This window comes from Meles meles, chromosome 6 (genome assembly GCF_922984935.1).
Source record: "Meles meles chromosome 6, mMelMel3.1 paternal haplotype, whole genome shotgun sequence".
Taxonomy (NCBI): domain Eukaryota; kingdom Metazoa; phylum Chordata; class Mammalia; order Carnivora; family Mustelidae; genus Meles; species Meles meles.
Window position 1 is genome coordinate 147,330,472 of NC_060071.1, and position 140,249 is coordinate 147,470,720.

Here is a 140,249-nt window from a genome sequence, read left to right on the forward strand (position 1 = left end):
GGAGACTCGAACCCATCGATCAGTTAGCTGATCTGTGCAGAGGGAGGCCAGGGGGAAACCAGACAAGGGCTCACGCTGATTGGGGTTGAACGTTGGCTTAGTTTGGGGTTCTGATTGGCGTTCTGGGGGGATCTCAGAGCCTCTGGGTCTCCATCTTCAGATGGGACTGAGATGGTGTCTGCTGCCATTAGCGGGTAGCCCCGTGCCTGCCCAGCTGGGAGGGGGCCAGGGGAGTCGAGCCCAACGCTCAGTGAGCAAACTGGAGTTGAGGTGTCTTGGGGAAGGGGACACAAAGGGGGGCCAGCAAAGACCTCTGGGGTAGCTCCCCTTTGTCCGGGAACCGACAGGTCAGAAACACCCGTGCCTTTGAGCCGCACTCCCCCTTGATGAGAGGAGGGGGGGAAAGACGGCAGCTGCGGGGTAGGCGCTGAGATCTAGCCGTCAGGGGACGTGGAGAGGCCCCGGCTGCTAGCCCACCCACCAGCCAGCCGCGCGGCTGTTGACAGCGCATGTGAGCCTTGGGGCCGCTGCTCCCCTCCCCGGAGGCCCGTGTGTCCCCTTCCCCAGGCCCAGCTCATGTAACATTCTCCCGGAGTTCTCATGACAGCCAGCTAATCCCCAAAAAAACACGGGCCTCTTAAGGACCGAAAAGGAAAGTCCTCCTCAATGGGTGCATTGGAGACACCCCCGCCGGGATCTGCGCGATCGGGGCGGAGAAATCGCAGCCAGCAGGCCCACACCTGCTGGCCTCCTGTCACCGACACGCCACCGGGAGGCCCTCAGGGCTCCGGCTTTAGAACATATAAAATTAAAAGAGGAACGATCTCGGGGATAAAATAAATCCCCGCATCTGTAGAACTTGTTTTGGGGTTGTGTGCCCCGTCCTGGGCCACATCAGCCAGAATGCTCTTCCTTGTGTTCCTTAAAAAAACGAAAACAACCCCTCCCCCCACACCCCACAAACAAAGGAGAAAAACCAAAAAAAAAACAAAAAAAAACCCCAACCCCATGCAAAGTGTTTATTTTAATTATGCAAGGAACACACAGATAATTAATAGACTCATTACTACTAATCCAACACTGCAGATAAGAGCTAAAGCCCTGTGTCCCCCTCCCTCCCTCCCACTCAACTCCCCCCAGCATATTAGCTGCTGTTAACCCCTTTCAGGTGCGGAGTTCAGACACTTTCTCTGTACATAAATAGACCTCTAAAAGACAGGATTTTGTTTACTTTTGACATAAGCTACATCGCAGTGTGCATTTTCTTCTGCCTATTTTTCTTCCTTAGGAAATCTGCCTGGAGAGAATCAAGATCGACACACCGAGCCTTATAACGCACCTAAGTACCCTGTCATCTGAACACACCAGGGCTGGTTTAACCCCCTCACCGCTGTCACGGGAGCCCCAGGTCCTTCCCCCGCGGGGATGGGACAAGGCGTGAGAGGCAGGTGTAAGGGATTTCTCAGGCGGGCCCACGAGTGCTTATGACATTATCACCAGTGAATATGTGGATGCGTCAATTAGCAAAATAAAAGAGGGACAGGCCTGGACCGATGATGACGAAGTGATTATGAACAAAGGCTCATGATTAATCCAGTTCTGTGCGAAATACTGAGGTCCATTAAAAGACAATAGGTCTCGGCTGTTTCATTCTTTTTAAGAGCTGTTTAATATTCCGGGGTATGTATGCACCCTGGTTGATTAGACCCTCTCCTATTGTGGGAAATCCCAGCTGTAAGTGTGCTGGGATGGGGGCGGGGTGGGGCGGGATGGAGGGGGGGTGTGTGTGCGCGCGCGCGCGGGTGGCCCCGGGAAGATGGTGTCCAGATAGGAGCTCTGGTCAAAGTCCGTGTCATCTAGGGAGTGGGGGGGTCACAGGTTCATGGCTGCTTGTTATATTATTTAAGAAAATAAATAAAAATAAATGCATGAAGTAATAGTGGGCCTTGCGCGGATAAGTGAGCATGTCAGGGACCGAGGTCGTAATTCCTACGATTTTGTTCCGCGGGCGCCTGCTAAAAGGGACCTAAGCCCTTCCATGTTTTGTGCTTGCTCATGGCCCCACAACGAGCATTTTTATAGCTGAATCTGTAAGCATGTCCCCGGCTGTCCCTTTCTCCCAGCTTCTTGGAGGTGGGTTGGATGGTTTGCAAAGTTTATTTTCATTGATCTTCCTAAAATGCCATTTTGACCTTGTCACTGTCTTGCTTTAAATCCTCCCTCTCACTTCCTGGAGCTTCTGGGATGGGGTCCAAGAGCCTTAGCCTGGCCATGCTGAACTCCCCCCAACACGTCGTTCAGAAGTCAGGCAAAAGCGCAGTCCCCATAAGTGGGATGCTTTTTTGGCACCTTTTCCAAGTTCAGGAGAATGTTTTGCATTTTTCTAGAATTCACCAAACCAGCCACATGTTAATCACCCCTTTTCCTTTGTCCCTTTCTAGTGCCCTGGGCTCCTGGGTTGCCTGGATCTGCATTCCTCTCCCTGAAAAGGCCTCTTCTTACTCTGCTCCCGAGGACCGAGCTGTCTGCCCTGCGCTGGGTGAGTGCACGGACTGCGTCACGCCACAAGCACACACCTGGAGGGGTGGGGGGCCTTCCTCCAGGGCCCCCACTGACTCTGCCCTGCCCTCTGGGGCTGACACCAGGTTGCCCCAGAATCTATGAGTAGGGGCCGGTAGCATCCCAGGGTCGAGTGTGCTGGTGACGGGTTTGGGCTCCATAACTATGGCTCAGAAACGGTTGATTGCGTCTTTTATGGCCTTGTCCTTGCCAGAGGGAAATGGGCCCAGTCCCAGAACAGAAGGAGGTAAGTCTTCGTGTGGGACAGCAGGCCCACCAGCTGTGGTGCCTGGCAGGGGCTCTGGAGAGAGGACAGGCTGACAGTGGGTGCTAGCTTGGGGCTAGGGTCATGTTCTAGAAGGAGCCCAGGCTTTGGGGCGGAGGGGCTGATGATGCCAGGCCCACACCACCCTGGAGGCAGAGGGCCTCCCCTGCTTGTGGGAGGGACAGAAGTAACCAGACCTGCTCAAGGTATTAGTCTTTTTTTTTTTTTTTTTTGGTCCCTCCAGGGTGGGGTGGGGTGGGGTGGGGAGGGCACCCCGAGAGGCCGGCCATCTTGAGAGCACTCACCCAGCTCCAGAGCCGACGTGGAATGCGCGTCTTTGGCAAGGCCCTGAGCAGTCCCATGCCTCAGTTTCCTGATCAGAAAAGCATCTGCAGTCGTGATAGGCAGAGGGAGCGGCTAACACAGATAAATAATCCAGCACAGGAGCGGGTGGAAAACGGGGCCTCCCCCCCCCCCCCCCCCCCCCCCCCCCGGTCCTGCCTGAAACCCGGAAGCTTCCCTCCTGGAGACATAGGCGGCCCCCCATCGGGGTAGGGAGACCCACAGAGGGGGAAAGAACAGGCTGGAAGAGTGTGAGTGGGAATCAAGGCCCCCGTCCCCTCACCCCAGGGTAGACGCCCCCAGGGGAGACCCTGGCCTTTCTGTCAGCACCCTGGCAGGGGAAGGGGCTGCCCCTGCCGGGTTTAATTGGGTTCTCCTGAAAAGTTTGGCAATCGTTTATTTTACTTTTTTTTAAGAAATATATATAAAATGTCAGCCTGCTCTTCAGGCACATTTTTTCGGCGTGTGTTTTATGGACTTTGGCAAGGTCGGCTGGGAAGGAACAGTGGTACAGTCTCTAGGGGTTAATGATCCCTGGAAAAACTTCTGGCTAAACCTGACTTCTCCTGAATTTCACAGAAAACGCTCCCTGGGCCGGGCCCAGCCTGAAGGGGGTTTTTGTGCGTGGGGCAGCCTTACCTAGGCGAGCAGGGCTCCTGTGGTGCCTTTCACACAAAAGTGAACTTCCTTGGCCGCGGGGCACAAAGACTCCTCTCTCTGAAAGGCTGGGTTTGTTTACTCTGGAGCGGCTCACCCCGGGGGCTGTTTCTCGTGCACCTACCTTGTGGCCCGAAACCCCACTCCCCACTTCCTCACGTGGGGGTGGGGGGCCAGAGCCGGGGAGCCTGGCTCTGTTTGTGTCTGGAGCTGAAGGAAGTATCCTGGGGGAGGGGGATACTGCCTCCTTCCCAGTAGGAGCCCCCTCCCTGGCCTGGCCTGCCCTGCGGGGAACGCGGGTGTGCTGTCCTGTAGCCTTTGGCTGCTTAGAGATTTGGGCGGGTGACTTTGCAAATCCACCCCAGCGCGAACCTGAGCTCACCCAGCTGCCCCTGACCAGAGACCTTTCTTTGCAGGATTTCTTAGGTGCGTGGCATCTGTTCCGCAGCCCGCACTGCCCCCTCCCCCCCATAATGCGGCAGAGGCTGGGACGCATATGCAAATAACACCTTCCCAAACGTTTGCAAATCGACACTTGCAAAGCAATCCTTTAATAGATGAAAACAAGAGCAGGGACAGAATAACAACGGAAACCCCAGGCTCTGAAAAGCAGTTTCCCCAAGGTCTCCCAGCAGCTCCCCGAGTGGGTAGGGATGGCGGGGCAGTCTGTCTGTCTGTCAGTCTGTCTGTGGGGAGCCAGCCTCCACTCTCCACCTGCAACACGATGCTGCCCCCCCACGGCGGGTGAGAGCAGCTGTTGGGACCCCCGCCAGGGCCCTGACGGAGGGGACGGGACTGTCAGGAGCGGGACAGTTGGGCTTGGAGGGGCTCCGTTCACAGGTCGCCAGGTGCCTCTGTCCTCCCAGAGTCTTAGGCTCTTACTGCCCTGTGAAAGTGCATCACTGCCTTGGGTGGGTGAGCTGGGACAGCCTGGTCATTTCACAGACAAGGAACCCGGGGCTGGCCCCTCAGCAGGGCCTGTCTCTCCCTCTCTCTCTCTCTCTCTCTCTCTCACACACACACACACACACACACACACACACACACACACACACGTGTGCACGCGCCTGCGCGCTCCCCGAGCGCCTGCACTGGGAACAAAGACAAGAAAACTCCTTTAGAAACTGCAGAACAGAGCCTCGTCTAGCGGGGGTCCCCTGATAAAGGCCCCGTCCACCCAGAGTTCCTGGGAACTGAGCCCCCATGAATGGGCCTGGAGGTCCAGCGCCCGATGTGGCGTGGGCCGCATTCATCAACATGCAGGCCCCTGGGCCCCATTGCCGGGCGGGGGGCTTTCACGAGTCCCCAGAGCATCCAAGTCACGGTCCAGCAGCCGGCTGAATCCGTGGCTGCGGCCCAGCCTCCAGAAAAAGGCCCTGCTTTTCCCATGACCAGGCGGCCTCTCAACTCACCAGACCGCCCCCTACACCCCCTGATCCCCCCTACCCTCCCCTCCCCGCCGCAGGAAGGCTCCCCCCCCCTCCCCCCGACCCACTGCACCAGCCTGTTGCCCCAAAGAGGACCCAGGCCAGCCTTGCTGGGCCTGGGAGCTGGGGCAGGCACTTGGCCATTCCAGGTGGCCTGGCCCTTGAGATGGGGACTTGGCTGCTGGACAGCCCCCCTCCCCCCTCCCCCACTGGCCCCGTGCACTCACCCCCATTCTCTGCTCCTCTCCCTCACTGCCTCATTGCGGCAGAAGCTCCACCAGCCATCTCCGCGCCTCTGCCGTGCAGCTCAGGGCAAGGTACATGGGAAGAGTCTGCGCATCCTTGCTCTGACCCCGGCCTGCCTCCTCCGCAGGCGGCCTCGCTCGGGACTTAGCTCTGTAGGAGCTTCTCAAAGGCCTAGACGTGCGGGCTGCCAGCCCGGGCAGGGAGCCGTGTTGCAGCCTCCCGGCCAAGTACCGGCCTGCCTCTCTCTGCTCGGATGCCTCCCGTAACAGGGAGCTCCCTCTCTCCCCGAGCAGCCCGCTCAGGGCTCGCACACACCGAGCTGCTTTGCCGAGCCCTCCCCTGCTTTCTGCATCTGCCTCCGCGGCTCTGCGGCGGCCCCTCGCCCCCTCTGCCCTCGGCTCTCCGCAGACAGCACGCTCACTTCAGTCCTCTCTCCTCTCTGTGCTGAGGAGCAAGCCCCCCACCCACTGAGGGATCAGACTTGGGGTCCCTGTCACCGGCCCGGATCGCAGCCGTCTACACCTGTCCCGGGGCGCCTCTGCCCCAGCTCAGTGGGGTCTGGGACGGAGCCCTTTGCCCTGCTGTTCTGCAGAGAGCCCAGGGGAGGGCGCGGGTCTCCCCTCCCAGGTCCAGCTGCTCGAATCTCTCTGTTAAGCGGCGTCTGAGCCCTCCGTTTTTTATGGTCCCTCTGCTAGTTGCCAGGGAGAACGCTCTCTATGCAAACCCCTGCCTTTTCTGCAGGAGCCGCTGGCGGCTGGCCGGCCCTGGTCAGCCCGCCGCGGTAGCAGCGGCGGCGGCAGCAGGCAGCTGTGGCGGGGCTGGGGGGCTCCTGAGACAGACAGCACCAGACAGGGCTGGACTCCCCGCTTCCTAGCTGTGAGACGACGCAATTCCCTCTACTTTTCAGAGCCTCTGTTTTTTCCCTGTGCAACAGATAGGAGAGGGGCTCCCTCCCCATAAGATGAAACAAGATAAGAGTCGCCTAGCGCACATCAGACACTGCCTGAATGCTTACAGAGTAGACAGCGGGACCCAGGGAGGGTGGCGCTCGTGTAACAAGTGGCTCGCAAGAAAGAAAACAGTCTGGACTTCCGCGACCCTGCCCCGAATACAAACGGGAACCTGGCCTGCCGGAGACCCCTCTGCCGGCTTAATAGCACAAATCAAGTCAGCCAGAGGCAGCCCCTGGCCTGTGAGCTCACAGTGGATGCAGCAGGCGCTAGAAACGCCCGCGAACCCACATCTGCGTGTAATACGGCAAGAATTTGCATCCTATGTACCACCACGCGGGGCCCCGGGGTGAGGCATGAAGAGACACTTGGCTCTGCTGCCGCCTGGAAGGACTGGCTTGGACAGCAGGGGGTGCTGTCTGGGAAAGAGAAACCCAGTGGGCTCCGGGCATCCCACAGGCTGTGGGCTCTGGGCATCTTCCCGGGCACTCACTCTCCAAACCACCGCAGTGCACCTACCTTGTCAGGCCCAGACCCGAGTGGGAGGCTGGACCCCGAGCTGTGGCAGTCGGCTTCCTGTCCTGGATGCTCAGTCTGGTGGGGGAGAGAGACAGGGAGTAAGTCAGTCTCTGCACATCAAGTGATCTGGGGTGTGGGGTGGTGGATGATGGCAGGTGAGATTTATGGAGCCTTGTCTCGGGGCCAAGCCGGGAGCTAGGCTGCCAGCACAGGACTCACCCCAGGGGGAAAAAACTCTGAGCACCAGCCTCATAATCCCCATTGGGCTGATAAGGAAACTGAGGCAGGGGACTGTGAAGTCGCATACTCACCGTCTCTCAGCTGCTGTGAGGCCAGGCTGGGATGGAACCCCAGGCCGTCCGGAGCTCCCCACCACACCCGGCTGCTGAAGACTGCTCGGGAAGGCAGAGCCGAGTGCTGGGGGGGCGTGGGTGGGCAGGGGATGGATTGATTAGTGCTAAGCACCTCCCAGCGGTGCTTGAGATCCCAGCTCCTCTGTGGCCCAATCCGTTTGAAGGGCAGATTCAAAATTAGGTGGTAGCACCTATGGGCAGAGGCTTATGAGAACGGCATTATTAACCTGACGTTGAGAGGGCCCTGCCCACCTCCAAGCAGATTGCAGATAGAGACGGAGGGGGCTGGGGCTTGTTTATGTGGACAGTGCGTGAGAGAGGATGGAGCCCATGGGGGGGGCCGCTAGGGCTTCTGCGTGGGGAGGACGGGCTTTGGAAGGGATGAGGGCTTGATGGCTGAGAGGGGGAAGCAGAGGGCAGTCTTCAGGGCAGCCCCTCACCTCAGGGAGATGCTCAATACTGGAACCCACTCTTGGAGGGAGGGTCTCTGGCCCCTTTTTCCTGACAAGCGCAGGGACTGGGAGCCTCCTTGCTCCTCAGTTTCCCGAAACGTCACCCTAAGAAAACCCCCGTCCCCACACCTTCCCTCCCGTTCCCGCTGCTATTGCAGTCGTCAGACACCTGTCAGCGCGTTGGAGCCGCATTCAACAGGAGAGCTCTGGTTCCGGGAGGGAGGGAGCGAGGAGGGCGAGCTGTGGACAGGGAGGGAGGGAGGAGGGAGGGAGGAGAGCTGTGCCCCCGACTCAGAGGCGGCTGAGCCAGGTCTGCAGCCCGGAGGACTTGGGCCACTTAAGATTTGTGCCAACTCACGGTGCAGTGGAATCAGACAGTCTGAATTATTCAGCCACCAGCCAAGAGTCTGTGGCGCCCCCAAGTGCCACAAGGGGGCTGCCTGGGCCACATTTCTGAGCCCAGAAAGTGAGGAGGGGGAGACTGTCAGGAGGGACCCGTGCCTTTGCTTTTGTAGTGACGCTTTTTTAACTGTGGCGTCATCGAGAAGGGGGACTGGTCCCCCCCTCCCCACGCCGGCTAGGGACAGCCGGGAGGGGGTGGCAGGCTCTGGCATTGGGGGGGGGTGCTGCCGGCTGCACCCCTCCCTCGCCCAGGGCTCTGTGGCAATGCAGCCGGCTGCCGGGGGGGTCCCGGGGAACTGTCCGGTGGCTGGCTTTCCAGAACGGGAAAAGAAGGAGGAGGGAGGGAGCTTTTTCCATGGTGGCGACATGCCCAGGAAGCCCACCGCACAGGGGCTAGGATCAGTGAGGGGAGGAGGAGGGCGGGGAGTGTCCACAGGGTCTGGGGAGTTTGGCGGGACCTGGGGTCGAGCGTTAGTCAGCTGGCTGTGGGTAATAATGACTGATGCAGAAGAGGAGGGTTGAGGGAGGGGGAGAAGGGAGCTCAGGACGCCGGGAACTGCTTGGTACACAGTTTTAGGGCAAAAGCACTAATTCTTTTCCTCCCCAAAAGGCAATTAAAAAAAAAAAAAGAAAAAAAAAGGCAAAAAAAAAAAAAAGACATTTATAAGTGAGACGCTCAATTCTTACCAGCCAAGCTGGTCTCAGGAAGGTCTCGTCAGGTGGGCAGCTCTGCTTTGGAGAGGGTAGCTGCTGGCTGGTCCTTTTAGAGCCTGGATGGCTTAAGGAGGGGGAAAAGGCCCAGGGAGGGCCCATGAGGTCCAGAGGGAGAACTAAGGGTACTTGAGGGAGGCAGGAGGGTCAGGGAAGGGGCCGGAGGGGCTGAAGGGAACCTGGGGGGTCTGAAGGAGACGGGAGGACCAGGGAGGTTAGGGTCTAGGGGGTCTGGGGGTGGGATCTAAGGGAGGCAGGAGGGCCTAGGGGTGGCTGGTGGGTATCTCATTCTGCACACCCGCACCTTTGTGCTTTCTCCAGAATCCACCGGACTTAATGGTTTGCTCCCATCAGCCCTGGCCTCTTTCTTATACCCTCTGTACTTCGAGGCAAGTGTTCCTCTGAATCAGCTCCCTGATATCCCCCAACATTTAGTTCGGATGCTGGGCTGCTTCGCTTTTCCCCCAGTGGCTTTCCCTCTCCGACCCCCTCCCCTCCTGCGCTTTTCTTTTTACCTGTTGATTTTTAAAACCTGCAATTATGTAAAATCTGAAATAACCCCAAAGTAGAGAAAATAATACATATTTTCAACCCAATTTACACAGTTTCCACATCATTGCCATCCAGGTGCCAACAGCCCCTCGTTCAGCCCCTCGTTCTAAGCTGTTTGCTGTCCCCCCTACCAGCCCACCCCGGGCTATTTTGAAGCAAATTCCAAACACTGCGTTGTTTCCCCGGAGTATATCTCAGTGCCTGTCTCTAAAAAAGAAGGACTTTTTTCGATTTTGAAAACATAACCGCAATGCCACCTTCACCGTTAAAAAATTAACAGCCTTTCCTTAATGTCATCCAACATCTAGTCGGCTTCCAGATATCCCCGGTTGACTCATAAATTTCTTTTACAGTTGGCTTGTTCAAATCAGTGTCCAAATTCTCCTCCTGCACTTTCATGGGGGCACTGGGATGATGGCAGGTAAGTCCGGATATAAATTCAGGGGTCTGACTCTCTCCCCTCACCTTTAAGTAACCCATCCTCAGTAAACCTCAGTTTTCTTACGGAAAATGGGGCAACTGCTGGGTCTCTCCGGGAGTCACTTAGAGGATAAGAGAGAGTACACAGGCAGCCCCCAGCCCTGTTTCTCATACATAACAGACGCTCGGCAAAACAGAAGGTGCTAGAATATTCTTTTTATTTTTTCTGGAAACATTTACAGGGGAGTTGGGTTAGGGTAGGCAAAACAGAACTGGCTAGCATCCACAAAACAAAAGGCTCCTGACAGTCCAGGCCCCCCGGAGTGATTAGGGCAGTAGGGACACCACATCTGAAAGGCAGTCCTGCCGGCGGGGGGCCTGGGACCTCTGGCTGGCTCGGAACTGTCACTCCACAGTGGACCAGCCACCCAGGACCTACCAGGGACCCCACTGGTAGCCATTCCACTAGATGGTGCATTCTGCTGGGAGTCCAGGAGGGACCACCACCCCAGAGTGCTCCGGTCACCGCCCAGCCCCTGGGGCCACCGGGGGAGCATGCCTCTGAAACACCACAGATAATTTCTAAAAAGCACTTCTCAACAGGTCATGCAAGATGTACTGGTTTTCTCCCTGTATGCATCCTGGCCCAGCTGCAGAATCTGAGGGAATGAACCTTTAATGACGTCCACTCTTTCTCCAAATCCTCAGCCCCGCTATGACTGATTCCCCTCTTTTACAGATTAGAGGACTCTGAGAGGTTGGTGACTTGTCCAAGATCAGCTAGCAAGCAAGACCCAGGACTGCAACCCAGGTTTGTCTGATCCCTGTGCATAGTATGGAGGGGTGGAAGGATGGACGTTCGGTCTGATGGATGGATGGATGCTCGCCTTGGCCAGGCATCAGCAGATGGAGAGATGGTGTGGTGGCCGAAGCCTGCTGGTGAGATGGGGGAGTGAATTCAGGTGCAGAAGGTGGGTAGTTGGAAAAGTAAGAGAGAATAGTCAGTTTCTCACCAACATCAAAGGCTTCCTTGGTCTCCGAAGAGGTGTTTTCTCCAACTGGAGCTTGCTGGCGTTTTCTTCTGCCTCCGAGAAAACTGACTGGCTCAGGGGGCTCTGGGACTACAGGTGGGCTGCCGGCTCACAGGGACCAAGCCCCAGCTGTGGCGCTGGAACGTCTCAGCAGCAACTCTCAGGCCCAGCAGGGGACTGCACTGAGAAAACAGCAGGCAGCCTCCTACCCTGGACTCTCCTGGCTGGCTGCCTCCCGAGCCCAGCCTCGTGCTCAGTCCTTCTGTGGCCACGTGGCATAATTTTATCTCATCTAAATCATCACAATGATCCTCCGTGATAACAGTCACCACCCTCAATTAAGATCCAAGAAAATTGGGGCACCTGGGTGGCTCAGTGGGTTAAATAAAGCCTCTGCCTTCGGCTCAGGTCATGATCCCGGGGTCCTGGGATCGAGCCCCACATTGGGCTCTCTACTCCGCAAGGAGCCCGTTTCCTCCTCTCTTTCTGCCTGCTTCTCTGCCTACTTGTGACATCTGTCTGTCAAATAAATAAATAAAATCTTTTAAAAAAATCCAAGAAAATTGAGGTTTTTAGGAATGCTAAGTGATTGGCCCCGGATCATGCAGGGACCCGCATGGAACCAGGATTTGAACCCTGGTCTGCTTTTTTTTCTTCTAAACTCATACCCTCTTCCCATTTCTTTTTCTCTAAGACTGTGTTTGAGAAAAAATTCACTCCTTGGGGTAAACCAGTGTCAGACTCACCCTCCTGGTTTATTAGGGACCTGGCCTTCTTAACCCCCAGACTCTAAATTTATTTCTCAAGTAATACCTTCTCTAGCTTGTCCTATTTGCTACTATCATACATATAAGGGTCAACTGTACCACTGTCATCTTGCAATGTAATTGATCAAGTCAAATTTCTGGTGGTTCCTATGATGTCTGAATATTTAGGGCAGCAGATGTGAAAAATGAATTTAGAGCCTAAAGGAGTACAAGGAGAGGAGGGAGGGGATCAGACAGAGGGCTGCAGGGCAAATCAGCAAGCCTTCCTGAAGATCTGGCTCAAATTTAGCAGTTATGCTTTGATAACTTGCATATGGGCTAAGTCCCGTTATACACATCCCAGATACTCAGGCTTAATTCCTAGGATGGCCATTGACTAGTTTTGTGAGTATTCAACCTCTGTGCCTCAGTTTCCTCAATAATAACATGGGGATACCAACACTTATTTTTTTTTCCCCACAGCATTAATTATTAATGGATACTGGAAAATTAAATGAGTCAATTAAAGAGCTTAAAACAGTGTTTCCCATATGGTTCACATTCAGTACATCCTCCATTATAGTTAAAATTGTAATTGTCATGACTTTTTATTGAGATGGTATTTAGTATCTCTGCTAAGAATCGTTATCTACATTCTATAGGTAGCTGAACAGGGGCTCAGAGGGGTGTATGAGTTTGCTTTTGGAGAGGGAGTCTGTGAAATAGAAACAAATATACAATTAAGCCTAGAAGATTTTAGCCGTAGCTAAGGAAATGAGGATTATACATACTAAATGGACAGGATCCGTCTAATGCAACATCAGGCCTTGGAATAGAAATGTCCTTGGGTATTGAGAATTATGGAGAGGTTGAATGGGAGCTGAAAAGACGCTAAGTAGTTGAAGGGCAAGGTGGACCATGAAGTTGAGTGTTCAACTTCATGGCTTCTAGCAGCCGTGGGCCAGTTCTCCCTGTATGCTCATATATGTTCTTACCAAATTTGTCTAGCTGGTTTTTTGTTTTTCCTGGTGGGGGCACAAAATAATCAGTTCGGAAATATGTTTTTGCTCTTTTGAGGGTGGCCAGCTGGAACGAAGAATTGCTCCATGGAGTCTTAGCTCATGGAGAGCGTGAGGATTGGGGGACCACCTCCCATTTCTGGGCAGGATATTTGCAGCTTAAGCCTTGGCAGTGTGTAGCTGCCTGCGGGGGGAGTATTGGGGAGGGGAATACATTTGGATGCCCCCCAGTCCTAGATAGGATATGGGGCTAGCGCTTGGGCCGAATTGCTGACCTCTGATGGGTGCGTGCTCTGATTCAACATTTCCCGGCACCGAATCAGGATCTGTCCCACTGCATCTTCTTTAAGAAAGTCAGTGTATTTTCCCAGCCAGAGTTATTAGTACATCCCAGAGATGCCCTGTGCCTCTGGAACTGCCTCTGTGGGAGGTCGCACCCCTGCCCATGTTCACGCACTCCCCTTGTAGGCTGATGGTAGGGTATCAGAGAACGAGATCTACCACAAAAATGAGGCAGGGGGGACAAGTGGGGACAACAGACTCCGGAGCTCAGCACCTCCTCACTGCGTGACCACTTATCAGTCACTTAATTGTTCTGAGGCTCAGTTTCCCTGGGTGTAAAATGGGACACCTGCTCAGCCAGGTTTTCCCGTGGTTGTGGGCTATTGCTCCCTCTCCTGCTTTTTTTCCTTCGTAGTTCTTACCACTGTGTGGTGTACCGCGTTATTGCGCTTATCTTTAATTTTGTCTGTTCAGTCTCCACCCGCGGGATGTGAGCTCTCAGATTTTGTGTGTTTTGGTCACTGCTGTAACCTGGGACCTAGACCGGTGCCTGGCACAAAATGTGTGCTCAGAACTTTTGGGGGGAAGAAAAAAAGGTGTTGTCGTGTTGTACGCGCTCTCCCCCCAGAAGACAGTCTGTGCATGCCAGGCAGGCAGAGTGGTGCCTGGGGCACTGTCCGCGTTCAATCAGTATCGGCTAATTATGATTATTATGTCTAATTCACAGGGCTGCTGTGAGAATCAAACAAGATAATGTATGCTAAGGCGTGCTGCGAACACTACGTGCTGGGTGCAGGAGGTACAGCATTAATAATCCTCTGATGCTTAGAGGGAACTCGCACTTCAACTTGATGCTTTTCCCTTCCACACCACCTGGGAGGGAGGGCAGGCTGGTGGGTTCTTGCCACCTGAGGCTCAGGGAGGGGAAGGGCCTTGCCCAAGGCCATGCGGTGGGATGAAGGCAAAGGGCAGGAGCCTAAGTTCCCAGCCCGGCGGGAGAACCCCCACGCGGATACCTTTATGCACAGAGAACATTATACACACACAAACGGGATGGATGTATGTCTTAGAATTTAATCTGTTTTTAATGTTTCATGTTTCAAGAGTTGCACTGTGGTGAGGGTGCTGGGCACCTACCAGGCCAGTCGGGGAGGCCAGGGAGGAAGTTGGCTGTATTGGCAGTAAGGGTCAGAGCAGACGCATGTGTAGTTTCTGGGAAACGATTCGATCATCAAGAGTCTCCTGGCATCGTCTCCCCTGAGGGCAGCCCCGTCTCATGAAGTGGATTTCAGTTTTCTAAAGCGCATCCCTTAGTTGGATTTCTGTTTTCCAGGGCACTTGTTTAAGCTTTGATGCCGTGTCCAAAAAAAGAGCAGATCCCAACAATTTCCCGCCCGAGGCCCATCCTTCCCGAAACCCTGGGCTTGGCCTGAGCATCAAGATAATTCGTTTCTCTAATCAGATTGGGGGCTGTTTGGCCAGCGGGGTGGGCGGGTGGGCCGGGGAAGGGGGGGAGGGTGTTCCGGGGTGGAGAGCCGCTCGCGGAACTGTCGCTAGTAGCTCGCTGCACCCTCACGCTGGACCCACGAGGGTGCTGCTGTCCTCAGTCTACAAATCGCCCAAGTCGGGGCACAAGACAGAGAGGCCAGGTCACGTCTCTGCAGTTACACAGCTCATGAGTGCCTGCTGGGGTGGAACCTGGTCTGTCTGTCTGTCTAGCACCACAGCTCGGGCGCTGCTGCAGAGGGAAGAAAGATTTGGGTGAGGGCCTCAGAGACAGGGTGGCGGGCGGCGGAGTTGACCTGGTTGCCTTTGGTGGGAAAGTAATGGCTGATTCTGCTCAGGGACTAGTGCTGCGACTAGCTTTCGGATGAGAAAACAAGCACAGAGGGGTTTGTTCACTTCCCTGATGCCGCCCAGCCTGTCGGGGTATGAGTCTGGATTTGGAGGCAGGTGGTGTGGTGTTGCGTACACAGTGTTCTAACTCCTGGGGGCTGTGCCTTAGGACTGTGAGCGTGTAGTCGTGCAAAGTGAAGACGGCACACAGAGCTCAAGGATCTCAGTTGGAGTCTTTTTACTAACTGACTCCTGGCGGGGTATGCTCCTCAGTCAGTCAGACGAAGTCATTCTCCCCCCTTGACAGCCCTGCAGAGGCCCTGCAAGCCAGTGGCCCGTGGAAGTTATTTGCCAGGAATCACATATGTGATAAAACTTTATACGTTCGTAAAAGGGGAAGGGGAGGGTGCTTGGCAGATTCGGGAGTGCCATTGAAGTCAGAAGGCAGCAAGAGTCCATGAGCGGGGCCGTGGGCATGGGGGTCAGGCATGGTTCTCACATAGGTTTTAAGAATCAGTAAACTCACAGAGGGGCAAGCCTGGGGGAGTGGCCAGAAGCGACCCTGAACCAAGGTTCTTGATTCAGTCTCCACAACCGAGGGCTATAAAGAGATCGGAGTGGTTTGTGGTTATTTATTTTATTATTTAAAAGAATAAAAATTCAAGAAATAATGTAATAAAGGCCTCAAATACGGCAATTGGGAGAAGGTGTTCTGGACAAAAGATTATGATTAATCCAAGTCTGCTAACCCGATATTAACAAACAAAAAAGGTCTAGGCTGTTTTCTTCCTTGTAATGGGGCTTTGTGTTCCGGCGAATGGGCACATGGGGGTTTTTCATGAGAGATGAAAGATCTCTGTGGGGAAGGAAACTGTACATGGGTGTAGGCAGGGCTTAGTGGGTTTTACTGAACAGTTAAAGGTGAATGAATGCATAAGTAAAATTAAGGAGGTCTAAGTGTGGACCGGTGGTGAGGATGTATTTTTAAACAAGGCTTATGAGTCATCTGTTGTATCCAACTGTAGTTACTCCAAAACAAAAACAGAACAGAATGGAAGCAAAGCCCAGGGAATTCAAGGGTGTTGGGATGGCGGGTGGGAAGTACAGCAACAGTTATGTAGAAAGGTCATTGGTCTGGGGGCCGGTTGGGGGCTCTGGGTGTATTTGCTGTATAGTTAACTATGAATCAGATGAGTAACAAACAGGGTTGCAGGAGGGTAGGCGGGGGCGTCGGCTGGGGTATTGCAGGAGGGTAGGCAGGGGCGTCGGCTGGGGTAGCGGGGTAACGGGCATTCAGGACGGGGAGGGATGTGGTGATCGCTGGGTGTCAAACTTAACTGATAAATTACAGAACGCTACCTGTGAAACTAATGAGGTACAAGATGTTGTCTAATTGAATTTAAATGAAAAATAAAAAAATGAAGTAGTTGAGTAAATAAATGAAGGAATGAAAGCTGGTAATAAAGCACCAAAGATAATGTTTTATGAATTATGGGTTAAGATTAATACATTTGTACAATGATGGACCATCGTAAACCATCAAACAAAGCAACGCTCTTGACCTTTGTGGGTAAGAAACATTGGACTAGAAGTGCCAAAATAAGGGCTGATGGACATTTTTGTTCTGCGTTAGCGCTGACCTGATGTGTTTATTGTACTGAAAAAAAATAAGTAAAAACAGTAAAAGGGACATGTAGGGAACAATGATGCGATCATACCTGGAATCAAAGATTGTTACTGCCTCAACTCTGCGTATCTGAGTCCATTAGCAGGAAGACCTGGGCTGGTTCCTGGGTGGGTAAGAAGCATAGAGCAGATGCCTGAAGTGGCTGTCCTCTTGTTTTTGATGCGGTCATGCGTGTTTATTATCATGAGGTTATTACGTGAAAAAATACTTACAGTGAGATCTATGCGTAGGCCAGTGATGAGAGTGTGTCATGAACCAAATCGTGATTAGTCTTGAGCTGCTCATCCAACAGCCATTAAAGAATACCTGGTTGTTTTATCCTTTTTAATATGGGCCTTCCTTGTGTTCCACAGAATGGAGACCCCAGAGTGGGTCTAATTGACACTGTGTTGATGAAGATCTTGGCCGTGACTTCTGTGGGAAATGAGCCATGGACCAACCAACGTGAGTGATGGTTAGTCTTACTGTTCTGAGGTTGGGTGGTTGGCTGATGGGTGTGTGTGTGTGTATGTGTGCGTTATTAAACATGAACAGGCACAAATACAGTCAAAGATGGTCAAGCATAGACCAATGAGGTGACTGTGTCATGAACCAAGATGGTGACCATTTGGCATAATTGTCACCAAGTTAAAAAATAATATATCTAGGTTGCGGTCTGTGTAGAAGTTGAGCAAATAAAAAAAATTATATTCATGTATACGTACATACATGTTTTGATTGTGTTATGTTAGTCACCATACAATACATCATTCATTTTTTTTTCAAGATTTTATTTATTTATTTGACACAGAGAGAGAGATCACAAGAAAACAGAGAGGCAGGGAGAGAAAGAGAGGGAAGCAGACTCCCCGCTGAGCAGAGAGCCCGATGCGGGGCTTGATCTCGACCCTGAGAACATGACCTGAGCCGAAGGCAGAGGCTTAATCCACTGAGCCACCCAGGCGCCCCACATTAGTTTTTGATGCCGTGTTCCAAGATTCATTGTTTGCATGTAACACCCAGTGCCCCATGCAATCCCTGCCCTCCTCAATACCCAGTTGCACATAGATGTGTATAACATGCATATCTCTTTATATAAATATAATTGTTGCTTTTCCTTATTCTTGGGTTGAATGGTGAGTTCCTGTTTATTGATTTATTATAAATAAAAGAATGTGTACATAAGATCAGACAGGATTAAGCATGGACTAGTGAAGACAAGATTTATGATTACATAATCCTGCAAATTTGAAGCACATTAAAACAAAAAATCTATCTATGCTATTTTATTTGTTTTAGTAGCATTTTACTATTCATTTTTACACTGTGGTTTATGTAGCCACTTCTGCATTGATAAACTTGGGTGTTAACTTGGTGAAAGTGTTGGTCAGGGAGACATAGATCCTGGTAGTTCTCTGTGTCTTCTTTTATGATTTTTTGAAAGGAATAGATAAAATTAGAAAGGGCCAAGTGTAGACCAATGAGGATAATGTTCCATGAACTAAGGCTCATTATTTTAATTCTACACAAGTGAAAGCCACTTAAAATGATTCAGGGTGTTCAGTTTTTGAGCAGTTTTCTTCTGTTACGCAAACTGGACACACCATGGTTCGTTTAATCACGCAATATTGATGAGGATGTTGAATCTTATTTGGATGGATAAGGTACGTAAAGAAAATGTAAGTAATAGTTGATGTTCTTAAATCTTCAGCTGGGAAGTGGTTCAAGGGTGTTCGTAACAGAGGAAATGCACGAGTCCACAAATCAGGGAATAAAGAGATGGCAAACAAGGGCCCACGAAGAAAATATCTCACCCCAGGATTTTTTTTTTTTTTTTTTTTTTTTTAGATTTTATTAATTTTGTTGACAGAGATCACAAGTAGGCAGAGAGGCAGGCGTTGGGGGGGGGGGGCGGTTAGTGGTGGTGCTGGGAAGCAGGTTCCCCGCCGAGCAGAAAGCCCGATGCAGGGCTTGTTCCCAGGACCCTGGGATCATGACCCGAGCCAAAGGCAGAGGCTTTAACCCACTGAGCCACCCAGGCACCCCTCATCACCCCAGGATTAAGATTATTCTAATTCTGTACATCTAAGGTCCGTTAAAAAAAATGTGTTGGTTAAGGAGTCGTCAGTACTCTTGTTTTTGCATCACGGTGTGTTGGATGTTGATTTTAGTAAAAAATAAGTAATTACATAATTGCATAAAGTACAGGAAAGGCCAAAACATGGATGGGTGATGAGAAGGGCCTGAAGATGACAGTTAATTTAGTTCTGCACGTCTGACATCTGTCAAAATAATCTAGTCTGTGTCATGCCTTTTACCAGCTACCTTGTTTCACTGAGTATATATGCATCCTGTATTTAAACAGTTTTCCTTAGATAAAGATCTGAGATGCTCAGTCTGAGCCAGGAGCACAAAGGGAAATGAAAGATCATGTCTCCGTTCTCACCTGTAAAAAATTGGATTTATGGTTGGTCATTAAAACTTCTTTAGAGATGACCAAATCAAACAAGAGGGACTCAGCAGGGACTCATGATCAAGAACTATGATTAACCCATGTTAGCTTCATTAGAAAAAGTTCTAGACTATTCCGTAAAGATAAGGAGTCTTTATTAGTGTTCCCTAATGGAATTTTCTGCAGTGATGGATGTATTTTTTTTTTTTTTTAAGATTTTATTTATTTGGCAGACAGAGTTCACAAGTAGGCAGAGAGAGAGAGAGAAAGAGAGCGGAGGAGGCGGCAGGCTCCCCGTGGAGCAGAGAGCCCGATGCGGGGCTCGATCCCAGGACCCTGGGATCATGACCTGAGCCAAAGGCAGAGGCTTTCACCCACTGAGCCACCCAGGCGCCCCTGATGGATGTATTTTGGATGAGTTCTGTCCAATATGGTAGCCACAAATTACATGTGACTCTTGAGCACAAGAAATGGAGCCAGTGTGTATGAGGAACTGAATTTTTAATTTTATTTGATTTTTATTAAATTCAATTAAATTTAAATAGTGATATGTGACTAATGGCTACTCTGTTAATTGTTTTGGGTAGTTGGGTAATGGGAGTTTCTGGAATATTGAATATGAATAAATAAATATATAAATTAATGGTACACGAATTAATAATAGAGGGTTAGTTGTGGGCTAGAGATGAGAGTGTCTCATGAAGCAAAGATGATAATTAACCCAGTTCTCTGCAACTGAGATTCACAGGCAAAAAACTCTTAGGTTCATGGAAGACGCAGCCTTATTCATTTACTTTATCAACTATTTAGATTACCTTATGTTAACTATTTATATTACCTGCAGCTTATGTGAACGTTTCTCTAACATTGAAGATCTTTGTATCTTGGTGGGAGAGGATGAGAAATGTTTTGTCCAAGTTACAGTTGGAGGGCTGAATAGTGGTTTCGTCAATATTCCTCACATTATAATATTATTTACTTTAAAAAATGAATAACAAAGAACAGTCCGTGCATGGTACAAGGGTGACAGTGTGACATGGACTAAAGTCTGTGGTTTGTGTAAGTCACCACCACCGCAAAGCCCATACGACTTTCTCATAATGGATTGGAGGAAGCATGCCTTTCCACTAGGCCCTTTGAAGCAAGGTTGTTTTCAAAAAAAGATGAAAGAGAACTCTCCATCTTACATTTGGTTAATGTTTCATTTTATCTTCCATCACTCTTGATTTACACATTCCACCATTGATCATGATTTGGGTGTCTAACATGTTGATAGAGAAACACAAGTAAAGACTTTGATGAATGAATGGATGAATGAATGAATGAACAAATGTATAATTGAATAAATAAAGAGAGTCCCAAGCCTTGACCGATGATGAGTACCTGGGGTGTCTGAACCAAGGATTTTGATTAAACCCTAAAACTCTGAGGTCTACTGTACAAACAAACCTCTCATCTTGCCTTGGCGGGACATGACCTGGGGCAGAAGTTAGGAATATAGGCGTCGTGCTTGGGGCTTTGGTACCTCTTAGGCCTAGGTCCTTTTATTAGTGGATCGGCATGGGAGTACATAAAGAAACATCCACGAATAAAGACAACGAGGGCTAGGTATTGGCCAAATATGAGGGAATCTAATGAGAAATACAGTATTATTAAAATATTTCTGAGGACCTGAGTTCCAGGAAATGAAGAGTTCAAGGGTTTTGCCATGTTTTATCGGAAACGTGTAGGCAGATGTCCATAAGCTTCTGGCTTGGTGGTGGTTAACTTTATTAAGAATTTTATTAAGAAAAGAGGGGAAAAAGGGAAACATAATAAATATTGATTATCGAATACTTAATTAAAGAATACCAAGGTAGTGTTAATGTATTATGTGAGAGGAGTTACGATTAGATTACTTATTCTCAGTATCATTTTCGAAAAACACATGTTTTTCTGTGGGTATTTGAGTATATGGGAAGATACTAGTATCATTTAGATACGTCTGGATATGTAGTTTCACAAATATTGATGATATTATAGGTGAATGAAGGAAGAGGTTATTTCAAAGAGGGCAGACATGTATCAATGAGGACAATACGTCATTAGAAGAAGTTCATTATTAATCTCGCTCTAGCCTTCCGATGTCCATATTAGTAAAAGATTTCCATGTGGGGCTCTGCCCACTTGGGGTAAAGGGCATAGAGACAATTACTTATAATAATATTTTGTATTTTTTTTTAAAGAGAAATTACAAACAAGTCATTCCATGAGCAAATAAACCAAAAGCAAACAAATAAAGGAACAAATTTACAGGGCGTGGTCAGGCATGGATCATTGATGAGAATATGTCAGGAAAGGAAGATGTAAATTTGCCAGATTCCAATCACGGAAGATCCACACAAAAGGCAGTCTGGGCTCAGCCTTCTGTGGATAGGGTTAACAGACAGGACTTGGAACAGGCCTAGTTCTTAACTCTTCTGCTAGGACGTCGGCTTAGCGGTTGGCGTCGTATTACGTACATTAATAATTAAAGAAGTCAGTAAATAAAAAGGCGGCCATTTAGGGGCTAATAATGGGAATGTAATAAAAAAGGGATTTATGATAAATCTAGTACAGCAGGACTCAGGTGTCTTAAAAAAAAAAAAATCTACATCTGTCCTGGTTCAGTTTTCTGAAATCGGCTTTTTACTTCGCAGATTCAGTCTGATTTCTTTGTTATCCCCTGAGGAAGACCTTGGCTGTCCCTTCTGTGGGTAAGGAGCAAAGTGACTCATGTAAGTGACAGTTTGTGTTCTTGGTTTGACGGTAATTCGTGTGGGTGTTTTGTGGGATTGTCCCGAAGGCAGAGCGGCCACCGTGAACCTCGGTGTAATCAGACACACAGGTCACCGCGGGGAGTGTGTTGTGAACCACGGAGTAAGATTCGTCCATTTTAGTTCAAGATCCATTAGAAACAAAGTTTGAGGCTTTTGGGGGCATTCATTTCCAGAGTTCCTTACTGTTCCATTTTATGTCTGCACCACATTCTAAGAACATTCTGTTGATAACTGTCGAGGTTACGTCTTTGAGGAAGGGGCACCTAGGAAGATAGAAAGTGTTGCCAGCATCCTAGTGATGGAGAGAGTCAACGGGTGGGTTCAGTGTACTCTCTTGAAAATAGGAAGAAATTAAGTGAAAGATGAGCAAACAGAGCAGTGAAACACGCGGGGTGGGTAGGAGCAAGTTTATCGATTAATCCATACGTACAGCACGAGGCCCAGTTAAAAAAGAGATCTCATTTCCCTGCTCTGTGGGAAAAGGCTTGTAAACAGCTCTGCGCACTATTCAAAGATCTGGTTTCCAGGTTTTCGTAGGAAGTAACTTTTTTTTACATCAACGAGGCCGTGAATGAAGCAATCAATAAATAATGCATAAACAATCAATACACGAGGTACAAACAGATAAATGAAGTTAAAGAATGTTGCGCTTGGATCAATGATGAGTAGTTCTGGCGTATATGAATCAAGCGTTTTGATTAAGCCCTAAACTCTGAGGTCTGTGTGATATTGTATGTTAACCGTATAGGAACTGAAATTAAAGTAAACTAGTAAATGAAGAGACTTGAGTCATTTTCTCTAAGAGAATAGAGTTCAAGGCCTTTGGGGATCTGGTTCTTCTTCGGGCTTAGCCATTTGTTGCGTCTGGATTGTATGGATGTTAGTGAGTCTGGGAGTACATGCATATTTGAACGTCTGAGTGAAGACAAAGAAGGTCACATGTGAATCATTTAGGAGAGTGTGTCGTGGACAGGTGTTATTAGGAGCACATTTGTTTAATGCCGAGTTTCAATGTAACACATAGGTAAAAGCTGTTGCCCCCTTCTGAGCACACAGGAAGCCCAGACACGTGGGAGCACACAGAGACGTGTCCGCAGGCACGGGTCCGCAGTCTGGATCGGTGGGAATTTGCTGGTGGTTGGTTTTCTTAAGAAGAAGGAAAAAATGTTGACATAAACCAATGACGACGTAACTTCTGAAAAGAAGCGAGAACGGGCCAGGGTCGAGGATGCGCTGGGTGACATCCGATATCATACTTCATTTAATTGCGTTCACTGGATTTTATTTAAAAGCCCAGAATGAACAGGGGGACAGAGTTTTTTCTGTGGACAATGAGTGCGTGGCTGTGGGCCGTTGTTACTATGTTTAGGTGTTCACGTGTAGGGTCATAGAACCCCAAATAATTACGTATTATGGTAAAGTTACCGGGGGAATGGATCTGATCATTTTATTTAATTTTTTTAGAGGGGGGAAGGGCAGAGGGAGAGGGAGGAGAGAGAGAACCTTCAGCAGGCTGCACGTCCAGTGTGGAGCCCCATGCAGGGTACGGGGTTTAGTCTCACGATCCTGAGATCATGACCGGAGCCGAAATCGAGTCAGACATTTAACTGACTAAACTGACAACCCAGGCCGCCACAGCAGGATCCTTTTCTTTTTTCTTTTTTTAATTTTTTAAAATTTTTCTTTCTTTTTTTTTTTTTTTTAAGATTTTATTTATTTATTTGACAGACGGAGATCACAAGCAGGCAGAGAGGCAGAGAGAGAGAGGAGGAAGCAGGTTCCCCACTCAGCAGAGAGCCCGACGTGGGGCTCGATCCCAGGACTCTGGGATCATGACCTAAGCCAAAGGGAGAGGCTTTAACCCACTGAGCCACTCAGGCGCCCCAGCATGATCCTTTTCAAATCATTACTTAAAGGAGGACGAACTGGACAATATGGAGGGTGTGACATGAAGTTAACAAGTTAACAAATCGTCTTGCTCTACCCTTCTGACCCATATGAAGAAAATGGGATCTAGTCTCTTCCTACTTGGGTTGAGGACATGGAGATAGGTTTATGGAATGATGGTATTTCAGTTCTGGGTTTCAGCTGGAAAGTTTACTATTACAGATACGTATGTAGGTAATTGTATCATATTTTATATTTATGTTCTTATAATGCATTACATATAATGTTACGTTTTGAAATGTGTCTTCATCATATGTTATGTATATTTAAAAAAATAAGTAGGCGGTCAGATTATTCCACAGCGAGTAGAGAGATAAGCGACGAAACTAGGAGTGTTGAGAATGGGCCATGATGCCAGGTCTAAATCTGTACAGTGTTGTACAAGTAAAGGCCCTGACAGTAATTGTTTGGCTGTTACTTAAGAGTAGGGACTTCAATGGTTACGAGCCTCATTCCCAGTCAGGCCTCAGATCCCATGATGTTTACATTGTCAAAAATTAACCAGAAACCGAGCTGACAAGTACGAAGGAGCACAGGTTTTGCACGGGTAGCGAGAACGTGATGTGACCCAGCTTTCTTATTAATCTGACCGTGTACAACTCACGTCTGCTTAGACACATCTGAGACAGACTGTCTAGAATTGGCTTTTCCATTTAGAGCATGGACACACCACAGCCAGCTTAATCATCCTCTGACGGTGAAGGTCTCTGTTGTTGCCTCTGTGGGTAAAGAGCACAGAGACCAGTATAAATAACTATCGAAGTCCCTGTTCTCTGGGGAGCTTGTTCGTGAATTTCCAAGGAAGTATTCTTAAAAACTGGCTTCATGGAGAAAGATACAGGTATAGAGAAGTTTACATAGATATGAAATCAAAGAATGACAAACAAGAACCAAGGATATGAATGTGTTATGAACCCAGGTTCATGGATTATTAGTCCTTTTCGGGATCACATAAAAGTATGTCGTCTTAGTTTGGCACCAAAGTACGTTTAGAAGAATATCCCTTCCTTGATGAAGATCAAGCTTATTTCCTTGCGAGGGAGGAGAACATAGGAGGGTGGGAGAAGATGACAATTTTCGAGTTGGGAGGGGAGAGGACGGCTCAGTCGTTCATGTTACCATCTTTGCAATGTGGACACGTAAAGTAAAGGGAAAAGCAAAAACCTGTTACCAATGTGCTATTGACAGGAAGCACAGCCGGACCAGCCAGAGGTACACTGATCAAGGACATCGAATGTCCTTCAGCATTGTGGGACAGGTACATATAGAGGAACCTTAGTAAGAATCATTCCTCTCATTCTTGGCATTTGTGATTCGTGGCTATGGACTGTATTATATGCGCGTAAAAATGATGCAGAAAGGACGGTGTGAATGAGGAAGACGGAAGATGCCAAATTTTAGGGCATCTGGGTGGCTCAATCAGTTAAGCGTGTGCCTTCGGCTTAGGTTGTGTTCCCAGGGTCCTGGGATTGAGCCCCTTGTTAGACTCAGTGGGGAGCCTGCTTCTCCCTCCCCCTCTGCCCCTCCTCCCCCTGCCCTTGCTCTCTCTCTCCCTCCCTCATAAATAAATAAAATCTTTAAAAAAAATTGCCAAGTTCTGATCAGTGATGAGTACCCTGGGGTGTCTGAATTAAAGATTTTGATGAAGCCCCGTAGCTCTGAGGTCACTCCGAGAGGTCTGGTTATACCCTCTGTGGTGAACGTACTTGCAAAGCACGAGAAGAATATTCAGGGGTCCTGCTCTTAGGCTTTGTGTGGGTGTACGAGGTTTTTAATCACAAATGAAGTAACGCCCGGTTAAGGAAAGAGATGAAGGGATGAATGATGACAAGGAAAGGAACACATCATTCAATTATGAGAGTATGTTTCGAAACCTTTCGGAAGCAGTGAGGTCTGGGAAAATAAGTAGGTCAAGGTTTTACTCTATTCAGCAGGGAACAAATGGTAAGTTATGCCCAAGATTGGATGTTGTGAATATGAATTGATGGTGGGTTTGCTGATGGCTCATTTTATTAAGAAAAGGGAAAGATGTTTGTCTAGGTAAATAATAAGAGGCTAATTGAAAAAAATGGTTATGGACCAGTGATGAGAATAGGTCCTATAACAAGATGATTTACTGAGAGCAAATGACCACACGTTAAAGTTTTGTCCAGTGAGTTATAATTACAATAATGACATATTACGTGTTATTGTAAGCGTATGAATAGACTCATATTTTATTTAAAAGTTGAAAATCATACTCTAGTTAGAACCCGTATTATGGAATAAGGATAATGATTATCCTGTTTCACACTACTGTTGGCATATTAAAAAAAAGCTAGGCTTTTCCTGCTTTGTATAATGAACACAGACAGGCACACATAGTAGTTACTGCCTTTCTGAGGGGCTGCCGAGTTTACCATTTTTCGTTTTCTTTTTCTTTTTTCTTGTTTTTCTAAATTGAAGTACAGTTAATGCACGATGTTGTATTAGTCTGGGGTGTACATCGTAGTGATTTGACAGCTCTGTATGTTTCGCTTGCCGTAAGGGAAGTTAACTGTGTTTGCCTTTTCTTTCTTTTTTTTTATTTGGAGAAGAAAAAGAGAGGGAATGGGGAGAGGGATAGAGGGAGGGAGAGAAACCTTTTTTTTTTTTTTAAAGATTTTATTTATTTATTTACACAGAGAGAGGTCGCGAGCAGACAGAGAGGCAGGCAGAGAGAGAGGGGGGGAAGCAGGCTCCCTGCTGAGCGGAGAGCCCAATGCGGGGTTCAATCCCAGGACCCTGAGATCATGACCTGAGCGGAAGGCAGACACTTAACCCGCTGAGCCACCCAGGTGCCCCAGGAGAGAAATCCTAATGCAAATTCTCTGCTGAGTGTGGAGCCTGACATCGGGCTCGATCTCAGAACCCTGAGATCCCGACCTGAGCTGAAATTAAGAGTCAGATGTTTGATCAGTAAACCACCCAAGTACCCCTGCCTTTAGTTTATATAATGAACAACAGAGGAAATTGTTCCATGAGTAATTGAATGAATGAATGAATGGATACATTAAGTAGAGTCAACCATGGGCCATTAGTAAAAATATTCTGTGAAACAAGAATTGAAATTTATCCAGTCAGTACAGGAAAGACCCATTGAAAAGGAGAATGTAGATTTTTTACCCTATGTCAAGTACATGGGCATGTTTATAATGTTTGTTACTTGCAGGTTGAGTGGTCGATGTGATGGTGTTCATTATGTTATTTAAAATTAAAATTAAATGATGGAGTAAATAAACAGTAGTGATATTCTTGAGCCAATGAAAAGAAGGGCAAGTTTTATGTGTAATCTAGAACTCCATAATTAATATCTTTTAAACATACTTAAATTTATGATTTTTTCATCTTTATTATTATTTTGGTTTTTTTTCCATGATTTTTAAAGCCTGATTTTTATCTCAGAATTAAGGCACTATAGTTGATTAAATCATATCTAGTGATGAAGGTGCTGCATCTGGGGTTAAGGAGCAGAAATACCGAGGCGAGTAATAGTCAGAATTTATGTCCTCAGGGGAACTTGCTCAAAGGGGTTCACTGAAGTATTCCAAGAAATAAAGAGCCACGTAGAAGCGTCACATTGAAGAGTTCCGCGTATTACCTATGACAGGAATAGATGAAGAACCCTAGATCATGATGATTCATTCAATTTTGCACAATCGAGGACTCCTTAAGAAAAGGTGGGAGGTGTTTCATACGAGTTCCTACACGGTCCTTACAGGACCGTGGATTTTAACATTCATCCCTTCAGATGATTCAGGGAGCACACGTGTGCTGCTTGGAAGGGCCACTGCAAAGGAGATCGGAGGTATTCGCTTTAGGAGAAACTGAGCTTATGAATAGATCTCGTCATAGGCAAGACACTGTTTTTGAGCTTTTGTGATTTGTGTGTATTGACTCTGTTGTTATTGGAAGAGTTTGTGAAACAGTAAACAAAAGGGTAAAAGACTGAAAGAAAAAGAATGCAGAGTTGGGGACAGGGAAGGGTCCTGGAGCAGGGTTTGAGTCTGAATCTAAAATTGTACAGGATGTGGGGGAAGGGGACCCTCTTGCACAGTTGGTGGGAAGGGGAGCCGGCGGAGGCACTCTGGAGAACAGCACGGAGGCGCCTCAGAAATTAAAAACTAGAACCGAGTCGCAGTCTAGCAGTTGCACTACTAGATATTTACCCAAGGAGTACAAAAATACGAATTTAAAGGGACACAGGCGCTCTTAGGTTTGTGGCAGCAGTAGGTACAGTAGTCAAGATACGGAAGCAGCCCGGGCGGCCGCGGATGGATGAAGGCATAAAGGAGAGGTGATGTGTAGCTGTATACCGAGGACCGCCACTCAGCCATCCAAAAGAACGAAATCTTGCCATTGGCAACGATGTGGATGGAGCTAGAGAGGATTATGCTAAGTGAAATATATCCGTCGAAGGAACAGAAATACCTTACGGTTTCACCCGTTTGGAATTTAAGAAACAAAAGGAGCATAAGGAAAAAAGAGAGGCAAAGTGGGAAATAGACTCTTAACGACAGAGGACAAACTGATGGTCACCGGAGGGGGGGGGGCGGGGTCGGGGACCAGGTGATGGGGATGAAGGAGGGCCCTTGCGATGAGCTCCGGGTGTCGAGTCACCTTATTGTACACCTGAAACTGGTCGCACACCGTAGGTTAATTATACTGGAATTTAAATAAAAACTGAAAAAGATAAAAATAAAAAATAAACATGGAACAAACAAACAAAATTGTGTTAATCCTTGTCCGGAAATGTGCGGACTCCTGTGAACAAGAGAAAAGGTAGAGTCTTTGGCAAATGGACTCCTGAACGGATAAGGAAATGTGTAAATGAACAGAGGTAAGGAGGGCCACACGTGGACCAACTGTGAAGTTGTGTAATAAAACGAAGATTGTGTTTCGTGTATATTTAAAGCACTGGGTTCCACAGACAATCTTCCGTAAGGACAGGTATGGACAGATAGACCTGAGAGTTCATGTTGCTGCTTTGATTCTTTGTTTGGTGGTTTTAGTTAAGAGGGAGCAAAAAAAAGGGCTTACAGAAATAATCGATTGTTTCCATATTGTCTTATTGAGAGGAGAGGGCCAGGCGTGAATCCATACAGAGGATGCACCATGTGACCAGAGTTACAGTCAATAGAACCGTATTCAGTAGTTTAATTTTTTTTAAATCAAAAGAAGATCTAATTATCAGCTATGTCTCTGAGCCGTGAGCATGTAGACTGGATATTTAATATTCCCGTTCCGTGCCTTGGTTTTCATTGATACTGACATACTGTCATAGGGGAATGAACGAGTGCATTTCTATACAGGTTAATTATTCAAAAGAAGGCTGAGCAAAGGCCAGGGAGGAATTTGTGCTATGAACCAAAGATAATGATTGCTCCGTCTATACCCAAATGTTGTCTAGATTAAAAAAAAAAATAGAACTCGCAGCTCCTTCCACTTTGGGTAAAGTGCACATAGAAATTTCTTTTTTAAGTTCTCATTTACGTTCCAGTTGGTTAACAGGCAGTGTGTTATTACTACGTTCGGTGTACGTGGAAATTTGCCTGGGGAAAGTCTTCAGAAAAATGGGTATGTAATTGACTTATTTTATGCCTAATTATATACATGAATAAATAAATGAATCAGTAGACACCAGTCAGAAAAATTTGTGCTTCATTGGTGGGAATATGCAATAAAATAAAGATTTACATTTACCCAGGTTTGTTCAACTGAGGTCCATTAAAGCAACCACTGAGTTGTGAAATTTATGGAGAGGGAGTATGGAGACGGATATTTATGGTAGATAATGGTTCGTATTATCATGCTGGTGTTAATTGTGTGGTTCAACGAGAAAAATTAAGTAAGTCAAGAAATAAGAGTGATTCATGGACAATGATAACATTCTAAAATGACCCACATTCGTGATTGATCTGATATGGCCACACTTATCTTCGCTTAAAAAACAAATCTAACTGTAGGCTCTTTCTCTCTTTGCGAGTCTGCATTTTCACCAAGTTAACACACCACAGATGATTTAACCATTCTCGACTGCTAAAGATCTTGGCTTTCACAACCCGTGTGGGGAAGGAAAGAAGAAACTGATGTAAGTAGCAGAGTGTTACATTCTTGGGTTGGGAGGTTGGTTTATGGGTGTTGCTTGGATTTTCCGAAGTGATGAATGGGTAGATTAATAAGTAAAGCCAAATAACACCAGCACAGACCCAAGTTGGGATTTATGATTAATCGGATTCAGTACTACTGAAATTCACTAAGAAAGAAACAGGGTGTCTCCTTTGTTTTCAGGGTTGATCCCCATTGTGTTTCATTTTTGCATTGCAGTACATTTGAGTACTTCTCCATTGATAAAGATGAACGCTGTGGATTTCTTGAGGAAGGAACACACAAGATGGGCAAAATGGTTGATGTGCTCCTTGGGGAGAAAGAGTAAAGGTCCCATATGGTTATTTCTTGAAGCATCTTTAAATGTAAAAGGGCCAGGCACGGACCAACGAAATTGATAGGAAGCAAGGATGTTAGCTAATTTAAATTTGCAAAGAGCATCCATATACTTCGCAAAACGAGTCCTTGTCTATTAGCACTGCGGGAGTTGGGTGTAGAGCCAGTTCTCGGTGATATGCAAAGACGTCGTTCTTGGGATTATACTGTTATTCGTGAATCAGTGGATAATGAGATAAGCAATTCATAAATAAAGGAAGAAATCTACGAATGATGAGTATTCGGAGATGTATGAATCCAAGATTTTTTTTTTTTTTTTTTAAAGATTTTATTTATTTATTTGACAGACAGAGATCACAAGTAGGCAGAGAAACAGGCAGAGAGAGAGGAGGAAGCAGGCTCCCTGCTGAGCAGAGAGCCCGATGTGGGGCTCGATCCCAGGACTCTGGGATCATGAACTGAGCCGAAGGCAGAGGCTTTAACCCACTGAGCCACCCAGGCGCCCCTGAATCCAAGATTTTAATTAAACTCTAACTTTGAGGTCCGCTAGGAAAAAAAAAATCTAGTTATTTCTTCTGTGAGAGAGGGACTTAAACGCAGAAGTTAAGAGGAGTCGGTGGTCTGGCCCTGAGCTCTGGTTCTTAATGTCTGTGATCGCTGTCCTAAGTACAGCAAGGCAAGAGTGAAGGTGAGTGAGGGAATGATCACCGACGATGTGCGTCTGCAGTGGAAGCAGGAATTATTACATTATTCCCCGAAACTCTGGGTTCCAGCATCTGAATCCATCAGGTCTTTTTCCATAAGGAATGTGCGTCTTATTCCGTGAGAATCTGTGTGGTTTCTGATTTCGGGTAGGTAGCTGGTGGTTGGTTCTGTTTAGAAAAGGAACAAATCAAATCCTTCACACTCAAAACAATTGCTTAGGTAAGTGCCTAATGGAAAGAAAGCCCAGGATGGACTGATACTGAGAATAGGATCGTAGCTGTGACCAAACAAATGCTGTTCATTATCATTTGAGACAACAAAAAGGAGTCTAACAGGTTATAACTGTGGACAGTGAACATACAGATACTAGTATTAGTCAATGTTGTCCCATGCTCAGTTTGCCTTCATTTTGTACTGTTAGAAGTTATTGAATAAATGAGTTCATATATTGGTTATTTAAAATAAGGCAGAGGAGGGGCGCCTGGGTGGCTCAGTGGGTTGAGCCTCTGCCTTCTGCTCCCGTCATGGTCTCAGCCTGGGATCAAGCCCCACGTCAGGCTTCTTGCTCAGTGGGGAACCTGTTTCCCCCAAGCCCCCCCCACCACCCCGCTGCTCTGCCTGCTTGTGATCTCTCTCTGTCAAATAAATAAATAAAATCTCAAAAAAAAAAAAAAAAAGGACAGAGGAACCCGTGTCCTGAAACAAATATAATGATTAAACCATTTTAGAAGAAGAGGAAGAAATCTAGACTTAATCCCACTTTGGACAGAGTGGCTCTCAGCTATTGCAGGAACTGGTATTTCGGTTTTGGAGTACTGGTGGGTTTTACTCGTTTTCCTCAACAAAATGAATAAATAATCAAATTATTCTTTGACTAATTAAATAAGAGAGAAACATGATTGGATCAGTAGCTAGGGTTACATTAGGGTGAACTTTAGATCAATGCTTCATGGTATATATGCTCTGAGCAAAGCATGAGTGTGGCCCCTTGAAAAAGATGAATGAGGCTGGGAACCACGTAGTTAGGCAGTATCCAGGTGGATAGAAGGACTAGTTACATTTAGTTATTTCACGACTAGTGGGTGGTAGATTTCACACTGTTCACTGCATAAGTGAAAAAGTAAATGATAAATAAGTCAATAAAAAAGGGAGTCCTTGAGTCAGTAATGAGAATTTGGTAGCAACTAAGGTTTATTCATCTTGTACCTCTTGCCTCGAGTCCATTAAAAGAAGTTCAGTCTCTGCTGTTCTGTTCTTTATAAAAAGTGTCCTTTAATTCATGCAACAGAAACACTATAGCTGATTTAATTATTCAATGGTACTAAAGATTTTAGTTTTTACCTTTGTGGGTAAGGAGCCTAGAGACTGTAGTAGATTATAGTCAGAGTTCATGCCCTCGGTTTGGATGGTTCGTTATGGCATTATGTCAGAGGAATAAATGCTTAACACCTGAGTAAAATGAAAAGGTGCCATGGAGGGACCAGTAGTGGAAACTAAACAATTAATCCAACTCAGAACAATTAGGGTTTATTAAACATCATGGAGGACTTTTATTCATTTTTAGGGCTTTTTAATGTTATAGTTTGTATCATGGTTAATTTAAACATTTTTTCAGTGATAAAGATCTAGGCCATTTATCCTTCAACTGTCAGGAAGTAAGTTTGGACCAATGATGAGTTTCCTGGGGTGTCTGAATCAATGATTTTGATTAAACCCTATAACTCTGAGGTCAGAAACCTAGTTAATGCCTATATGGTGAATCAGCTTACAGCAGAGGTTAGTAATATTCAGCATTTTGCTCTTAAGTTATGAAGGTTCATAGGTCTGGGTTGTTGCACTCTAAGTGAATTAATAAATGAATAAATAAAGACAGAAATAAAGACAGAGAGCCATATGTCCCCCAATTACGAGAATGTTAATGTGTTTTTTTTATTAATATTTTCTGAAGTATCCAGAATATATCCATAATATCCATAATATATTGATTAAATCTGATCCCTGTTTGGGACAGGAACATACGCAGATGAGTACCGGGAAATTCGTGTGTGTCGTTCTGTGTGGTCTTTAAGGTGCTGGTTGCTTGTTGAAAACAAGAAAACATGCTCTGGTTGGTTATAGCTGGGGATAATGAGCATATGAACAGCTGTTAATTCTATTTAAATTTCTAATCCACTTTGTTTGTAGATATTGATGATACTGTGAGTGAATGTATAAATACGTTTATGCCTCAACCAATTATTTTGAAAAGGGTACAGCAGGATTTTCTCAATCCCTCATTACTGACATCTTGGGCTGGATAATTCATTGCCGGGAAGGCCGTCTGTACATTGTAGAATGTTTAGTAACTTCCCGGCCTCTACTCGATGCCACTATGGACACCCACTTCCCCGCCCTCGCCGGTTGTGACAGTCAGAAATATCTCCAGACATTGGTAAATGTCCTCTGGTAGCAGATTTTTTTTGTCTTAGTTTTAGTCTTTTTAAAAAAATTCTTGATTTAAATTCAGATTAGTTAACATATATCGTATATTCATATCAGAGGTAGAATTCAGTGATTCGTCAGTCGACTCTCACGCCCAGTGCTCACTCCATCACGTGCCCTCCTTAATGCCCGTCACCTAGTTACCCCATCCCCCCACCCACCTCCCCTCCAGCAACCCTGTTTGTTTCCTAGAGTTAAGAGTTTGTTACAGTGTGTCTCCCTCTCTGTTTTCATCGTATTTTAGTTTTCCTTCCCTTCCCCTATGTTCACCTGTTGTGTTTCTTAAATTCCACATATGAGTGAAATCATGTGGTGTTTGTCTTTCTCTGGCTGACTTGTTTTGCTTAGCATAATACCCTCTAGTTCAACCCACATTACAGATGGCAAAAGGTCATTCTTTTTGATGGCTGCATAGTATTCCATTGTGTATCTATACCACCTCTTCTTTATTCATTCATCTGTGGATGGACATCTGGGCTCTTTCCATAGTTTGGCTATTGTGGACATTGCTGCTATAAACATTGGGGTACAGGTGCCTTTTGAATCATTATATTTGTATCCTTTAGGGAAACACCTAGTACAATTGGTGGGTGGTAGGGTAGCTCTGTTTTCAACTTTTTGAGGAGCCTCCATACTGTTTTCCAGAGTGGTTGCACCAGCTTGCGTTCCCACCAACAGTGTAGGAGGGTTCCCCTTTCTCCGCATCCTCGCCAGCATCTGTCGTTTCCTGACTTGTTAATTTTAGCCATTCTGACTGGTGTGAGGTGGTATCTCGTTGTCTTTTCTGATTTGTCGTGGCATGAGTTATCACAGAGACTGTAAAATAAGGATTTATTTTATTTTTTATTTTTTAAAATATTTTATTTATTTATTTGACAGAGATAGCGAGAGCAGGAACACAAGCAGAGGGAGTGGGTTGTGAGAGGGAGAAGCAGGTTTCGCACAGAGCAGGGAGCCCGCTGTGGGGCTCGATCCCAGGACCCTGAGATCGTGACCTGAGCCGAAAGCAGACGCTTAACGACAGAGCCACCCAGGCGCCCCATAAAATAAGGATTTAAATGTACCCAGTTCTGCAAAAGAAACATCTGTGAAAATCATTTTTTGTTTTGTTTAAATTATTCATATGTAAAGATATTTTGGATAGGAACTGTTTTTATCCTTATGTGGTAGATTCAGCCGTGGCTAGTACATTACTTAAATGTGGAAGCAGTGTACTAGAGTAATTAGAGAAGTACCAAAATTTATCACTACCTCATTCCACATACTTACCGCACATTAAGAACCTACGTTAATTCTAGTTTTTCCTCCACAGAATAACCGTAAGACAGCAGACTTACTCCTTTTCTAAGAAACAACATGTTGGCAGTTAGCTCTGTGTGTAAAGACCGTAGACAGAAATGTAAGTAAGACTCAGAATTCCCGTCCCGGCTTGGGAGGCTTTGTTCGTGAGTGTATGTTCGAAGAATCCGTGTCCATAAAAGAAATAAAAATCTCCAAATATGGACCAGTGATGGGACTATGTCATCAATACTACTTTTAATCTAAGTTGGCACATTCGAGGTGTTTAAAAAGATAGTCGTTTCGTTCATTCTCAGAACTACTTGATGCTTCATTTCATCCACCTCCACAGAGGACTCGAACATTCCCATATGGGATAGTGCCGGCCGGCAACTGTTTGTGTGGCAGCCTATAAGCCAACGGAAGGCTGTTTTGAGATGGGTTAAAGGTGGCGGTCTCATCAATTTCATGGAAACATCTCTAAAACGTGGGCAAATTAAATAAAACCACAGAAGGACCAGTGGTGAATGTGGATTTGCTACGAGGCATGGATAATAATTGATCACATGTGTTCTCTGAGGTCCATTGTAAAAGGAGATCGAGTCGGTTTGCTTTGTGGGGAAAGGGCCACTAGATCTTGTCCTGGAAATTTATAATTGTATTGTTATTCCTGGATAAATGAAGAGATAAAGGAAGAAAAACGTGCCTGGACCAATGATGAGTACCATGGGGTATCTGAAACAGGAGTTTTGATTAAACCCATATGCAACTCTGAGGTCCATTACAAAGAGACACGTAGTTATTTCCTCTGTGGGAAAGGGGCACACGGTACCCTGTGCTTGGGCTGTCGTGGTTCTTAGTAAATGCACTGTATTTTATTACAAAATTGACTCACAAAGAAAGAAAGTGTGTCGACGAAAAAAATAGGACAAGTTTTACACTTCCTATTAAGGGATGTAATGTAACATAGAGTAGTAGTGTTAAAATTTGGCTGAAACTCTGATTTCTCATAAAATAATAGTAAGTGAAAGGGGTCCGTGGTTATTTGTACGTACTACTCGGGAGTGTTTGTTGGTGCTGGGTCGCTGACTGATTCTTTTATTAAGGAAATGGCAGCACATTTATTCTAGACTAGTTGGTTAAATGACCACAGAGCTGAGTGCCAAGCGGAGACCAATGATTAGAATGATTTATATGAGAACACTCATCGTTAATCCAGTCTCTTTAAAAACTTACTTTTATTAAAACAATAAAAAAGAAGCAAGTCTGTTATTGACGGTCATGACTATGGCCAGACATGAATTTTGTACAGTGTTTTTGCCCAGTAGATAAGATTACAGCTATTCGTGTCTTTGTGTAAGGGAAAGAAAGTATAATTTTATATATCAATCTCTTTTTAAAAAGTCAGCAAACCAGGGACCAACTAGCACCACCTGTTTCAGTATGAGGATTTTGATTTCTCTTACTTTTCCACTGACAGATAGTCTAGGAAAAACTTTAGGCTTTTTTAGGTATATTGAGACCTTTCCAAATTGTTATAATTTGGTTCTGGGTTGGTGTTTAACAATTCCAAGTCTTCTTGAGAAAGCTGGTATTATTATTCACCGAATAGTAAAATCAGGCAGTAAATGAGTGAATCCATAAATCCATAAATACATGTAGTGGAGGATAGAACCAGGAAACAAATATGTTAAATTCTACACAGGTGATCGTGCTCCCCCTACGTAGGTAGCAAATAAAGTCAGATTTCTCTAATTGGTGATTTTTGTTTTAGTTTGTGTTGAGCAAGGAATTCAGCAGTATTCCTATTATTCAGTAGAAATTTAAGTAAGTCAGAGAGTACCATCTTCGGGAAGATGATGAGAATGTGGTAGGAAATAGAGCTGCTGGTTCCCTGTTCCCCTTCACAAATTTCAGTTGAAAAAAGAGACGTCTGTTTTCATTGTGTTTACAAATTGGCTTTCCTTCCCCCCCTTCTTCCTTTGTTTGTAGAACGAACAGAAAGCTGATTTAATCATTCTCTCATCCGGAAGACCTGGCTGATAATTCTGGGACTAAGAAGCGTAAAAACTTATATATGTAAATATCAATGTTTGTGTTGAAGGCTTAGGTGGGGTTATTTATGGGAGCCCATGGAATTAGTTCAATGAAATAACTAGTGAAATAACATTTGAAATTAAGGAATGCCAATCCCGACCCTGTGACTGGAAAGGGTCACGAATTAAAATTTATATTTACTTTGACTCATCTGAACTGTGGACCGTTAGTAAAGTGATGGAGGGCTTTTTACATATTCTCAAAGTCCTATATCTTCCCATTTAATACTCTTGCCCCATTTGCTTAATACATTCCTTAATTATTAACCCTTGCAGCTAGAATGCCTCCGAAGATGGCAGATGTCACCTTCGTCCCTTGTGGATTGAGATGATAGGTCTCTGGTTGTTGATGACACCAGCTTTCATGTGTGGGCAAGTCAGGTGACAAGGAGCAGGACGACACTGGTCCTAAGTTAGGGACTGATACTGAAGCCAGCGTGCTGATTAATCAGAGGTTCCTTGTGAAAAGTTGAGTGACTGTTTGTTCTCCATGAATGGGGGCCATGAACAGATCCTGGTTGTCTTTCGGGCTTTTGTTCTCAGTTTTGTGTCATTAAAGGTTATTGATTGCCTAACTGTTGTCCGTGAATCTGGGAATGAATGAGCCCGTTCAAGAAAGCACGAGTGAGTGAGGGAGCCAGCGGCCCCCATCAGTGATGACTACTGGTGGAGGCTTTCCAACCCACACCTGTGAAGAAGCCCTCTGGAGCTCTGATCTCAGGTCCATTCCGGAGAGGGAACCCGTCAATAGTCTCTGTAGAAATTAGCTAATAGGAGAAGTTAGGAAAATTCAATAAACTTGCCCCAGGCTTTTGTGGTTCATGGATATGGATTGTATTATTTCAAGTGAATCAATGCATGAATGAATAAAGAAATGAGTTCATGAAACACTGAAAGCCTCCTCATGGGACAATTAGCAGAGTGCAGTGAACACTATTAATATCAATACAGTCTTGAAGGAAAATGGAAAGGCTTACTCTGTAATCCCCTTTTATATGGAAACTAATATGTGTCTGTAGCTCAGGGCCAGGGTTTGGCGCTTCTGCGGCTTGCTGGGGTGGGGGTTAAACTAAGAGAAAGGAAGGTGTTTGCATCATTCAATAATCTGTTAGATAACCATCTTTTTTTTTTTTTTAAGATTTTATATATGTATTTAACAGAGAGAGAGAGAGACGAGAGAGGGAACACACACAGGGGGAGTGGGAGAGGGAGAAGCAGACTCCCCACTGAGCAGGGAGATGGACTCTGGGCTGGATCCCAGGACCCTGGGGTCATGACCTGAGCCAAAGGCAGATGCTTAACGCCTGAGCCCCCCAGGTGCCCCGATAACCGTCTCTGTAATAGGTGTTGACCTCGGTGGATGAATGTAACTCTTACTGATTTTAATCTTGGGCTAGGTGGTGGACTTGATAGTGTTTCTTATATTTTTGATCACTAAGAATTCCGTACTTGATTACTAAAGAATTGCACGTTTGAGCCAAAGTTCTTACTGGTATCTAGCTCTGTCTGATACACAGCTATTAAAAAATGCTAAATGTACCCGTATCTGCTTTTTCCCACCCAGAGTGAACAACAGCATGGCCGACTCAGTCATTAGCAAGAGTCATCACAGTCAACCAGGAGCGTGAAGACGGATGTAAGTGAGTCCCATAGTTTGCATTCTCTGTTTGTTCATGGGTGTTACCTGAAGAATTTCAAAGTAAATAATTGTGTACTGCACACACAAAATAAATAAAACTCTCCAAGTGTTGGCTGGCGATGGGGGTGAGTTATAAACCAAAAATGACGTCTAATCTAAATTAGTACAATGGAGGTAATTTTAAAAGAAGGTAGAAGGTCTATAATTTCTTTTCAGAGCAGTTTAGTATTCTTTATTTTTGCCGTGGCTGGTTTAAGCATTCCCGTATGGCTAGAGCTAGCGGACAGCTCTTCGGGGGCAGCCCAGAGGTGAGTGAAGATGGTGGTTTCGTTATTTTTCGTTGAACCATCTTTGACATATGGACAAATTAAATAAGAGAGGACCACATAGGAAGCAGCGCTAAATGTGGATTCGATAGAAAAGCAGGGAATTTGACTCTCCTGCCTGGGCAGCTTTGAGCGCCATTACGAAAAGATGAATTAGCTCTTCGGGGGAAAAGCCCAACATTCGAGGATCTTGTTTTTGGAATTTTGTGATTGTATTGTTATTTGTGAATCAGAAAACTAATCAATAAACAAAAAAATTTCCTAGCATGGACCAATGATGAATGTCATGGGGTTTCTGAAACCAGAATTTTGATTAAACCCGTCTGCAACTGAGGTCCATCACAAAGAAACACCTCATTATTCTCTTTGTGGGAAATGAGCCTACAGCATCTTATTCGTGCGCTTTTGTGGTTTGGGGTATGAATTGCATTATTATAATACAATTAGCCCATGAATAAAGAAATATATCAATGAATAAAGAATAAGAGAGAGATGCATGCACTACTTTAAAGGCATATAATGAAACGTGGGTAGTTACTAAAACCATTTTGAGATATTTTGTCTCAGTAAATGAATCGTCAAGGTTTTTTATCACTTTAGTGAGTGCATATGGTCAGCGGCGCATAAGAGTCCGTGTTTTGTGGTGAGGCGCATTGCTCGTTGATGATTTTATTAAGGAAAGGGAGATGCATTTACATAAGTAGTTGATTGAATAAACTGGTGGAGAGGGAGACCGCGGAGCAGGGATGGTGATGTTTTATGCAGCCGCACTCACGGTTAATGCAGTCTTCGTATGCGGTTCTGCGTAGGCAAACAGATATTAAACAATCAGTTTGCTCTTCTTCTGGGTCATGACATAAGGACCGATGTAAATATTATTCAAGGTACTTGGCCGGGGTGGGGGGCTGACGTAGTGCAGCATAATTACGAGTGAGTAAATGTATTTGCATTTATATCAAAATTTTTTTTGAAAAGTTGGCCAACAGTGCACGAAAAGAAAGCACACAGTTCCATGTGAAGACCATGATGTATCGTGGCGCACACGACTGATAATCCACGGGCATTCAAAGAGCCCGAGGCCTTTCTCATGGAGCGCACAGACGTTTTATAAATAATAAGTATTTTTCTTCTGTTTGGAGAGTTGTTTAATTTTTGGAATTCTCTTAGAACAGTGAAGGGATGGCCTTATTATCCCATGAGTAATTGGATAGAACAGTCAGTGGGTGGATTAATAAATATATTAAGTAGGGTCAGGCTTGGCTCCCCGTGGAGATTGTGCCCTGAATTGAATCTCCCACGTATCCAGTTCTGCAAATAAAGTTCAACAAAAAAAGATGATCCCGGCTTTTACCTACATGGGGAGGAAGTCCAGACAGATATCCCTAATTACAATTATTTTTCTTTTGTTTAGTGCTAGGTTCGGCGGCGGTCATCTTATTATTTAAAATAAAAAAATCACACAAATTAGTAAATATGAAATAGAGCTCTCTCTTCCAGATGTTTAGAAAATTATGCAAATTAAGGTTGCCGGTTGATTTTCTTTGATCATTTAAAGTAGTTCATGGTAGACATTCTTTTCAGTTTGCCTTTTACTCCCTAGAATGAGCACAATCTACCAAACTTGATTATTATTATTGTTTTTTTAAAGATTTTATTTATTTATCTGACAGAGATCACAGGCAGGCAGAGAGAGAGGGGGAAGCGGGCTCCCCGCTGAGCAGAGAGCCCGACGCGGGGCTCGATCCCATGACCCTGAGATCATGACCTGAGCCGAAGGCAGAGGCTTTAACGCACTGAGCCGCCCCGGCGCCCCCACTGTACCATTTTTCAAACATGGATGTGAAATGAAAGAGCCCAGGCAGGGACCGGTGACTAAGGGAGTTGAGATGATGCAAGGAAACACATTTGCGACGCTGAGGCGCATTGCATAGAGAGAGATAGCTTTGTAGCAAGTCAGCTTTCGTGGACGTGTTCCTCTCCTCCAGGACCTTCGTTTTGTTTTCCTGATTTATGCACGTTGACTGCAATAATTAGTGAACCAGTGAATAAGGCAGAACAGTGTATGAAATGAAGGTACAGAATACCAAGTGTGCATCCATGATGCGTGTGCGTGGGGCACCTGAATAACATTTTTGGTTAAACCCAGTCCGTAACTCTGAGGTCTATTGCATCTACGGGAAATGTGTGTATGGAAGAAATTAGAAATATTCAAGGTGGTCTTTATTTGTGTTGTTGTCTTGTTCACAACTATGAATTGTGTTATAAGGAAAGGATCAGTGAAGAGAAGGGCAGCACCTTATCTAATCAAGAAAGGAGTTAATGAATCCAAGATAATTATTAATATTTTTTGGAATTTTGAGTTAAAGTAGACTAATGGTTCTCCTCCTTTGGGAGCATACAGGTGGACACTTGGGAACATCAGTGTTTTTCTTCTGAGGTGGTAGCGAGTCAGTGACCTGTCTTATTTTGAAAAGGGACAGGAAACTTACTTACATATTGCATAGTAATCAGCAATACATAATGGTACATATATATTCAATTAAAATCTGGCAAATCATGATAAGCCCATTAGTATAAAATATTTTAATAAATAAGATTTAATATAATCAATGATAAACTCCCCAATACATTATTAAATAATTATTGAAACTTAGAAATGGTCTGAGTATGAACATGGGAAAGGAGAGTATGGTAAGTGTGTTCATTGACTTTTCTTTCAAAAGAAAAATGTAAAAATAAATAAATAACCAAAAATGAAAGAAAAATGTAGCTGTATTTTATTGAGCATTTCTGCAAGTGAAAAGCCAATGGATCCATTTAGTATCACTTAGCCTTCTTGTGAAGTATCCTTAGGGCTCACCGGAATTCGTGCCATTATTAGGAGTGTGTAAAAGAAGTTTTATGTCTCAGTCCATTATTTAAAAGAATGTAGACCGTGGGTCAGTGAGAAGCACGTATCACATACAAAGGAGCACGATTAAACCTGTTCTGTCATCTTGAAGTCCACTTAAGTGAAAAATATCCAGGTCCCTCCTTCAGGGAAAGATCCTATAACCACCATTCTCTAGATCTATCTTGCTGTTAACATTTACATTCAAAAATAAAAATTCCCACCTTTGTAACACTAGCGACGTTTCAGACTGGATGTGGCCAGGGCTGCCATATTGAATGAGTGGTGCTCATGGAGACTTTCTCCACTGCAGAAATTTCCATCGGTGCAACAGGGCGGGGATGGAAAATGGCATGTAATAGTATTCCGTTTTGGGTGGTTCACGGCTCTCCCTTTTTGTGTTTTCTTTAGAAATAAAAGGTAGATAATTAAATTAGCCTTAGAGTTTGATAAACACAAGAATTCAAGTATAGGACGGCTCATTGTTCAGATTGTTTCCTGAAATAAGAACTTACATTCATCCCGTTTTGCTAAAGTTTTCCCACTGAAGGAGAACCTGCACTTTTCACTATTTGGTAGGTTATAGAGACAGATACCAGTAATAAGTGCTAGTTTTGTGTGTGTGTTTGTTTTGGGTGGTAGATTATAAAAGATCATCTCTATGTTATTTCACACTAAAAATTGAGTAATTCAGGGGCGCCTGGGTGGCTCAGTGGGTTAAGCCTCTGCCTTTGGCTCAGGTCATGATCCCAGGGTCCTGGGATCAAGCCCCGCATCGGGCTTTCTGCTCAGCGGGGAGCCTGCTTCCCCCTCTCTCTCTGCTGCCTCTCTGCCTACTTGTGCAGTCTGTCTGTCAAATAAATAAATAAAATCTTTAAAAAATAAAAGTAAAAAAATAGTTCAGTAATTCAGTGTAATTCAGTGGATGAAAAGAATACCAACTGTTGTATTGATGAAAATGTGACAGAAACGAATATTTATTATTAATCTACTAATGCAGAACTAACTTCTATTTAAAAATCTACATTTGTTCTTTCCGCTCTTCTAAAAATCTACACTATGCTCCTGGTTGAATACTCCACGTTGGTTTCAGCCATTGTGCAATGAGGAAGATCTTGACTGTTACCTCTGTGGGTAAGAAGCAAATGTAACAAAGTTTGTTCTTGTTCTGTGGTTTGTCCATACGTGGTCACTAAGGTAGTTAAAATAGAAGAGAAAGGCTCTGTATACAAAAATAAAATCTACGAACACGAAGTATGGACCAATAGTCGGAATGTGTTCTGGGCCAAGGAGTAGAATGAACCCATTTCAGCACAACTGAGATGCACTTTTTAAATGGAAGGCACTTAAATTAATTTTTGGAACTGTTTGCCAGTCCGTATTATTTCTAAACCACAGTTGATTGAAGCGTTTTCATTCTGATAGAGATCCAGGCTATTCATTGTTTAGAGGAAGGAGGTCTCGGATGGTAGAGCATATTGTCTGTTCTAAATGTGGGACATCGTTGTGGTTTTTTGTTGTTCATTACACCATTAATACTGGTGTATTAATGTCCGACAAAACTGGACATCAAAGGAACATGGCCCACTCATGAGACATTTTTAGTGATAAGGTCTTGATACGAAGCAGGGTTCACGTGGAGATCTAGTCTGAGCGCTCTGTGAGAAATCAGTCTACAGACACGTCGTTGTTCTGTTGAGTATCTTGTTCCGGGAGTTGGCGATTCATGGGAAAATGAAGGTAGAGTCGAACGAAGGGAGAGTGCCAAGTGTGGACCGATGATGAGATTGGAGGGTGTCTGAATCAAAAATTTTGATTAAAGCCATCTGTGACTCTGAGGTCCATGATTAAAAAGTGGCCTCATTTTTTTTTTTCCCTCTGTGGAAATGAGCTTAGAGCTCAAGTTGAGAATGTTCAAGTATCTTGATTATGGGCATACACACTTGATGGGTGTAGGCTGAATTTTTCTAAGTAAATCAGGCATGAATAAATTGAAGAAATATAAAAGTGAGTAAATATAAATCTGTGCATAGACCAATCAGGAGAGTATGTAAGGAAACATTTCTGTGGCACTCCGTTGCAGTGAAAAACTGTTTTTAAAGGCTGTTGCCCCTTTGTGGAAGGAGCAGATAGGCAGATGTATTTAAGACTCTGTATCATTGTTTGATATAGGTGGTGGTTTGCTGGTTGGTTGTTTTTAGGAAAAATTACATACATGAATAATTCATTAAATACTTAATTGGAAAAAGAATGAGCATAGTTCATATTAGAATATGCCTTATGAACAGTTATTATTAATTTATCTCTGTTCACTGGATTTTATTAAAAAGGAGGAGCGGCTCATTTTTAAAGCTCTGTGGGTACTATAATAGACATGGAGACAAAATAATGTTTTTCGAGTTTCTTGTCTAATATTAGTTAATTCCCAGATATTGATGAATTGTTACATTTGAATAGGTTATGTCCTAACCACAGTTTTAAAAGGGGGCAGAACATGGCCCGGTAAGAAGCAAGAATGACTAATTTTTATCTATACCACTGATCCTCTCTTTGTAGCTTAGCTTTGGGCATGTGGACACTTGCACATGGAGAGAATTTCTGTTCTGGATTCATGGGTTTCCCTGTGTATGTGTGTGTTAGTATATTTTAATGCATGAGCAAATAGTCCCTGAGTCACTCCATAAATAAGTAAATAAAACCATGAATGATTGAATTAATATATAAGGGGGGTCAAGCATAGATCTTGGTGAGAATATGCCGTGAATCACAAATTTAAACTCATCCGTTTCTACACAAACTGAGTCCTTTAAAAAAAAAAACAGTTGTCCAGGCTCTTGCCTATTTGGGTTGGGGGTCTCTAGACAGAAAAGTGCAATGGGCAGAGTTTTTATTTTTGCCGGTGAACTCAGTGGTGTTCATTGTATCATTTAAAATGTAAAATTATTATTTAAAAATAGTATTATTTAAAATCAAGAAGTAAATAAGGAGTGGCGTCCTTGGGTCAGTGATGGAAATGAGAAGTGAATCAACTTCCTAATTAATCTTGTACCACACAACTCTCGCCCTTTAAGTCAATCTAAATTTGGGCTGTTCGCTTTTCTGAACATTGGCACTTGACTCCACAGAAGGAAGATGATGGTTGATTTAATCAGTCTCTGCTGATGAAGACCTTGGCTGTTACCTTTGTGGGTAAGGAACATAATGACTAAAGTAAATAGCAGTCACACGATCTTGTCAGCTGGGGTGGATTTTTCATCAGTGTTCACTGAATTATTTAAAGCCATACATGGATCGGTGATGTGAATGTGCCATGAAATAAAGATTATGGTCACTCCGGTTCAGGACAATCGTGGTTGAAAACAAGACGGAAGACATTCTGTCCATTTCACAATCCATCTAATTTTTGTAACGCATTTGACTTAAACATTTATTCGGTAATAAAGTCTAAGACTTTATTAGTTTATCAGTGTGGTTGCCCCTAGCCACACGTGGCTATTTAAGTCTAAAATGATGAAAGTTCAGTGAATTTTCCCTTCAGTTCTTCAGTTGCACTAGCCACATTTCAAGAACTTAGTAGCTCCATGTGGCTGATGGGGACCATGTGAGAGCGCAGTCTCGGCACATTCACGTTACGGTGGGAAGGGCTGCTGGACAGCTGCTCACCGAAGGAGGACGGAGAAAGATGGAAGATAGACTAGGACGCCCTTGGAGCTGGGATGCTAACTGACCCATGCATACCTCTCTGAGGGCTGCTACAAGAAAAGTCTTTGGGGAAAAGGTGTAGTTATGGGAAAAGAGCCTGGAAATAGACTTTGGTCCTCTCCAAGGATTTTGTTCTTGGCTCTTTAAAAATTTTTGGATATTGATTTTATTACTGTTGGTGGATCAAAGAATGGATCCATAAACAAAGGTATAAATCAAGAAAAAGATTGCTTAGCCTGGATCAATGATGAGTACCCTGGGGTGTCTGAAATCAAGGATTTTGATTAAACCCTATAACTCTGAGGTCCAGTACAGATTACTCTCTGTTGTCTCTATGGAGAATGAGCTTATTCTAGGAGTTAAAAATACACAGGAGTTTGTTCTTGGGCTTTTGGGTATTGTATTTTCAGTAAATCATTGCATGAATAAATCAAGAAATAAATAAATGAATAAAGACAAAATGGGTTGTTCCTGGCCCCGATAGGAGAGTGTGTAATGTAATATGTGTAACATAAAAATCATTGTTAATAAATTTCTGAAGCACTGAGTTCCAGTAAAGTAAATTGATTAAAGCTGACCCCTTTGGGTAACGAGACTTTAGATAAATGGATGTACGAACCCAGGTTGTTTTTCAGGGTTGGGTTGTTGGTTTTTTGTTTTACTAAGAGAAGAGCAGAACATTTACTTAAAATTAATTATTGATTAAAAAACTGCATAATTGAGAGAGGGCTTACACATGGGCTTACGTCGAGAATGTGTCACATGACCAGTTACAACCAATCCAGTGGTCTTTGCGATGTTTGAATAAAAAAAAACAAAAATCATCTGCTCTTTTTTCTGTGCCTAAGAAGCATACGGACAGGCATTCATATTGTCCTGTTTCTGTGGAGTCACAAATGTTAATGATATTATTATAAATAGATAAAAGAATAAGTTAATATTGTAATCAATTATTTGGACCATGAGGAGCATTTGTTACGAAACAAGGGCAGTGGTTAATCCATTTCCATACAATTGCTTTCCAGATAAAGCAAATAAGACTTACGCTCTTGAATTTTGGGAATGGTGAATATATTTAGATAGGATTTCTTTTTCTGGTTTGGTGAAGTTGCTTTAAGAAAGCAGAAGATAAATGACTCCATAGGTTTCTGTGTTCCTACATACACATACAAAGGGGGGATAAGCATGCGAAATTGTTGAGAATGTGCTAGAATCTTAGATTCAGATTAACCTGCTTCTTCCTAAGCAAGATCCATTTAGAAAGAAGATCGAGCTCTCACCAGGCCAAGCAGGGGACATAGAAATAGATACGAGTAGTAATCATGGTTCTTACAATTCTTGTATCTGGTAATGGTTTCAGAGGGGTTCATTATATCAGTTAAATCTAATGCTTGGAGCAATCAAGCAATAAATACGCTGTTCTGAGTTTTAATCCATAACAGGTGCTAAGGTTTATTTCCAGTCATTTATTGTTGACTTGAACTAAATAAAATATCTGACCTAGGCTGTTCTGTATCTATCGTCTATGTCACTGAATCTATCTGTTTTTATATTTGCTTTATACTCCACAGAGTGGATGCATGATGAATCAATTACAGAGTGTAGAAACTTATGTAAGTACCAGTCAAGATAATTGCTTCTAGTTTAGCGGTCTGTCATGGGTGTTAACTCCATTATTGGAAGGGAATAAATGACTCCATATACAAATAAAATGAATGAAGGTCATGCGTAGGCCGGTTCAGCACATCCGTGGTCAATTAAGGAGAAAAATGCAAGACCATTTTACTCATTTTCACAGTTAATTATTCAATTAATTAGTGTAAAATGTATGATTCAATTTCAGTTTTGAGTCACAGTTGACTTAGACCTCCCTTTATTTATGAAGACGTAATTCGGTCACATTCAAATAGTAAAATGGGATTAATATGAAGTATTGTATTAATTATTAATCTCTATAAGAAACATTGTGGGCAATTAATGAAAGATATAATCAGTGGGATGTAATTCTATATGGAAACGTTAGAGATATTCGAGGATCTTATCTCAAGTTTTCATGACCTTTATGCATTTTATTATCATCAGGGAATTGGCGAATTAATCATTAAAACATGTGTACATGATTGAAGATAACGAGGGTCAGTCCTGGACCGATGATGACGACTGATGGAGTATGAGTCATGGGCGGTGAACACTGTGTAACTGGAACTCTGAGGTCCGACACAGTGAGAAGCCTAGTCTGTCCTTCTGCAGGGAATGGTCCAGTGGACAGATGTTAAGAATATTTAAAGATCTTAGTTTTTATGTTTATGGAATTTGATACTATTATTGTAAATGGCTCAACCAAAGAATCAGAGGAACACATAAATAAAGCAAGAAAGTAAAGCGTTATCCAATTATGAAAATATATAGTGAGGCCAGAAAAGTTATTACTATATATTTTATTTTTTTTTAAGGATTTTATTTATTTATTCGACAGACAGAGATCACAAGTAGGCAGAGAGGTAGGCAGAGAGGCGAGAGCTGAGCAGAGAGCCCGATGCGGGGCTCGATCCCAGGACCCTGAGATCATGACCTGAGCCGAAGGCAGAGGCTTTAACCCACTGAGCCACCCAGGCACCCCGTGTTATTAATATATTTTTTAAAAACCCTGAATTCCATTAGGAACTAAATGTCCTAAAGGTATTATCTCTTTGGCTCAGGTTGATATTACAATGTAAATCATAGCCCATTTTCTTGTTTGGCCAGGGCCTTGATCAACGTTGCTTGTTACCTCAAGAAAAAAACATAACAATTTAATACATACCTAAATGACAAATAAAATGAGAGGAGGCATGCAGAGATAAACGGAAAGAATATTTAAAATTTTTTTTTATTATCTGTTTTTGTACTCTCAGAATGGATGCTTCCGGCCAGCTTAAGCATCTCCATGGTCTTGAGTTGTCTGGTTGCCTAGGAGCACAGAGATCAGTGTGAGTATGGTCTAAGTAATTGTCTTGGTTTGGGTCCTTGTTAACGGATCCAAGAAGGCCAGCCAAGTCCCAGTGATAAACACGGCATTGTCCTGAACCCTGTCGTTGATTGCAAAATTGAGATTGATTAATGAGAGAGATAATCAATGTAGTAAATGATCCTGTAGATGGCTATTAGACATACTTAAAAATCTTGTTCTTAAGTTTTTGTGATTCAGAGGTACTTAATTACTAATGAAATGAGGAATTAATCAGTAAACGTATGTAGAAATTAATGGAGAAGAAAAGGGACAGTTCTGGACCAATGATGACAAAGGGTGGCGTATGAGTCATGGATGATGAATGTTCCGTGTCTGAAACTCTGAGGTCCAACGAGTAGGAAATCTAGTGCTCTCCTTCTGTCGGAAGCCATCTTGTGGGCAGACGTTAGGAACCTACAAGGACTTTGCTCTGTTACTACGTATACCTGGGTTTTGATTTCGTGCTCATAAATGATAGAACCATAAACGAATACATAAATCAGTAAACATAAAAAATGAAGCATTGTGAAACTGAAAAAATGTGGTGAGGCAAGAAATACTATTAATATTAATTGAGATCACAGACGTCCATTCAGAATTAAATGGACCAACTGCGTTACCTCTGCGCAGGGGTCATACAGGCACCGATTAGTCATAGTCACTTTGGTTGTCACAGACCAGTCTCATGGGTGAGGCGGTTCATTTTGTTAAGAGGAAAATATGTAAATATTATGAAAAATTAATAAATAATTAAATGGCTGAGTCAATGAAATGTGAAAGCAATTCTCAATGCTAAAGCGGGGCTAAATGGAGAGAATGTCTCAATTTTTTAAAATAATCTCTTCTGCTTTGTACTCCTCAGAATGGATGCACTCGAGCTGATTCCCTGTGGTTGGCTCCATTGTTAGGAGCAGAGACACAGATGTGAGTAATAGTTACAGCGCTCTTCGTGTGAATGGTTATTTTTTTATAAAGAGCATTCAGTGTTTGAATAAGACGTATTTTTTTTTTTTTTTTTTTTTTTTTTTTTTTTTTTTTTTAAAGATTTTATTTATTTATTTGACAGATAGAAATCACAAGTAGGGAGAGAGGCAGGCAGAGACAGAGAGAAGAGGAAGCAGGCTCCCTGCCAAGCAGAGAGCCCGATGCGGGGCTCGATCCCAGGACCCTGGGATCATGACCTGAGCGAAAGACAGAGGCTTTAACCCACTGAGCCACCCAGGCGCCCCTGAATAAGACGTATTTTGTATAAGCAAAGAAAGCCAACTGTGGCCCGATGGGAAATATGTTATATGAAACACTGAGGGTAATTAAAATAGGAAACATATTGATGAGGTGAATGATTGTTTAGGCAGATGCAGGGATATTTAGGGCCCTTATACTTTTTTTTTTCTTTTTTAATTCAGAGTTACTTGTTTGATTTTTATCAGGGAATTGGTAAATTCCCTGAAACAAATATTGACGTAAATAAAGAAAAAAAGGCTTAAGCTTGGATCGATGATGATGGCTGGTGGCGTATGAATCATACATAATGAATGATACGTGTCTGGAACTCTGAGGTCCAACAGAGAAAATGGTTTACCGCCTCTTGGAAATGGCCCTACAGATAGATGTTACAAATGTATAAGGACCACGTTCTCGGTCTTTTTGTTCATGGGTTTTGATTCTGTCATCATAATTGGATGTGTTAAAATTATAAACAATAAAAATATAAATAAACATGGATAAATAAAACATTGTTCAATAATGAAGATGTGTCATGACCCAAGTTCATTATTAATATGTGTTAAAAACACTGAGCCCATTACGAAAGACGTGGCTCCAAGTGTGACTTCTTTGGCTAATGATTATATGGTAAGTACATTGCTCATGTGACAAATTTGATACTCCTTGAGAGAACTCCAAAATAGTAAATACCTAAATTAGTGACTATATAGAAGGTGAAATGGAAGAATTAATGCAGAGATAATCTCTCTCTCTTTTTCTCTCTCTCTCTCTTTTTTTTTTTATCTTCTCTGCTCTCTACTTCTCAGAGTGGCCACACCTAGCTGATGAAAGCATGTTCCATGATTGGAGCTCTATACATAGGAGGTGGAGATCTGTGTGAGTACCGAATTTTTATCTTATTTTGGTGGTTTGTTTAGGATGTTAGCTGTAATACAAAGAAGTATTTAAATTGAATAAAGAAAGGCCAACCATAGCCCCGTGATAAGTATAGAATTGACATGAAACATTATATTGATTAACTGGTATTTGATGAATGAAGTCCATCTTCAAGGAGGCAGTGATTCTATGGTCAAGTGTTAGGGATGCCTAAGGGTCTTATTTTCAAGTGTTTTTGATTCATAGATGTTTATTTTTATAGTCAGTGGTTTACTGATAAGTTGATCACTAAGGAACGGTAGAAGTGAGTGAGGAATAAGGACCAGTGCTGGACCGATGATGACGGCTGGTGGCGTATGAGTCATGGACGATGAATACTACGTGTCGGGAACTCTGAGGTCCAACACTACAAGAAATCGAGTTTTTTTTCTCTCTTGGAAATGATCATAGGGATAGATATTGGTAACATGCAAGGATCACGTTCTTGGTCTTTGTGTTTATGGATTTTGATTCTTTGAATATAAAGAAATGAAAGAATCAATAAATATAAATACATATAAGTAAGTTAAGAGTTATAAATTATGAAAATTAATAAATACCTAAGTGGATGCGTAAATGAAATGTGGAAAACAAAGCCAATGAAGATAAGGTTTAAATTATTATTATTTTTTTTTATCACCTTCTGTGTTTTCCACGTCTCAGAATGGATGCGCTTCAGCTGATTTCAGGTTTCTTCCATGGTCACAAGACGGCTGCTTACTCCATGTGTTTGGTGCATACAAGGGTGAGTTTTTGTGGGTCTACACGCTGTTTTTGGAAAGTATGAAATGTAATAAAAGAATGCCACCCATGGTTCATTGATAAATATGGAATTGATAATACTTTGCATTACATCAAATAGTCCCTATATGAGATTTTGAGGGTGATTAATCAAGGGAATCAAGGAGATATAATTGGACAGATGTGGGACTATTCAAGGGTTATTTTCTAGTTTTTTTTTTCTTTTTTTTTTTTTGCTTCATAGATATTTATTTTATTACTAGCAGATAAATTGATGAATTAATTAATAAACAAAGGTAGATGAGAGTGAGGAAGAAAGGGCCAAGGGCAGACCAGCCATGCATATGAATCATGGTTGATGAATACATCTGGAACTCTGAGGTCCAGCATAAAAAGAAATCTAGCTTACCACTTCTGTTGGAAATGAACCCATAGACCGATTTAGAATTTCACTGAGATTTTGTTCTGGGCTCTTTGTGTCCACGAATTTTGATTCTATTACAATAAGTGAGTCGATAAAAAACATGTAGTAAGGAAAGAGTGAGAGAGAAATAGTTCATGGGTATTACTTCTACATAAGAATGTTCCAGATAATTAAACAATGGCCAATATTTTTGGTCTGAGTTAGTGGTAAGTTCAGTGTTTATTTTTTTTAAGAAAAAGTAAAATGCATATTACCCTGAATTAATTTGTAGCTTAATTACTGAGTAATGAAATGTAGCACAAGGATCAATAGAGAATATGTCTCATTCATGTTATTATCTACTCTGTTTTCTGATTTTCAGAATGCACACACCCAAGATGGTTTAAGTAGTATCCCTTGGCCAGTGATCTCTACATTTGCCTGTAGGAACACGGAAACCAACGTGAGTAATAGTCAATGTTTCCATCTTTGATTGGTTTCTTTTGGGCATTCTCTGTAATACTTACAAAGAAGTATTCAGTAGAAGAGAAAAGACCAACCTGGAAATGTAGGAAGTTGATTAATCTACCTTTACGACAATGAGGATGATTAATGGGAGGTATTTCCATAAGGCAGTGAATCTGAAGAAAAATGATAGGGACACTGAAGGCCCTTGTCCTTGGGCCTTTGTGATTCATAGATATTTATTTAATTGCCATAGTGAATTGATGAATGGATCCTTAACAAAATGTATATGAGAATAAAGAAAAGGAGGCCTGTGCATGGACCAATGATGACAGCTGGTGGCGTATGAGTCCTTTGCGATGAATGCTACGTGTCTGGAAGTCTGAGGTCCAGCACAACGATCCTGGGGGTCAACGTGAGGACTGTACACGAATATGGGTCTAGTAATCATGGATTCATGAATTTCTGTGTTTTTCACATAAATGAATGGGTCACTGATAGGACCAGTGAATAAATATATAACTAAATAAAACCAGGGAAAAGGTCTTGCCAGCTACGGGTACCTAGGTGGTGAGGCAAGCGCTATTAGTATAAACTAAAGAAACCAGTGCAGGTTAAGAGATAAACGGACTAAGGGTGTTGCCTCTTTTTCTAGGGATCGTAACGTTACATTTATTTTTACGTTTATATATGTGTATGAATTACGAAAAATAAGAAGGACCTTTATGATTGAGACCATGGAATGAGGACCACAAGGACCAGTTTAGAGAAGGCCTCATTTTTTCTTTTTTCTTTTTTTGTCACCTGCTCTGCTCTGTACTCCTCGGAACGGGGGCACATCTCCAGTGCGCTCAAACATCCTCCGTGGCCACACGCCCCGTGGTTGCCTCTCTCTGGAATGAGCACAGAGACCGATGTGTCTGCACTGGAGAATTTATTTTCAGGTATTTCTGTATTATGAGAAGTGTGGAATGTAATGAGAAACGCAGCCCGTCAGGAGAGAGAACTGTGATTGGGCTGCTGCACTGTATGTATTCGTCCGCGTGTGGAGTTTCGATGGGAATTGTTGGAGGAGACATACCAATGTGGTAGATGACCCTGTAGGCAGATATAAAATAGGCACAGCCCTTCCTCGGGTTTTTGTGAGTCACAGAGTTTTAGGAATCAATGTTGGTGAATTCTTGAACTGGTCAGTGAAGTTAGATGAGCATGAAGAGAAACGAGGCCCAGATTTGGACCAATGATGACAGCTGGTGGCGTATGAGTCACGGATGATGAATGTTACGTGTCTGAAACTCTGAGGTCCAACCAAAAAAGCAGATCTGTTGCCTCTGTTGGACATGCTGTTACACACAAATATTAGGAACGTTAAGGAACGATTTTCTTGTTTCCTGTTTATGAGTTTTGATTTTACTGTAAAAAAAATGGCCCGAAGACACTGTCAGCATACAAGTGCAAATAAGACAAAGAGAGTGAACTATATTTGCTCCTAGTTTGCGTGGCGAAGTGATAAAAGCTGGTAGCGTGTGTTGAAAATGCTGCAGGTCACGACGAAATGTCAACGGGTCACATTTTTCCGCTTTGGCTGAGAATGAGACATAGACAGTGCATGACAGCCCAAATTCTTATTTTCAGTTTGTGTTAGGTTGGCTATTATTTTATTTTGGGAAAAATAATAAATATCCCAATTCACTGTATTCCCAAATGACGAGCTGAGAATGGAATGTGTGGCTCAGTAGTCTCTCAGCCTGTTTCTGTCCGTTCTGCTGTGTGTTCCTCAGGATGGATGTGCGTGAACCTCCATAGGCGTTCGGCTGTGATCCGGTGCTCGTGGGTGCCCGTGTGTGTAGGAGCATGGAGACCAACGTGAGTGACAGATTCTTCCCCTGGTTCAGATGCTTTGTATAGGATATTTGGTGTCATATTAAAAATTCAAGGAATTCCAAACATAGCTCAATGGTAGACACAGCGTTAACATGAAACATTACGGTAACTGATCAGTATATTCCCAATGAGGATCATGAGTCGAGTAAGTAGATTCGGTGAGGCAAAAGGTTCTATAGACAGTTGTTGGGGCTACTTAAGGATCTTGTCCTTGAGTTTTGTGAGTCACAGATTCTCTGTTACATTAATGACTTGATAAATTGATGGTAAACACATGTAAAAATATAGAAGAGGAGATCGGAGTGCGGACCAATGATGACAGCTGGTGGCGTATGAGTCATATACGATGAATGCTACGTGTCTGGAAGTCTGAGGTCCATCTGACACAAAGGTGTCTAATCTAATCCCTCTGTTCAACGTGTTCCTGTAGACAGAGGCCAGGCATATACAAGGACCTTGTTCTCACTCTTTGTGATCATGAATTTTTAGGAATATTATAGAAGCATCAGGGGAAGAATAAACAGATGTGTAAATGAATAAAGAGGAAGAGGGTTAAGTATTGTTCGTAACTAAAATGTGCAGTAAGGGGAAGTGATATAGTTAGAATGGATAATCAATGGGTCAAGTGCATTTTACGTCTTTGGCTAAGCATGATACAGGGCTCAGTAATAGTTGCGGAGTCATGGGAGTAGAGGGTACAGCGCATAGACGGGGATGATGTAAGAGTGTCCTGAGCACAGCCCGATGTATTGCGATGTTGGATCGTGCACGGCACACCGGGAACCAATGGAGCATTGTGTGCCAACTACGCTCAAATAAAATTTTTACCATTTTTATATTTAAATTCAATTTGATTGACATAGTATATCATTAGTTTCAGAGGCAGAATTTAGTGATTCGTCAGTTGCACGTAACAACCTGTGCTTATCACGTCACGTGTCCTCAGTGCCCATCGTCTTCGTCCGTTCATCTGTGGACGGACGTCTGGGCTTTTTCCATAGTGCGGCGGCCGTGGACAGTGCTGCTGTAAACCCTGTGGTGGGTGCCCCTTCGAATCACTGTGTTTGTCTCCTTTGGATGAATAATACGCAGTAGTGTAATTGCTAGGGTAGTTCGTTTTTTAAAATTTAAATTCAATTAATTAATATGTAGTGTCTTACTGATTTCAGAGGTAGAGCTCTGTGATTCGTCAGTCTTCTGGAACACTCAGTGCTCATTACAACACGTGCCCTCCTTAATGTCCAGCCCTTCCAGTTTCCCCTTCCCCCTGCTCCCTTCCCCTCCAGCAGCCCTTGATTTATTTCCTATGATTAGGAGCCTTTTATGGTTTGGCTCCCTCTCTGATTTTGTCTTGTTTTATTCTGTCCCTCCCTTCCCCTATGATCCTCTGTTTTGTTTCTTAAATTCCACATATGAGTGAAATCAGGATAGTTGTCTTTCTCTGATGGACTTATTTCACTCAGCATAATTCCCTCTAGTTCCATCCACATCCTTGCAAATGGCAAGATCTCATTTCTTTTGATGGCTGCATAGTATTCCGTTGTATATATAAACCACATCTTCTTTATCCATTCATCTGTGGATGGACATCTGGGCTCTTTCCATATTTGGCAGTTGTGGACATCGCTGCTGTAAACATTGGGTGCCTGTGCCCCTTCGGATGACTGTGTTTGTATCTCTTGTGGTGCAGTTGCTGGGTTGTAGGGTGACCCTGTTTTTAACTTCTTGAGGAACCTGCATGCTCTTTCCCAGAGTGGCCGCAGAGGAATGAGCTAGTCATCCGTTCTGCAATGCAGATATGCTTTGAAAACATTGTCCTCAGTGAACGAACGCAGACAGTACAGGTCACGTCATGCAGGACTCCATTTATATGAAATATCCAATGTAGATAAGTCCATAGAGGGAGCATTAAAATTGGTAGTTCCCTGGGATTGGAGGCAGGAGGAGCAGGGAGAGGCTGCTTAATGAGTATGGGATTTTATTTGGAGTGACAAAAGTAGTTTGAAACTACATAGAAATGTTTTACAATACTGTGAAAATATTGAATGCTACTCATCTGCTAACTTTAAATGATTAATTAACCTCAATTAAAAATGGGAGATCTTTATTTTAAAAAATCAGTTATTAAACTAAGAAATTTGAAAGTTTGATATTTATTTTATGAGGGGAAAATAGGAACTACCATACATGAGTAAAAACCTTCATGACCACGTATATGAATGATGGAAAGTTTGGGTCCATGGAGGATGTCTTAATTGTTTTTTCACCTTTTCTAATTGGTACTCTTCAGAATAGAACCCAAGCTGATTGCCAGGGTCAAGATTGTCATGTTGCTTCATTTGGAAAGAGACCAAGGTAAGTAATGGTCAAAGTTACCATCTTAGGTTGGATCCTTTGTTTAAAGGTATTCATTGAGTTATTAAAAAGCATGAAATGTAATTTTCAAAAGTTCACTGTATCCCAGTGAGAAATACAATATCCATCATGATGTTGATTCATTAATAATGGCGGTACAGAGGTCGGTTACTGAAACAGAATCAGCCTCTAGTAAACAATTCTCTGGAGAGATTTTAGACTTCCTGGATTTTGTGACTCATGTTATTTATTTTATTATTGTTAATGGATTAATGTTTTATTTGATACCAATGTAGAAATGAATGAATCAAGAGACCCTCACCTGATCCTTTGGTGGCACCTGGTGGCATTTGTGTTTGGGTGGTGCATGACACGGGCCTGGGATTCTGAGGTCCAACACAAGACCTGCGTAGTCAGATCCCTCCTCTGGACATGGCTCCTGTGGACCGATACTAGAAATACACAATGGTCATCCTCTTGCCCTGGTTTTACTGATTCAGATTTAGTATTATAAATGGATCAGTGATAGACCTAGGAAAGAGTGATACATACGTAGATGAGGAGAAAGAGAGTGAGTCCTTGTCCAGCTGTAAATGCACGTGGTGAGCTAAGAGTTAATATTGCTAAAAATGGAGAAGACGGAGGCCCCTTAAGAAATGAATGGATGCAGAGTATCATCTCCTTGACCGAGGATCATCAAAACTCCTCAGTATGAGCCAGGTGTAGTTTTTAGGTCAGTCTCAAATTTGAGGTGGTTCCTTTTATCAGGAGAATGAAGAGTAATGAATTCCTAAATAACAGAATGAATGAAATGTGGAAAAGAAGGATCGATTCAGATGAGGTCTCTGATTTTCTTTTTTATACCATGCTTTCCTTTCTGTTCCCCCAGAAGGACATCCTCAGGCTGGTTGAAGAATTCTTTCTTGGTCACAGTCTCTCTGGTTGCATCTGTGTTTCAGGTGTTAAGAGAGACCAGTGTGAGTAATAAATCTCATGTTTTCATTGGACAGGTTATAAAAAACAAGAGGTGTTTACTGCGTTATTAATGGTGTGACTATAATTCGAAAGGCCGATCATGGCCAGTGATAAATAAGGGAGTATTACCAAGCATTATGTTTATTAATGCATTTATGATGGATGAAGAATGATTAATGAAAACGATTCTATCAATGCGATAAATGATTCTAGGGACAGAAGTAGAATATTCAAGGTTCTCGCTCCGTTTGGTGTGACTCATTGCGTTTTTAAAATTAATATTAGTGAATTAAGGAGTTAATGAAGTAATATACAGAAAATGAAGAAAAAGGGCTGAAATATGGACCAATGATGACGGCTGGTGGCGTAGGAGTCATGGATGATGAATGCTACGTGTCTGGAACTCTGAGGTCCAATGCAAAAGGAAATATATCATCTATGGCCTATCTCAAATTATTATATAGACTGAATTTAGGATTGTAAAGGAACCATTTTCTTGCATTGTTTTCTTTTTTTTTTTTTTTAAAGATTTTATTTATTTGATGTAGATAGAGAGGCAAGTAGAGAGAGAGGGGGAAGCAGGCTCCCTGCTGAGCAGAGAGCCCGATGCAGGGCTCGATCCCAGGACCCTGAGATCATGACTTGAGCCCAAGGCAGAGGCTTAACCCACTGAGCCACCCAGGCGCCCCTCTTGCCTTGTTTTCTTGAATTTTGATTCTTTTGTTATCAGTGGATCAATTTAAGAATCACTGTACAAATCTAAAAAGTGAAAATGAAGAGAATGAAGCATATGTACTCTTTTTCTATTATTTTTATTAGCATAGAATGTATTACTTACATTATATGTAATAGGGGTATAGGTCTGTGAATCATCAGTCTTATGTAATTCACAGCACTCACCGTAGCACACACCCTCCCCAGTGCCCATCCCCCAGACACCCCATCCTTCCCTCCCATCCCCCTCCCCTCCAGCCATGCCCAGTTTGTTTCCTGAGATTAAGAATCTCTTATGGTCTGTTTCCCTCTCTGGTTTCGCCTTGTTTCATTTTTTCCCTCCCTTCCCTTACTGTCCTCTGTCTTGTTTCTCAAATTCCTCATATTAGAGAGATCATATGATAATTGTCTTTCTCTGATTGACTGACTTTGCTCAGCATAATACCCTCTAGTTCCATCACGTCATTGCAAATGGCAGGATTTCATTTTTGATGGCTGCATAGTATTCCATTGTCTATATGTATCACATCTTTATCCATTCATCTGTCGATGGACATCTAGGCTCTTTCCTTAGATGGGCTATTGTGAATAAAGTGTATGCACTCTTAATATACATGGTAAGGCAATGAAAAACATTCAGAGGTAGTGAATATACGAATTCCATTAAGAAAAATAAATGTTTCATGTGCCTTACCTCTTCAGTGCATGGTGATAGTGAACTTCTTATTCTGCGTCAGTAACAAGTATGATATTAATGCATTTTTAAAGTAGAAAATTAAGCATGATAGCAAATTAATGTATTTCCAAATGACTGACTCCATGTAAAGTGGAATGTGTAGGACACGGCAGATAACGTTTCAGTCTTGTTCTCTTCTGCTTTGCTTTGTGCTTCTCAGAAAGATGACTCCTGACCCAGTGTAAGCATCCCCCAGGTTCAGTCACTGCCAGCAAGCCTCTCTCAGTGGGAGCGTGGAGTCCAACGTGTGTAATAATCAAAGTTCTTGTCTTGGTTTGGAGGGTTTGTTTAGGGTATCATTGTAATTATTTAGAAAGTATTCAACATAAGAAGAAAGACCAACCATGGTCCAATGACTAAGTTGGAACTGGATGAAACATTATGTTGACCAACCTTCCTTTACCACAAAGAAGATGGTTAATGAGGAAGTTTGTTTCATGAGGCAATGATTCTAAAGAAGAAGGACAGGGATACTGAAGGCTTTTGTCCTTGCACTTTTGCTATACATAAATATTTATTTAATTACTGTTAGTAGATTGGTGAATTAATGGAGGAGTAGAAAGGAAAAGAGGGCCAGTCCTGGACCAATGATGACAGCTGGTGGCGTATGAATCCTATGCGATGAATGCTACGTGTCTGGAAGTCTGAGGTCCTGGGAGTTGATGCGAGTACGATATAGAATAGTGTTCTTGTTGTTTGGGATTTATGGATTTCTATATTATTAACATACACGGATCAATGATAGAACCAATTAAAAGCCCTATAAACAAATAAAAAAAGGACAAAGCCTTATCAACTCTGGATATATTTGGTAAGGCAAGAAATCCTTTTGATGTAACCTAAAGAACCAGATGCAGGTTGTGAAATTAATGGACCAAAAGTGTTCTCTCTTTTTGTAAGACACTGACCCTGGTCAGCAATATCTAATTTTATAAGCCTGGGTCATTCTTGAGATGAGGTTGTTAATTTTATAATATGTATGTTGATATTTTCATATGTATACGTGTTGGGAAAAATTAATTAGCACCACTTAGCTGGAAAAATGAAATAAGGAAAACAAGGTGTAACAGGGAAGAAGTTTCAGTTTTTAATTATCTGCTCTGTGTTAACACTCCTCAGAATCAACGCACTCCCGCTGATGTCAGCATTTTCCATGGTCAGGAGGTCTGTGATTTCCTGTGTGTTCTAAGCCTAGAGATGAATGTGAGTAAATGTTAAAGTTCTTGTATTTGGTTAAAAGCCTTTTGAAAAGGTATCCACTATATTGTTGAAAGTGTGAAATACAATTGAAAACCCTTAACACGGGAACCTTGAAATGTGGGATATAACATTCGCTAATGCGTATGTAAGATATGGATGGTCACGGGTGTAAGACACCGAATAATGTGGCAAATGGAGATGGTCCTGTAGGTAGAGGCCCAATATTCATTGATCTCATTATTGGATTTCTGTGAATCACAGGGTTTTAAAAATTAACATTAGTCAATAAAGGAATTAGTGAAGGAAGAAAAAGAGGCCCGGATTTGGACCAGTGATGACGATCGGTGGCGTATGAGTCACGGATGATGAATGTTATGTGTCTGAAACTCTGAGGTCCAACCAAAGAAAAAAGAAATACAGTCTGTTGCCTCTCTTGGAAGTGGTCCGATGGACCCATGTTAGGGCAAGAACAAGGACCATGTCCTTGGTTCAGTTTCATGAATTTTGATTCTACTGGAGCAAACGGCTCAAAGAAGAGTCAATGTGCACCTGTGATAAGATTGAGGGAGTGAAGCATGTCTGTTCGTAATGCAGTTTATTAACATTTATTGAAAATACTGGAGTTTATTAAGAAATATAAATGGGTTCAAGTTGGGGATATAGACCGTAAATAACAGCCAATATTCTTATTCTTGGTCTGTGTCTGGTTCGATATTGCTTGTTCAGGGAAAATTAGTAATGACCCCGATGTGCTGTATTCCTGCGTCTGTATCCGTGCATCTACAGAGTGTCTCTCCGTCCTGTTACCATGTGTTCTGCTCTGTGCGCCTCAGAATGGACGAACCCCAGCAGCCGGAAGCACTGGCATGATTACAAGCTGTCTGTATGTTTGGAGCGTAGAGACCAGTGTGAGTAGGAGTCACTGTGTTTGTCTTCTTCGGCTCGTGCTTTGTTTAAGATCTTCACTATATCGTGGGGCGCCTGGGCGGCTCAGTGGGTTAAGCCTGTGCCTTCGGCTTTGGTCATGATCCCAGGATCCTGGGATGGAGCCCCGCATCGGGCTCTCTGCTCAGTGGGGAGCCTGTTTCTCCCTCTCTCTCTGCCTGCCTCTCTGCCTACTTGTGATCTCTCTCTCTGTCAAATAAATAAATAAAATATTTAAAAAAAAGAGATCTTCACTATATCGTTAAGAAGTATGAAGAATAATCAAGTAAGGGCAGCTGCAGCCCAGCAACAACTATGGAATTGATTATATTGACGAAAGGGTTGATTGTGCTGATTAATGCATTTACTAAAGCGTTATAATCAACGAGAGTGATGCACGGATGTGAGAACGAGCCTAAGGACAGAAAAGAGATATCAAGGCTCTTTTTGCATTTTGTGAATAAGAGCATCTTTGAATTATTATTAGTGAGTTAATGAATTAGTCAATAAACAATGTAGCACTGAATGGAGAAAAAGAGGGACAGTACCGGCTCGATGATGACCGCTGGTGGCATTATGAGTCACGTATGATGAACCCGTGTCTGGAACAGAAATGCGGTCTAGACCACTGTCCTGTGTGAAGTGATCTCATAGACAGATATCGTGAGTACAGAAAGATCCTGTTTTGGGTTCATGTTCATGCGTTCGATATTTTTATAACTGGATCAATGAGATGATCAACAAACAGTATATAAATAAGGATGAAGGTCATAAATAAGGATGAAGGTCATACAGCATTGTCCAGTTACAAAAATAAGTAGTGAGATAAGAAATACTATTAATGTGTATTAAAAAACACTCCTGTCCATTAAGAAATAAACGATACAAACAGAGGTATTGCCTCCCTGGCAAAGGACTGGGTAGGCATGGTCGGGTAACATGGGAGTGTTAAATAGTAATAAGCAGTGTTCATATTCTATGCCAATGGCAAGACCATTACTGTTCACGTATTAAGAGACACTTATTGAACAGTTCCCCCAATTACACATTCTCTAAGTGACTGACGAGATGAGAGATGGGGTGCGAGGCCAGTGGAGAGAAGGTCTAAAGCTTTTTGTTTTCATCTGTTTTTCTCTGTACGCCAAAAATGGGCTGATTCGAGCATTCCTCTGTGATCGCAAGACCTATGGCTGTGTCTGTGTGTTGGAGAATGGAGATCCGTGTGAGTCATGGTCAGTGTTCTTGTCTAGTTTTTGGGGTGGTTTGTTTAAGGGTACTCATTGTATTGTTAAAAAATGGGAAATGCCAACCACGGTCCCCAACTGCACGTAGTCTGAGACATTGTGTCTATTAATCCATATACAAAATATTGAGGGCGGTTAATGAAAGAAATGAATTGCTGGGGAGATGATTCTATGGGCAGGTGTTTCACATGGGTCCCTGCCAACCACATGCTAATGATAAGGTAAAAGGTTAAAATGAACACGTTGGTTAATTCATACATTCGACACTGAGGTCAGTTAGCAAAATAGATGTAGACTCTTTGCCGTGTAGAAAATGATTTTATGTACAGATGATTGGGATATTAAACTCACTTTTCAAAACCTCATGGACATTTTTATTATTAGTGGATTAATGAATTAATCTCTGAACAGAATTATGGTTCAGTGAAGAAAAAGAGCAAAATCTGGACCAATAGTGATGACTAACAGTATAAAAGGCCACGCTGAATCAGGCTTCTCAACACCTTTGTGATCCAGTGCAGAAAGAAGTCTAGTCTCCTGCTTCTGTTACAAGTGGTCCTATAAGCCGTTGTTAGAGTTGTCCCAGAATTTCATTCATGGGCTTTGGATTTCACAGATACTGTTGGCTTATTAAAAGTTAAGCAGTGCAATAATAACTAAAAAAATGTATGGGTACATGAAGGAAAAATGGGGCTAAGTGTACAAAATTATAGTGCATGTAATGACGTTAATATCATCACAAATTCATTTCAAAGAAATGGAAGTCCATTCAAAATACATTAAGGCGTTTATACCTCATCAGAAGGGATGCAGGGACTGATGTATGTAGTTGTTGATATTCGTGTTCTGTGCTGTCTCTGGGTCGCAGGGGTTTTTGTTTTTTTCAGTTGAGAAATAGAGGGAAAAAAAAGGTTTACGTGATGTAATCAACTACCTGTATTAAAGAGAACCAAGCATGAATCAGTGACAAAACCAAATCATACAACAAGTTATGACCAACCCGGTCGGCTTCACTGTGTTCTCCTGGTAATCGTTCCACAATGTGTATGTAAACCAAATGTCACTTTGTACATTTTGAATACATACAACTATATTTATCAATAATTTCTCAGTGACCTTGTGCAAGAGCTATGTAGTCCTTTGTCATTTATGATAGTGAGCAACTTGACACAGTTTTTATTAATTAGGGTTATAATCTTGAGTTCAGATACAAGAGTGAACATTTTATCGTGATAAATTAATCAATAAGTTAATAAGTGAGCGCAGTAGAAGGAGATGAAGCCTATGTTTTGATGAATGATCCAGGAATTCAGCTCTTGTTTTGTCCCTCCCTAGGCACAAATCCCAACCGTCTTGAGTCAGGAGAACTGAACAGATACGTACACAATAGCATTTCTATTCTGGGCTTCTGGGCAGTTAGAGAGCTTCCATTTTTTTTTTTTTAACCATTTTCATTTCTTTTTAAGTGACTAGTTTCTCCATTTTTGATGAGTTAGAATGAATGAATGAATATTAAAGCTATTGATAAATATTGACACGCATGAACCAAATCAGAGAAGACCAGATACGGGCCTATGATGGAGATATGTGGCAAAGTTTACGAAGTAACCGATTTCAATACGATTTGTTGTAAAGGTCGGAGGATTTTATATTCACTTTCTTAAGTATCTAATTTTTCACCTTAGGTTGGCACCACAGTTTATAAACAAACGTTTTTCTGTGGAAAAGATCTAAGTTGCTAAATCAATGAAACAACTCGTAGAAAGATGTCAGGCACAGTCTTTGGATGGGCAGTGGATAGTGGGCTCGTGGTTGTACTTTCATCTTTAAAGAATGTACAAGTTAAGTGAAAAAGTGTGGCGGTTCCTCAGAAGGTTAAAAATAGAGCTACCCTATGACCCAGCAATTGCACTACTGGGCATTTACCCAAAGGATACAGAAATGTTGATTCAGAGAGACACGTGCACCCTGATGTTTATAGCAGCAATGTCTACAATAGCCAAAATAGGGAAAGAGACCCAATGTCCATCGACTGGATGGATAAAGAAATTTTGGTATATACATACAATGGAATATTACTCAGCCATCAAAAAGAATGAAATCTTGCCATTTGCAATGACATGGGTGGGGCTTGAGTGTCTAATGCTAAGTGAAGCAAGTCAGTTAGACTTGCCGTATAATTTCACTCATTGGAATTTAAGAAATGTAACAGATGACCATAGGGAGAGGAAAGGAGAGAGGGAAACCATAAAGCAGACTCAACTCTGTAAGACCAAATGAGGATTGCTAGAGGGGAAGTGGGTGAGGGAATGGGCTCAGTGGGGGATGGGTATTAAGGAGGGCACTTCTGATAAGCACTGGGTGTTGTATCTAAGTGATGAATCTGTACATTTCTACTCTTGAAACTAAAATTACACTATCTGTTAACCAACTGGAATTTAAATACAAACTTGAAAAGAAAAGGGCCAAGCAAGGATCCATGATGTGACTAGGATGCATTCTGAATGTGTCTTGTGATTTACTCGTTTCTTCAGTGAAAGTCCATTTCAAAAGGAAATTTGGTATATTGCGTCTAGAGGAATAAGGCTGTAGCTAGACTTCAGTAATGTGCAAAAATCTAATTATGTGGTTTAAGTGGCTCCTGGGAATTCAGTATATTATTCTAAAGGGATCAATTAAAAAATCAGTAGATGATAGATAAGTAGATAGATGGATAGATAAATGGTGGTAGGTAGATAGATAACATAATGAATGCTGGATTAATTAAGAAAAAATGTGAGGTGTAAATTTCTGTTCATCCAGTTGGGAAACCTTCCCTTTTGTTAAGAGATCAGTTGGTGAAAGGTGTTCCCTTCCTGTGTTGCTGACTGTAGAGCAGTGCTTCTCAGACTGGAGTGAGCACCACAGTCCCCTGAAAGCTGGTTAAACTGTAGATCGCTGGCCCCGTCCTCAGCATTTCTTTCATTATATTTTAAAGAACTGTTTATTTCTGTCCCTGTTCGTTAGTGTACAGTGTGATGTTAGTCTTCAGGAGTACAGCCTAGTGATTCAGCACTTACATGGATCACCCGGTGCTCCTTCATCCCCGTCACCGGATTCCCCATCCTCTGACCCACCTCCACTGCTCAGGATGATGTTAAAAAAAGATCAAGGCCATGCCACTCATTTTTATAGCTCCTTAAATTTCTATTTCAGTTTTCCCCTACACATTCTTTCACTGATACAGATGTAAACCATCGTTGTCATGAGGCAGAAACACGAAGGGGATGTAAGTGGTAGACAGTGTTTTAGTTCTGATGCACGTGGTGACTGTATATAAAAAGAATATAGAAATTACATGGAAAAGGGCAAATTGTGGACCTGTGATGTGAACGGAATGCATGTTGAATCATATGTTATGATCAAGACATCTATGACTCACTGAGGTCCACTGCAAAAAGGGATTTAAGTGTTTGTATCTGCGGGACTGAGCCTGTAGATTTTAGGAACACTCAAGGATCCTGTGGTTTGCCTTGGTGCTTCATGGATTTTAATTTTATTGTCGTCATGAATAAATGAGAGAAACAGACATATCAGTTCATAAAGATGAAAAGGGTGAAGCGTATCCAACTATGAAAATACGTGGTGAGGCAAGAATTACTAGAACTTGGAGACAGTGGAGTTCCTTAGTAAATGGGTCCGGGGGTTCCATTTTGGGATAAGGATGAGACAGATGGTGATACATAATAGTATGTGTGCTTGGTTTTTATAATTTTATTTAAATTCAAGTTAGTTAACAGAGTATATTATTAATTTTGGGATAGAATTTAGTGATTCATCTGTTGCGTAAAACACCCAGTGCTCCTTACATCAAAGTGCCCTCCTTAATATCTTACCACCCAGTGACTCCTTCCCCCTACCCACCTCTCCTCCGGCAACACTTGGTTTGTTCTCCACAGTTAACAGAGATGGTGTAAGAGTCATGGGCAATGGAAAAAGAATTATGTAGAACTCTGAGATCCAACACAATTCATAATTAGTCTAACCCCTCTTTCGGAAATGATTTTTATGGACAGATACCAAAATATGTAAAGGTCATGTTCTCATTTTGGCTTTATAGATTTATTATCTGTATACCTGTATAGATACATATGTATATCTAATTTATTATTTTGGCTTTACAGAATTTATTATCCTCAATGGATCAATGTTAGAACCATTTAAGAAATATAAATAAATAAAGAGAAAATGAAGCATTGTCCAATTATGAACACATGTTGGAGGCAGGACATATTATTAATAAAAATTAAAAACATCAATAACCATTAAGAAATCAACGGATCAAGGTTGTTACTATCTGGCTAAGAATTATGTAGACACAGGTGATTAACAAGATGGGATTGGGAGGGAGACAAACCATAAATGACTCTTAATCTCACAAAACAAACTGGGGGTTGCTGGGGGGAGGTGGGATTGGGAGAGGGGGAGCGGGCTATGGACATTGGGGAGGGGAGGCGAACCATAAGAGACTATGGACTCTGAAAAACAACCTGAGGGTTTTGAAGGGTCAGGGGTGGGAGGTTGGGGCAACCTGAGGGTTTTGAAGGGTCAGGGGTGGGAGGTTGGGGGAACAGGTGGTGGGTAATGGGGAGGGCACGTTTTGCATGGAGCACTGGGTGTTGTGCAAAAAGAATGAATACTGTTACGCTGAAAAAATAAATAAAATGGGAAAAAAAATCAATTATTTTAAAATTCTGAATCAGTCCCAAGTTCATGGTTCTTCCCTTGGTTAGTAGGAAAGAAAAATAATGGAAAATTGACACATATGTAAAACATTGAGTAAATGACATGTGGAACAGAAGGGTAAGTGTAGATAAGGGCTTAATTTTCTCTATCCACTGCTCTGCCCTGTACTTCTCAGAATGGACGAGCTTGTCCTGATGGAAGCATCGTCCATGGTCATGAACTCTGGGCCTGCATCGATGCATTGGGAACGTAGACACCAACGTGAGTAATAGTCAAAGTTCTTGGGTTGGGTTGGGTGGCTTGCTTAAGAGTATTTACTGCATCATTAGTGTGCATTCGTAAACAACTTGGTGAACAAAGAGAAAGAGGACCAGTCCTGGACCAATGATGATGACTGGTGGCGTACGAGTCATGGATGATGATGAGTAACATGTGTCTGAAACTCTGAGGTCCAACGACGCAGTTTGGTGCATTCTCTTTGTTTGGAAAGATGCTTTAGGCAGAACTCCAGAAGACACGGAGATCCTGTTTTTGGTCTCTCTGTTTGTTCATGCATGTTCATGCATTTCCATCTGCGATGATAATCAGAGCATTGAAATTGTCACTAAACAAATACATATAAATATAAACAAATAAAGAGGAATATGGGAAAGCATGCTCTAATTATAAAAATAGGTGGCAAGGCAAGGAATAGTATCAATAAATTTGAAAACAGTGTGAAGTCCAAAGACGAGTAAATGGTTGAATGACTTAAATCTTTGGCTGAGGATGATACAGGCAAATACTAGTCGATGTTCATTTCCTGGGTTGGGGAAAAGATCTAAGTTGTTCCAGTTTTAAGAGAAAGTGAATTCATAGAGTTATGCCTAATTAATGATTGCCCACATCCCTGAAAAGGGAACTCTAGCGGCATAGCTCAGGGAAGACGGGATTGCGGTTTGTTAACACGCTCTCCGCTCTCCACTCCTCAGATCCGGCGCACTCGAGCTCATGGATATCATCCGCACGTGTCGCGGTTCTGTGTGTGCTTCTGTGTCGTGGGAGCATGGTGAGCAGTGTGAGTACTGGTCGCTGTTCTTGTCTTGGATGGAATGTTCTGTTCTGTTTGATTTAATTACTCTGTTCTCAGAAAGTGTTTGATTTAATCAAGAAGCCCAAACGTACCAAATCAAGTATCATAGTTGGGAACCAATCCGATGTGAATCCTTACGCGAAACCCCGAGTGCAGTTAATGAAAGAGTTTATCCTTAGTGGAAATGATTGCATGGATGGGTGGTAGGGATATTCAAGGATCTTACTTGTGATTTTTTTTTTTTTTTGGTGACTTAGATTTATTTCTGTATTAGGCAGTTAATTGCAATAAACAGACACAGATGACAATAGAAAAAAGAGCCAGTCTTGGACCAATGATGGCAGCTGAGGGTACAGGAGTCGTGTGTGTCTGGAACTCTGAGGGCCAGCACAAAACAAATCCATTCCATCTTGCTGACGTGGTCCTATACAGATATCAGGATACGCAAGGGTCTTCTTTTTTTGGTTTGGTTTTTATTCATTTTCATTTTACAGGTATAATCGGATCAGTGAAAATAGCAATAAGCATATTACAAATAAAGAGGAGGGGAGTAAATCATTGTCCAATTATAAAAATATGTGGGCAAGGTACGAAATACAATTAGTGAAAATAAACAACAGAAGCATGTTGCCCCTTTTGCTGAGTATGACACAGGCCGTAAGGTGTAGCCATCAATGTTCATATTCTTTGTCATTGGCCGTACTCACGTGATTTGGTCCCTTAAGAGAAAATAAAATAGACATGATCACAACTTACTAATTGCCTACATGACTGAATAAATCCAGATGGAATTAAGGGCCAGTGGAGAGCGTGTCTCCGTGCTTTTGTTGTTGCTGTTGTTCTGGCCTTCTGCCCTCCACAGAATGGAAGTATTCCAGTTAACTTAAAATCTCAAATGGTCAGGAGCTCTCTGTGTTAGGAAGAGGGAGACCAGTGTGAGTGATAATCAGTGTTCTTCTTGGCTAGAGTATTGTCGTATTTTTATGTATGTATGTATGTATTTTAAGTTCAATTAGCCACGTCATAGTACATCATTAGTTTTTGGTAAAATGTTCAGTGATTCATTAGTTGAGTATAACACAGTGCTGTTGTTTCAAATAACATTTCTACTGTGTTATTAAAAATTTACATCGCCATACAAAAATGAATGAAATCTCGCCATTTGGAATGATATGGATGGAAGTAGAGAATATCATGCTAGAAACAAGTAGCACGAGAAAGACAGACACCGTATGATGCCATTCATGTGCAGTTTAAGAAACGCGACAAACACGGGGGAAAGAGAGAGAGAAGGGCAAACCAAGAAACTGACTCCTAACTTCCAAGAACAAACTGATGTTTCTAAGGGGAAGCTGGGGAGGCGGGGGATGGTTGAGCAGCGGACGGGCATTCAGGAGCACACTCACGATGAGCGCTGGGTGTTGCACGCGAGTGTTGAATCGCTGTGTGTGCACCCAGAACTAATACAACCTTGCATGTTCACTAACTGGAGTTGAAATAAAAACTTAAAAAAAAAACAGTATTAAATGTAATCAAAGAAGGTGAGCTATGCCCGTGTTAAAGAAGAGATTAATGTGAAGCACCGTTGATTAATGCATATGTGAAATACTAATCTGAGTTGATGAAAGAAATTTGGTCTCAGTGGAAATAGATTGTGTATATGGAGGTTAGAGCTACTAAAGAATCATATTCTTTTTGTGTCTGATTTATGTATATTTCTTCATTGATGTATTAAATGGTGAACAAATATAGGTTGTCATGGAGAAAGCAAGCCAGTCCTGGACCACCAGTGATGATGCGTAAGACACGAGTCATGTATGATAGAGACATTTTTCTGGCGCTCCGAGGTCCAACACAAATGGACTCTGGTCCCCTCTGCTTTATGAAGGGAACCTATGGATGGGTGTCAGGTGTGTATAAGGATTTTGTTCCTGGCCTTTGAGTTCATTAGGCTTTAAAATACTATTATAAAAGTATCAATGGAAGAAAAACATATATAGATGACTAAATATGGGGAGAATGAAGCTTTGTTCATAAAACAAAATATATACTAAGGAAAAGGCATATGAGTGTAAAGGAATAGATAAAAAAAGGACCAAGTGTATTTTGTATTTGACGCAGGGTGATTTAGACAGTGATAGGTAATAGTTATTGCTCTCAGTCAGGAATCAATTTGAAGTTTATTAATGGAAAAGTAAATAAATATCACCAAAATTAATAAATGCCCAGCTGCCTATTCAAATGAGTGATGGAAAATATAGAGACAATAACTCAATTTTTTATCATATTGTCTACTGTATCATATTATCTCTTTAGAGGGCCTGCACTGATCTGATTTTATCATCTACGGTGATTAAGACTGTTATGATATCTTTGTGTTAGAAAAGAGATCAAGGCAAATAATTGTCAAAGACCTTGTTTTTGGTGATTTGTTTAAGAGCATTCACAATATCATTTAGAAGTAGTCAAGTAGTAAATAAAATAAAAAAGTTAACTATGGTCTGATGAGAAATACAGTACGAAATATTAACGTTGATTCACTGATAATGTACAATATGGGGGTCGACTTGTGAAAGATGCAATCTGTGTGGTACACGATTCTACAGATAGAAGTTAGGCTTATTCAAGGGTTTTTTGGTGATTTTTCCAAATCATGGATTGATTTTTATTACCAATGAATTAGTAATTTAAGTGTTAGAAATGTAGAAACAGATGAAGAAAAGGAGACCCCAACCTAGATTGATGGTGAGAACTGGTGGTGTAGGAATCCTCTGAGGTTGGGTCTTACACGCCTGTAACTCTGAGTCCGTGCAAAACAAAATCTAGCTTGTTTTCTGTTGTAAGTGACCCCATGGGTCAGTGTAGAAATACACAAAGCTGATACTCTTTTTTTAACATTTTTAAATTTTTTTATTAATGTATAATATATCATTAACGCCAGGGGTACAGGTCTGTGAATCGTCAGGCTTACACACTTCACAGCACTCACCAGAGCACATTCCCTCCCCATTGTCCATAACCCCACCACCCTCTCCCTAACCCCCTCTCCTGGCAACCCTCAGTTTGTTTTGTGAGATTAAGAGTCTCTTACGATTTATCTCCCTCCCGATCCCATCTTGTTTCATTTGTTCCTTTCCTACCCCGAAACCCCCCACTCTGCCTCTCAACTTCCTCATATCAGGGAGATCATATGATAATTGTCTACAAAGCTCACACTCTTATTTTGGACTCATATCCTTAGATTTCTGGTTATGAAGGAATCAGTAATCAAAGCTTTGAAAACATAAAAAAAATAGATAAATAGGGTGAAGCATTGTCCACTTGGAATATATGTGGTGGCGTATAAGAAGTGAGCATGAATGCTTGTTTAGCAGTAAACGGAATATGCATTTTTGCCTTTTTGCTTGAGAATTCTATAAGCTCTGATACGGAAGAGCCCTTATTATTGCTTTTGATCAGCCTCAAGTTTAAGCTTTCCTTTAGATAAAAAAAAAACACACTATGAAAGGTGAATGCATGCCTCAGTGAATTCATGAAATGTAGTAAAGGGGGACCAATGGAGACAGGATCTGAAATTTTCTCGTTTGTGCTCCTCTGTACTCCTTAGAAAGGACCTGGCAAGCAGATGTAAGGCTTCTTCCTTGGTCACGAGATCTCCGGTTGCATTCACGTGTTAGGAACACGGAGACCATGTGAGTCATCGTCAAAGTTTTGGTCTTAGTTTCCGTTCTTTGCTCAGCAGGATTCAGTGCGTCATTGAAAACCGTGGCGTAGAATCAGTAGAATCCAATTAGCCCACTGAGCAATATGGGATTGATACAAAGCATTGTATTGATTAATGCGTATAATACGAGTTGAGAATTATTTTTTTTTTTTTTTGAATTGAGAATTATTAATGAATGTGATACAGACTTGAGAATGGTTCTGAATAGATACATGAAATTTCTAAGCTCCATGTAGTTTGTGGGAATCAGCGTTGTTAAAATTATTATTACTGAATTATGAATTGATCAGTAAATAATGGAGAAACGAAAGGTGACGAAGAGGGACGATATTGGATTGATGATGACCACTGGTGGCGTATGAGTCGTGCACGATGAATACGTGTCTGGAACTCTGAGGTCCAACACAGGTGGTATCTGCTCCATTGTCCCCGTTTGATGTGGTCTAGAGGCAGAGTCAGGAATATATAAAGACCGTGGTTTTGGTCATTACATTCATGAATTTCCTTCCTATTTTTATAATTGGATCAGTGAGATTATTAATACACAGATGTGTAAACAAATTTAAATGAAGAGAAGGTAAAGCTTTGTGTAATGAAAATAGGTGGTTAGGCGACAATTACTATTAATTATATCGAAAAAACTGATATCCATTAGGAAAGAGACGGTATTAAGAGTGTTGTTTCTTTGTCTAAGGTTGGTGGTATGTACCGTGTTAAGAACAGTGTCCTCTTGGCAGGGGCAAGATGGATATTGTTTGTTTATTTAATAGGAAAGAAATATACATTATCTCAAGTCACCACTTCCCTAAATGACAGACTGAGTGAAAGGTGGGATACAGGGATGAAGGAGCATAAGATCTCAGTCTTTGATCCCCTGCTCTGTCTTGTACTCCTTAGAATGGTCGCCGTCAGCTGATGGAAGGCATCTACCCTAGTCGTGAGCTTCGTGGTTGGATCTGTGTGTCAGGAGCATGGAGCTCAGTGAGAGTAAGAGTCAAAATTCTTTTCTTGGTTTGGTGGTTTTTCAAAAAGGTTTTCACTCCATTATTAAAAAAAATTGTGAAGTCTAACCCCTGATTACCAGCCATGGCCCAATAATTACAATCAGGTTAATAAGAAGCATTGTGTTCATTAACCTATGTAGGAAAAACATTGAGGTCAATTAATGAATGTTATATATTGTTAGTGGGAATTAATTCTGCAGACAAATGTCAGAGATATGGAAGGACTTGTTTTGAGGTTTTGTGACCCCTAGGTATTATTTTATTATTATTCATGAATTGATGAATTAATAAAAACTTGTAGACATGATTTGGAGATCATGAGGGACACGCCTGGATAAATGATGTCGCGTGGTGGCATCAGGGTCTTGGATGATGAACATCACAGGTCTGGAACTCTGGGTTCCGACACACAAGAAATCTAGTCCTTCCTCCTCTTGGAAGTGATCCTAGGGAGAGATGTCTTTGTGTACGTGCATGTCTAACAGTATTGTTACAAAAATGATGACAAAAAATACGTAAACAAGTAATAGATAAATATGAAGAGGGTGGAGCATTGTTCATTGCTGTAATATATAAGTAAAATGATATTAGGGTGCCTCAGAATGGAAAATAAAAGATCCATGTCTGAGTAAGAATGATGTGGGGAATAAGTCGTAATTACTGGAATCTGTTACAGCGTCGACATTTGATGTATTAAGGGGAAAATTACAATAATTTCATAAATGCTTAAATGACGGCAAGTGAACAGTGGGATATATGAATCAGTGGAGAGAATAGCTCAAAGTTTTTATCATCTTCCTGCTCGTCACTCTTCAGAACAGACACTTGAGCTGTTTTCAGCTTCCGCTGTGATCAAGACTGTGATGTTCCCTTTGAGTACTGAAAGAGATGACGGCGAATAATGGTCAAATGATCGTCTTGGAAAGGGCCACTTGTTTAAGGGTAATCATGGTATCATTAAAAAGCATTAAATTGATAAAAAAAATAACCGAGGCCTGATGGCAAATGGGATGAGACCCATTACGTTGACTGATGAGTAATGCATGAGATGGAGATGATGCTCGCCATTTGGATAATGATTCTGTTAACTGACGTTCGAGATATTCAAGGATCTTATTTTGTGGTTCGTGGGAACCATGTATTATTTTTATAATTGTCAAGGAACTGATGATTTCGCGGATGCAAGGGTAGAAATGAACTAAGAAGAGACTCAGTCCTGGACCAGTGATGAGGACAGTGGCATAGGAGTCATGGACGATGAAACTATGTGTCTGAAACTCTGAGGTCCAGCACAACGTAATTTGGTCTGTTCCTTCTCTTGAAATCGATTCTATAGGAGCTGTGAGGTACCAGATCACATTCTTGTTCTGTTTCATAGACACAGGCGTTATTATTAATAGATCAGTGATAGAACCGTCATGCAAATACAGATAAACGTATAAGGAAGAAGAGCGTGACGTATTGTCCAAATACAAACCCAAGTATCAAGGCAGAATATATTAATGTGAAAAACCGGAAAAACGGAATGATGACCATTAAGAAATAACTGACCAAAGGTCATCTCTTTGGGTCTATAGGCATGCCCAAGTGGGAGTCACTTTAATTGTTTCTCAGACCAAAGATCGGATTTTTTATAAGATGACCATACGTATATAAAGAAACTAATAAATATCAAATACTGGGTAAATGAAATGCAGAAAGCAAGGATCAGTGTGGATTAGGTTCCAATTTTTTTTTTTTTAATCTTCCGCTGTGTTCTGGACTCCTCAGAATGAACGCACACGAGATGATTCAGCGACTTCCCTGGGCGCGAGGTCTGCGGTTACTTCTGTATAATAGGAGGATGGAGATCAATGTGAGTGACGGTTGACGTTCTCTTCTGAGTTTAAGGGGATTTTTTAAAGGTTATTCACTGCTGGTTATTAATTATTAATTTATTATCTATTAGTATTATGGATTAAATACGTAAAATAGAATTAAGGAGGCAGCGGGATCTCCGTGTTAAATACGGAACGTACAAAGCTCATTGATGAATGCAGGTGTGCAGTCTGAAGACATTGATGGGATGCGTTGATGTGAGATTAATTCTGTGTACAGATTTGAGACTTGTACTTAAGTCTTTTTTGGTATCGTACCACTTAACAATTAGTAGTGAATTAATGATTTGATCAATTAACACATAGAAAAAGAGGGACGATATTGGATCGATGATGACCGCTGGTGGCGTATGAGTCGTGTACGATGAATACGTGTCTGGAACTCTGAGGTCCAACCTAGAACTGGTCTACTCCACTCCCAGTCTGAAGGCATCCTGTAGACAGATGCCGGGAATAAATGGAAGGTTTGCTGTCGGTCTTGGCGTTTATGCATTTTTATTTTATTGTTACAATTGGATAAATGTGAGAATCTGTAAATAGATAAATAAATAAATAAAGATGACTAGAGTAAAGCATTGTCCAATTATGAAAATATGTAGTGAGGCAAGGAATACTATCAGTATGATATGGTAGTTCAGTTAAGAAACGAATGCTATTTGACTCTTACCGCTTAAGGTGAGGATCACGGAGACAGTGTGCATTAGATCATGTCCACATTCTGGCTCAGTGGCATGATCGAAGTCGCTGGTTTTCATAACAGACTTAAGTACCTACACCAGATTAATGATCGCCTAGAGAGCTGTGTGGATGTTGAAGCTGGCATGAATGGAGAGAATGTCTCAACCGTTTTTATCACCTGCTTTGCTTTGTACTTCTTAGAAGAGACACTGGACCGATTGAAGGATTTCTCCCTTGATCCTGACCTCTACGTTTGCATCTGTTTTAGGAGACTGGAGACCCGTGTAAGCATCATCACATTTCTTCTCTTGGTTTGGGTTGTTGGTCTAAGGATATTGACTGTAGTAATCCAGTATTCGAAATATAATCAAGGAGGGCCATCTTTATCCTACTGACAAATAGGAGATTTTTAGGAAGCTGCGTATTGATTTTTAGGAAGCATGTATGAGAAACCGATACATGGCAGAGATACAGTGATAGAAAGCTGGATCTAGAAGCATATTAGGGATATCAAGGCCTTATTGGGGCTTGTAAATAATGGAATTTAAATATTATCATTAGTGAGTTAATAAGTGAGTCAGTAAACAATATTGAAATGAATGAAGAGAAAGCCGTCTTTTCTGGATCGGTGATGATAACTGCCGGCGCATGAATCACGGATGGTGAGTGATATGTGTCTGAAACTCTGAGGTCCAGCCCAGGAAGAGATGTGTTCCTTCTCTTCATGCATTTGCTTTTCTTAACATAATTGAACCAGGAAAGAATCAGTAGACAGATATATGGATCAGTTGAGAGAAAGTCTTCATCTTTTTATCACTTTTTGTGCTTGGTACTTTCCAGAATAGAAGGTCAAGCTGATTTCTGCCTTCATTTTGGTCCAGGTCACCATGTTCCCTTTTATAGGAAAGAGACTAACGTGAGTAATGATCAGCGTTTTTTCCTTGGTTTGGGTCATTTGTTTAAGGGCTTTCATGGTCTGATTAAAACATAATAAATATAAGGAAATATTAATGATGGCTCAGTGATAAATATATGAAACATTATGCTGATGAATTGATAATACATGACATTTATTACTGAAAGCGATATGATCTATTTTGGCAGTGATTCTGTAGGAAGAGTTTAGGAATATTCAAGTATCATAGGCCTCAGTTTTTCTGAATAGTGTATTGATTTTATTATTACCAGTGAAGGTATGTTTTAATTGATAGAAATGTACAAATGAATAAAGTAACCTCTGCTGAAACCAGTGGCGGTGACCAGTGGGGGAGGAGTCAACGGACAACGGACAGGACGTGTCTGGAACCCGGAGATGCAATATAATTAGTATTCTATTTTCTCTGTTTATTTGATCCTACAGATAGATGCTAAGAATGTTTAAAGATTACGTCCTTATTCTGGATGAATTTATATATTTGTTTATTTACTGACTTACTGTTAGAAAGGAGGGGCAGAAAGAAAGGGAGAGAAAGAATCCTGAGGAGGCACCATGCCCAGCATGTTTTAATCAGTGGAACACTTCATTTCAACCTCGTATCTGTCTTGACACGGGGATAGATCCCATGATCCTGAGAACATGACCTGTGCCAGAATCAGAAGTCAGGCACTTAACTGACTGAGCCATGAAGGTACCCCTTGGAGGAATATATTTATATTCGTTATTGTTGATGGACCAGTGATAGAATCATTAAAGATGGAGCACTGGGGATTGTCCATAAACAATGAATCTTGGCACACTACATCAAAAACTAATGAGGTATTGTATGGTGACAAAACATGACACAATAAAAAAAAGGAAAAAAATAATAATAAAAAATTAGAATATATGTAAAGAAGAATCATTAAAGAAAATACAAATAATAAATTAAGAGGAAAAGTTAATTATTCCCTAACTCTGAACATAATATGGTCATGTCAGTAATAAAATTCGCAGACGCTGATGCCCTTCCTGAAATAGTTGTTTCCTGGCTGTCCCTTCTTTCGCTAAGGATTATATAGACATGAATGATTAAGAGTCAGTTTCATTGTTCTGGGTCAGTGTCACGGTTGACGTTTTCCTTTTTGTTAAGAGACAAAGATCTATGTTATGAAAATTTTTGGATTCCTAAAAGACTGAGGAACATCAATGTGGAAGGTGAGTATCAGTGGAGATTAAATTTTTTTCATTTTTTCTGTCATTGACTGTGGTTTGTACTTCTCAGAACGGACAGATTCAAGCTAACCAAGCATTAGTCCACGGGGGCGAGCTCTATGACAGCTTCGATGTGAGAGACTCACAGGGACCCATGTGAGTCATAGTCCGATTTCTTCTCTTTGTTTCCGTGATTTTTTCCGGCTCATTTGCCGTATTATTCGAAAATTCCATATAGAATCACAGAAGGCTAACTGTAGCTCTGTGATAAATATTGAGTTTTAGAAAACACAGTATTGATTAATGCGTGTATGGAAAACTGAGATAATTAATGAAGGATACTGATGTATATTCAATTTAAGGACATAAAAACTCATTTCATTTTTTGTGAATAATAGGATTTTAAATTATCAGTGAACTAGTGATTCACTCCGTCTCCAAAAGGCTGTCACAAAGAAGGAGGGTATCGGATCGATGATGACCGTTGGTGGCGTGTGAGTCCTGTACGATGAATACGTGGAACTCTGAAGTCCAACAGAAAATTAATCTAGTCCGTTCTCGTTATTATTTGTAACAGACAGATGTCAGGAACATAGCAAGATCTTGTTTTTGGTTTTAGTGTGCATGCATTTATATGTATCATTACATATACATATATGTAAATATACACATATGCACACAATGTATTTACATATATGTAAACATAAATTTACATATATGTAAATACAAATGTAAATTTACATTTACATATAGGTAAATAATCGATCCTATAAATAAATAAATAAATAAAAATAAAAATAAATAAAAATGATGAAGAGAGGGAAGCACTGTCTATAAAAAGGTGTGGTTAGGCAATAACTAGGACTCAATTTATTAATTTATTATTAGTGATTAATAACTAATACTGTTACTGTAGCATGAAAAGCCCGATGTGCAGTTAGAAGCCCATCGTCCTTGGCTGTTACCTCTACAGCTAAGGATGATATAGACGGGATCAGTCACGGATAGTGCTCGTCGTCTGGGTCAGTGGTAATTTGAAGTTTGTTTTCTTGAGAGAAAACATGCATACACCAGGTTAATGATGGCCCGGATGACTGACTGTGTGGGAGGGGAAAGGCAAAGACCAGTGGAAACAGTGTCTCAGCCCGTGTTGTCGTGTGCTCTGCCGTACGCTCCCGAGGACAGACACCGCACGCCTGAGCTAGGATCCTCCCTGACCATGAGGTCCAGGCTTGCATCTTTGTTTTAGGAGTCGGAAGACCAATGTGAGTAATAACCAACGTTCTTGTCTTGACTTGGGTGGCGTGTCCAACCCTCTTTACTGCAGTAATAAAAAAGATGAAATCTACTCAGATTCCTGGGTAGTGATACTCAAATGGCCAGCTGTGTCCTGGTGACAGATACGAGGTTGAAATGAAGTGTTCCACTGATTAAAACATGAAAAACTGATAATAAATATGACGGAGGTGTAACGTGGGCATGGTTCCAGATACCTATCAGGGCGATCAAGGCTCTTTTGAGCTTTTGTGAATCATACAGTTTTATAATTAGTGAATTAATGGAATAATAAACAGTGTAGAAATGAATGAAGAGAACGCAGTCTTTCTGGGTCTGTGATAACTGCCGGCGCATGAATCACGGACGATGAGTGATGCGTGTCTGGAACTCTGAGGTCCACCACGGAAGAGATGTGGTCTTTCTCTTCGTGCATTTCCATTCTTGATTGTAATTGGATCAATGAAACACCAATGAGGAAATACATTTTAAAAAAGTGAATTGTAGAAATATTGTCCAATTTTAAACATATGCGGGCAGGCAAGAAGTACTATTAATATAATTTGAAAATGCTAAAGTCCATAGAGAAATAAATGGTACATGACTGTTCCCTCGTCGACTTGGATGGTGTAGACAGGTCAAGTTACCGACAATGTTGATGAACTTCGAAGCGTTCCTTTTTACAAAAGATAATGAAATGAATATTCTCCAGTAACGATTTCCTGAAGGCCTGACCAAATAAATGACAGATGTAAAGCAAGGGTAGTGAAAGAATGTCTCATTTTTTTTCTCCTGTTCTGCTTGGTACACTTCAGAACAGATGCTCCAGCTGATTCCACCGCTGCCCTGATCACGGTCGTTACGTTGCCTGCGTCTTAGGAAAGTAAAGCAAGGTGAGTAGTAATTAGAGATTTTGTCTTGGTTTGGGTCATTTGTTTAAGGATATTCACAGTATTATTGAAAATTTATAAATATAATAAAAAAGTAGGGCACCTGGGTGGCTCAGTGGGTTAAGACTCTGCCTTTGGCTCAGGTCATGATCTCAGGGTCGTGGAATCGAGCCCTGCATCGGGCTGTCTGCACAGCAGGGCGCCTGCTTCCCCCTCTCTCTCTGCCTACCTTTGATCTCTCTCTGTGTTAAATAAATAAAATCTTTAAAGAAATAATAAAAAAGTAAATTATGGCCCAGTGATAAATAGGAAACATATTGATTATTGATACTATGTAACACTGAGATTGATTAATGAGAGAGAGATAATCTGTGTTGGCAATTATTCTATAGATAGAAGTTAGGAATAGCCAATTTATTAATTCTTTGGTCATTGTTAACCAGGTATTTTACTATAATCAATGAATTAATGATTGAATTCATACAAATGTAGAAAGAATAAAGGCAAAGTTGGTCTTTTATCTGCGTGTGAGGATGACTGGTGGTGGGTCAGTTATGGAGGATTGATGGTATTTATGTCGATCGCGGAGGTCCCATTCAATACACAGTCCTTCTCTCTGTTTATTTGATCCTATGCACAGGTGTTCGGAAAGCACAAAGATAATGGTTTCACTGGGTCATACATTTATATTTATTATTACAATTGGATCAAGGGTAGAACCACTGAGGAATACGAATAGTGATAAACATAAACACATGAAGCATTGACAGCCCTGAAGACCGGTGTATAGGCAAGAAATACTAATGAAAATTGCAAACCCTGACACCCATTAAGAGCTAAATGGATAAGGACTGTCTCTTCTCTAGCCAACAATCATTTAGACATGAACACTTCAGAGTCAATTTTATGGTTCTGGGTCAATCTTAAGTCTGAAGATTTTTGTTGCTGTTGTTAAAACAAACAAAAACCAATATTAGCAACATTCATAGATACCTCAATGACCGAGTAAATGAAATGTGGAAAGCAAGAATCAATGGAAATGAACGTTATATATATATATTTTTTTTATCATCGACGGAGCTTTCCATGTCTCAAAATGGACACATTTGAACTGATGTAAGCAATCCTGCCTGGTGGCGAGCTCGGTGGTCACATCCCTCTGTTAGAGAACAGAGAACAGCGTGAGTAACATCCCGTTTCTGGTCTTGGTTTCCGTGATTTTATTATTCAGGGAATTCATTATATTACTTGAGAGTTCCATGTAGTAGAATCACAGAAGGTCAACAAGAGCTCAGTGACAAATACTGAATTGTATGAAACATGATATTGATTAATGCCTAAACGAATAACAACATAATTTTAAAAGAGATCTATTGATGTGAGAATGTTTCTATTTACAGATTAAGAATATCCTGAGTTTTCTTGGGCTTCTGTGAATGACAGGGTTTTAACATTATTACTAGCGATTCAATGAGTTACTCGACAGAAACGTAGAATTGAATGAAGGGAAACGGACATCGCTGGATCGATGATGACCGCTGGTGGCGTATGAGTCGGATATGATGAATACGTGTCTGGAACTCTGAGGTCCAGCAGAAACGGATTCTGGTTTATTGTCATCTTTGAGGTGACTCTGTAGACAGATACCAAACACATACAAAGATCTTGGTTGTGGGTCCTTCTGTTCATGCATTTTCTTTTAATTTTTATAATTGGATCAATGAAACAATCAATAAAGAAGCATATAAAGATTAAAGCAGTGAAATCTTGTCCGATGATAAAAATAGGTGGTTAAGTAAGGAATAGTGTTAGTGCGTATTTAAAATGCTGATGTCTATAAGGGGACATATGGTATAGGACTTGTTCTTCGAGGATGATGCAGTTATGGATAAGTAATAACCAATGTTCCTATTCTTTATCGGCTAGATTGATAGTGTTCCTTTACTTATGAGAAAAAAAAAATGCAGTATTGTAGTTCATTACTTAATAAGGGAGTGAATTAAAGATGGGATGCCAGGGTCTGTGAACACAATATCTCAGTCCTTTTTTTATCTTGCCCTACTGTGTACTCTTCAGAACGGACACACCCGAGCAGATGTAACATTTTCTATGGTCCTGAGTTCTGTGCTTGCCTCCGTAATAGAAGGATGGGGATTAATGTAAGTAACAGTGAAATGATTTTCTTGGTTTATGTGTTGTTTAAGGTTTAAGGTCATTCACTGTATTATTAAAAATCTACGGCATATAATGAAAAGAGGCACTGTATTTCCCTGATAAATGCGGGCTATATAAACTATTATAATGGTTAAACCATGCATGATTAATGTGGAAAGCAAGACTCAATGGAAATAAACGTTCAATTCTATGGTTTATCATCGACCATGCTTTGCATGTCTCAAAATGGACACATTTGAGCTGATGTAAGCAATATTAATTAAAGGATAATTCATTAAAGTAATTAAAGAGATATATTGATGTGAGAATTATCTTGGTAGAAGTGGGGACATTTGAGTTCTTCCTCAGTTTTTATGAATTACAGCATTTAAAATTATTAGTGCATTAATGATTCCTCAGTAAACAACTAGAAATGAATAACGAAAAAGAGGGATAATACTGGATCGATGATGACCACCGATGGCGTGTGAGTCATATATGATGAATACGTGTCTGGAACTTCAAGGTCTAACAGAAGAGAAATCTTGTGCATTCCCATTGTTTGAAGTGATCCCGTGTGGACAGATGTCCAGAATACACGAGGATCTTGTTTTTGCTGTTAATTTTCCTGCATTTTCTTTTAATTTTTTGATTGGGTTAATTAAATAATCAATAAACCTAAATAAAGGGGAATGTATTGAAGCATTGTCCAATTATATGATTATGCAAGAAATACATGATTATGCAAGAAATACTATGAACATTCTTTGAAAACTTAGAAGGGAGAGCTACGCAACTGTTAGATGTGCATATGGCTAAGGATGCTGTGGAGAGTGTAAGTCGTAGACAATGTTCAGATTCTGGGTCATTAGTAAATCAAAGTTGTTCATTTTCTCAAGAGAAAAAATATATTTACACCAAATTAAGAGTTGACCAACAGTGGATTTAAGGAAGGGTTAAAAGCACGGACCAATAGAGAATGTCTTGACTGTTTCTATGATATGCTCTGCTTTACACTCCGCAGGACGGACAGATTAGACCTGCTTAAAGATTCTCCCCGATCAAGGGCCCTCGGGTTGTATTTTTGTACTGAGGAGACAGGAGACGGATGTGAGTAACGGTCCAAGTTCTTGCCTTGTTTCTGGTATTTTGCTAAGGATATTCATTGTGTTCATACAGAATATGAATTACAACCAGAGAAGGCCAGCTGAGGCCTAGTAACGAATACAGGATTAAAACGAACTGTGACATCGATCAAGGCGTTTATGAAAAGCAGAATAACTGATGGGAGATAAGAGTGATGCGTGAATGATTCCAGATCCATACTATAGATAACTGTTCCTCCTTCAGGTTTCGTGAATCATACAGTTTTAAATAGTAATTAGTGAATTACTGAATTAATGAAGAATGTAGAAATGAATGAGAAGAAAGCGGTCTTTCTGGATCAGTGATGATAACTGCCAGCGTACGAATCACGGATGATGAGTGATACGTGTCTGGAACTCTGAGGTCCAACACAGAAGAGATGCGGTCTTTCTCTCCATGCATTTCCAGTCTCGATTATAATCCGATCAATGAGATATCAGTAAGGAAATACGTAAAAAAATACACATTGTAGGAACATTGTCCAATTTAAAAAAATATGTGGGGAGGCAAGAAGTATTATTAATACAATTTGAAAACACTGAAGTCCAAAGAGAAGTAAATGGTACAGGACTGTCCCCTCTTTGGATTGGATGAGATAGACAGGACCGATTGTAGACGGTTTTTATATCCTGGGCCACTGGGAAGTTCAAAGTAGTTCATTTTTGTGGAAGACGATGAAATAAATATTTTTCAGTAATGATTTCCTAAATGCCGGGCTAAATGGAAGAATTAAAGCAAGAATCAGTGGAAGAATGTTTCTCTCTCTCTCTTTTTTTGTCATACTACTCTGCTCCGTATTCCTCAGAAGGGACACACCCCAGCTGACGGTAACATTTTCCAAGGTCGCCAGCCCTCTGCTCGCATCTGCGTTGGAGGAGCATGGAGACCATGTGAGTAAGACTCAGAGCTTTTGTCTTGGTTTATTTAGGGCTATTCAGTGTGTTTATTCCGAAGTATTAAATAAAATCAGAGAAGGCAAAATATAACAGTGTTTACTACTGGATTGATATGTAGCATTATTTTTACTAATCCGTAAATGTAACATCAAGGTCAGTTGATGAGAGAGATTGAGTCACTGTAATATTACAGAGACAGACATTAGGAATGCTGAAGGACCATATTCTTATATTTTGATTTATGTGTATTTTTTTATTAGTGAATTAGTAAATAAATGTTTATGAGAAGGGAAAGAAAGAGTCTCAGACCAAGGATGACAACTGGTGGTAAATGTGTTTGGAACTCAGAGCTGATCCATAAATACACTAGTCTGTTTCTCCTGTGTTTGGGGATCCTCTATACAGATGTCAGTAATAAATAAGGATTTTGTTGTTGATGTTAGTAAGTAATTTATGAAATTTAGTAATTGATTTATGAAACTATTAGTAATTTATGAAACTATTAATGATAGGATAAATGAACAAATGTATAAATGAATAAAGGTGAGGAGACTGAAGTTTTGTTTTTGGTAAATATAGAGCAAGGCAGAAGCATATTAACATACAATGGATAGAACGGACAGAAAGGACTGAGTGTGTTACATCTTTGACCGGCGTTGATTAAGATCATGAAATGCTGGAGTCACTTATTGTCTGATGCAGTTCCAAGTTTGAAGTTTATTTTTAAGGTAAGAATAAATATATCCATTAAGTTAATAAATGCTTCCATGATTATGTAAGCGAGTGGTGGGATGCATGGGTACGTGGAGAGAAAGCCTCCATTTTTCATCCCCGTCTGTGTTGTCCTCTTCACAACAGGTGCTCGAGCTGATTTCGTCTTCCGTTGGCAATCAGGATTGTCACGTGACCTTCCTTTTGTGTTAGGAAATGGAACAAGGAGAGTAATGGTCAAAAATGTTGTTTTTGTTTGGGTCATTTGTGTGTGTTCGTGGTATTATTAAAAAGTAATAAGTATCATGAAAAGGTTCACTATGGAGGACTTATAAATATGATGTAAAACATTGTATTCATTAATTTATTACATAGCGTTGAGTTTGATCAATGAAAGAAATAGAAGCTATGTTGGCAATGATTCTATATTCAAAGTTAAGGGCATTCAGGCATCTTATTCTTTGGTTTTTGTAAATTACACTCATTTTAATGTTTTCAGTGAATTAATTATTTAATCAATACAAGTGTAGAAAGGAATTGAGAGCAAGGGGACTTTTACTGGACCAGTGATGATGACAGGTGATGGCTGATTCATGGATGATGGGCAGTGCGTGTCCAGGTATCTGAGGTCCAACATAATAAAATCTACTCCTTCTTTTCTATTGGATCCTGTACATGGATCTTAGGAATACACAAAGATCATGTTCTTATTTTGAGTCTATACATTTGGGTTTGTTATTATTAGTGGATCCATGATAGAACCACTAAAGAAATATGGAAATTGAAAATATTTATGTTCATTAGGAAGTGAGTAGAGAAGAGGTGTTAACCTTCTTAGCTAAGTGTTATACTGGTAAGAGTCTAGTCTCTCTGAGTCAGTGTCAGGTTTGAGGTTGTGTCTTTAATTAAGTGAAAAATAAGTGAGACAATGAAATATGGAAAGCGGGGATCAGTGGAGATAAGGTCTTAACTTTCTTTTTTCTCATTGACTGTGTTTTGTACTTCTCTGGACAGGCACACTGAGGAAGCATTGTGTTATGCTGGTGAGCTCCATGATTACATCTGAATGTTAGAAGCGCAGAGAGCCCTGTGAGTAGTCGTCAAGTTCTTGTCTTGGTTTCAGGTTTTTTTTTTTGGTTTATTTTTTTTTACGATATTTGGTGTATTTTGAAAAGTGCTACGTAGAGTGAAAGGTAGCCAACTGTAGCCTAGTGACAACTATTGAATTCCTGTGAAATAGTATATTATTACATGCATGAAATTTAAGATAATCTTTTTCACATTATCTTTTTTTATTTTTTGGTTTTTTTAAATTATGTCACAGGTGAAATTTAAGATATGTAAATGAAAGAGATATACATATATGTATTTTTTATTTCTTTTCAGCATAACAGTATTCATTGTTTTTGTACCACACCCAGATACATTGATGGGAGAACAATTCTGTATGTGGACTGGGGTATCATGAATAATAAGGTTTTAAATTATCGTTACTGAATTAACAAGTTAGTAAACAATGTAGAACTGAATGAAGGTAAAGAGGGGCCATACTTGATCGATGATGACCACTGGTGGTGTATGAGTCATACACGATGAATACTTTCTGAATTCTGAGGGTCAACACACCAGGAAATGTAACCTGTTGCCATCCTTTGATGGGATCTTATACACAGGAGTCAAGAATAGATGAGGTTCTTGTTTTTAGTTGTGTTCATGCATTTTTATTCTATTATTATATTTGGATAAATGTTTTTTTAATAAAGATTTTTATTTATTTATTTGACAGAGATCACAAGTAGGCAGGGAGTCAGGCAGAGAGAGAGGAGGAAGCAGGCTCCCTGCCGAGCAGAGAGCCCGATGCGGGGCTCGATACCAGGACCCTGAGATCATGACCCGAGCCGAAGGCAAGGGCTTAACCCACCGAGCCCCGCAGGCGCCCCTGTCCATTTATTTCTTAATGGGTATCACTGCTTTCAGTGGTTATTACTGATACAATTTGCTTCATCACAAACTTTAACAGTGAGACAATGTGCTGCCCTTTTGTTCTTTACATATTTATTTGTATTTGCTTAATAGTTCCATCATTAGTCCATTAATAACAATGAATCTCTGGCCACAAAATCGCTATGAGAATACGATCTTTGTACATTCCAGACATACATTCACTGAAATAATTCCAAAAAAGGGAATAGACTAATTAATTTCCATGTTTGCCATTCATACATGAGCAGTCACGTTTGGGCCTCATTACAGTCACTAATGTCTATGTGTTTTTATTGAATTAATTAATCAATTGACTAACAACAATACAATAAATGCTTAGAGACCACAAAACTTGAAACAAGAGCCTTAAATATCTCCAACATTTGTCTTTAGAATTATTTCCTACTGACAGTATCTTTCATTAATTAACTGAAATGTTGCCTATATAGATAATTAATATAATGCTTCTTATTAGCCTCAAATTTACTATCTGGCTATGGTCGTGATCCTTAACATCACATCGCATTATTAATTGTGCAGCTACAATCTATTTTTAAAAGACCACCAAACCAACTAAAGAATTTTGACTATTACCCACATTGTTTCCTGTGCTCTTAATACGTAGATGCAACCACAAAGCTCGTGGCTTTGGTGGAATGTCTGAATCAGACGGGGGGCGGGGGGGTGGCATTTCAAGGAGCACAAGGCAGAGCAGATGATCAAAAAATTGAGACCTTACATCATTGGTCCCTGCATTCCACCTTTTATTCCATCCATCATGAATAAGCAATTAATTGGGATAACATATTTTATTTTTCTTAGGAAAATGAACAGTATCAGTCTTGTAGCAGACAGCATGAACACTGATGGTTACTTAAAGAATAACACCATCATACCGTGTATTTCCTAATAGATAATTGTTTGCAAAATATATTAACAGTGTTTCTTGTCTAACCGCATATTTCTGTAACTGGACAATATTGGGCCCACTTCATACTTACTTATTATTTCCTTGATCCAATTAAAAAAATAGAATATATCAGCATAAAAGACCAAAAAGGAGATTATAGATTTATTTACAAAACACTTATCCATGGGGCGCCTCGGTGGCTCAGTGGGTTGAGCCTCTGCCTTCGGCTCAGGTCATGGTCTCAGGGTCCTGGGATGGAACCCCACATCGGGCTCTCTGCTCAGCGGGGAGCCTGCTGCCCCCTCTCTCTCTGCCTGCCTCTCTGCCTACTTGTGATCTCTGTCTGTCAAATAAATAAATAAAATCTTAAAAAGAAAAAAGGAATGGTCAAAGTTCTCACCTCTTTGAGGTCATATATCCTTTGATAAGGAGGAGTGAATTTTATTCTCTTTGCTAGTGAAATTGAGTTTTTCCTTTTGTAAGATAATATACACACATTGAAAACAATAAATAAATCCTGACTCTGAAATATGGGGCGCAAGGGTCAGTGGCGGTTGGGGGTCAGTGTTTTCTCTGTCACCCACTCTGCTCTGTCATCCTTGGAATGGATGCCGTGGAGCTGCGTGAAGCGTCTTCCATGGTCATGAGCTCCTGGTTTCCTCTGTAGAAGAAGAGGACAGAGGTTAATGTGAGTAAGAGTTAAAATTCTTTTCTTGGTTTTCATATGTTTTTTTAAGTGGTCTCCATGCCCAGTGTGGAGCCCGACGTGGGGCTTGAACTCACAACCCTGAGGTCAAGACCTGAGCGGAGACCAGGAGTTGGCCACTTCACTGACTGAGCTGCTCGTGCACCCCTCCCTGTGTTTTCTTAAAGGCTATTCACTGTTTTATTAAAAAGCCTGAAATACAATTTAAAAAGGCAACTGCATCTCAGTGGTAAGTATGGAGCATATGAAATACTGATTAATCCATGTGTAGAAAACTGAGGATAATTAATAAAAGAGATACATTGATACGAGAATAATCTATGTACGGATTAGGGATACCAGAGCTCTTCTCGGGTTTTGTTTTTCATAGTGTTCAGAAATGATTATTAATGAATAAATGTTTTAATCAATAAATAGAAATGAATGAAGAAAAAGAAGGACCATATTGGATCGATGATGACCGCTGGTGGCGTATGAGTCGAACGCGATGAATACGTGTCTGGAACTCTGAGGTCCAACACGAGAGACATACGGTCTTTCTCTTCATACATTTATGTTCTTTGTTAAAATTGGATCATTGAGGGGTGCCTGGGTGGCTCAGTGGGTTAGGCCTCTGCCTTCGGCTCAGGTCATGATCTCAGGGTCCTGGGATCGAGCCCCGCATCGGGCTCTCTGCTCAGCAGGGAGCCTGCTTCCCCTCCTCTCTCTGCCTCCTTCTCTGCCTACTTGTGATCTCTGTCTGTCAAATAAATAAATAAAATCTTAAAAAAAAATTGGACTATTGAAATACAGCTGTGGAACCGTGTATTTGTGAGACTGGCACGCTGCCTACTGCGCTAAGGAGGCAGGTGGAACCGTGTATTTAGAAGCCTGTGTATTTGTACCGTGTATTTGTAGAAGCCTGGTCCAATTTAAAAAATACGTGGGAGACAAGAAATACTACTAATGTATTTTGAAAACATTGAAGTCCAGAGAGAAATGAATGGTACCTGAGCGTAACGTCTCTGAAGGAAAGTTACAGGCAGCGTTTATGACCTGGGTCAGCGCGAAGTTCAATGTAGGTTCGTTTTCTTACGAGAAAAATGAAATAGACTTCAAATAATGATTGCCTAAATGCCTGACTAAATGAAAGATGTAAATCAAGGGTAAATGGAAGACCGTCTCCTTTTTTATCATCTTCTCTGCTCTGTACTCCTCAGAACGGACACGCTCCAGCTTATTGCAACATTCTTCCAAGGTCACGACCCTCTGGTTGCGTCTGTGTTAGGAGTTAGGAGTCCGTGTGAGTAGGAGTCCAAGTTCTTATCTTGGCTTGTGTGGTGTGTTTCAGGCCACTTACTGTGTTGTTCAAAAGAATCCAGAAGTACCGTTAAAAATATCAAGGAGGGTAAAATATGCCAATGTTATTATTAGGTTGATATGAAGCATTATTTTATTAATCCATTTTATTTATTTCATATATTTCATTTTATTTACTATTTTATTTATTTTGTGTTATAGTATAACTATATTTTAATGTATTCAATATTTTATTTACATATTTTATGTATTTATGTAGTTACATGTTGTATTACATTCTTACATATTTTATTATACAATTATGTATAATATATAAAATTATTTATATATAAAATATATATTTTAAAGATAAAAATAAATATCTAAATCCTGAGCCTATGAAGTAAAGAGCAAGGATCAGTGGCAATTAAATCTCATTTTTTAATCTTGCTCTGCTCTGTCCTCCTCAGAATGGATGCACTCGGGCTGATTTCATACCTTCGTGGGTGTGAGCTCTGTGGTTCCTTCTGCGTGGTTGATGGATGCAGGTTAATGTGAGTAACAGTTGAAGTTCTCTTCTAGGTTAAGTGGTTTTCTTAAGATAATTCACCGTATTATTTAAAAGTACAAAATGTACTTGAAGGCAATGTATCTCAGTGATAAATACAGGATATATGAAAATTATATTAATTAATCCACGGGTGGAAACCTGAGGATAATTAGTGAAAGAGACACATTGATCTAAGAATCATCTTTGTACAGATTAGGAATGCAGTAACTCTTCTTGGGTATTGGTGAATCATAGTGTTTAGAAATTATTAGTAGCAAATTAATAACTTAATAATTAAACAAAGAGAGAAGAATGGAGGAAAATAGGGAGGATATTGGATCGATGATGACCGCTGGTGGCGTATGAGTCGTGTACGATGAATACGTGTCTGGAACTCTGAGGTCCGATAGAAAAAGTCTAGTCTCTTCCCATTGTTTAAGGGATTCTCTATAGACACGTGTCAGGAATATACAAAGATCTTGTTTTTGGTCTTAGAGTTCAAGCATTTTCATGCTATTATTATAACTGGATCAGTGAGAGAATCTGTACATAAATATATAAATTGATATGAATGAGTGAAGGATTGCCCAGTTGTAAAACTATTTGATTATTCAAGAAATACTGTTAACTTATGAAGACCCTGGGCTTCCTTTGGAACTCGATGGGGCTGGACTGTTGCATGTACGGTTAAGGATGCCGTACGTAGTATATGTCATAGATCATGTTTGGATTCTGGGTCAGTGGAAAAAATCAAAGGTGTTTTCTTAAGAGAAAAACAATATAGGGAATTAGTTTTTATCATATATTTATCTAACCCAATAGTACCAAAATATTCTCATCTTACTATGTCTTCCATATAAAAATTATTAATAAAATATTTTACATTCTTTTGTAAAAAAAAAAAAAGAGAGAAAAACAGTATTTATACCAAGTTAGTGACTACCTATGTGCTTTACTAAATGAGAAGTAGGAAACACTGCAGAGAAGGTCTCACTTTTTTGTCATCTGCTCTGTCTTGCACTCCTCAAAGAGACACCGGGACCCGCCGTAAGGATTTGTCCCTGATCACGGGTTCGAGGGTGGCGGTTCTCGTGGCAGGAGTCTGGAGACGAGTGTGAGTGATAATCAGACTTCTTACCTTTATTCTGGTATTTTGCTTAAGGATATTCACTGTATTAGTAAAAAGTGGGAAATAGAATCAAAGAATGTGAACCGTACCCTAGTAAAATTGCAGTGTTAGTAGGAAGTATTATTTCGGTTAATACATACATGAGAAACAGAGGATAGATAATGGCAGACATATTGTGAGAATGATTCTAGTCACATACTCGGGCGCACAAGACCTTGTTTTATTTTTAATAGTAGAGTTTCAGAATTAAAATCAGTGAATTAATGAGTTAATCGATCAGCAACATAGAAATTAGTGAAGAGAAAGTGGTCTTTTCGGGGTCAGCGATAAGTGTTGGCGTAGGAGTCCTACCTGATGTGTGAGGTGTGTCTGGACCGCTGAGGTCCAACACACGAGAAATGCGAGGTGGTTTTTTTTTTTTTTAATTATCAACCTGCTCTGATTGGTATCCTCAGAATGAACCCACGTGAGCTGATTTAAGCACCTTCAAGGTCATGTGCTCTCCAGTTGCAGCTATGGTGTTCAGGGACGTTGGAAAGACCAGTGTGAGTAATAGTGTTTGAGCTTAGGTGGTTTGTTTAAAGGCATTCAGTATATTATTCCAAATATTAAATATAGCCAAAGAAGGCAGAATATGCCAACCTTAAATATCAGATCGATACGAGACATTAAATTGGTGAATCCATAAATGTAAATCTTGAGGTCAGTTATTGAAACAGAGTCAGTCTCTGGAAAAGACTGTAGAGATACTCAGGATATTCAGGGATCTTCTCTTTATTTATTTTTAATTTTGTGCATCTGTTAATTTTGTTAAGCCATAAGAGTTGTTTATGAGGATGAAAAGAAAGAGGTCTAAGCAGGGGATCAGTGGTGATGAACGGTGGACATCGAGTTCTGTATGTCTGGAGAACGAGGTCCAACATCGTGAATTCTGTTTGTTTAACCCTAGAGACTGGTGTCAGGAATATCCCCAAAGTAGGTATTGGGCTTATAGATTTAGATTATTATTGTTAATAGACTATGTGTAGGACCACTAGAGAAATACAAATAATAAAGAAAGGGCAAAGCATTGTTTAACTCGGAACATTTGTGGACAGCTAGGAGAATATTATTAGTTTCATTTGAAAACACTGAAACTCATTAAGGAACAAAGGGATCAGGAGTGTCATTTGAAGAAAAAAAAAAGGAGGGTCATCTGTTTGACCGAGGATATTAACACAGATAATTACGAGTCCGGTGTACTTGTTGTATGTCTGTTTCAAGTTTCCTGCTGTTCATTTTGTGAAGATAAAATATCTACACGAGGAACACTTTATAAATCCTAAAAGAGTGGGCAAGGATATGGGAGTCAAGGGTCAACGGGAATAAGAATTTAACTTTTCTTTTTCCTTTGAATCATCGCCCGTACTCTGTCCTTCTCAGAATGCCAAGACACACTTGGGCAAATTCCCTGGTGGCCTAGAGAGCAGTATAGTAAGAGTCAAAGCTGTCATCTGTTTTGTTTTTTTGTTCAGGGTCTTCAGTGTAATTTTTAAAAGTGCCATATTTAGTAAAGATGGTCACCTGCAGCCCGGTGACAAATATTGAAATAACATGAAACATAAAAATGTAGGATATTAAAAGAAAGAGATATATTAATGTGGAAATAATTCTGTATGCAGAATAGGGATTTCAGGGTTTCATTTTTTTTGATAATTGGGTTTCAGAATAATTAGCAAATAAATCAATGAATGAATAAACACTGTAGAGATGAAGAAAACAGGTACAACATTGGATCGATGATGACCGCTGGTGGCGTATGAGTCGTGTACGATGAATACGTGTCTGAAACTCTGAGGTCCAATGCAGGTGGTGGACGCTGGTCCACTGTCCCCACGCCCCCCTTTCGAGTGGTCCTTCAGACACATGTCAGGAATAGATAAGGATTTTCTTTTAGCCTTTACATTCGTGCCTTTTCTGTTATTATTATAATTAGTTCAATGAAATAATGAATACATAGGGAAAGATGTAGTGGAACATTGTCCAATTACTAAAATACGTGGCTAGTAAGAAATACGATTACTGTGTCTTAAAAACAAATACCTACTGTTGAAGATACATACGTATCTTTTCTTTGACTAGAGGTGATATGGTTATTCCTAAGTATTAGTCAGTATTCATATTTTCTGTCAAGGACAAGATCAATATTTTCCATTCACTTAAGAAAAACAAATGTACATTATCCCAAACCACTATCTACCTAAATGATGGACTGAGTGAAAGGTGGGATACGGGGATGAAGGAACATAAGGTCTCAGTCTTTGATCCCCTGCTCTGTCTTGTACTCCTTAGAATGGTCACCGTCAGCTGATGGAAGGCATCTACCCTAGTTGCAAGCTTCGTGGTCGGATCTATGGGTGATAGTGTGGAGCCCAGTGCGAGTAAGAGTCAAAATTCTTTCCTGGTTTGGTGGTTTTTCAAAAAGGTTTTCACTCCGTTACTAAAAAGTGTGAAGTACAATCAGTGATCGGCCAAATGTACTTAAAAAGAAATACGATCTTAATATAAAATATTATGTTAATAATCTTCGTAGGAAATTTTTGTATCAATTGTACTTCAGTAAAAAAAAATCAGTGGTAGGACAAATGTAAATGGATAAATTTGAAGAGGGTAGAACACTTTATTGTTAAGATATGTAATAAGGAAATATAACTGGAACGGAAAATAAAATGATCAGGTGTGTATGTCTTAAGTGAGAATGACAGACATTGATAAGTAATAGATATTGATCGAGTCCATTAAAATTGGACATTTGATTTGTTAAGAGAAAAACAAATATTACCATTATTAAATGTCCAGATGACTATGCAAACAAATAATGGAAGCTATGAGTCAATGGAGGGAAAGTCTCAACGTTTTCTCCGCTCAGTACTCTTTAGAATGGATGCTGGGACCGATTTCCGCTTCGGCCTCATTACATAGTCATCGTGCCACTGTATGGAGAGACCAAGGTGAGTAATGGTCAAAGCTGCTGTCTTGGATTGGGTCATTTGTTTAAGGGTATTTATGATATTATTAAAAATTATTAAATTAATTTAAAAGTATACCGTGACCTAATGACCTAAAAGTGTACCATGACCTAAGTATGACATGAAACATCATATTGATTAATCTAGAATGTGTAAGACTGAGGTCTGTTAATGAAATACAGAGTCTGTGTGGGAAAAGAGTCTGTAAAGTGATGTTAGGAATATTCAAGAACCTATTCTAGGTTCTGTGCTATTATTGTTATTAATGAATTCATAATCTAATTGATGCTCATGTAGAAACAAAACCGGACTCAGTCATGACCAGTGATGATGACTGGAATCCGCTTGGCAGTCAAGGACGAAGAAAATGTGTCTGAAACTGGGAGGTCCTGGGTGGGTTATGATCCCTCTGTTTCTTCCACTGAAATTGTTTCCATGAAGAGATGTCCGGAATATACAAAGATCATATTTTTGTATTGATTTCATAGCCATAGATTAGTTACTATTAATGGAATAATGATGGATGTGTTTAAAGACATACAAATAAATATATTAAGAAGGTGAACCATGGTTCAGTCATGATGTATGTGCTGAGGCAAGAGATACCATTAATAAGTTTAAAACCACTGATACCCATTAAGAAATAAGTAGGTCAGATGGCTAAGGTCATGTGGGCCATGATGAAGAAGACTGAATTTTAGTTTTTGGGTCAGTCTTTAGATTGTTTTATGCTTTTGCTAAGATAAAAAATAATACGTATTAAGGAAAACTAATGAAGACCTAATTACTGCAATTCAGAAAGCAAGGATCAGTGGCAATTAAGGTCTCATTTTTTTTTCCCCTATCATCGATTCTGCTCTTTGTTCCTCAGAATTATGCACTTGAGCTGAATTAGCATCTTTCAAGGTCAGGAGCTCTGTGGCTGCTTCTGTATGATAGGACAGAAGTTAATGTGAGTAACAGTTGAGATGATTTTCTTGGTTCCAGTTTTGTCTTTTAAGATTAAAGAATGTGACTGTATCTCAGTGGAAATATGGGATATAGTTAACATGATTTTGATTAATCCATACAAGAAAAACAGGTAATTATGATACATATATTGAAGTGAGAATAATTCCATAAATAAATGACAGACATAAAGACTCTTCTTGAGTTTTTATGAATGATAGCATTTAAAATTGTTGTTAATGAGTGAATTCTATAATCAGTAAACCCATAGAACTGAATGCAGAAAAGGAGGACAGTGTTGGATCGATGATGACCGCTGAGCCTATGAGTCATACGTGATGAATCCGTGTCTGGAACTCTGAGGTCCAACGTGAAAGAGATGTCATTCATTATATCTGTTTGAATTGACTCTCTAAATTGTACGTCAGGAAGGTACAGAAAGAAATAATAGTATTGTAATTTGGAACGGACCGTACATGGACCGTTTCGTCAAATGCGTTTCGTCCTTGATGAAAGGACGGTATTGAACCGTATAAGTAATAGTTACTGTTGTCGGTTTCAAGTTCAACATTTGCTATATTAAGAAAAGTATATTAACATAATAAATTCTTGAATAAATGGATGGTGTAATCTGTGGACCAAGGGAGAAACATCTTAATTTTTTTTTTTTATCATCTGTTCTGCTCTTTACTCCCAGAATGGACACACTTGAGCATACCTAAGGGTTCATCTACAGTCAGTGACCTCTTTGCTTGCATCTACATGTTAGGAGCGTGGAGATCAGTGTGAGTAATAGTCAACATTCTTGTTTGGTCTGAGTGGTTCAAAGAAGGCCAACCATACCAGTTTACAATATCAGGTGGATTTGAGGCATTAAAATAATTAACAAACTCTAAGTTCAGTTAATGAAAATGATTTAGTCTGTTTATATGGGGTATTTTGGATGAATGTTAAGGATGGTGACGGATCTTATTTCCTGGTGTGATTTGTATCTATTTCTTGATTCATGAATTAGTCAATAAAGAAATGTAGATGAGAATGGGTGGAAAGACAGCCAGTCCTGGACCAGGGATGATGACTGGTGGTCCAAGAGTCATGGATGGTGAATAATAGGAGTGTGGGGCTCCGAGGGTCAGTACGGAAGGAATCTAGTCTATTCCCCACATTTCAAGTCACACCGTAGGCAGATTTCAGGGTTCTCCAGTGAGTTTTTTCTTGGTCTTTGTGTTCATGAATTATAAAAATGTAATTATGAAAGAATGAACGGTAGAATAAATTAGCAAATGTATAAATGAATAAAGATGAAGAGGGCGAAGCTTTGTTCATGACTAAATATCTAGTCACGAAAATGAATATTGATATTCACTGGAGTGGATGATACATGGACCGAGGGTATTACAGCTTTGAATAAGGGTGACGTGGACGGTGGTAGGTATTAGTACTGGCCTGGGTCTGTTTTGAGTTTGATGACTATTGTGTAGAGAGAAAGATAAATCAATACCTATCTGACATGTGCATTAAGTATGGAAAGTGTAGATCAGTGGAAAGAATGTCTCAGGCTTTTTACCATCTTTTCTGCTTGATACTCTCCAGAAACAAGAAGCTGACTTAAGTATTCTGTCATCAAAACAGTCACGTTCTCTCTGTTTTCAGAAAGACACCAAGGTAGAGGAAGAGTCAAAGTTCTTGTCTTTTTTTTGGTCATTTGTGTGATTATTTTAAAGTATTAGATCTAATTTAAAAGGTTATCTATGGTCCATTGATTCATGAGATATGAAACATTGATTAATAATGTGCAATGTTGAAGTCACTTAATGAAAAAGATACGGTGTATTGAGAAAGATTTCTATTGATAGATGTTAAGGATGGGATTCAGGGATCTTGTTCTTGTCTTTTCATGAATCATGTGTATCAGTGAATTAATGATTCCATACAAATTTAGAAATGAATGAGGAAAATAAGGAGGCTTCACATGGCCCATTGATGATGACTGGTGGCTTTGAGTCAGGGACAGTGAATAAAATGTATCTGGATTTCTGAAGTCCAGCCCAACATGTAATTAGTCTGTTTATCTCTTCTGCTGGAAATGGTACAAACACCATAGTCTTATTTTAGATTCCTAGATTTTGGTTTACTGTTTATGGATCATCGACAGAACAATTAGTATATGTGCTGCCGAAGCGAGCACCATCGACAGAACAATTAAACAAATAAAAATACTTGGGTCATAAAAAAGAGGGCAAAGCATTGTCCAGCTATGAACTTATGTGGTAAGGCAGAAATAGTAGTAATAGAAATTGAAAACACCTATACCCATTAAGGCATAAATAGAAAAAGAATTTTACCACTTTAGTTTAGGATCATATAGACACTGATATGCGAAAGTCAAGTTTGGTCGTACAGGATCCATTCCTAATTAGAGGTTCTTCTTTTGTTAAGAGCAAAACATATATATACATTATGAAAAATTAATAAATACCTTAGTAACTGAGTAAATGAAATGCAGAAAACAAAACTTACAGAGGATACGGTCTCAATTTTTAAAAGATCATTTGCTTTGTTTTGTACTTTTTTTTTTTAAGATTTTATTATTTATTGACAGAGAGAGACACAGTGAGAGAGGGAACACAAGCAGGGGAAGTGGGAGAACCAGGCTTCCTGCTGAGCAGGGAGCCGGATAGGGGCTCGATCCCAGGAAGGCAGACGCTTAACTGACTGAGCCACCCAGGCGCCCCTGGTCTTTTTCTTATGGGATAAGAAATCAAATATACTCAAAAATAATGATTGCCAAAATGACCAACCAGGGTAAAAAGCGAGGTAAATGGAGACAGTTTCTCGATTTTTGCTCTCATCTGCTGTGATGCTCTGTACTCCTTAGATGGCCACTCTTGACCTGATTTAAGGCTTCTCCCAAGGTCACAAACCGTGTGGTTGCATCTTTGTGTTAGGAGCATGGAGAACAGTGTGAATAGTAGTCACAGTTCTTGACTTAGTTCGAGTGGTTTTTTAAGAAAATTATTCACTGCATTATTAAAAAGTACTGAGTATAATCAAAGAAGGTCAACCCTGGTGATGTTTAATATCAGATCGATGTGAAGTGTTGCATTTTTTAGTCCATAACTGAAACACTGAGTTGAGTTAAATGAAAGAGATTTAGTCTCTGGGTGAACGATTCTAGAGGTGGACGTTAGGGGTTATTCAGGGACCTTATTCTTTGTGTGTTTGTGATTTACCTGCATTTCTTTATTAATTCATGGATAAACAAATGTAGATGAGAATGAAGATGGGCAGTCGCGGTCCAGTGGTGATAACTGGTGGCGTTTGAATCATAGGCAATGAATAGAACGTCTCACGTGTAGAACCCTGAGGTCCAACACAAAAAGGCTAGTCCATTCACCACATTTTAAGACCGTTGATAGATTTTAATATTCTGCAGTGATCATTTTCTTGGTCTTTGTGTTCATGAATTTTAAAAATATGATTATAAAAGAGTCAATTGCAAGAATAAATTTGCAAATGTATGAATGAATAAAGATGAAGGGGGGAAACATTGTTCATGACTAAAATACGTCGTCAGGAAAATGAATATTAATATTCACTGGAGTGGGTGATAAATGGACCCAGTGCTTTACAGCTTTGAGTAACGGTGACTTGGGGGGTGATAGGTAGTCGTCAGTAGCACCCTGGGTCAGCTGAGAGTTTGATGTTTACTGCATGGAGAGGAAAATAAATATTACTGTACATTAATAAACACTTAAGTGACTATGTACATGAATGGTAAAACCTGTGGGTCCGTGGGGAGAAGGTCTCGTTTGTTTTAATCATTGTGTCTTCTTGGTACTCGTCAGAATGGATGGACTGAGCTGATTTTAGCTTTTGCCATAATTAAGATTATATTGTCTGTGTGTCAGAAAAGAGAGCAAAGTGAGTAATAGTCAAAGATATTAGCTTGGTTTTAATCATTGGTTTAAGAGTATTCCCACATTGTTCTAAAGTATTAATCAGTTGGGCACCTGGGTGGCTCAGTGGGTTAGGTGTCTACCTTCCGCTCAGGTCATGATCTCAGGGTCCTGGGATCGAGCCCCGCGTCGGGCTCTCTGCAGAGCAGGGAGCCTTCTTACCCCCCTCTCTCTGCCTGTCTCTCTGCCTACATGTGATTTCTGTCTGTCAAATAATTAAAATCTTTAAAAAAAAGTATTAAACAGAATAAAAAAATTATTCATGGCACAAAAATAGATATAATAGGAATCATTTTGTTGATTAAACAAAAAAATGGAAAAAAACCTAGTATATGGGAAGGATTGTATAGAACAGCATTAAGGATATTCAGGGATCTTGTGCTCCTCTTTTCTTGAATAAATGTATCTTTTATTAATATCTGTGAATTAATGACTTAATTGAGGACAAAGGTAAATACATGAAGAAAGTGTGGGTCTCGCATGGACCATTGTGACTGGCGCTGTAGGAGTTGTGCACGATGAGCGACACGTGTGAGGTTCAACACGATACCGAGTCTATTTCCTATTTGACGTGATCTATTAGACACGTGTTAGGAATAGACAGATACCATGTCCTCATTTTAGATGCATAGATTTAGGGTCACTATTACTACTGAATCAATGTTAGAACCATCAAACAAATAGAGATAAGAAGATCACGTTTTTTTCACTTATAAACCTAGGGGGTGATCAGGCAAAACATTTTACTAAAAATTGAAAAAAGCGAGGCTCATTAAGAAGTAAATGGATTAAGAATATTACCTCTGTGGTTGAAGGTCACGTAGATACTATTTAGGAAGAGTCAGTTTTACTGTTCTGGATTAGATCCGAGTTTGAGGTTGTTCCTTTTGTTAAGAGAAAAAAAAATTATGGAAAATTAATAAATATATCAATGAGTAACTGAAATGCAGAAATCAAGGACCAGTGAAGGTAAGATCTGTTTCTTTCTTTTTTTTTTTTTTTAAGTAATCACCTGTTCTCTGTACTCTTCAGAGTGGACCCAGTTGAGCTGATCAGCACCTTCCGTGGTCACAAGCTCCGTGGTTGCATTCGTGTGCTGGCAGCAAGGAGACCAGCGTGAGTAGCAGGCAAAGTGTTTGTCTTGGTTTGGGAGGTTTTTGAAAGAGTATTCAGTGTACTGTTAAAAAGACGGCCGATTGTACAGTTACAATAAATGTATGATCGAGATGGTGCATTTTATTATTACACATATGTAAAGCCAAGGTTAAGGGAAGAGAGTGATGTGAGAATAATTCGCCATACAGATTAGGGACGTAAAAACTCTTCTTGGGTTTTTGTGAATCATAATGACTACACATTATTGTTCGTGCATTCATGGTCAAGAAATAAAGAGAAACGAGTGAAGAAAAGGAGGGACGGTCCTGGATCGATGATGACCGCTGGTGGCGTATGAGTCGTGTACGATGAATACGTGTCTGGAACTCTGAGGTCCAGCAGGAGAGAAATTGAGTCCATTCCCTTTGCTTAACGCGATTCTCCATACAGAGGTCAGGGATACACAAAGGTTTTTTTTTGGTCTTTGTGCGTGCTCATGGTTTTTCATTCCATTATTATTATTGGGTAAGTGAATTGAGAGAAAGAAAGTGAATGATAAGTGGAATGAAGCATTGCCCAGTTATAAAAATATGTGACCAGGCAAGAAATGCTGTGGGTATATATATTGAAAACACTGGAGTCCAGCAGCGTATGACTGATACCTCTTAGGTCAGGGAGAATATAGCCAGTATAAATTATGGACAGTGTTTATGTTTTGGGGTCCGTGACAAGCTCAGGATTATTTTCTTAAGAGAAAATGAAATAAATACACTCGAAATGAACGACTGCACAACGGCTGTCTAAATTAAAGAGGAAAGGCAAGGATCAATGGAGAGATGAGATGGCGTAATTTTTTTTATCATCTGTTCTGCTCTGTACCCCTCAGAATGGGCGCACGTGAGCTGATGTAAGCATCGTTCATGGTGTTGAGCTCCTGGTTCCATGTTTGTTAAGGGCGTGGAGGCCAATGTGAGTAATAATTAATGTTCTCGTATTGTTTTGGGTTGAGAGTATTCAGTACGTAATGAGTTTTGAAATAAAATCAAATAAAGCCAACCCTAGCCCAGGGGCAAATACCGGGTAGATCGGAAGCATGATGTCAGTGGGTGCATCTGTGAAAACCTGAAGATGCTGATGGAAGAGATACATTGATACGAGCGTGATTCTACACACAGGGTAGAGCGATCAGGGCTCTTTCTCAGTTTTGTGAGTCAGAGGGTTTAAAAGTGTAGTTAGTGCGTTAAAGTCATCAGTAAGTATCGTAAAAGGAAGGAAGAGAAAGTGGACTAATCTCGGATCGATGATGACGGCTGGTGGCGTATGAGTCTTAAACGATGAATGTTACGTGTCTGGAACTCTGAGGTCCAACCCAAAAGAAATCTAGTCCATTCTCTCTTTTTGAAAAGATTCTAGGAAACAGATGCCAGACGGATAGATACAAGGATTTCACTTTGGTCTGTATGTTCATGCGTTTTCAAACTTGTTATAACTGGGTCATTGAAAGAACATTGGAAATGTGTTGGTAAAGGTGAATAGGGTTAAGCCTTGTCCAGTTATAAAAATACATGAGAAGTCAAGATAAGCTGTTGATACTTACTGAAAAATCTGATATTCGCCAGGAGGCAAATAGTCCTTGGCTAAGGATGATGCAGACAGTGTTACCAATAGTCAATGCTTCTGTTCTGTGCTGGTGGCAAGACCTGTACCATTTACTCAAGAGAAGATAAAATGTTCTCTCAAATAACTGCCTCCGTGACTGACTCAGTAAAAGATGGACCGCAAGGGCCAATGCAGATAATGTCTTAACCTTTCTTTATCTCTTCCTGTGCTCTGTAAGCCTTGGAAAGGACGCCCTTGAGCTGACGTCAGCATCCTTCAGGGCCGTGAGTGCCGTGGTTACACCTCCGCGTTAGGAACATGGAGACCAGTGTGAGTAATAGTCAAGGTTGTTGTCTTGGTTTCAGTGTTTGCCTGTTTTTTTTTTTTTTAAAGGCATTCACTGTATTATTTTAAAAATATGAAATATAATTTTTGAAGGTGAACCATGGCCCTGGTGTAGGTATGGGGTTGATTGAAGCATTGTTTTGAGTAATCCTTCCATGCAACCCTGAAATCAAGTAATGAGAGAGGCTTAGTGCCATGAGCAATAATTCTATAGACAGATGTTAGAGATATTTAAGGATCTTACTCTTGTGTTTTAGGACTTCAGGTAGTTTCTTCAGTATGATTGATGAATTAATAAAATTCACATAGACACAGATTAAGATGAGGGCCAAGTCTGGATCAATGATGACCACTGGTGGCGGTATGAGTCATGAATGATGACTACTCCATGTCTGGAACTCTGAGGTCCAACACTAAAGTCAATAGAAATCGAGTCTATTCCTCTGTTGGGAAAAAATCCTATAGATAGATGTCAGAGATACGTAAGAGTCTTTTGATTCTAATTGTATGGCTCATGGATTATGATTATATTAATACAAAAGAATCAGTGGAGGGATCACTAAAATATCTAAATGATTAAAGACGAACAGAGTGAGGCACATTCCAGATTATGAAAAGATGTGGTGAAGAAAGCCATACTAGGACGATGATCTGGAATGGATTAAAAGTGGACCAAGGGCATGACCTTGGATTACATAGCCATTGATAAGTAATAATCAGGGTTTACTCTGAATCAATGAACGGGAAGTTCGGCATTTGCCCTAGTAAGAGAAAAGTAAGCAAACACCGTGATCAAGGTAACAAATATTAAATGGCTGAGTAAATGAGAGGCGGAATGTAAAGCACCCATGGGTGGAAGATCTCACATTGTTTTCTCGTTGCTCTTACACTCCTCAGAATGGGCGCTACCACTCCACTTCTGGCCTTCTGCCTGGCCTTGAATTCAGTGGTTGTCTCAGGAGCATGGAGACCACCAGGGTTTGTAAGTAATAGTTGAAGTTCTTGTCTTGTTTTGGGCAATTTAAGGGTGGTGAATGCATTAGTAAGAAGTAGGAAATAAGGGACCTGAGCGGCTCAGCTGGTTAAGTGTCCAGCTCTTGGTTTTGGCTCAGGTCGTGGTTTCTGGATCATAGGTTGAACCTTGAACCAGGCTCTCTGCTCACCTAGGGGTCTGCTTGAGAATCTCTCCTTCCCTCTGCCCCTCCCCCTGCTCATGCTCTCTCTCTAAAATAAATACATCTTCAGTTAAAAAAAAGTAGGACATATAATCAAAGAAAGCCAAACACGATCAAGTAATAAACGTGAGACTGATATGGGACAGTACGTTGAGTTGTCCATACACGAAACACTGAGGCCAGTTTAAGAAACAGACCTGATGTCTGTGGGAAATGATCTTATAGATGGATACTAGGGATGTCGAGGCTCTTATTCTGGGTTTTTCTGGATTTATGTATACTTCTTCATGAGTAAGTAGTAAGTGAATGAATGAATCAGTAGGTAAAACATAAATGAAATGAATTCACGAGCTTGGACCACTGACCGTGACTGGTGATGAATGATGAATGGCATGTGTCTGGACATCTGTATGGAAGGGTAAAGTCATTATATTGTACACTTAAAACTAGTATTTCACCATATGTTAACCAATGGGAATTTAATTAATTAACCAATTAATTTTTAAAAGATTTCATTTATTTATTTGAGAGGGAGAGAGAGCACAAGCAGGGGGAGCAGCAGGAAGAGGCAGAGGGAGAAGCAGGCTCCCCGCTGAGCAGGGAGCCTGATGTGGGGCTTGATCCCAGGACCCTGGGATCACAGCCTGGTCCAAAGACAGTCGCTTAACTTACTGAGCCACCCAGGTGCCCCTGACCCATTGGAATGTAAACAAAAGCTTTTAAAATTAAAAAATTTAAAAAGAGAATTCATATTCATTTCCCCTTTCTTCCTCCCCATCTACTTTCCTACTCCACAGAAGGGGACACCCCTGAGCTGAAAGGTAATCATCAAGACCTGTATGGTTCAGTGTGAGTAACAGTCTCAGTGCTTGTGTTTGTTGGGGCTGTTTGTTGAAGGTATTAGGGTTGTCTGTGTGATTAAAAAGCATGGAATGTAATGAAGGAAGGCTACATAAGAGCCAGTGATGAGACTGTCACAAACCAGGGTTCATGAGAAATCCGATTTAGCACAACACACACCCTTTAGCTCTGCGGGTACGGAGCCCAGAGTCAGTTGTTCTTACGGTGGGTGGTTTATTTAATGGTGCTCATTGTATTATTAAAATGGATAAGTTAATATATTAATTAATAAAACGGAGGCCCATTCATGAGCCAGATAGAAGAATGTGGCATATATCACTGTTTTCGAGAAATTTCTCTCACGGTTCCCTCATGTTCAGTAAGTAAACCCCAAATCTAGTTTGTCAACATTCTCTTCACATTCTGCAGGATGGATACACCATAGCCAATTAAATTATTCTCCAGTCATGACGATCTTTGCCCTATCCGGTGGGAAGGAGCATATCATGCTACGTAAGTATCGAGTTCTTGGTTTGGTGGTTAGTTTGTGGGTTTTCATCGTATTAGTTAACAAAAAAAAAGCTCCCATCTGTCACCATGCGACACTATTACATACCCCGACCATACTCCCGATGATCTGCCTTTTATGCCCGTGACTTGTTCATTCCATAATTGGGGGTCTGTGCCTCGCCCTCTTCACCCATTTTGCTCACCCCACCCCCGTCCTTCAGGGGACCGTGTTTCTTCTCTCTGTGTATAGATCTGACTCTGATTTTTGTTTAGTCTTTTGCTTTGTATTTTAGGCTCCACATAGCGATGAAATCGTACGCTATTTGCCTTTCTCTGACTTATTTTCCTTAGCATCATATCCTCTAGGACCTGTGGTATCACTGTGCTGTGCGCTTGAAACTAAACGTGGCATTGTGTGTTGGCTATACCCAAATTAAAAAAAGAATACGGAAAATGTAAACAAAAAGTGAAATAAAACATAAATGTAATTAATGTTTAAAATGTCATGCATAGACCCAATAATGGAAATATGTTACAAGCCACAGTTTAGAATTAATCCGGTGTGGTGCAAAAGAAGGACAAGTGAAAAACTAAGCTTTCTTCATTCATTTCAAAACTTCAAGTCTCATTTTATGTTTGTCCCATTGATTATTCATTTATTTAACCCACTGATTAAACATTCACCTCTTTGTAAAGATCTAGGCTGTCACTCATTTCAGGGCTCAGCATTCTAGTTGTTGAGTAGGGTGGTGGGCTCATGGTCCTTCACTGTAACCCTGAAAAATGGTTCAGTGTAACGTCTGAAAGTTAAATGCAGGAAGGCCATGTCTGGACCAATGATGTGAATGGAATGCATCTGAATGAAAATTATGATCAGTCCTTGTTTGAACCACTGAGGTCCACCGCACAAAGAGATCTATGTATGACTTTGGGGCAATGATCTCAGGAAAGTTCAAGAACCTAGTTGAGAAGTGTTCAGGGGTTTTGATTTTATATTATCAGTGAATGAAGGAATGGGTCAATGAATTTATTCAAATAGAAATAGAAATAGAAATAGAGCAATTTAGCGGTGCCTGGGTGGCTCAGTTGATTAAACGTTTGCCTTCAGCTCAGGCCAAGATCCCAGGGTCCTGGGATGGAGCCCCACATCGGGCTCCCTGCTTAGTGGGGAAACTGCTTGTGTGCTCGCGCTCTCTCTCTCTCTCAGTAAATAAAATCTTAAAAGACCAACTTAGAAGATGTTGTAAAACAGGAATGTTGCTAATTCAGTGCTGATATACTCTGCCCATGAAGAAAAAAAATACACAGATTAAGGTAGTTGCCACTTGGCGTAAGGAGCGATGAGACAGAGGTGTCTAATGGTCAGTGTTCTGCTCTGAGTTTGCAGCGGGTTTTAGATGTTTCTTATGAAGAAAGAAAAAATTAAAATTGAACAAATGGGTAACTAAATGAGTATGCGCCAAGTAAGAACCAGAGTGATAAGTATATTTTATTCCTTTTTACATGTGCCTTGTCCCCCTGAATGGCCACGCATTGGCTGTTTCAGTCATTACATTAGATGATGAAGATCCTGACTGGGACCGGCGTGGCCAAGGACGGTATAGATTGGGGTAAGTTTCTATTTTTGGTTTCATCCTTTTGTTCATGGATAATGACTGTATTATTTAAAAAGAATAAATGGCTTTGTCCAATCATAAAATGAAATCAAAGAAGACCACGCATGGACCAGTGAAAAAAAATTTGTCCTGACGAGGTCGTGCTTAATTCATTTTGCAGAACTAAAAACAAAACAAAACAAACAGATCTCCGTTCAAGAAATAGATGGAGACTGCTCTCTCTGATTGGGAAGATTATAGACTTTGTTGAGGGGGAAATGGGATACGTGGTGAGTGAAACAGAGAATGAATGACACAGCACGTTAGTGAGTGACTGAGTCTTGGTGAAAACAAGAGGGAGAAGGTTGGTGAGATGCGGAGGAGTGTGCAGACGTGTGAACAAGTTGACAGTGAGTTGAGGAACTAAATGGACATGTGAATCAACGCATGATGAATTAATTAACGCCCGGGTGACACCATGTGTAAGTAGAAATGTCAAAAGGAGAGTAAATGAGTCCATGAGTGAATGAAAGACCAGTAGCCCAGGGAGTCAGTGAGTGAGCTTGAGTGCACCAGTGGGTGTGAGGAGGCTTCAGCCACTCCCAGAACGAGCCCCTAGATTCCTAGAGATCTGAACATCGACATCAACTAGCAGTGAGGGAATGAATGAACCGGTGAGTCAATGTGTGCATCAATGAGCGAGTGAGTAACCCAGTGAATTAATAAGCCAAAACGTGAGTGGGCCAAGAAATTAATAAATCAGCGAGAGAAGGAAAAAGTTGAGTAATTTAACTAATGAGTGAATAAGTCCACGAATGGGGCCGATTAATGGACGGACGCATTTGCAAGTGGACGCAGGTGTGGAGTGGGCGTGAGAGCGAGGGCGTGAGATGATGGATTAGTGAGCGAGCCAATGAGACGGGATGCGAATGTCACTCACTCAACGAGTGAGTGAATGGGGAGTCGAGAAAGGAGTGAGTGAGTGTGTCAGTGGTCCCTGTGTTGAGGCAGTGCGGGAGTGAGCTCATGCCGGGATCCCGTCCCCAACTGCTCCAGGGGGAGCAAGCCACACCCCAGCCCATCCGCCCGTGGGGATGCCAGCACATTGTAAAGGGCTCCAGTCGCGTGCCCATGTGCCTGCGTCACGGGCACTCGCGTCCATGCCATCACTAAACGGATGTGCCCTGAGCGCCAGGAACCGGGGCACAGTCTTCTCCAGAGCCCCGGAGGCGCCCGGTGAATTACTGCTGAATGAATTAATGAAGAACTAAAAATACATGCGCTTTTGTGGAACCAGGATGGCCCTTCTCCACATGGTGGGAGCGGTCCTGCGGGGAAGTGTGCTCTGTGTCTCATGGTCTTCGGCTTACCTTCCCACGCAAGTCCGGGTCTCCCCTGGGTCCGGCTTCTAGTGTTCACTGCCAGGCAGTGAGACAGGATACTGGCAGTTCTGACTGGCCTGGACCCTGGCCCATCCTGGGGCAACATTGGCTTGCCATGGGGGAATGGAAGTCCTGGGTCTTCCCGAAAGCTGCCCTTGCCTCTGCCAAGACTAGAGGTCGAAAATAACCTGGTCTTGTTTTTTTGCCTCCAGCAAGTGGGCCCAGCTCCTTGCCTGTGCAAGCAACCCGAGTTCCTCTGGTTGTCGTTGTAGGACTTCGGGTTAGAAGTGAAGGGCCTCTAGACCAGTCTCAGCACCGCCTGCTCGATGAGGGTAGCTGTGGTCATAATTAACCTTATCTAGCAGGAGATTATTAGAAAGTCCACACTTGGGTACCTGGGTGGGAATAGAAGCCCCAGAACTCACCTGACGTAGCTGTGAGCGATGGTTTCAACTGTACTTACTGGAAAGCTCCCAGATGATACCCAACTGATACCCAGATTCCCCTGTCCCAGAAGAATGACGAGTCTGACAAAGTTCTGGAAGACGCCAGTTGGGATGGGACCCGCCAGCCCAGACCACGCATGTTTAAGGCAGCAGAACATGCTGTCTTGCCTGGGACGGATGACAAGAAAAGTAAGCTGGAACACCTTTGCCCTATGTGGGGTATTTGCCCAAGGCCCACCCTCCACCCCCCCCCCATTTATCCTCCCTCCCTCCTGCAATTACAGGCTGTAATTTTATACCGACTTTACAGCTGACACTGACCACCCCTCTTCCTCTCTTGTCTTGCCGGCTCCTGACCCTGGATTCCATCTCTCACTCCTGGTTTTGCGTCCTTTGGTCTTGGTGACGGAACTTGGTCATTTGGCTTGGAATATGGCTTCCTCCTTCCTGATGATTTGATCTCCGCTCAGATCACTGACCTTTACACCTCAGAGTGAATCAGGTAGACGCCCCCCCCCCCCCGTTCTTAATTGTGGACATTTGGGACCCTAACTTTGAGTCTTCTGGGCAGTGAGCTCTCTGGGACCCCTGAATGCTGAGGGGGTGCAGCGGGATGAACGCTGGTGGCTTTCAGCTAGAATCGAAAGTGTGGCTGGCACGTGTGTGTGGACATGGGACACGGGTCTTGGGTTCTCACGTTCCCCAGGATTGCTGGTCCGCTGAGCTGTCTGGATCTCACAGTGGTCAGCAACTTCCAGCAGATTCTTGCCTCTGCTTCCCCCGGTTGCTCAGCTTTCTAAGCTGTAGAGTCTCTGTAGGTTTTTCTAGAATGCACGAGAAAGAGTCCCATGCTCCCTAGAGCCCTCTTGGGACTCCCAGAAGCCCCACGGGGAGCCCAAGCAACTCCACTTCCCGCTCAGGTTCTTTGTGACTTGGCTTCTCAGCCTGGCTCCCAGCACATACTTCTGGCCCCATGTGTCGCCCTGCAGACCCTCCCTGAGTCTGTGCGTCTGCGACTGTGTGCCTTTGCACGTGCTCCCACTCTGACTCTGTCCTCCCAGGGCACGATGTCTGGGTGGCTTGACCTGCCTCCCCCTGGAGTGTTGCCTCACCCCACCTATGACACTGTTGCACAGCCGTGAACTTGACCTCCATTTGGAAACCTCTCTTATACTTGGTGTAGATGTCTGCCTTCCCAGCCTGGTGGTGGGTGCTGGGTCTTGGGTGTTTCGGATCCCCTTCTGTCTGGGACAGAACCTAGTGGGTTCATTTGGCAGAAGCTGGTTGAATGAGACAATGGACGCCCACTAGAACGATTGGGAGGTCATTCTGGAGGCAGATTCTGTCCTGGCAGAGAACCGGGGTCCTTGGCGCTGGGGAATAGCACCTTGTCATTACCGGGGTCCATCCCCATCTCCAGCCAACTCTACTTTTTGCCTTCTGCCTGCGACTCATTAAGAGATATGTAACCTTAATCCTTGAAATTGCCTGGGACGGAGCGTGTTTTCACTCAAGGACGTGAACGTGGAGATTTTATTCCTTCTTAAATAAATCTCACTCCCCCAGGAAGTTTGGACAGGATGTGGGTAGTTGGACCAAGGCTCGGAACCAAACATTGTGCAAAAGGGCTCATTTCAACATTTGAAACCCCGTGGCCACTGGCCAGAGCCGAGTCTGGTCTGTGGGGGTTGCTGGGTCCTCCTCGAGAGGAAGGGAAGCGAAGATTGGAAACAAGCCTTGAGCTGTCACCGAGCAGGCTGGTGCTCTGCAAGACAGAATCCTGCGGTTCCATCCTACTTCTCGGGTGAAGCTGGAGTGAGCTCGCTCAGCCCCATCAGCCCTTCCTCCAGGTTTCCAGCCGACGGCTCACATCCGTCCGGGGCCAGCGTAGACTCTGAGCTGGTCCTGCAATGGATGGGACACCAGCCGGGACCGGGATGCTCAGAGGTGGGCCCCGCTTAGGGCTCCCCCTCCCCCTGGGGGGTGGGCCCAGGTGGGGCTGAGGGCCAGATCCCGAGGAGAAAGAGTGAGAACATTGTATCATGCCCAGAGTTTACCATTCCTTAGGAGACGGGTGACATCCGCTCCTCACTGTGGACAGGCCTGGACGGGGCAGCTGTGACTCCTCACTAGGGCTCCTCCCGGGGCGCTCCTGCCTCCCAGGGCAGTGGCTCGGGCTGGTGCTCCAGGGTCACGGGCGGCGGGCTGAGGGATGGAGAGACATGTAGATAGGCCCGGAGGACGGTTCTCAGGGTTTGAGCCCTTGCGACTGTCCGTCCCCACGGTCTCTGCTGAGCTGTGGGATCCCAGGCCCGGGACTGGCCTCTAGGACGGGTGATTCGCGACCCCTCATTCTCTTCTGATGTTTTTTCTTTTTCCACCAGGAAAGAGGAGTTTGTGTCTTCGAAGTCACCAGCGCTGTCCAGGTTCCGTGCTCCTGAGCCGTGAGAGAGAAGTAAGTTTCCATCGTTTATCCTGCAGAAATCTGGCCGTGAGCCGTGCCCCATGGAACTCATACCAGAGCCGGGCCTCCCGGCGGGTGCCCCCCTCCCCCTGTTGTGCCCCCTGAGCCTGAGGGTCTGTCTGTCCCCACTCTGCCAGCACCCCTCACCCCTTCTGCTGCCCTGCTGTGCTCGCTGGGCCTCCGTGGCCGCTGGGGACCTTCACGAAGGGTGACATTTCCCTTTTCCCTTCCTGTGAGACTGCGGTTGGAGCCATTGGCTGCCCAAAGGACGATCGCCAGTGTCTCTGCCTTCACTGTTTGCCTGTCCTGTGGGGTGGGCGAAACGACGGCCCTCCCCGGCCCCCCTTCTCACTGTCCTCCAGGTCCCTGAGCCTCACCGGTCACTTTGGGGCCGGTTTGCTCTCTTTTCTTTTCCCTCGGATCGACATGTTAGACATTCTGCTCGCTTCGCAGGGGCCGGGCCATGTCCCGGGCAGGTGTTCCCAGGGTCAGCAGGAACCAGGGGCCCCGCCGGCTGGGGCTGCTGGTGAAGGTCCAGGGGAAACAAGGGCAGGCCTGGGTACAGGTGTCCCTCCCGTGGCCTCTCTCCTCAGCTGTCCCCTCCCCTCTGCTGCCCCTGGGCACCACTGGGATTCTGGCCTCATTTGCTCATGGCCTTCTCATGGGGTTCTCTGGGGAACCCCCAGGCCAGAGTTCAGACTTTTTTAAAGGGGCATTTGTCCAACCTCCTGTGTCCCTGGGGTCGTCCTCCTGCTTCCCCGCAACTCTGGGCCCCTGTCCCTCATGTTCTTGCCCGTCTGGCCTACGCATGCCCTCTGTGCTGATCCTCCTCCTGCCCCCCGCCGCCCTCCAAAAATCCCACTGCTCCGCAGGTCACCTGTCCAAATGCTTAGCCCCCTGGTTAGCCGCGGCCCACCTTCCTCGGTTGGGCTGTTTGTGCAGCTGGCGGGCATTCATCGGCCTGCGGAAGGCCGCACTTGGAGGGTGGCGGAGGTCACCAACAGTGGAAACGTTCCCTTCCAGCCATAGAAGGGGGTGGGGGCGGCTTGGGACCCTCTGGTGTGAGTCCTTCGCTTTGTGGGTCTCCTGGCTGCTTCGCCCAGGGATCTCCCTCCCCAGCCACCCCTTCCCAGGGCCTGTGCTGTGTTGAAGGCTCAGGTTTCTCCTGGGAGGAGGGAGAGAGGCATGGGGGCTAGGGGCGGGGTGGGGGGGCTGGCGTCGGAAGACAGGGACTCACGCAGCAGTGATGGCCGTTCTCTGGGGTGCAGCAGGGCTCAAAGGAAAGGGCTTGGCAAGCTAGGAAGCCCTGGGCAGGTATTAGAGAAAGAGGGAAGGAGGAGCTCTTGAGGGTGTAGCTCCCAGGGGGTCTGCCCCCCTCCCCCCCCGCCCCAAGCTGGCTCCTGTGGGTAGATGCTGTTAGGCTTGGACCTCATTCACGCCCCGGGCGCTGCAGAGGGTACGTCACCCCCCCCCCCCCCCCCATTGCAGAGAAGGAGACTGAGGCTAAGGTGAGTGCAGTGAGCCTGGTTGTGTCCCACACGCCCCAGCAAACTCCCTATTAGTTGCCTCCCCAGAATGCACAGGGCAGAGGCATGGAGTAGAGGGGTGCCCTGAACACAGAGCCCAGCTGTCCTTGGTCCCCTTTAGGACACTGGTGGGACAACCGTCCCTCTTTGTGCCGGGGGCTTAGGTCCTAAGAATGTGGCATCCCATGTCTACGGTCCACTCATCAGGACGAAGAACTTAACAAACCTTCATGGCAGAGTGTACCGATTTGGGGTTTTTTTGTCAAAACCCTCAGGGAATCATCAGGAAAACTCTCCGGCTGCTCTTGCCCGTGGCCCAAACAGCATGTTTCAAAACCCACGGGCTGTGGAGCTAGCTCGCTCTTGGCCTGGCCCACCAGGGGCATGGGGGTGGGGCTGAACGGTGTGCCTGGAACCAGACAAAAACGGGCAAGGGAGTCGACGGTCCACGCCCACCTCCGAACCTCCGAACCCAGGATCTGGGCATAGCCAGAGGCGGGGCTCAGCCTGTGATGTCACAGGACCACGGGGCTCTGGGAACATCCACCCCGCACAGGGGAGTACACGTGGGGTCGGAGCTATGCAGGGCTTATGGACAGGCGTCAGATCCTTCACAAGCTGAGTAGAGATGATGAAGGAGCCATTCATGGGCCATGGGTGATGGGTGCCTTGCAGTTAAGGCTGTAATCAGTTTACCCCTCGGGGGGCAGACAATAATAGTAACACAGCAGCGAAGACGCAACAGGTGGGCGTCTGAAGGCTCCCATCTGCGGGGCCAGGTGCAGGAGCCTTGTGGTCCCCTCCCCCGTCCTTCCCCTCCTCTGTCCTTCCCCTCCTCCACCTTTCTCCAGTCCGAGTGTCTTGGGATGCCCCCATTCCCCCTTCCTTTCAGCTCTGTCGCTCGGGGAGCCCCCACCCCCCGCTGGAGGTGTTCAGGATCCGCCCCACGTGGAACTCCCATGTTTGATTCCGTAGCTGTCATGTCCCATGTCACTCGGAGGGTCTGGAGGGCAGCAGCCAGCTCAGATCCAGCCCCCAGCCCCGGCGCTGGCTTCGCCATTCCTGAAGCCCCCTCCACTGAGTGTTGCCCCCCCCCCCATCCCCTTGGAGTCAGACATGCTCCTGCAGGTTGGATCTGGTCTTGTGACTTGGCCTTCTTGTCTTGGAAGGTGGTCTGCAGGAGCCGCAGGACTGTGGTTGCCTGAGCCTCAGTTTCCCCAAGGACACCTGTGATGGGGGGAGCACCCGATTCACCAGGTGAGTTCTGCGTTTCCTGGTTGCACCCTAAAAGGCGAATGTACCCATGATGAGGGGCCGCACACGGTCTGGATGATAACAGGAAGACTCTAGGTGACCCCCAGTGGCCTGGGGCTTGTGTGGAGGCCTGTGACGGTCCCGCATGCTGGCACTGCCCCCCAGAGCATTGGCAGGGAGAGGCTGGGCCGTTTCTGGCAGCTGCTTCTCCTCGTGGAGGGCAGGTTGGCCAGGTAAGCCACTTAGAAGTTGGCCATGGCCACACCAGGGAGGAGGCAGGCATGGGGATGAGGTCAGTAGGGGCTTGACCCCAGAGAGCTGTCCCTGGTCCCTGGTCCCATCCAAGAGGTAGGGACCATGTTCACTTCACAGCCAACTGGACACCAGGGTCCTTTTTGGCAGCTGGAGTTGGGACTCGACTCAAACAGGTTGATGCTCCTGGCAGAAATGAGTCGTCTTTTAAAAATTATGCATAAAACTACATCTTGTTAACTCATTATTATAAAGGAAAATACAGTCAGCAATGGGGCCCTGTGAGTTTTCCCCATAAAAGACACTAAGTAGATGACGAAAACTTACTGCATTTAATAATTCCATGAAGTCGTATTTTTTTCTCATTATAAATGACATACATGTGTGAGATCCTACAAAGGATAAAATGAAAACCAGGATCACCCTCATCCCAGTCACTCACAGGTGAACACTGCAAGTGTTTTGATGGCCGTCCTCTCTTGTTTTCCGCTGTAAATTGCATAAGTGGGTACGTGTGTTGGGGGGGAGAGTGTGTGTGTGGGGGGGGGAGGCGTGAACATGCCTGTTTACACGCGTGTGTTATGTATATGATATATTTTTCATGGGGCTCATTATTGTCGTCCTATCTTATCCCCTAACCCTGTATCCTGAACATCTCCCCATGCTGGTAGGTAATTTCCTCGCTTGTGGTGTTTCACTGCTTACTGAGTATTTACTGCCTCCCGACTGATTTAATGGGTTCTTGCCTGTCATATATTTAGATAATTTATAAGGCCAGATTGTGTAAGCTGGGCTGAGCGTCTTCGGGCATCCCACACGTGTGTCCAATTTGTTTCCTGCAATTCGCTCTCAAAGTGGAATAAGTCAGAGGTGCGAGCCTTTTATGGCCAACTTAAAACTTTAAGTAACTCCTTAAACTTTGTGCCAACTTGTAATCTCAGAATTAGTTGAAGAAGTGCTGGTTTCCCTGGGAATTACCAAGTTTTTAACATTTGCCAATTTGTTGACACACATCATTTTCAGTTTTTTCATTATCTGGGATTGCAGCATTTCCCCCATATCTTTATGGTTCTTAGTATCTGACCTGCCAGTTCAGGTTCCTTGCATTTTTCATCTTTTCCTTATTTTTATTTTGAGACTTGCATATGCTTTATTTTAAGAGTCAAATAGTCCTATAAGCCTGTGGCTGACGCACCAGTCTCCCCGATCCCATCCCATATCCTGCTCCTGCCTTTGACTTTTTAAACTCACTCTTTTGACATTTACCTCCATTTTTCTAAGTAACATTCTTATTTTTCTGCCTTTTCTTTTTTTAAAGCTTGGGTGTTATTTTGATTTTTCAACCCCAGAACATACGTCCTTGGCCTCACCATCCACGAGCATACTTCTGTGCCCCGTCCTCTTCATATGTTTGGTTTATAGTTTTGGTTTGGTCAGTATTCAGTGTTTATGTTATTATAACCATGGAAACACACTTGACAGCTGAGCAGAAACCTAATGGTTATTTACCTGTCCTTCAAAACTTTTTGTTTACTTTGGAATCAATAATTATCTGGCTGTTTGTTTTTTTTGGTTAGTTTTAAGGGAACTTATCACATTTATTTCAAGCCTCTTAATATTTTCAAACACATTTAAACAATTTTTTAAATGTCTTTTATCTTTTTAAAGAAATCTCTTCCTGGAGGCTTCTTGCCTCTTCTGTTCCAGATTGCTTGATCTTTGGGGTTCCTGCCCTTGTTCCCTTCCCAGGGAGCCCCCTAATTGTCTCTCCTTGTTTGGATCCCTGATTTCATAAACTGTGGGTTCTCTCTCTTCGTTTACTCCCCCGTTTTGCTAGAGTGTGTCCTCTAGCAATTACCTCAGAAAGGGTTCAGGGAAGGTAAATTTTTGAAGGCTTTTCACATCTGAAAAGGAGAATGTCTGTTTCACAATGACATGGATAGTTTGGCTGGGTATAGAATTCTGGTTGGTCATCTTTCTTCCCCTCAAAGTTTGAAAGCAGAAATAATTGTCTTCTAACTTCCGGTGCTGGTGATGAGAAGTCTAAAAACTCTGATTCCTCATCCCTTATATGTGATCTTTTTTTCTCCTTTTTTGGAATGTGCAGGCTTTTCTTCTTGTCTTCTAGTGTGTTAAATTTCATGCATATGCATCTTGATGTGGATCTAGGTTCACCCATTTTGCTAGGCCCTTTTGATCTGAAACTTGCTGGGGGCAATTTTTTGAACAATCCCTCAGTTTCCTTCCATCTGGTTTTCTACGATTTTTGTTTTTTGTATGTTGGATCTCTTTGACTGGTTCTTTAATATTCCCATGTTTTTTTCCCTCTGCTTTTCAACCCTCAATTTCTTTGTTCTCTTTCTGAGAGATTTTTCTGGCTATTTTTTTTAACCTGTTCTCATTTCTGCAGTCTCTTATTTGCAACATTTTTTTATTATGCTCCAAGTCTTATTTTATAATATTTTGTTTCATGGATGTGATTGCTTTGATATTCCTGATAATAGTTGATACTCCTGATGACATTAATGATAGTTTTTCTGAAATTTGCTTCTTCCTACAGAGTCTCCAAGCTTTTTTTTTTTTTTTTTTTCCTTATAAGTGTATGTGTCTCTGACTTCCATGTTCCATGCTTTCCTCAACTCTCTGGTGAGAGAGGTCCATGCATATATATAGATAACACACACACACACACACACACACAAATACGCTAATGAGCTGTTTGGCACTCAGCATTCCAACTGGTGACCTAGTTGGGATTTGTGAGTTGAGGGCTCTAGAGTGAGGTAGTTAGTGGACTTCATGTTTAGTGTTTTAAAGTCTTTTTTCTTTTGGACTGCTCAGATCCTCCAAAGAAGGTTTTTTAATTTGTGGACTGGAGTATATCTGGCTTCCAGTGCTTTGTGGGGGGAGGTGGTGTCCTCCAATTCCAGCTTGTAAATTTTGCCCTCTTCCTCTTTCTAATTTTAGAACTCTTACTCTTAGTGGTGCTTGCCGTTCCTGTGTCAGTCACCTCTGCATTACTTTCGCTATACATTTTCAGTCTTCTCTCAGGATCAGGGAAGGCTCTGCACGGTGGGTTGAGGATTTGGGGACTGCCTTCTTCTTAAACAGACTCTCAGTCACTCCATCCTATTTAGGCTCAGATTTTCCTGCCCCATCAAGGCATCTGATGCTGTCAATCTCTGAGACTTCTGTGGGGTCCATGGGACACACTAGGCTTCATTTCAGGCTTCCTCATAGCCAGTTTAAATTCGGTTTTCCCATTTCTGAATCAGTTTCCATTCCCGTCTTCCTGTCTTTGTCCATGTGAGCTTATCTCAAAATGAAAATGTCTTCACCCCCTCTTAGCATAGTTTTAAGGGGGAAGGTAGGTGAGCATCTGTATTTAGTCCACCATATTGAACCGAAAGTCATTTACCCATTCTTCTCTATTGGCATGTTCCTCTTTTATTTTTGTCTTCCAAGACTTCTTAAAAAAAGAACAGTAACTTTTTCTATCCCATATTATCAGTGCTCACCCCACTCCCATCACCCCCTGCCATTTTCACTTGCCTTTCCATTTTATGCATGGGGTTTTTCATTTTTCTTTATTTAAAACATTTTTTTGTTCTAAAAATCTATCACTGATTTTTCCGTATACTTTCTTTTTTTCTTAGAAAAGCCTTTTCCCACACTGAACTTGTATAGGCAATTTTAATATTTCCTAGTTCTAGTTCTTTCATGATTTCATCTTTTATATTTGAATCCCTAATCATTTATGTATTGTAAGAAATAACTGTATGTTCTATTTCTGTATGTATCACATGCTAGATAGTTTAATAGTTTTCGTTTCTTGTTGTGGCTATTATTCAATTTATCTGTTTATTCTTACACTTGTATTGCTTTGTTTTAATAGAGTATTGTTATAATATGTAATTATTTGGTAGCAACAGTCTTTCATTCTCATATCTCAATATTTTCTTCATTAGTCTCACTTGTTTTTTTCCTAGATGAATTTTAGTGCTATCAGGAAGTTAAAGATGTTCTTTACAGATTTTCTGTGGAATTTTATAAAATTATGAATTAAAGAGAATTTATATTATTTGGCATTTGGACTTTGTATAATCCTTCACAGTAATATATATAATATATATATATTCACAACATGTCCAATTTGACAAATTCACAATTCATCATTAAGTTTATTTCAAGGAATTAAATATTGCTCACATGTTTCTATTGTGAATTTGTTCCCTTATATTTTCTAACTGGTTACTAGTAGCCTGTAGGGAAGAGATTGCATTTTTATTGTTATTGGCTGTCTCATTGAATTCTTTCATTTTCCTATGAGTTTTTAGTTGAATGTTTTGGAATTTCTAGGTGAAAGTCATTCGCTTCTATATGATACAGATTTTGCCTCTTTTTCAATGTTTTATCTCTTCTATTTCTCTTTCTTGTCTTATAGCATTGGCTAGATCTTCCAAAACATTAAATTGCTGAAAATCGAAATCTTCATCTTGTTTCTGGTTCACTGTTAAGTATGATAACAAATAATTTTTTTAGGTATGTTTTTCATAATGCTAATGAAGTATTTATTTTTAGTTTGTATATGACTTTAAAATCAGGAATGGATTTAGAATTTATGAAATGCTTTTTTGATTAATATGTAGTGGTATTTGTGTTGACTGTTGATGCATGATTTATATGATGTTTCATAAATTTGAAACATTTTTTTGGATCAAATTCTACCTGGTTATGGAGTATTGTTCTTCTAATATACCACATGATTTGTTTTGTTAGGATTTCACTTAGGACTTTTCAGATTTATTTTTTGTTGGCTTTGGTATCAAAGTTACGCTGGCTTTGTAAAATGAATTAGGGAACGTTTCATCTTTTTCTGTATTCTGTACCATATATACGTCATTTGAATGATCTATTCCATGAAAGCTTGAAAGAACTTACCCATATAACTCTCCTGGGATAATTCTTTGACAACTTTTCCTGTTTCTTCTGTATTTATTGGATTTTTCCTATTTTTTTTTTTTTGCATCTGTAGAATATGTGCTTCTTTTCTAATATTGCCCAGCATTTAAATGTGCGGGTACTAGAATCAGACAACTTGGGTTCAAATTCTTGCTCTGTCATCCCGTGTGACCTTGGGAAAACTATGTCTCCTTCCTAATTCTTAGTTTCCTCAGTTGTTAAATGATTAAAATGAGAGCCTGTAGCTAAGAGTGCCACTGTGAGGATTAAAGAGATAAAGTACCTTGCACCTTGTCTGGCACATAGTGAGTGCTCAGTGATTTTATTTAGACCTGTTATTAATCCTAGAAAATAGTAGATTTTTCTGAGATTTTAAAAACTGCTTAGCATAGACATACAAATAGTATTTTTATAACATTCCAATCTATTTCTATGATTGTATCACCTTTGTCATTCTTAGTTTTGTGTACATGTACTTTATCTCTTTTTTATTAGAAGAGCTGGGGGAGTGTCTCTCTATTAGTGGTTTTTCAAAGAATCCATTTTTGGAATAATTTATCAATTCAACCGTGTGTGTGTGTGTGTTGAAATTCAATGATTTCTGCCCTTATCTTTATTGATTCTTCCTTCTGCTTTTCCTGAAGCTTATTTTGTGGATCTGTCCTTATATTTCTTATGTTATTCTTCTTTATTATGAAAACATTTCACGGTATGAATTTGCCTCTGCTTGCAATGTTGACTGCATAAGTTTTAATATGTAGTTTTAAAAATATTTTAAAATATTTGTAATTACGCTTTTCATTTCTTCTTGTTATTCGAAGAAATGATTATCTGAATTTAATGTACAAAAGTAGAGCTTATTTTAAAATTAATTTCTGATTGATTTGGGTTATGCGTTGCTTACCTTGTTTTATTTAATTGTAGTTATATTTCATTGTGGCTAGAGATTGTGGATATATAGATTCTACTTTGGGGAATTTATGGATATCTCCTTTGTGCTTTATATAATCAATTCTGTAAACATTCCATGGGCCTTAAAAAGTAAGGTGTACATCTCATTTATATGGCATAGATTTTGATGTAAATACATTTGTTTTACTTGGTTTTCAGTTGATTCTTTTGGGTTTTCTTCATAAAGAATGAAGTAATCTAAAAATGTAACTTAACCTCATTCTAAGAGTTTATAACATTTATCTATTTGTTTTGTTACCTGAGTCAGAGCTTTTTGGACAGTCTAACTTAATATTGATGAAGTAAGCATCTTTTCTTTATTTCTCGTTTTCTGTTAATGATGATGTTGCTCGCCTTTGAATTTGTCATTTTACTTTTTTTTGTCTATTTGATGTCTTAAGGCCTGAGAGGGCCCTGGAAACTGTTTCTATCTGTTTCCCCATTTCCTTTGGATGCCATTTTATTCCTAATGTAAATGTTTGTGAATGTTACAGATCATTGTTGTGGATTGTATCTTCTACTTCTGAAAGGTGGTTTTATCAACCTGTTTAATGATTTTGCTCTTGGGTACTTGAAATTGCAGAGACACCTCTGTTCTATTTTCTTTTGTGTTCCTGAGTTAGGTAGCCCTACCTTCCTATGTCATTGTTTCTGAAAGTCTGTATTCAAGGCAAATGTTGTTTGAAAGTTCAGCCAAGACTTGCATGTTCCCGAGTGTTCTGCTCCTCGAGAGCTCAATATTGTGCACATTTTTAGGCAATTCCTAGCATTCCATGGATGTTCTTTAATTTTTCTCTTTTCAAACAAATAGTTGACTGCCTTAAATTCAATTACGGAGGCTAGAGATTGGCCACATTGGTCTGCCTAACGATTTCCATCTCTGTCTTAATTTCTTAAGTATATATGAGATCTATGCTCTTAACCACTGGTATTGGCAATTTTATTTTTCCATTTTTCACTTATTTTTACAAAAAATAAGAGCAAACTGTAATTAAATACTGGTTCTCAAATGCAGCCAACCTCTTTATTCAGACCAAATATTACCCAGAAGCCCAATAAGTAACATAGATCAAATCAGCAGAGCCTTATTTAGAGCTGCGTGGTGAACTCAGGCTGTGGGCATCATCCCAGGAGAGGCACAGGGGACCCCAGGTGCCCCTTGGAATTCCCTTTGGAAGCCTCTGCAAGGAAGATAGTGAGGCAACTGCATAAATTGAGCAAATTGCTGTATATGCAAACCTAGGGGTACCGTTGATAGGGAGGTGATTGCTGGCAGTCAGCTGTTGGATCAATTTTGTGGCTTTTGAGATGTCGATGCATGATACTGTGGGCTGCCTGAAACCCAATAGCATGAAAACCCGAGGCCTTCCTATTTTTCTGTGCCCCTTCCTTGGACTGGATTCTTTCTTTTGAGTTAATTATTTAAATCGTGCCTCAAATAAACGACAGATACTTGGGCTTTGAGGCTTTTGCGTTGACTTGAAAACTTGCCTTTTTAAGGGTGCGTAACCCATTGACATTTGTGTTTTGATTGTCTTGTTTGAACTTAAAACAATCGTACTAACGCTTGCTTTAACTGTTTCATCCTTTCTTCCTTGATATTTTATCATATAGATCACATTTTTCTTTTTAAACATTTTCTCTGGTAATTCAGAGAGCCTACAACCAGTCTCTAAGTGTCTTAGTTTCAGGGCTTCTTTTTTTTTTTTTTTTAAACCACACTTATATCTGTATTTGCATATGGTTTTAAAAAAAATGAAATAGTATTCTCTGACTTTGTGTCATTATTAAGATGAGTGTGTATCTGTTTTTTCCCATTCCTCCTATTTATGAGTTTCTGGATGATGAAGTCTGGGCAGGGGGGGCTCATTGCTGTCTCCTCTTGGCCCCCCCTTGTCTTTGGGAGAAGAGAACCACCTCTCTTTGTTTTCTCTGGGCCCAGCCGCTTGTGTGGGAGCTGAAGCTCCTTGCTATGGGTGTTGCAAGCTTGAAGTCCTGATGTTCTGTGCACTTTCCTGATCTCTGACCAACATATGGGCCGAGTGTCCACCCCTCTCCCCTCGAGCCTGTGAGCTCTGGAGAGGAAGAAACACAAAGGGCAGCCTCGGCCTCCACACAGGGGGGCGCTGGCAAGGGTGTGCCGGTAGCTGAGCTCCCTGAGAGGATGTGTGGACCGGCCAGTGCAAGGGGGAGTTGCTGAGCAGCAGCGGAGGGCATGAGTGAATCTGGGAGGGAGAGCGAGGCGGGCACACACGACGGGGAAGATGCAGGCGCCACTGCGAGAGTGGCCAAGCCAACGGGCATGGGGTGAGTGGGGCGGTGACACGGATCTGGAAGAGTGAGAAGGGCCGTCGGGGCCACCAGCCGTCTGAGCTGAGGGGATGCTCGTCCAGGCAGGTGTCCGTGCGTTGGGGCACTGGGTGGGGAGGGTGAGCTTCCCTGCTTCTCTAGAGATCCAGGAAGGCGAAGACATCTTCAGGGCTCATCGCGGCTGCGCGGAGGTGTCCGTGCTTTCATTCCTTGATATTCTTGCTATTCGTTCTACAGAATGTCTGGTTCTGGCCCCTGGAGAGGCAGTGTGACCTCACAGCAGAGGCCAGTGTGACCCCTTCCTGCCCAGAGGAGTTCCCATTCCAAGAGAAGACATGAGTGGCGTTCTCTCCAGTCGTGGACACAGAGAAAATAAAAGCCATCCAGAGGCGCTTCCCCAGCTTTCCCCCATTAGCCTTGCCCCCTTGCTTCTCTTTCCCTGCTGACCAGCAGAGGAAGCCACCTGCCCCTGGTGCATGGCACACCACGGCCTGCACGTGGGCTCCATCCCCCCCCACCCCGCCCAGTTCTTCTGGAGCCTTCTACTTCCATGGCTGGCTTCTCCCCTCCCCTGGAGGCTTCCCGTTGGCTCTTAGCATGCTCTGGTGCCTTTAGTCTGAAAACTCCCAGAAAGCCGCAACCTCCGTCTAGCTGTCGCCCTCTTGGTGCTTTCTTTGCATTTCACTTTTATTTGACTTTCGACCCTACCGCTCCACTGGAGGAATTTTCGTGAAGATGACCAGTGGCCTCCATCCGATCGTGAGGGCCTCTCGCTGGTGCTTCACAGTGGGTGCAACTCAAATCCAAGCTCCTCTCCCCCCACTGACACTTGCTTCTCCTCCGGGGCTCCCCAGCTTACAGAGTGGGGGGTCCTTCTCCTATTTTCGATGCCAGACACCTGCACGGAGTCTTGACCTTCTCCTAGTGCTCACTATTCCTCCCCTGCATTCAGGGTATCACCAAATCTCTCATGTTCTTCCTAACTGCTCAAACACACCTGCTTTCCCCATTTTCGTGACCCCTCCCCTGCCTGGGCTACCTCGCTCTTTCTTTTTGAGCTCTTATACTCTCTCCCTGCCCCACTCTTGCCTCCAAAGCACTGTCTTTTCACATTAGCAGGTGCTATCTCAGAAAAATACAAAGCTCATGTCCTTTTTCAGCTAATAAGGGCCTTCCTGTGGCTTGAGGATAACATCTGGAACCTTTAACCTCTGCTCTAAGGCTTGGAATGATCTAGCCTCCACCTGGCACCTTAGTTCTGGCATGTTTCTGGCTCTCCATACACCGTTCACAGGTCTGCTCTCTTGGTTACCAGGCTCCCTCCAGACCGTGCTTCACCTCTGTGGTCCAAGGGCCATCCTGCTGGTCCATGTCCCAATGGTCTTCCACTCCTCCCCCTGCATTGTTCTCTCTTGTCCCCTATCTTTCTGGCTTATTGTCCTCGTCCTTCGTCTTTTACTATCGACTTCTTCTGGAGAAGCTCCCCCCAACTGGTCAGATCTTACTAAACGTTCTCTGCTCCTTCACAACACCTTGGCCTCCTTTAAGTTTGAAATCAATGCTCTACAATAATTAGTTCAGCGTGGGTCTCCCCTGCTAAGCTAGAGGCCTCAGGAGGGCAGCGACCCTGTTTTCTTCACAGCTCCAGCGATCATGGGTGTTTCATAAACTTGAACTTATTTCTGTTCCTGACCGCCTGGGAGGTGCAGTTGGGCTGGTGGAGAGGCCCAGGCAAGCTGCTGGGGAGGGTCAGGGAGGCAAAAGGCTCAGCTGTTTGGGGCGGTGTCAGGACTCATGGAGCAGGAGGAGGATGGAGATGTCTGCTGAAAGCCGTTCTAAGGATTTTGGTCTTCAGCAACTGTTTTGTGAACAGGAGGATGACATGCTCTGTGCTGGGTTCCAAGACTTCACGGGATAGTTGTGTCTTCCCACCTTGCTGCCCAGGAGCCTGCCCTTGCCCTGTCCTTGGAGGCCAGCTGTCATGGTTGTGCATTCCATTTCTCCGGGGTGGTGGTGTTGACAGTTGGACTGCGAGAGGGGATGGAGAGACCCAAGGAAAGCCTCTCGGGGGAGGTGGCGATGTTGGGAAGGAGCTAGAACAGCCCACTGCTCACTCCGGTGTGTCACTTGAGTGTACCGGGGTGGTGTGGTGTCTGGCGAGGACTGCCATAGCTTGGGAGAGTGTGGGGAAGCTGTTACGCAGAAGCCGAGGGACGCCCTTTCACGTCCGAGCTCTGCCCTTAGAACTTCCCCACCTGCAGTGCAGAGCAAAGCAGTGCCCTTCTCCTCGATACAGAGAGAGTTGACCATGTCCTGGCCAAAGCGTGGCCAACGCTGCACGGTTGGCCTCTTCTCAATCTTTCCCAGGAGAGACGCTACTTCAGGGTAGAGACGCCTCTTCCTCATCGGCACCGCTCCCCGACACTTGAGGGGGGCCTCATTTACGGTCACCACATGTCTGCTTCCCAGTGCCGAATCAGGCCTCAGAGAGCTTTCTGGAAGTGACACCAACTTCAGGGACAAGCCCTGGTCTGGGGTCCGCACCACTCCATGGTTCCTGAAGAGATGGTAGACTATGGAACGTAGGCTTTATGATTTTTGACCTATGTAACATGGTCCACTAACTCTCAGTATCCAATCCGTCCTCGAAGGGCACCCCGGAGGTGTTGGCAACGTGAGGGAAGAGAACACTGGGTTTAGCTCCGGCGCAGCTTCATGGTAATTCCCGGTGCCTGTGTTCGATGTCCGAACGGTTTGACAAGGCCTGTTCAAGGCACCCTCCGGGGGGTTTCTGGCAGTGATGCAACTCGGGGGCAAAGACGCCGTTTCCAGCCTCAGCCATGGTGTTTGAAGAGATGCTTTGCCCGGTGGCCCGTGTGCAAGGAAGCTTCTGTGTGGCATGGCCCCCCACTCCCCGGAAGCCCGGCGAGCTTGGGGAGGGCTTCATGGAGCCAGTACTGCCTTCGGGGGGACCCACCAGTCCAGCCTCCAGCTCGCTGTGTGGGATGGAAGAGATAATTGGCCTGTGTGGACGTTCCCGTGTCTGTATTCATGTCCCCCCTCTGATCAGATTAAATTCCTCCTCAGAGGGTTTTCTGGAGGCCGAGATGGGGGATGAAATGGAGGTTCTGGCCTTAGGGAGTCAGTCGACCAGAACAACACCTGCTTTGCTCATGAAGATGGCGTGGTGGTTACCGCTCCGATCCTGTCGGCCAAAGAGGACCTCTGGGACACGTCCCTGACTTGGAGGCAGAGATGGCCGTTAGGTAGTCTTTTGCTTGTGGCTTGTAGATGTCTGTACATATATATATATTTTAATGCCCAGTCCTTGGGTTTACAGCCTGGGCTTCACGTGCCCTGATCTCCTTGTGTGGCCTGCTCAGCAGAACTAGACAGGTGATCTTTCTGGTTGCACACAGGCCACATTCGAGTTGTTTTGCTCACCCATCCCCTCCCCCACACCGCACCCCCCCCCCGTCCCTTTAGCCACGTGCCACGGCCACCCTCCCTCTGTGCCCACGTACCTAGTCCCTCAGATCCAGCACGGTGCCCGGCACATGATAGGCACTTAATCAGTATTTCTGGAATCATGAAATCCGTAACATCGTCCACTTCTGCTCAGTGGGACTTGCAGCCTTGGAGGGCTTCCCAGAGGAGTTGCCAGCTTTGGGAATAAGCCACCAGTTCCAGCGTCCGCACCAACGCCTGACAGTGGAGACAAGACTCCTAGCCTGTGTGTGCTTGTCGCATGATGCATGTGTTGTGCTCGACCTGCCCTCTGATTCCCCCAGCTCTGGAAGGCTTTCTGGACGTGCCTTCAACCTCTGCCCTCGGCATCCCTGTGTGGTACTTGGAGAGATAGTAGACCGTATAGCGTACGCTTTATCTGTGACGTATGTAACACGGTCCACTAACCCTCAGTATCAAATCCATCCTCGAGGCTCCTGGAAGCGACGTTGTCTTCGGGGAGGCGCCACCGGACCCAACACCCGGCCTCTTCGTGAGACTCGAAGACATGGTTTTCTGTGTGGCATGTTCTTTTCTGCATGATGCAAAATGACATACTTTCGCTCTGCTTATACCAAGTTCTGCCTCGGGAAATCTCGCCGTCTCTGGGGAGGAGATCTTGATTCTTTCTGGGATCAGTGCTGCTTTCTGGCGTTCGATGACGCGCTTGACCTCGCAACTCTTGTTTAGTGTACACCACGAGCCGCTGCTTCTCGGTACCAACGCAGCCCCGAAGAGGTCCCCAGAACCAACCTTGTGGACGTGAGCCTTCCTCCAGTCATCACTGCCCTCGTGCGGTACTTGAAGAAATGGTTTACCGTCCCACATACATTTTGAATATGTATGTGGGACGGTAAACCGCTTCTTGGTATCTAGCCCAGCCATCCAAACCAGCCTGGAGAGAGCCTGAAGTTAGAGAAGCGACGCTGGTCTCCCTCAGCACACTGTCCGCTCCGTGGTGCTTGGTGGCACGGTAGACTGTTAGATGTGTACTTAATCTGTTAATGCTTGCAACACGGTCTTCTCCTCAGTGTCGAACCAGCCTCCAAGGGCTTCCCTAGGACAATGACGCCCTCTAGGAAGGCGCCCTGCTTCCATGTTGGCACGTCCCCACACAGTACTCGAAGACACGGTGGTCAGTGCCTCAAATGTCGGTGAAGGAGGATAGCACGCGTTCTGCCTCTTGTCGTCCTCCAAGCCGTCCTCAGATGGCTTCAAGACCCAGCGCCTGTGGAGAGGCAGGCGTGGGTGCTCCCGAGACGACGCGACTCCAGGTACTTGAAGACACACTGACTCGTTTTTGTCACTGACGATGCGTGTACAGTCTGTCTTTTTCCCATATCAAGTGTAGTCGTCTCAGGGGAGACGCCCTGGCTCTGGACTCAGCTCGGCTCCGCCATGAACATCCGATGGGCCCTGCCGTGTGCGCTTACTCATGGATGAGGCCCGTTCCACGGCCCGCTTCGTCCCACTCCGCCGTCCAGCCTCGGCGTCGAGTTGGAGCCCTGGTTCTGATGTCAGCGCCGACCTCACGGTACCTGGAAAGGGTTCGACCGCACTGCATGTATTTTATTAACAGCGTATGGAACATGGTCTACTTCTTCTCAGTATCCGGCTCAGCCTTGGAGGTCTCCCGGGAGGTCACGCCCAGCTCTGGAGACGAGGAGCCGCTGTGGCGCCAGCGCCGCTCTGGGGTACTTAGTAGAAGTTGACCATGATTCATATGTCCTACTTACAACGCATGTCACTTGGTCCACCTTTCCATAACAGCAGATGCACCTCGGGGGGCTTCCTGTAGGCGATAACTAAGCATCGGGCATCGGGCTCGTTCCGGCGTCATCTCCACTCTGGGTCCTTGAGGGGTCTCTCTGTGCTGCGTCTCCTGCATCTGTGCAGACATTGCATGGTGGCTTCTTCTCAATACTGCATCTAGCCTCGGAGGGCTTCCTGGAGGTGGTGCTAACGAGAGGAAAGAGACGCCGGTTCTGACAGCAGCCCTTTCCACGGTACCTGAAAAGATGGTTGACCATAGAACATGCGCTAGCTCTATGTCGTATGTAATATGGTCCACGTCTTCTCAATATCAAATTCAGTCGCAGAGGGCTTCCCAGAGGCAAAGCCGACTTCGTGGGAGACACGCTGGTCTGGCTTCAGCACCATTCCACAGCGCGTGGAGAGCTGGTAGACCAGAAAGCCTACGCATTGTTTATGACCGATGTAACGTGGCCCGCTGATTTCTCAGCCTCAGTCGGCCTTAGGGCCTTCCTGGGGACCACGCCGACCTGAGAGCAGGGCCTGTGTGGTAGGCACCCTGCAGCACTAATCACCGGGTGGTTGGCTGTAGACCACGTGCTTTATTGACGACATTGGCCACTTGGTCCCCCAGCCAATACTCAGCGCCCATTCCCAGCCTTACAGGGCGTCTTGGAGGTGGTAGTGGCAGGGGACGCGGGTCTGCGGTCATTGCCATGTTCGCCGATGGGTGATAATTCATGACGCTCATTGACGGCCAAGGGGCTCCTGGAGGCAATACCAAATTAAGGGAAGAGAGGCGGGGTCCGCGTCCCTGCATGGTATTTGAAGATGCGGTTGACCATGGTGTGTACGCTTTATTTATGACGTAGGACACATGGTCTACTTCTTCTCAATATCACATCTCGCCTTGGAAGACTTCCAGGAGGGGCTGTCAGCTTTGAGGAAGAGCCACTGTCCTGGTGTCAGTACTGCTGCTGCTTGGTACTTGGAGAGAGGTGGTCCGTGGCGCGTTCGCTTTATTCATGGCGCACATTACACGGTCGACCTCTTTGCAGTATCTAATCCCGCCACGCAAGCTTTCCTGGAGCTAACATCAACCTTGGGGGGTGGGACACGAGGTCTGTGCTCACTGCAACTCGCGGGGTTTGTGATGCGTCCCTTTGTCTTGCGTGTGATGATAACCTGTGTGGCAGGCTTTTTCTCAGCAAACCACTCTGGCTTGGCGGCTTCAAGGGCAAGGGTAACTTGGCAGACGAGGAGCGTGGCATCGACACGTGTCTGGGTACATGAGATGGTTGACCAGAGAGCACACGCTGTATTTGTGCCGTTTGTGACCTGGTCCACTAACCCTCAGTATCTGATCTCCTCTGGGAGAAACTTCTGGAAGAAGTGCCGACTTTGGGGAAAGAGACCATAAACCTGGGCCAGCCGGGCCCCGCTAGACTTGGAAGACAGAGCGTCTGTGAGGCGTCTGCCGCATGGTGGGCCAGATAATGGCAAAACTTGGACTTATTTTGAGTGGGAAGGCCCTTCCTCGGAGGGCTTCCTAAATGTGGGGCCGTCCAAGCTCAGGCAAAGGAGCATGCTGTCTGCACCAGCCCAAAGTACTTGAGTGACCCGCTGACCAGAGTATGTGGACTGGATTTATGACCAGAGTCCCTCGGCCCACGCACCTCAGTATCCAGGGAGGCTTGGGAAGCCAGCCTTGGCCAGGGGCATCTGTGTCTCTTTGTGACTCTGGGGGTTAACTATCCAGGTGACAGGTCTTGTGACCCACCTCTCTGTAGTGGCACAAGCCTCTGGCCAGTCCGCTGACTTCAGGATGCCGCCGGGGTCCGCCCCACTGGGTGCTTGGATAGGTGGTTGTCAGACAGCATGCCTTCGGCTAACGGCTTACACCAGCAGATGGGCTCACGCACAGTGTCCAGCTCCCTGTGGACGGGACTTCCAGAACTGAATGTCAGGTCTGGGGGACCATCAGGGATGTTCTTGTCAGGGTTAATCAGTGGTACCTGAAGAGAGGTTTTCTGGGTTTCTGTTTCTTTAATGAGCATGAAACACACCTGGTTAACCTCTTTTCCAGTATCAAATCCCATCTTGGAGGCCTTCGGGTCCAGATCCCAGCTGCAGGGAAGGGCGCTACTGTCCGCTCCCATCCAACGGACGGAAATAAGTGGTCGACCCCGAAGCCTGTGCCTGACGCTTAGGACCAGTGTTACCTGTCACGCTAACCCGTGGTGTCCCCTCCATACTGACGGGACTTCCAGAACTGAAGGTCACGTCTGGGGGAAGCATCGGTGGTCTTGTCAGGGTTGATCAGTGGTGCCCCGTAGAGAGGTTTTCTGGGCTTCTGTTTCTTTAACGAGGATGAGATACTCCTGTTGAACCTCTTTTCCTGAATCAGTCCCTCCTTGGAGGCCTTCTTCAGGGAATGGGCACCGGGGACACGAATATGTGGTTGACCACAAAGCCTGTCCCAGATTTCTGACGTTTATCATCTGTTCTACTAACCTTCGATATCTTATCCATCCTTAGGAGGACTTCCCACGGTCATGTCAACCCAGAGGAAGGCAGCGGTCCCCATGACGGAGCCATGCCCCTGAACGTGACGGTAGGCAATCAAGACCTGTATTTCTCTTATTTCTGATGATCATACACGGCCTGCCTCATTCAATATCCAGTCCCACCGTGAAGGATGGCTGGCTTTTGTTCCCTTCGGTGGTGGGCTTGGAGTTAGCCCAGCCCACGGTAGGAAGATGCCCATTGCACAGAAAGCATGCCCCAGAGAGACCGGAGAGGTGGCCTGGACCACTGCTCCCCACCTTCTAGTTCATTCTGAAAAGATGTTCTGGACATAATGACATCTTTCCGGGAAGAAAAGATTATTCTGAGATCAGGATAAGACCTTTGTGTGGAGGGGACGGGGAGTGGGCCCCTGACACTGGTCTGTGATGGGACCTAGTTATTTCCAACAAGAATTCTGGTGTGCACCTGCTTTAAGGGCTTGCTGTTGTACCTGTTTAGGGGAAAGGCCTTTGTCCTCATCCCTGATCCAGGACAAGGGGGCAGCTTGTTAATGCCAGACTGTGGGATTTTACCAAGGACATAGCTGGTCCACCAGCCACTGTATCCGATCGACCCTGAGGAGGCGAGGCGGATGTGAGGGAAGAGGCTGGGTTTCTGTGGATGGTTCTTCTCCGTGGTACTCGAGGAGAGGTTCCCTTGGTGCGTGTGTTTCTTCTGGGACAAGTCGTCCCCCGACCACTGTTCAGTGTCAAATGCCAGCTTGGAAGACTTGAAGTGGTCAGCCCCCGTCCTGGGTGAGCGAGCCAACACCCGGGCTTCCCTCCCTCTGTACTAACCAATCTTACACGTCTGCTTTCAGAACCCCACCTTTGCCTGGGAGACCGCAAGGCCCGTTCGGCGCAGGGCTGGGCTGCCAACCCGCCGCAGACCGTGTCGCCTGCCTGGGGACCACAAGGTGCAGGCTTGCCGGACTCTGTCCTGGGATGCCGACTCTGGCTGGGGGCGCTCGCGGGGAACTCTGGACTTCCAGAAGGAGACCGTGGCGCCCGCGGCAGGAAGGCTCCCGTAACTGGAGGGAGGTTGTACACTAAATGTTCTCTGTGTGGGCGCAGAAGACTTCAGGGGTGACCTCGTCCCAGGGTCAGTTTTAAACGGTTTCTCGGCTGATGTCCAGAAACCACGGCAGGACACTTGAGTAGGACACGTGACTTGTGGGCGCCCAGGTGCAGCGTAGACTCAGGAACTCAGTCCCCAGGGGTCCCTCCAGCGTCGATAAGACTCCGCAGTTTTGTTTTTGTGTTTTCCGTTTTCTGGTTTGTTACCGTTTTTGTTTTTGTTTTGTTGTTGATCAGTGCTAATCCTCGATACTCGAAGGAGAGGTCGTCCGTGTTGTCTTCTCTTTATTTATGATGAAACATACACGGGAAACCTCTTTTTTAGTATCAAATCCCACCCTGGAGGCACTTCCTGTTCCCGATGCGGCCTTCAGGGAAGGGACTTGGCCAGCTTAGCTCTGAGTAGGTGCAAGGAAGGCGACAGGCCTGGTGGGGTTGCGGGGGGCGGGGGAGGGCGGTGCGGCTCGTGGCCCTGAGGACCCCACCCTCCCGTGGACAGCTCCTCGGAGAGGAGGCCGTGTTGGGATGAGGGCCCACGTCTGTGCGGCGGAGGGAGGCGGCTCACCTGTGGTTTCCGCCTGTTGGGTGACTCGTGGCGGGTGGCGGTTCCTCAGGGCGGGACGTCGCTCGGATGGGTCTCTGGACACAGCAGCAGCGCCACTGCAGGGACAGGGACCTGGCAGCCGCTCTCCGGGGTAGCTGAGAGGATGGTAGACCGGTGACGTGCACTTCATTTATGCTGTAGGTCACCCGTTTGACTATCCATCAGCACCCAGCTCATCTGTGGGATGGCATCTTGGTGCTCGTGGAGACTTGGGTGAAGACGTTGTGGGTCTGGGTCCGGTGTGACTGCAGGGTTTCCCAAGAGGCCTTCGTGGGGGGAGGATCTCATCTCATCTTTTTAAAAATCAGTGCAGGCAATCATTCAGTACTCTTCTTTTTCAGCTTCAGACCCTGCCCAGGAGGACTGTGCACCTGCCCACAGGTAGGGTCAGGGAAGAGGCCTTGCTCTCAGGGCCCCCATCCCCGGGGCGCCCTCTGCCCGACGTGCGTCAACGCGGGATGAGCATCACCACCTGGTGCACGGGTCCAGTCTGTCCTCGGGAGGGCCGGTGGGAGGGCGCGTGTGCGCCGTGGTGCCGGCGTGGGGAGCGTCTGTGGCCGTGGAGCCGCTCGAGGCTGTGGTACCCGAGCAGAGCCAGTACGATGGGCCCGCTGTGTCAACGGTGAATGTTCCGCGGCCTGTCTCTTCTCAGCAGGGAACTTCACCCCTGGGAGTTTCCCGCACGGGACGGCAGACTCCAGCAGGACCGTTGGTGTCCACACTGTGACCGGTGAGTGAACGCACGGGGGCTGAGGAGCTCCAAGGGCTTTGTTGAGCCCCTCCTGGGTCACGACCTCTTTGAATCCAGCCCCTCTCTGGGCAGCTTTCAAGTCCATGCTCGTTAACTCAGGGAAGGAGGCTCAGCTATCGTCACTCTGCGTGTGTCCAGCTTTGCTTGACGCTTGAGGACCCAGATGGACTGGACACTTTTCAGTGTCAGCTTCTGTCTGAGGGCATTCCGGCTGTGACACGGGCTCCAGGGAGGGGACTCCATCCCCGGAGAGACGGCAGTGGTGTTTCCCGAGAGCACATGCGTTCTGTTTCTCACGTGTCCCTTGGCCCTGTAATCCGAGGCATCCCTTCCCCCCCATTCCCGCCGTCCCAGGACAGCCTGCAGGGACCAGGCCTGCTCTGAGCATGAAGGCAGGAGGGGACATGTAGCCCCGTCCTCTGGAGCCAGTGGCTCATTGTCCCACAACGACGGCAATGGTGCAAGAAAGTAAGTGGCTACTTGGTGCTGAGACTTGGAACTGGTACATTTCTGCCGCGTGTGTTTGCGCAGAGGTGGTCGTGTGGCCCAGCTCGAAGACGGGCGGGCATACACTCCTCCCTACCACATGGCCATCGTGGCAGGGGTGTGCCGCCACCGGGTCACAGAGAACTTGGGTTTCATTCATCCCTCATGCATAACTCAACAACTCCATGTCCCGTCTCTAGTGCGAGCGCTGCCTCTGTCTGGGGCTGATCGGCAGAGGTGACAACGGTTAGGGCCCGGGGTCTTGCCACTGCGTTCGAGGCCGTGTTGTCCCTGAGCTGTTCTGTGTGTTTTTGGCCCGCCAGCGTCGCCGTCCGCGGCACATAGCCCGCGACAGCGTGCCGCCCGGAAGCCGTGCGCCCCGCCGCCCGGACACGACGTGCGGTACTTAATGAGAAGTTGCCCGTGTTTTTTTCGCTTTATTTGTGACGAAACATTCGCGGTGCACTTCTTTTTCAGTATCCAAATCTGCCTCGAGGACTGCCTGATTCGGGCGCCAGCTTCAGGGACGGCACGCGGGCCCTTTTTCGGACTTGGATCCAGATACTTGCCACCCTGCCTGTTTTCTCCCTTCCACGGTTTCCCCGATTTCAGTCCCGAAGTGCCCCCTCTTCCCGCCATGTGGCCTGGGTTGTACTGAGCCTCCTCCGCACCCCTGCTGCCTCACACCATACACACCCACCAGCCCAGGGTTTGTGAGGTGCTTTATCCTTCTCCATTTGCCGTTGCGAGCGATCCAAAGATGGACCCCTTACTCCACGGGACTAGTGAGACACCAGGGTTTTGCTGAGGCTTCTGAGAAAGGAACTATTTTTCCATTTCCTGTGGGAGCTGCCATAGTAGACCCTGTTTGTTCCCTTCATCCATGTGAGGCTCCCAAAGCCATTTAATGACCAAGAGGAGAGCGCCTGGGTCTGGGTGGCTGGAGCTGTTCGGCTCCAGAGAGGGAAGTGTGTACCATGAAAGGCACAGATTAGGGAGTTAAAGGGGAACTGGGACCTGGATGACGTTGGATCCTGGATCAAACCCTGCCTGAAGCTTGCCCTGTCTCTTCACTTTTGGGCCACAGAAGCCTATCAGTTATATAAAACCTAAGAAAATCTCTTTATTGTTTAAGCCAGTTTGAGTTGGGTTTTATCTTATTTGTGCCAGAAGCAGATGATAGCGTCGTGCATTTTTTTTTTCAGTGACGTGTGTCTTGGTTCAACTATCTAAGGCAGATTCTTGGTAAAAAGTGACGTTTTCTTATAAACTTACTGTGTACTTTAACTGTGTTAATTTATGAACGACGATTCCTAATTAATGTGTTTTGTATCCAGGATAGGGCTGCTGGCATGGGCCCCTCTCCAGGGGACCTGAAGGCATCTCCATTGACCCGTTCATCTTCAGACTCCCTCTCTCCTCGGAGGACATCCCTCGACGTGCTGTTGGCTTCCTGGAAGACGTTATTCCTCGCACCTGCTGCCCTTTGGCCCTCCGGACAGGTTTGCTGTAGTCACAAGTCACACTAATCTCCAGACTCCTAGCGTTTTACCGCACATCCGTGCCCTGTAGAAACCAGAAGCTCCCTTGAGGCGGGGATGCCTTCGGAAACACGCAAGACATAGGAGAGCTATGCTGCCCTGGTGGCTTGTTTTACCGAGTCGATATCCTCGGTCTCTTGTTCCTCAAGAGGAGGCTGTCCCAGAACCAGTGACTCGTGGGAGAAACTCTTTTCCCGGGTCCAGACCGGCCTGTTTTCTCTGGAGGGATGCTCTCCGGGAACATCACAGTAAAAACTCTGTGGTGGTTGATTCCCACCCGGGAGAGCAACCTGGGTCGTCAGCAGAGGGACAGGTCTGCTTCGTCCATGGGGACGACTGCACACCCCACCTGGCTCAGCGTCAGCCTCGCCTGTGAGGGCGACTCGGATGTGCTTCCCCTGCCCAGGTGAGCCGGCGCCCGCCCCCCCGCCTGTGTGGGATGGATGGCACGGGCCCGGCTCACCGCCGTGGCCTGACCCTCCGTGTCTCCCTTCTCCCGCAGGTGGATGGCCAGAGGGAGCGACCACACGCGCGTGCCCGGCGGCGCCCACCTCTGGTGCCTGGGAAGAAGTTGCCCGTGTTATTTTCGCTTGATACGTGCCGAAACAAACATGGTGCACTTCTTTCTCGGTATCGAATCTCGCCTCAGAGAGTTCCCTGGGCCTGACGGAACTGTGCGGAAGGGACCACGGCGTCACCGCCCGCCTCGGTATGTACGTGGAGGGTGACACGCGGCATTGGGTCACCTGCAGCCCAACCGCGGGCGATGTCCACCTCGAAGAACGGGCACAGCTGGGGAGGCCTTAGTCCCACGCCAGGTCCCCCTGCAAGGGGGCTGGGGAGATGTCCTTCCAGGCGCGCTCATGAAGAATCGCCCAACATTTGGAGCTCAGGTGGCAGCAGCCAAACACGGCTACGTACAGCCGTGAAGACGAGTAGCCAGTCACAGCCGTCCACCAGCTCCCTCCAGAGATGGGCCTGGATGGCTGCCAGGTGAAGGTAGTTCAGTTGTGACGTGTCACCTGGAGGACGGTCACCCACACGTGCATAGTGGGATTGCTTGGGGATACCATCTGTGGCGGAAGGCGGTGGTCCCTGTGATTCTGGGTGAGGGTCCCCCCAGGGTGTTGGGACTAACCACCAGGTTCCCGACCGGTGCCCCTCAGTGCCATCAGCAGAGGAAGGACGTGAGAGAAGCAAGGTGTTGGCCCCCAATCAGGACCACAGAACGGATGTGACTGCAGGATGCGTGCCTCGTGAGCGACCCTGCCATCGGGATCGCTCACGCTCCACGCTAACCCACGCTGAGGCGGTCTTCCTGGAGGCAGGGCCCTGGGGCTCCGTGGACGGCTCTGTTCTGTGGTACCTCAAGAGAGGTTTTCCCAGTGAACTCACTGGGCTCGTGACCAGTCCTTCTTGTCCAGCCTCTTTTCAGTGCCAGATCCGATTGGGAGCAAAGACTGTTTGAGCTGAGCCTCTTGGTGGTATGGGGAGCTCCCTGGGGTAAAAGATAGATCATGGTCCAGAGTGCGCGCACGGTGGTCGCCATCCCGTCGGCCACTCACCCGCCGTGTCTGTCCTCCCTAGGAGTCGTCCCTGGAGCTCTGCCAGCTGGGACAGGATGCCACAGGGGTACCCTCGGAGCTGCATTTTGGTGCTAGAAAAGAGATTATCCGTGTTTCTTCGCTTTATTTATGATGAAAAATACGGGTGCGCTTCCATTAGACTATCGAATCCCATCCATAAATCCCAGGACCGTCGATTTCAGGGAGGAGAGCTTGGCCGCCTTCCCCGCTGTTGGCCCCGCAGATGCCCGCCCAGGGCTGCCTCCTGCCCCACCTGTCCTCCTGGGCTGGTCCTCCCTTCAGAGAGCCTCCTGGAGGCAGAAGCCCCTTGAGCAGAGAAGCAGCTGTCTTCGTGTCAGGTGTATCTGCAGCCCGTGGAGAAAGGTCTTCTGAGACGGGGCGCTCGCCATCAGCCTGCTGGACCTTCTGGTCCCGTCCTTCTCGCTGACGGGCCACCAAGGGAGCCCCTCCCCAGGGGTTCTGAGCTCCATGTAGTGGGTGGGCCGTGTACGCACCTGCACACGCTCTGGGTCACCTGGCCCGAGGACCCGCAGACCGTGGCCCAGAGCGGACGCTCCCGGAGGGGGTTCTGGTTCCGAGGCACCTGGCGAAAGGGAAGAGTCGCTGTCGCGTGATGTGTTTGTTTCACACCCGAGAACCGGGAAAGGTACAGCCTCTTCCCCCGGTTCCTCGCTTCCCGTCTGGGGGGGGTCCGGACCTGCTCCCCGTGTCCGGGAGGGCCGCCGCCCCTTGCAGGGCCCCAGGTAGGTGGCAGAGAGGCCTCGAGGGAGCCGCGTGGCGGGCCGGGCGGGCGTGTGCTCCCCGTGCCCGAGCCCTCACCCCGTCTCCTTCGCAGGCGGGCTCCCCGGCGGCCGGCGGAGGAGGAGCGAGGGCGCAGAAGCTGGTCTGAGATGTTCGAAAGGAGGTTGTCCGTGATGTATTTGCTTTGTGGACCGCAGATATTGCACGGTTGATCTCTTTTCCTCATCAAATGCCTTCTTGAAGGACCCGCGGCTCGTGGTGTCAGGTTCAGGAGTGGGAGCCCCCCCGCCCCCGCCCCGCCCCGAGGGTGTGAGAACAGATGGTTGGCCAGATGGCAAGTGTTTCCCTTCGTTTATTTATTTTGAGATCTGAGCGTTTATTGAATCGTAATTCGATAACTAATTCAATATTCGATCACCGTATCGTCCTGTTGCCGAAGGTAAATCTATACATGTGAAAAGTTAGGCTCTGTGACCCCATGTCTTTGAGAAATGGCCAAAGAAATGTGAACAAAAAAGTGTTCAACGTGGTTTTCGGGGTTTTAGAAGAATCCCGAGTATACCCTCTCCAGTCCCTTGGTTTCAAAAGCTTAACTAACCTCTACGGGGGACAGTAAGATACAGACGTAGTAGGCTGAAAAAATCGAAATGACAAGTACGAGGGGATTGTGGGAATTTTTACAAATATGTGACAGGTGTACTATGGCTTGGTACGTAACTTGGTTTAACGTGACTTTCTCTTAACAATAACTGGTTTTTTAATGGTGCGAAATACCAGGTTGTTTGGGGAAGTTTCCAAATGGGTAACAGAGAGAGACAGACTGTGGGGTCTTTGACTCATCAAATGTCCCTGTCTCCGGTCTCAGCTAATGGTCGGGGGTTCCCCAGGTCCCCCAGATGGAGACTCTGGGTTATTTTTCTGTCATCTTCCTGGAGGCCACCCTGCTGTGATTAATACATACATTTTCCTTACACCTGGCGGGGGCTCCTCAGGATTTGGGGGCAAGTGGTCTATTCATGAAGCGCTCTAAAGAAGGCCATTCCAGGAGGGAATGAGGGTGACGGGGTGGGGGTGGGGGAGATAGCCATGCCATGAGCAGATAGGACTCTCAGCTCTCTGACTTCCGGGACCCTAACCAACATGTAAGCCCCGGCAGGACACCTGGGGAGTGATGCCAGACCTCTGGGAAGCGACAGCAGGTGGGTTGGCCGTGCCATCCCGGGACACCTGAAGGGGAAGGAGCTCGGTGGCCGGTCACTCCAGCTATCCCAGATCTTGTCTGGCTGCCTGCATTTCGACGAGAAAACACATTGCCTGGCTAGCTCTTCCTCCTCGAGGGCGTGCGGTCCTCGTTCATGGCCATGCTTACAAAAACCAGCCCTGGGTACGCGCCTGAGTCTGGCCACAGCGGGTGTGTACTTTATTTACCGCCTAGATGCTCCGGCCCCTTAACCAGCGGTGTCTCATTATTCTTGCCAGGGCTTTCTGGAGGCAGCACCCGCCTAGGGAGGTTGGCCTTGCTCTTGATGGTATTTGAGGAACACTTGGCCCCGTGAGTTTGCTTTATTTATGACAGATCGTGCTTGGGGGCTCTCAGTGGGGGAGGGGGATGGCTTCTGCCGCGTCTAGCGAGGAAGGACTCCGGCTCTTCGTAAATGAAGGCTGGTCCTGAGTCCACGTTATTTCAGCATCTCTTTGCTCTCAGGTCAGGCAGTGGTTTTCAAGTGTGAGACTTTCTGGAAACAAGTCCAGCCTAAGGACAGCAGGGTCCCTGTGGGTGTCCCTGGGTGGACTAGGAGCGGAGGGCTGGCCACAGAGCATAGGTTGTGTTTACGAAGCCTGCCCGCTTGTCTTCAGGTCCTGAATCTGTTTCAGGACGACTTCCTGGCGGTGATGACGACCTGGCAGGAAAGAGAGCAGGTCTGGGATCGTTGGTGCTGTTGGAGGCGTGCTTTCCCAAGGATCGACGGCCCCTGCTTCAGTAAGTCTCTGTGTTCAGTCCACCCGAAGGATGATTTTTCTGGAAGCTGTGCGGTGTCTTCCAGGGGCGGCGGCGGCCCGTGAGCTTCGTGTTTCGCTGCCCCTCGGTTGTATTGGAAGAGCGACTGTTTGTGATCGGTTTCTCTGACCTATCCCTAACAGCCGATCCCATCGACGTCTCAGATCCTGGCGTTCGGGACCTTTTGGATACAAGTCTCCTTTTCTGGAAAGTTCTTTGGTGTCCTCATCCTCCAGAGGTATGTGAAAGTGGTACTCGCCGATCAGCACACATTTCTACTAGGCCTTCGCCTCTGGGTGCCCTAGGCAGGCGTTACCGAGCTGGGCTTGACTCCACGGACTTTGTAGGGGCTTCTCTCTTTTTGTCTGGTATTTCCGGAACTTCAGGAATGGTCGTCCTTCCTGTGCTTGCTTTACCGATGGTGCATTTTTGAAGTACGTCCCATTTTTCAGAATCAGACCCTGCTCTGGAAGTAATCATGGCCATGAAAGACCCATGAGGCGTTAGGGTGGTTGTCGCCAGGGTGAGGGACAGCGGGGCCCAGCCCTGATCGTGTGGCCGGTAACGGGTCTGTCATCTGGACATGACAAGCCAGTGCCTGGCATTAAGGCCCTTCGTGACGTGCCGAAGGTCCTTGACTGTCCTGGGGTGCTGGATGACGGATATTCCCCTTAGGGCTCTCCAGGGCTGTTTCCCACTTGACAGTCAGGAGGTGGATGTTCCTTCTATGTTTACGGGATTTCTAGTTAATCATAGAGGAAAATCCACACATTTGGTATTTGAAGTTGCTTTTGAAACATTTCTGAACACAAGCCCCCGTCCCATGCCAGGGGAGAGAGAGGAAGGCTAAAGTGCATCCCCTCCCCTGCCTCCTCCCGCCCAAAGGAGGGAGCGAGCGGAAGAGAGAGCCCAGAATGTAGGTTCTGGTAGTGACGGGACAGGTGCCGTCCTCAGAACGGACCGCCTCCCTGCCACCCTGGCGGGCACACGCTGAGCGTTACCTCTGTTTCTGACGGATCGTGCGCAGGTTCAGGCTTTACAGGACTAAATCCTTCTTTGGTATTTAAAAGGTGGATATTCCTTCTATGTTTATGTTATTTATGGTTAAACATAGAGGAAATTCCACGTTTTCAGTATCAAATGCTGCTGGGAAGCATGGCTGGACGGATGCCACCGTCAGGGGAGCCGGGGGGGGAGGTGAGCCCCTCCAGGGTAAGTGGAAAGACGGTGGACCCCAGCCCACGCGCTTTCTTCGTGCCCTGTGCCTGCAGACCACCCCCAGCGCACCTCCCGCCCCCCGCCTCTCCCGCCCCACCGGCCCGTCTCGCGACCCCTCTGCCAAGCCGCCACCTCGGGGAAGAGGCTGGGGGGTCTGGGGTCCCGGTTTCTCCACGGCAGCCGATGCGCCTTTCACTTTTGATGGAGTGTGCGTACGTTCACGCTTTCCAGGATTAATCTTCTTTGGTATTTAAAAGGTAGATTTTCCTTCTATGATTACGTGTTTGATAGTTAATCATAGAGGAAAATCCACGTTTTCAGTATCAAATGCTGCTGGGAACACGGCTGGCCTGAAGCCGCGGTGGGGGGAGCGGGGTAGGGCCACGCCCCCCGCCAGGGTAAGTGAAAAGCTGGTGGACCGCGGAACATGTGCTTCGTTCGAGCCATATGTCTGCCGACCACCACCTTTAGAAGCCCCTGCTCGCGGAGGAGCCCTCTGCCCCGGGCAGACGGGGCACGGGAGTCGTCACAGCTGGGCCACGCGACCAAAGGTGACTTGCTCTGCTGTCCCGCTTCTCCTTCGGATGAACGGTGTACCCATTTGTCCTTTCCAGAACTCGGTCTTTCTTTGGTATTTAAAAGGTGGATATTCCTTCTATGTTTACGTGATTCCTAGATAATCATAGAGGAAAATCCATGTTTTCAGTATCAAATGCTGCTTTGGGAGTATTTCTGGAGGAGACTGTAGGGCGAGAGCCCCTCCCTGGGACCCCCGGCCTGGGCAGGTGAAAACGTGGTGGGCTGCACACGGTGGGAGTTACGGACAACGTCTGAGCATCCTACAGGCTTAGCAGCCCCTTCTCACCGGGAGGCCAGCTTGGGGAGGCTTTCGCGTGGCGGGGTCTGCCGTCCCGGCTCCGCGTGGAAGCTCGCCCGCCCTCTGTGACTTTCATTTTTGATGACTCAAACACAGGTTC

General features: G+C 43.9%; 3 long non-coding RNA genes, 38 other non-coding genes and 7 pseudogenes across 51 annotated transcripts; all 48 read left to right on the top strand.

Annotated features, from left to right (window-relative positions):
- Window positions 1-1,546: 1,546 nt before the first annotated feature.
- Window positions 1,547-1,623, top strand: LOC123945219. Its single transcript, XR_006819122.1, has one exon. It is a non-coding gene; the product is annotated as a small nucleolar RNA SNORD112 (small nucleolar RNA).
- An 8,173-nt stretch (window positions 1,624-9,796) lies between these two features.
- Window positions 9,797-16,978, top strand: LOC123944425. Its single transcript, XR_006818789.1, has 4 exons — window positions 9,797-9,856; window positions 10,595-10,666; window positions 13,661-13,732; window positions 16,810-16,978. It is a non-coding gene; the product is annotated as an uncharacterized LOC123944425 (long non-coding RNA).
- Window positions 16,979-20,252: 3,274 nt separating this feature from the next.
- LOC123945184 lies at window positions 20,253-20,323 on the top strand (annotated as a pseudogene).
- Window positions 20,324-22,336: 2,013 nt separating this feature from the next.
- LOC123945190 lies at window positions 22,337-22,408 on the top strand. The gene has a single exon (XR_006819098.1). It is a non-coding gene; the product is annotated as a small nucleolar RNA SNORD113/SNORD114 family (small nucleolar RNA).
- A 9,981-nt stretch (window positions 22,409-32,389) lies between these two features.
- On the top strand, window positions 32,390-88,495 carry LOC123943113. Of its 11 annotated transcripts, XR_006818578.1 has the most exons (38): window positions 32,390-32,575; window positions 34,593-34,679; window positions 36,551-36,637; window positions 36,931-37,122; window positions 38,219-38,294; window positions 42,603-42,643; window positions 44,635-44,698; window positions 46,783-46,824; window positions 48,106-48,180; window positions 49,063-49,124; window positions 50,234-50,303; window positions 51,006-51,087; window positions 51,869-51,949; window positions 52,798-52,895; window positions 53,733-53,817; window positions 56,126-56,190; window positions 57,080-57,167; window positions 58,776-58,860; window positions 59,735-59,818; window positions 66,884-66,969; window positions 67,680-67,765; window positions 69,533-69,579; window positions 69,669-69,690; window positions 71,388-71,472; window positions 72,402-72,491; window positions 73,325-73,450; window positions 74,279-74,363; window positions 75,265-75,347; window positions 75,904-75,979; window positions 77,265-77,350; window positions 79,285-79,362; window positions 80,000-80,540; window positions 81,436-81,518; window positions 82,538-82,623; window positions 83,465-83,549; window positions 84,135-84,283; window positions 84,414-85,355; window positions 87,897-88,495. It is a non-coding gene; the product is annotated as an uncharacterized LOC123943113 (long non-coding RNA). The 11 variants fall into 11 exon arrangements; XR_006818572.1 differs by having other exon boundaries at window positions 69,533-69,690; XR_006818576.1 differs by having other exon boundaries at window positions 69,533-69,690; window positions 80,349-80,540.
- Window positions 32,462-32,533, top strand: LOC123945188. The gene has a single exon (XR_006819097.1). It is a non-coding gene; the product is annotated as a small nucleolar RNA SNORD113/SNORD114 family (small nucleolar RNA).
- LOC123945180 lies at window positions 35,266-35,340 on the top strand. The gene has a single exon (XR_006819090.1). It is a non-coding gene; the product is annotated as a small nucleolar RNA SNORD113/SNORD114 family (small nucleolar RNA).
- On the top strand, window positions 38,887-38,959 carry LOC123945191. Its single transcript, XR_006819099.1, has one exon. It is a non-coding gene; the product is annotated as a small nucleolar RNA SNORD113/SNORD114 family (small nucleolar RNA).
- LOC123945179 lies at window positions 43,281-43,354 on the top strand. The gene has a single exon (XR_006819089.1). It is a non-coding gene; the product is annotated as a small nucleolar RNA SNORD113/SNORD114 family (small nucleolar RNA).
- On the top strand, window positions 45,449-45,521 carry LOC123945183. The gene has a single exon (XR_006819093.1). It is a non-coding gene; the product is annotated as a small nucleolar RNA SNORD113/SNORD114 family (small nucleolar RNA).
- Window positions 47,355-47,429, top strand: LOC123945170. The gene has a single exon (XR_006819084.1). It is a non-coding gene; the product is annotated as a small nucleolar RNA SNORD113/SNORD114 family (small nucleolar RNA).
- LOC123945153 lies at window positions 48,478-48,552 on the top strand. Its single transcript, XR_006819069.1, has one exon. It is a non-coding gene; the product is annotated as a small nucleolar RNA SNORD113/SNORD114 family (small nucleolar RNA).
- On the top strand, window positions 49,691-49,765 carry LOC123945155. Its single transcript, XR_006819071.1, has one exon. It is a non-coding gene; the product is annotated as a small nucleolar RNA SNORD113/SNORD114 family (small nucleolar RNA).
- On the top strand, window positions 50,633-50,707 carry LOC123945152. Its single transcript, XR_006819068.1, has one exon. It is a non-coding gene; the product is annotated as a small nucleolar RNA SNORD113/SNORD114 family (small nucleolar RNA).
- On the top strand, window positions 51,412-51,470 carry LOC123945193 (annotated as a pseudogene).
- On the top strand, window positions 52,270-52,344 carry LOC123945165. The gene has a single exon (XR_006819079.1). It is a non-coding gene; the product is annotated as a small nucleolar RNA SNORD113/SNORD114 family (small nucleolar RNA).
- On the top strand, window positions 53,185-53,259 carry LOC123945146. Its single transcript, XR_006819062.1, has one exon. It is a non-coding gene; the product is annotated as a small nucleolar RNA SNORD113/SNORD114 family (small nucleolar RNA).
- On the top strand, window positions 54,141-54,215 carry LOC123945148. The gene has a single exon (XR_006819064.1). It is a non-coding gene; the product is annotated as a small nucleolar RNA SNORD113/SNORD114 family (small nucleolar RNA).
- LOC123945149 lies at window positions 57,507-57,581 on the top strand. Its single transcript, XR_006819065.1, has one exon. It is a non-coding gene; the product is annotated as a small nucleolar RNA SNORD113/SNORD114 family (small nucleolar RNA).
- On the top strand, window positions 59,196-59,270 carry LOC123945168. The gene has a single exon (XR_006819082.1). It is a non-coding gene; the product is annotated as a small nucleolar RNA SNORD113/SNORD114 family (small nucleolar RNA).
- Window positions 60,140-60,214, top strand: LOC123945158. The gene has a single exon (XR_006819073.1). It is a non-coding gene; the product is annotated as a small nucleolar RNA SNORD113/SNORD114 family (small nucleolar RNA).
- Window positions 61,288-61,363, top strand: LOC123945194. The gene has a single exon (XR_006819101.1). It is a non-coding gene; the product is annotated as a small nucleolar RNA SNORD113/SNORD114 family (small nucleolar RNA).
- LOC123945167 lies at window positions 67,086-67,163 on the top strand. Its single transcript, XR_006819081.1, has one exon. It is a non-coding gene; the product is annotated as a small nucleolar RNA SNORD113/SNORD114 family (small nucleolar RNA).
- Window positions 68,108-68,168, top strand: LOC123945196 (annotated as a pseudogene).
- On the top strand, window positions 71,836-71,907 carry LOC123945150. Its single transcript, XR_006819066.1, has one exon. It is a non-coding gene; the product is annotated as a small nucleolar RNA SNORD113/SNORD114 family (small nucleolar RNA).
- LOC123945182 lies at window positions 72,840-72,914 on the top strand. Its single transcript, XR_006819092.1, has one exon. It is a non-coding gene; the product is annotated as a small nucleolar RNA SNORD113/SNORD114 family (small nucleolar RNA).
- On the top strand, window positions 73,726-73,798 carry LOC123945177. The gene has a single exon (XR_006819088.1). It is a non-coding gene; the product is annotated as a small nucleolar RNA SNORD113/SNORD114 family (small nucleolar RNA).
- LOC123945154 lies at window positions 74,709-74,780 on the top strand. Its single transcript, XR_006819070.1, has one exon. It is a non-coding gene; the product is annotated as a small nucleolar RNA SNORD113/SNORD114 family (small nucleolar RNA).
- Window positions 75,685-75,759, top strand: LOC123945173. The gene has a single exon (XR_006819086.1). It is a non-coding gene; the product is annotated as a small nucleolar RNA SNORD113/SNORD114 family (small nucleolar RNA).
- LOC123945176 lies at window positions 77,662-77,729 on the top strand (annotated as a pseudogene).
- On the top strand, window positions 78,801-78,872 carry LOC123945186. Its single transcript, XR_006819095.1, has one exon. It is a non-coding gene; the product is annotated as a small nucleolar RNA SNORD113/SNORD114 family (small nucleolar RNA).
- LOC123945161 lies at window positions 80,881-80,952 on the top strand. The gene has a single exon (XR_006819076.1). It is a non-coding gene; the product is annotated as a small nucleolar RNA SNORD113/SNORD114 family (small nucleolar RNA).
- On the top strand, window positions 81,974-82,045 carry LOC123945171. The gene has a single exon (XR_006819085.1). It is a non-coding gene; the product is annotated as a small nucleolar RNA SNORD113/SNORD114 family (small nucleolar RNA).
- LOC123945169 lies at window positions 82,954-83,028 on the top strand. The gene has a single exon (XR_006819083.1). It is a non-coding gene; the product is annotated as a small nucleolar RNA SNORD113/SNORD114 family (small nucleolar RNA).
- LOC123945185 lies at window positions 84,826-84,900 on the top strand. Its single transcript, XR_006819094.1, has one exon. It is a non-coding gene; the product is annotated as a small nucleolar RNA SNORD113/SNORD114 family (small nucleolar RNA).
- Window positions 85,818-85,888, top strand: LOC123945174 (annotated as a pseudogene).
- On the top strand, window positions 88,312-88,383 carry LOC123945166. Its single transcript, XR_006819080.1, has one exon. It is a non-coding gene; the product is annotated as a small nucleolar RNA SNORD113/SNORD114 family (small nucleolar RNA).
- A 1,533-nt stretch (window positions 88,496-90,028) lies between the features above and the next one.
- Window positions 90,029-90,100, top strand: LOC123945160. Its single transcript, XR_006819075.1, has one exon. It is a non-coding gene; the product is annotated as a small nucleolar RNA SNORD113/SNORD114 family (small nucleolar RNA).
- A 2,493-nt stretch (window positions 90,101-92,593) lies between these two features.
- On the top strand, window positions 92,594-92,665 carry LOC123945157. The gene has a single exon (XR_006819072.1). It is a non-coding gene; the product is annotated as a small nucleolar RNA SNORD113/SNORD114 family (small nucleolar RNA).
- A 2,412-nt stretch (window positions 92,666-95,077) lies between these two features.
- LOC123945172 lies at window positions 95,078-95,147 on the top strand (annotated as a pseudogene).
- A 692-nt stretch (window positions 95,148-95,839) lies between these two features.
- Window positions 95,840-95,915, top strand: LOC123945192. Its single transcript, XR_006819100.1, has one exon. It is a non-coding gene; the product is annotated as a small nucleolar RNA SNORD113/SNORD114 family (small nucleolar RNA).
- Window positions 95,916-96,751: 836 nt separating this feature from the next.
- LOC123945181 lies at window positions 96,752-96,825 on the top strand. The gene has a single exon (XR_006819091.1). It is a non-coding gene; the product is annotated as a small nucleolar RNA SNORD113/SNORD114 family (small nucleolar RNA).
- A 1,247-nt stretch (window positions 96,826-98,072) lies between these two features.
- LOC123945189 lies at window positions 98,073-98,152 on the top strand (annotated as a pseudogene).
- A 2,007-nt stretch (window positions 98,153-100,159) lies between these two features.
- LOC123945159 lies at window positions 100,160-100,231 on the top strand. The gene has a single exon (XR_006819074.1). It is a non-coding gene; the product is annotated as a small nucleolar RNA SNORD113/SNORD114 family (small nucleolar RNA).
- Window positions 100,232-101,125: 894 nt separating this feature from the next.
- Window positions 101,126-101,200, top strand: LOC123945163. Its single transcript, XR_006819077.1, has one exon. It is a non-coding gene; the product is annotated as a small nucleolar RNA SNORD113/SNORD114 family (small nucleolar RNA).
- Window positions 101,201-102,111: 911 nt separating this feature from the next.
- On the top strand, window positions 102,112-102,187 carry LOC123945147. The gene has a single exon (XR_006819063.1). It is a non-coding gene; the product is annotated as a small nucleolar RNA SNORD113/SNORD114 family (small nucleolar RNA).
- Window positions 102,188-102,679: 492 nt separating this feature from the next.
- Window positions 102,680-104,271, top strand: LOC123943450. The gene is made up of 3 exons (XR_006818641.1): window positions 102,680-102,758; window positions 103,749-103,772; window positions 104,221-104,271. It is a non-coding gene; the product is annotated as an uncharacterized LOC123943450 (long non-coding RNA).
- An 859-nt stretch (window positions 104,272-105,130) lies between these two features.
- On the top strand, window positions 105,131-105,204 carry LOC123945195. Its single transcript, XR_006819102.1, has one exon. It is a non-coding gene; the product is annotated as a small nucleolar RNA SNORD113/SNORD114 family (small nucleolar RNA).
- Window positions 105,205-140,249: the final 35,045 nt, after the last annotated feature.